Source organism: Astatotilapia calliptera, chromosome 23 (genome assembly GCF_900246225.1).
Source record: "Astatotilapia calliptera chromosome 23, fAstCal1.2, whole genome shotgun sequence".
NCBI classification, from domain to species: domain Eukaryota; kingdom Metazoa; phylum Chordata; class Actinopteri; order Cichliformes; family Cichlidae; genus Astatotilapia; species Astatotilapia calliptera.
The window spans coordinates 33,380,545-33,507,130 of record NC_039323.1 but is presented as its reverse complement, the minus strand read 5'-3'; the positions used below and the strand labels follow the sequence as shown (position 1 = coordinate 33,507,130).

Genomic DNA, 126,586 nt, shown 5'->3' with positions numbered 1-126,586 from the left:
AATACACTATATCTTTGTTTCTTTCAAGATCCGAAGGAATGTAAATGTTTTATTTAAAATCATTTATTTAGAAGTTTCATAATGGCCAAGAACATTGTCAAGGCTTTGATAAGGGTGGACCGCAGAGACTGAAGCTCTTGTAGTGATAATCATTTATCAACAGGGCGCTTTAGTTGTTGAATACAGCAGCAAACTTATGTATGACCAGGGAATTTAGAACAAAGTAGATTGATTGTTGCATGGAGTCTGAAAGATGGTGACCTTTTATTAGCTAAACATATATATATATATATATATATATATATATATATATATATATATATATATATAGATACATTTAAGCAGCATTTACACAGTAATAAGCTATTTACTGTAGGTATTTGTTTATTTGTTTATTCATTTAGAGATCAGAGTAATATTAGAATATTAGGATGATAATATTTTAATTTTAGTAGAAATGTAGTCAAAACTTTAACAGTATTATACTGTAAAATATACTTCAACTCTGCAAAATAGCTATTTAATGCTGGCTAATAAACACTGTAAAATGTTATAATGTAGCTTCACTTAAAAAACTGTAAACTCAACTAAAGTCACTGCAACCTCAATGGAAAAGTTATGCTAAGTTTTTTATTTTGAGTGTGTGGTACATACAAAGAATGTGAACCTTACAGTATGTTAGTTTTGCAACATGGTTATATTAAATTTAGGCAGTGTCACTATGAATAAGCTGACTGGACAGGTCTCTTTTATTAGCGCCACCATGTCTAAACCATAGCAGATCCAACTAACATCTTGTAAACCTTCCATTTCCGTCACAAATCATCATGACTGATTTACATTTCAACTAAATTCAAAATCGAAATACAAAACAGCCGAGACAATGGACAAAACAATAATAAAGGAGGATATGAAGGTAAACACTAACAGCATTTGCACTTGACATGGCAGAAGAGTTCTTGAGACACTATTGATTGCAACAAATATCCATGTAATTAAGTAAACTTACACTACTGTAAATTCAGACAAAAACACTAGCATCATTTAGGTAAGGACACCGTAATTGACAGGAAACCTTGTACAGGGTGTACCCTTCCAGCTGAGATAGGCCCTGCAACCCTGAACCGGAAAGCATTTAGAAAAATGGATGGATGGAGGTTGTTTGTGTTTCTAGTGCAACAGACACATTTCTTCCAGTGTGCCTGTAGCTACATTGTTGCTTTTTCGCATGTTCAGCTCACCTGCTGTGCACTGACTGAAAGACCCTCATGGAAATGCTAGCCATTTACTTGACGTGCTATTGAACGCATCTCATTTTTCTCCATAAATAGTACCAAAATTACACAGTTCTCTCTGGGAAGCTTGCAGAAAACGATTAGGAAAATGATTCTGACTACTACAACAACAACAACAACAGGATATTAAGTGTTTAGTAAACACAATAAATAGAAAATGTTTTGCTCATTGTATAATGACCTGAATTAGTGATGTATAATGTTCAGAAAAAGAGTTCACAAGGCATGTATTTATCTGATACACACTATGTAGATTTATTGAACATGAAAAAATTAAATGCTAAAAAGACATATCTTTAAATATAAACCAACAGTAATTTTAGTATGTATGCCACAGTCAACACAGGCAGAATAAAATGTCTTTTCAATAATAGTAACTGGGAGCTACGAGCAGCTAATTAGTGCAAAATGTGAAAAGAGAGAGCATTAATCACATGTGCACGCCTCTCCCTGTGTCTGCAGATGAGCGTGTGGGCGTATAAATGTGTGTTTGACAAAGAGAGGGGTGGTGGAGTAAATACAGTGTGTGCACTACAGGTACTTAAAGTGGCCAGCAGAGTGCAGAAGAGACAAAGTTATCGTTCGAGGCGCCAGGTTCAACGTCACCATTATTTTAAAACATGCCATGTCTCAGTCTTTTGTTAATATAAGTCGACTTTATTTTGTAATCCAAATGTGCTTTTTTGTTAAGATGAATAAAAAGATGTTTTGACGGTTTAGAAAGAGTCAAAATTAGCATTATAGTTGTCTCAAAATACAAGGCTTTGTCCAGAAATGTATACACTGCAGCGTTTTTGCAGAGTTTTGCCTTGTCTTTGGAAATTGTTCACAGAAAAGAGCGTGCTGAGTGAATCACTGAGTGGAACAAACTTTAATAAATTCAGTCGGTTGTCGTTTCCTCATGCAGAGAGACTGCAACCAAACCAGGACGATAACAAGGACTTGTTAACCTTTCAGAGATGTATGGTGACATTTAAAAGATACTTTTCAGTCTACACTGATCTTCTCCCTGGCAGCCACCGCTCACTTTGTCCTGATCATAATGAGTCCGAGGAATAGAAGTACTCTTATCACTGTAGGGATGAATTGAAAGAGAGAGAGAGAGAGTGCTGTAGGAAGATTTAAATTATTCCACTGCATCTGGCAGAGATGAATGTGGGCTGGTCATTTTTGGCAGTGTGAGAACTTCCTATAATGGTTGAAACTGACTGCACTAATTAGGCTTGCTGTGAGAAAACTTCACTTACACTTGAATATTTTGAATAAATGAAGCTGTCTCAACCAAGAGATCAAGTTTTTTTTTTTATAGCTAAGCAGAAAGTATCCAAACTGCAGGGCTTTAACGTCACAGTTCTGCTGCAGCGTGTTTAAATTGAAATCTCTTAAACACATTAAAATGAATATAATGTATAGACCTAGTCGTTGTGAAGTCATCCTTACCACAGTAATTAAATTAAATTCAGATTTATTTACATATGTTTTATACTAAAAGGTCAAATCTGTTAATGACAAGTTAGCCTCTCAGTAAGAAAAAAAACTGTCTTCACAGACTATTTTACATGAATGGGTCTTAGCATCAGGCTGTATCCAGAAAGACTAGACAGTCCTATTTTTATAAGCTGTGTAGCACGAACTCTTTGGAGCAGCCTTTTACATGTTCTCTTTCAGGCTTATCTATCTGTCTATCTGCCTCTGGGTTGTTTTTGAATAAATTATTGCCCAAACCATATTTTATGTCTGTGTTCAAATCCTCGTGAAACTGAACTATACAAGGTATCATCTTTAATGCTCTCTGCTGATAGGGTTAACTCACAAGCCCTCTTTCTGAAAGTGTAGTAGAAGTGAGTAGCGTATTTCTTGCTATTGCTGGTAGAACTGGAGTAATTGGCAGAGGTTTGTTGGCCTTTGCTAAACTTTACTTAAAAGTCCTTAGATTCAGTTACTGTAGCATGGCTAACTGATTGAGTGATGGAATATTTCTATTGAGATTGACCTAGAAATGATCCACCAGCCAACCACTGGAGAAACTACTGAAACTACTTTTGTCTTTTTATGAAATGCTGGTGGACATTTTAAGCCATTTGCAAGAAAATATACGTTTGGAAGGAGAGCTCTGATGACTTATTGGTCTTCAACAAACTTAATACTACACTGACCCATCACCCCACCTTGAACATATATTGTATGGTGAGACAATAACCTACCTGGGTAGTGTGCTAACTTGGCGATTATATATATATATATATATGTAGTGATGAACGTGGACACAAATTCAGTAGCTGGAGTCATTAGGTGTTTTAGGTCTTTCAACTGCAAGTGCTCTGTTTAGCAGCCTTTGACCAGCTGAGGAGAACTGTTCTTTCACATGCCCCAGTAACAGGCTATAGGTTTGCACTGCCACCTCCATCAGCAGCACTCCTCCATCACCCTTTTTTCCTTTTTCTGGCTTCCTCCATCTGCTTCTCTCAGGGCACTGTCAGCTCCATCACAACTACTTGCTTAGACATTTAAGCGATAATAATGAGTCTTCAAGGAATCCAAATTGCTTCCCCAGGTCCACACACATATTCTAAGGCTTGGGCCTTTGCTTGGGGATTTGGGTGTTCTGACAAATCTAATTGTCTGTTTTGGTGGTGGAAGGTACTTGACAATGGTGTGGCTGAAGGACTCTTGATGGATATTACCTTTAGCATATGGCTGCTGCAGCAACAAAAATAGCCTTCCCTCACTGCTTTTGAATAGCTACTAGGATGTGCTCCAGTCTTCCTCTTTCTTAGCAGAAATGGCATTTTTCTTGGTCTTGTCTCAATAGAAGAGATTAGAGTACGTAGACTAGGAGGAACATTATGTACAGAGTGGATGATCAACTTAGTGTAGATGGATACAGCTTTTTTATTACTTTAATATCCATCTCTGATTACCACGTTGTCAACTGTTCAGTTTGCACATAGCAATCCAGCAACCCCTTACAACACACCTGGTCCATAGGGAATTCAGAGCTGAGCTGGAAAAGCTATCATGGACCTCATTAGAGCTTTGCAACAATGCTGGGACTGCACTTGACCCAAAACTTCGTCTGCTCTTCGTTCTACCCTCAACTCAGTGCCAGCCTGAGTGAATGTCAGGTAACTGGACTCCCTGTAACTTCAGCAGATATTTTCACCTCAACACACAAGAGAAGATGACTTTGATAAAACGCCTTAGCTGTTAGCTTAGAAGTTAGTACCAGCAACCTTTATGAGTTCACACAGCGATGCAGTTTTCATCTACTTGGCATATCTAAAAGGAAATCTTAGATTAAGTAACTACAAAATACATATACACATTTTGAAAGATAAATTGTAGTTCATGAAACCATGCTTGCTTAGCATGTTGCTAAAATGCAATCTAACCCTGCCCCTAAGACCATGTCCACACTAATACGTTTTCGTTTGAAAACACATCTTTTTCTCTCCGTTTTGGCCTTCTGTCCACACTCAGACGGTGTTTTTGGTCAAGGAAAACTGAGCTTTTTGAAAACGCTCTCCAAAGCAGATACATTTGAAAACGCAGTTTTCACGTCGCAGTGTGGACAGCGAACCCGGAGCCTTTTTGAAAACGATGACATATTTTAGTCATGTGTTGCAGTCATGTGACCAACTAAACTAAGATAGAGGAGGGCATTATACAGCAGTTGTTTTTTTCCTCTCAATTTTAATAGCCCTATTGAAGATTAATATCAGTTTGTACATGCTCCAGATAGCTTTTCGTCAAATTCTTTAACTCTCACTCGCTTTTGCAATTTTGTACTTTTGTGTTACTGGCATCAACAACTCCACCTCACTCGGTGCTTTTCCTCGACATTTTTCCGCGACGTTCCAAAGAGCCGGAAAGTAAATAATGACGCAGGTCAAATTGTCTTACTTTTCACCCATGTGAAATACAGGAACGTAAGCGTTTTGATCATTTCAGTGTGGATGAAAAACTGTTCGGAAATGCTTGAAAATGATAGTGAGGACGCGGAGTGTTTTTAGACGAAAACGCCATTTTCAAATGTATCCGGATTAGTGTAGATGTAGCCTAAGTGATTTACCTGTGACTTGGTGGATGTTAAGAGGTTAATTCCTCCAATTCTTTTGATAATTTTGGTAAAGTCAGGTTAAAATTTATTTCCTTTTCACATTATACATGAAGTAGTTATTTGATGGATGATATAAAAATGTTGATTGTAGCAGTTTAACAACTGGAAACAATCAAATGACTTCAAACCAAATTACAAACATGATCAGTCTGTGCTCATACAGTTTAAAAAAGACAGATAACATGATAAAACATTTAGCTTTGTGACAATAGCTCTTTCTCAGTTACATCACATTTATTTAAATCATTCCTCAAAGACAGCTGCTGCAGTGCTTGTATGTCTTATTTTCTAACATATTATGTTTGATTTAATTAGCAGAACAAGTTCTGATGCACAGCTGCAGTCATGTTGAATTAAATCTAGCATTAATCAGAATTATATCATTTTCACTGATGCAAAGCTATGCTGTGCAAAACCCTGCTCTCTCTTTTTTCACAAAGCCAAACCAGACTTATGATCGTCATAGTCATAACAAGTCAGTATTCTCTTTAATCTGTCTCTAAAGAGACTTTTTTTTTTTGTAATACTTTTTTGCAGTGAGCAGATGTGATTGGAGATATGACTGAGGTTTTTTCTGGGTCATATATATTAGGATGTTCTTCTTTATAGTATTGAATGTTTAGGGAACAACCCTTTAAATGTTTAATGATCTGGAGATATGTATTACGCGCTTTAAGAAAAGGTTGGGGTTTTTTTTTTTATCAAATAGAACATAGGAAGGATGAGCCATTAAAATACTGTATTGCATAGTACATCCTGGCCGGTTTGTCCTGACCAGACATAAAAGAGAAGGTAAGATGCATGGAAGAGAAGATATAATGAGCAACAGAAGAGAATTAAGACGACTAAAAGAAGAGAGCGAGACAGAGGGCAAGAACGGGAGACAGAGAAGTAGGCTAATACATTTCTGCTGCTGTTGTGTATCATTGAGCTCATAAAACAGAAAGGCATCATCAAAAAGCACATAGAAGAGTCAATGTATTCCCCCTAGTCTCCAAGAAAGTCTTTTGATGCTGAAACAGACTTTCTTTCTCTCTCCATCCATCCTTTCTCCCTCCTACTCTCTCCCACGCTCCCTCCATCGCTCACCATGCTGCTGATGAATTAAAAGAAAGTATGTCAGTTGGCAGGCAGGGAGGGGAGACGAGAAAGAAGACATCAGAAAGAATTCATTCATTGAGTTAGTTTTTCCAACATAAACACAGGGTCTGACTGCTCAGTGCCTCACAAGTTTTTAAGGTCTGAAGGGAGTTATTTGGGTCAGCTGTCAGGGCTAAGAACTCACCTGAATCTGTACACTTAGCACTTTCCGTTTGGGCTGACACAAATGTATCAGGATATTTCATTTTTACATCGGAACAACTTGGCCTCCGTTCATGGCCTGGCTCGTTTTTAGCAAACAGCTGAAAACGCATCTACTGGAAGCAGAAAGGTCTAGCTGTTGCTATGTGACTGCTGAAGGCTTGTACAAGAGTACAATGCAGCATTGCTAAATGTTGAAATGTCTTTGTGAGTGCAACAGCACAACAAGCTCTTATTAAAATATGTGTGACTGTGTGTGTGAATGGGTGGATGACTGGATATGTAAAGCGCTTTGGGGTCCTTAGGGACTAGTAAAGCGCTATATAAATACAGGCCATTTACCATTTACCATTTAAAATACCAGGTTTAAAAATTCATTAAATTTTTGAATAGTGAAAATTAGGTAATGGTAGCTTCCCAAACAGCCTGCTCAAAGTCTGAATAAAATAACTTCTACATGTTTTAAAGCAACTTTTTTCTTAGCTGCACATTGATGAAAGTTAGGGTTAAACTCATTTAAAACCTTTTATGGAATTTTTCCCAATTTGACATACTTAAAACAGAAGAAATATAATGCAAAAATGTTCCTAAGAGAGTTGATCTGAAAGAAAGAAATACATTCTACAAGTATACCTATTTAGCATGTGGCTAAAATGCTACCTACCCTTTACCCTTCAAATATTTTCATATGGAGGAAAAAAAACAGCATTAAAAAAAAGTAAGTAAAACCAAATCACCATTCAGAGAAAAGTGAGCCATGCCAAATGCTAATTAGCCGAATCAGGAGAGTAACAATAACTGTGATCTAACTTTATCTGACGCTAGTGGAGATTAATGTGGTAAAGCTCCTTTAAATCTCATATACAGTGTCTATTAAAGATTTATTCATGCAATAAACTTTTTTGTTTGGTTGGTTCCTTAATGGAAAAAGCCCACAGCATCTGTTCTTGTTGTCAATACCAACCGATGTCTATGATCCAGAGTAGGACCGGGCGATATGACCCAAAATTCATATCTCGATATTCTTTAGCTAGATGGCAATATACGATATATATCTCGATATTTTTTAAAGTCATAAAGTAAGAACAAAAAGAGAGTTCTTAGTCAAAGCTGTGTCCCAAATCTCACATAGGCACTTTTACTAACATAAAGTGTGGATGTACAAGAAAAAATTACTCAGAAATAAATTATTAGCATTTATTAAATAATAATGCTCCATGAATAAAACAAAACAATGTTGTTTTTGTGCATAACAAAAAGCTCACAATTGTGCAGTCAAAATGTAAACTAAAAGACGCTGAGCATCTGCTCTGTTCCCAAGTTCTACTCTGTGGAGTTCCCCAAGGTTCCATCTTGGGACCCCCTCTGTTTAACATTTACATGCTCCCACTGGCACAGATTATAAAGAACAACAAAATAAACTATCATAGCTATGCAGATGACACACAAATATATATCACAATGTCACCAGGAGACCAAGGCCCTGTACAGGCTCTTGGTAAATGCATTGAGGAAATTAATGACTGGTTGTGCCAAAATTTTCTCCAGCTAAACAAAAACAAAACTGAGGTAATAGTTTTTGGTGCCAAAGAAAAACGATTACAGGTCACCAGAGAACTTCAATCTATACACCTAAAAACCACAAACCAGGCGAGAAATTTGGGTGTAGTGATGGATGCAGACCTAAACTTAGAAAAACACATTAAGACAATAACAAAATCAGCTTACTATCACCTCAAAAATATTTTGAGGATAAAAGATCTGATGTCCAGAGGTGGGACCAAGTCATTGTTTTGCAAGTCTCAAGTAAGTCTCAAGTCTTTATCCTCAAGTCTCAAGTCAAGTCTCAAGTAATGTCAGGCAAGTCAGAGTCGAGTCTCAAGTCACTGGTGTAAAAGTCCGAGTCAAGTCACAAGTCTGAAACTTTGAATTTCAAGTCCTTTCGAGTCTTTAAAAAAAAAAACAACGAAAAAATAATGTTGCAGTTATGCTAAATGTAAATATTAGACCATGTAATTTTAAAATCTGTGTTTTTCTCAACACATGACAAAATAGTGAACTTAGAAAATATACACAAATTGTGAAATTGCACCTCTTTAAAATGCAGCTCAATTAAACCTAGCTCCAAGAATAATTTTCACCGACAGTTCTGAGATAAGCTGCATGTTATTCTTGGATGCGGTTGTAGGACCGGCTTTAAAATCGCATGACAAAAATATCATACACATTAAAAAAAACTGTATCACCAACGTAGCCTGGACAACATTTGCTAGTTAGATGAAGTCAGCTATCTCATCGTAGCATATTTATATGCATATTTATAATCATACGGTTCTTGGAGTGAGTGCATACACTCATGAAGTTTAGTAACTTCAGGTCACTGCAACAAGCCCAGGTACAGTTTACCGACGGATGGGTGCAGGACCTTGAAATGCACCGTGTAGAACGAAAGACCATCGTACGTATCATAAGTTTACCAGTCTCACAAATTGTCGTCATAAATACACATTCGTTAACCGTTTATTAATAGGACCTTTGAGCTCAACGGTAATTAATTAGCAGTGGAAATAATTTCTGGTAGCATCACAGAAATGTAGCAGTGACAATAATATATGCTGTAATCGTACTGGGCAATTAGTGATACAAAAAAACTGTTTTATCCTGTGAATAAAAGTATATGTTTTTGTCAATGTACCAAAATAACAGAAGCGAAACGCAATATTGTGTCAGGACAATTCACTATTTATGCACAATAAACAAAGGAGCATAGCGCGACAATTTCTGTTCAGCGCCAGACTTGCTTGTAACCTATATCACCAATTATGTTAAGAAAAATGATGTATTAACGACTAAAAAACACTGACCTTCGTGTAAATGCTTGGAGCAGACTAACCTGTGAGCTGGAGTGTTCTGGGACGTTATATTTGGTCTTTGAATGGCTGCAATCCAGGCCATCCGTCGCGTCTTTGTTACTTCGGAAACATGGCTCGAACAATTTCTCTTCAACGACGTAATCCGATAACAACCGATCTCTTTACCCGTCGGCTTCCCGTGGCTGTCATGCGACCGGCTATTGCAGTTAATAATACAACAGCTTCTTGACATTTTTGTGTTTCTTTTTATCGCTGTATAACTGATTTTAATTGAAAGCCTGCGTGCGCTAGTACCGCTTGCCACGAGTTCCCAGAATCCTTTGCGGTTCTACCCGTGAATGACGTCACATTTTCAATCTCTATATAATATGCATGTTAGATTTTATATTTGGGGTAAAATATCAAGTCTTTTCAAGTAAACCGGTTCAAGTCCAATTCAAGTCCCAAGTCATTGGTGTAAAAGTCCAAGTCAAGTCACAAGTCTTAGAACATTTTTTCAAGTCAAGTCTAAAGTCATAAAATTTATGACTCGAGTCTGACTCGAGTCCAAGTCATGTGACTCGAGTCCACACCTCTGCTGATGTCTCAACAGGACCTGGAAAAACTAGTCCATGCATTCATCTTTAGTAGGCTTGATTACTGTAACAGCATCTTTACAGGTCTACCTAAAAAATCAGTCAGACAACTACAGCTCATTCAGAACTCTGCTGCTCGAGTCCTCACTAAGACCAAAAAAGTGGACCACATCAGTCCAGCTCTGAGGTCTTTACACTGGCTGCCTGTCCGTCAGAGGATAGACTTTAAAGTTCTGATGCTGGTCTATAAAGCTCTGAATGGTTTAGGACCAAAATACATCAGTGACCTCCTGACCCAGTATGAACCTTCCAGATCCCTCAGGTCATCTGGATCCGGTCTTTTATCAGTTCCCAGAGTCAGAACCAGACACGGAGAAGCTGCATTCAGCTTTTATGCTCCTTATATCTGGAACAAACTCCCAGAAAGCCTCAAATCAGCTGAAACACTCAGTTTATTTAAATCCATGTTGAAGACTCACCTGTTCTCAGCTGCATTTGAATAAAGCACCAAATCCACACTTTTAAGCTTAAACTTCAAAACTTACATTTTAACTACTGATTTTATCTACTGTTCTGATTTTATCTGTTTTGATTTTACATACTGTTTTGTTTGTTTGTTTGTTTGTTTGTTATTTAGTTAGTTAGTTTGTTTGTTTGCTTGCTTGTTTTAATCAATTTTAAATCATGCTTTTTATTTGTTTTTGTTTCTAATGTCTCTGTAAAGCACTTTGAACCACCTTGTTGTTGAATTGTGCTATACAAATAAACTTGCCTTGCCTTGCCTTGCCTCTGTGACTGACAGCCTGGAGTTTGAAATCCTCTTTGTAACCATGTCTCTTAACAGGTGCCATTTGTGGTCCTTATATGCACACAGTACAGTAATATTACCTTGAAGCAGAGCACGTGGCTCCTCGGTAGCCGTGATGCTCCAACAATCCATCAAGCAGTGCAGCTTCGTAGCTTACCAAAGTCGTACCAAAACATTTTTTGAAAGGTTTCTGAGCGCTGTGTACCACATAAAATTAGTTTGCGGTCAGTAAGCACAACCTGAATTCATACATAAGGCACACTGTCGATTTTTGAGAAAATGATAGGATTTTAGGCATCAATGCGTTAGCGCGGTTAGCGCATTAATGCATTGATGCCGTCCAGCCCCATGCACGGGGTGATCCGCGGTAACTCGTTAACAGAGATTTGCCCCGTTAATGCAGTTATGGCGTTAACGTCACGCTGACAGCACTAAAATAGTAATCTTCAAATGTTTTCTTTTTACCGACCAGCTCCTCTTTGATAGCTGCCGTGTCCATCTTGTTGTTGCCTGCAGGTGAAGCGATGGGGGAGTTGTGTTCAGTGAAGGAGAGAGGCGAGGCAGCGTAGAGACAAAAGTGTACTAAAGAGAGGCAAACTTGCAGCTCCACAAGTATAGTTATAACTAGAGATGGACCGATCCGATATTACGTATCGGTATCGGTCCGATACTGACCTAAATTACTGGATCGGATATCGGAGAAAAATAAAAAATGTAATCCGATCTGTCGGGACCTGTCGGTGGTCTGGATAGCATTTGGAGCTTCACTAGCATCTCCGACAAAGTTATCCCGAGAGAAGTAAAGCAAGTGTGTAAGTCCATCTCTGAATGTTTGTAAAGCATTCCTGCTTTAAGCTTAACAAACGATATATAGAGCGACTGCCTTTTCTTGCTGCTACTTCAATCATGAAACTGCTTAATGATCAGCTGATCCTCTGTCGCGAGTTCGTCTCTCTTGTTTGTTTTTGGCCCACTTTGCACCAGAAAGAGGAAACCAGCGGCTGAACAACAGCAGCACGTTTAAGCTTGATAAGCTGTTGTTAGAATTTATTTATTATTACTTTCTACTCCAGGATCTTTTTCTACGTAGCTGACGGCTGGTAACTGTGCAGGGGCGGATCTAGCAAAGTTTAGCCAGGGGGGCCGATAGGGCATTAACAGGGAAAAGGGGGCACAAAGACATACTTTTCTTTCTTATTCTCATTTAAAATGTCTAGCTTTTAATAAATAATTATCTGACACCCAAAGTTTTAATTTGATGTAAAATGAATAGAAGTCAATTACTGTATATAGTAACTATTAAGTCTAATATATATACCCTAGTAAGCTATAGTACTTTTTCCTTTGGGAAGGTACCATCTGTGCAGTCTGCAATTTTGTTGAAAAAAGATGTTGAATCTATTTAATATTTCTTGAAAAATAATTGATTTCTGTGCATTTTTTTTTCACACTGCATCAAATTAAGGTTGATTACGTCGATTAAGAATCATGAGGTGGAGCGTGAGGGGTGGTTCCCTATTTTTTATTTATTTATTTTTGTTGTTGCTGGGAGTTGGAACCCTATTAGTTAGGTTGCTTAATATTTACACTAAGTACTCTTTAAAATACCAGAATAGGGAGGATGGTGTAGGTTTAAGTTTATTAGATTGTTCAGTATTGCTGAACTATGAAATTTTTTTTTTTGCATACAGGTATAACAGAATAGCTTTAGTGTAGTTGTTGTTTTAAACTTGAGTATGAACTTATACAAAATGCAGCAAGATATTTTAAAAAACAGTTTTGTTGATTAAAAAACACTATATCGGATTCATATCGGTATCGGCAGATATCCAAATTTATGATATCGGTATCGGACATAAAGAAGTGGTATCGTGCCATCTCTAGTTATAACGTACCATAGACTATATCGATATAAACGATATTGTCACATCTCATATCTCGTATAAAAATATATCGATATATTTAAAAACTCGACATATCGCCGAGTCCTAATCCAGAGTGCATCTTAACTCAACACCACAGGCATTTCTGATTATTGATTATTACATTCTGATTATTGATTATTACATTCTGGAAGTGGCATAAATATAAGTGCTATTAACCCAATAAATCAAGAAAAATTAGCTTTATGTTTTTGGTGAAAAATACACAAATTTGTTCATGACAATTTAAGCAAGTAACACACTTTTGAATAAATTTCTAATAAACAAAGTGTGTGAAACTCAAGTTGGACTTGGACTTCTATTTTTTTTTTTAAAAAATGGTCAATTCCTATATTACTGGGCTTTATGCAGAGCCCTTAAAAAAGTGGGTAGTCACTATGGCACTCTATATACAGTAGCTGCAGTATATCAATTAGGGAGCAATTGATTGCTAATCAAAATAAACTTAATAAATGTATTTCTTTAGCATCATCATTCGGTCAAAATTTTAAAATTACCCAATAATTAGATTTCCAATTATTGACAAGCCAGAATGCTTATGCATTGAACTATAGTGTTAAGTATGGTAAGCTGTATCTACTTAAAAATATGATATATCTCCAAGCACGGTAAGTATGCTGTGGCATCACATCTTGTTTTTTTTTTACATAACTAGCACATTTCTTTCCTGCATTATTTTTTAGTACATGCTTCTTTTGTTGTATAATTTGGTGCTGTTGCAACCCCATTTCCCCACTGGGGTTATAAAACTTGTATCTTCTGTCTAATTCTTGACAAGGAAAAAAAAAGTAATTAAATATTCATATTCTTTTCACTGCATTTATGAAAGTAATAAGTCTCTCAGTGCAGAGCTTCAGAGCAGCTCACACATAAATCTTTGCTTCAGGTCATACCCCATCCCCACCTGAAAATCAGCAAACCTTTGGAGACTTATTGCCTAAATGAAGGACTTAAGTTCCACAAGAGTTTGACAACATTCAACAACATGTGCCCTGAAAACCTGGACTACATTGTTCAGCAAGGGATCCAGATCCTTTTTTGTTCCCATTTGATGAAGTTTAATGGTCCTATTAGTCATTTTTTTCACATTTGAACTGCTTCTTTATTTATTTCTGAAGTATCCGGTCAATAAGATCAGAGTGAGTGATAGCAGAAGGGAGAACGGATGATGCCTCTGTTTTCTTTTGTTCCGATAACCTTTAGTTGACTTTTGCTTGATGGCCCTCTAGAGTGCTTTTTATTAGCAATTTTGGCATCTTGTTTGCCCGAGGTCATCTATCACAATATCCCTGTCAGATTCCAGAGTAAGAACAGCAATCCCTGATCTGTTTGGATGCTTTTAGAAAAAAAAAACCATAGGGCTGTGAAAGAATCTGACAAAGTTGAAGAGTAAAAAGTTTATTTTTGTCCTTTCAAAACTGAGTGCAGGGATGACCTGGGGGCCTGATATGCTAGAAACAATTTCACAAGAGGAGAAGACTCTTACAAATCTCAACTTCAGTTTCTTTGAGGCAAGGCAAGACCTGCACCACTGCGAGTAGGAAGTTAGCCAGGTAGTCACATCTGGATAAACAAATCGACTGGATTTGCTATTTATACCTACCAACGCTTCCAAAACCCTGCTGCAACACATAGTTGGAAGCTTGTTCAAAAGGCCAGCTCTCTTTGAGGAAAAATATATGTATTGCTATCAACAAGCAGTCCCACTCACATGCCTCCCACAAACTGCTGAACAGTAATTTCTTTTATGATAAACTGCAGTATATCTTGGGGTCAGAACCCTTATATATATTATAAAGACACCAGAGGAAAAAGAAAAATTCTAATTTCTCACACATACCCCAAGGGACTTATACTGTAGAGCGTTTGGAGCAAAGAAAGCCAACCTCAGCTTTTTCTCAAGTTATTGTACGTTATGATATAGCCAATGTGTATTTTCTTTACCTGAGACAAAAGGAAGGTCTTATCCAATATACTAAAGAGGCCTAAAGTCCTCTCGGTCCTGATTTCCTCATGTGTATATGCTTTGATTTCAGTTTTGCATTTGAGTCCTGCATATTAAGGTCCTATCCTGCCTTGACTCACACAGCATTTTATGACACTTTAGTTATCATTAATCTCTAGCTCTTGTCCACAGTTTGTCTTTGGCCTGTCTCCCTCCTCTCACCTCCAACCAGTCGCAGCAGATGGCCGCCACTCCATGAGCCTGTTTCTGCCAGTTATTCCTTCCTGTTAAAATGGAGTTTTTCCTTCTCACTGTTGCCAAGTGCTTGATCATCAGGGGTCATCTGATTGTTGGGGTTTTCTCCCCATTATTTTAGAGTCTTCACCTTACAGTACAAGTGTCTTGAAGGGACTGCTGTTGCAGTTTGGTGCTATGAATCGAATCAACCCAATTCTTTATGAATAATAACTAAAGATTTAGACATTCACTTCTTTAATTATGAGACTTTACTGTTATCATACTTGAAACCGAGTTTTTTGGGTTTTCACAATCAAACTGCTGCAGTCACACTGACTTGATTAGAGTCTCCAGCTACATTTCATAGTATTAGCACAATAACTGAACTATTATGTCCATTAACCTTCACCTCTCCAGGTCAGAAACTGCTGGAAGGGGGCATGATTTCCTCTCTAATTAACTGCAAGTCCTGCTTAAACACTATTCCAGCACACTTGCATCACTGCTTCTCCCTTAATCTTTACCTTATTGTATACAAAAGCTCCTTAAGGAGACTGCTGTTGGAATATAAATGAAAGTCAATTCAGTTCAATTGAACACATCCTGCAACACTGAGAACATTTTTATTTTGCCGCAGACAGAAATGTTAGGGCATACAAACATATTATATTCAGATATAACTACAAGCACCTAGGGAAAACCCGTTCTCCTTGACGACAGCTAACATCCATGCCTATTTTTAGCTTCCAATTTTAGTTGAACAAAATAATTAAATTGAGAAGACTTCCCCATCTGTTTTCTCAGAAATGTTGGTGCAGTGCCATTTTAAAAAAGTTTTGCATCCCTAAAATTTGGCATGTTTTCACATTACCTCATTCAACAAACTTTAGAACTATGTATGCATAAACAGTAGTGGGCCATGGAAACTGGAATCCAGCTTTGTGTTTTCCTGCTCTTCCTTTGAGCTGCCTGTTCCATAGGTATTAGACTTAAGTCAGTGAAAAATGATTCACTGCTTAGTTAAGGGTAAGCACATAACAGTATGTCTCAGAGGTATCTTTTTACAACTTGCTCCAAAGAAACTATATTATGAAATAGATAGACTAACCCTTGATGAGTTACATTGCTCAGATTACCTTTAAACACCCAGATGGCACATAAAAGTTATTTAAATGCAATGTATTATTTATACATGGTGTTCAACCTAGGTTTATTGTCTTTGAAGAAATGTTGTGCCAGCAGGTCTGTCTGAGCTGTGATCAAGTTTTGAGAGCCTTTGGAGCATTAAGATTTGATGCTGAATCTATGCCAGAAAAACTTAAACTCGGACTGACAGTACAAGTTTGTCTTTCAGCATTATAAGAAAACATGCAATCTGTGCTTTGAACACTCTGACCTGCAGGATTAACAACTTAATTTAGCTTGGAGAGAACCTTATTTTAGCATTTTTAAGGTAGCTAGCTAATCTACTAAAGATGCTACTATACACTTCAAGTCTGCTTGCCAATTCTTCCTATATCCAGGAACCTACGGTACTCTTGTAGATTATCACTCTGGCATGCATTCAGCAAGTTCATTTGACCATATGATGTATCCTAGTGTAAGTGGTCAATTACAATATAGATTTGAACTGAAAATGGAAAAAGACAGGAAACAAGTACCTTGTTGGAGCAAAATTGTCTGCTTCAAAACGAGATGTCATCCCCACCAATCTCTGGACTTGTTTCACTAGTTTCCCAAGTTTCTGTAAGGATTTCCCTAACTTTAGGAAGGTGCATTTTCTTGCTGTATGATGTATACAATACCAAGTACACAAGTACAATGTATATCATTTATTTGATGTTTTAACATGGAAATCTACCGAAAAAGGAAGAGAAACATACAGAGATATACAGTATAAATCTAAGCCTAAATACATTTTGTGGCAGCACAGAACATTTCACATTCCATTATGGGACCAAGGCCATACAACACCTGAAGTATTTAATGACTTTTTTTTATTTTTTTATTTTATTTTTTAATATTTATTTATTTATTAGATGTAGGCTCACACGGCATTGTGTCATTTCTAAAATGAGCAGCTGACAGCTCTTATAAATGAGTTTGCAATAAATCTTTTTTTTCTTTTTAATTCTCCAAAGTTACGAATTGTAGTTGCATGCATGATAAACAGGTATCTAGAGTTTATAACACTTGCCTTCTTTTACTCGTAAACTGCGCTTTGTAGTTCAGTAATTTAAAAAAAAAAAAATGATTCACACATTGACCAGTTGTAATGCCAGCACATCATCCAAAAGTAATTCAAAGCAAACCAGTTAGCTAGGAAGATCTTTTTAGACACGTGTTGTAAAAGGTTTTTTCTTTAGCTTCCATGTTCAGTCTTATTTACACTAGACTGAAGCTTCATCAACATTATATGGGTACAAATATTGTCCTTCAAACTACACAAAGCAGTTTGAATCTTCTTTGGACAGACTTATTTCATTACTTTTTTGCATTCATGCAAGATATTCCCAAACAATGCTCTGTGACCAAGACCAAAGTCAAAGACATTTTCTTTTACTGTGTGTTCATTGCAAAACAACATGTAGCGCAATTACATACAAAGTCTAGTCGATGACGATGTGGAGACAAATTTGTATCTGAGTGAAATAAAATTGTTTCCACATTACTGGAAATCACTTGATGATTGAGCAATATTTTCTAGATTTCCAAAAATATTTTGTAGTCTCCATTTGTGCTGGTAACACACCGTTGGGTAAAGTTTTTTTGGAAAGATTTCGCCTTCAAGGGGATGACATGTCCAATACCAGATGAACTACTTCACAGAGTTACCGTAGAACTTCTAATATATTTAAAAGCTTTTGCTAGCTGGAATTATATTACGATCAGGTAATGGTCCAGAATGAACAGGGCCCAAAAGTGCAAATTTTGTTTGTTCTTTTTGACTGGCTTATGACAAAAACATAATATTTCCATTTTTTATTTTTTTCACAGATTTCAGCAAAATATTACAGATACTGTATTTGCAAAATGTAATAAATAAATATCTGGGTTTATTTCTCTTGAAGCATAAGCATATGCAACTATTAAAACCATTTAGCGCCATTAGTTACAATTCCTATTGGAGACCATATTACACACACCCTCTGTTGTGCTTCTGACTGGACTGCTGATAATTTTAGTATAATACCATTATTATTGTTGTTATTATTATAATGTGAAGCAGAATGTCTGTTTCAGGTCATCTCTGGGGCAACTTTGTAGGGCTAGATGCTTGTTAGGTTGCATAAAAGCGTACATTTTCCTTAACTTTATGCCTAAGCAGACTTATGTATTATTTCGCTGCCATTTCTTTCTTGTACCCTGATCTTATTTGCCTCCAGGCCTGTATACACAGCAGAAAATGTGATTTGGGGTCACAAGAGCTCTATATTAATCAGTACTGAGGTCAATCCTTTTTCCAGTAAGCAAACTGAAATTGTGCAGAAACAATCCAAGTACAATACATTCAGTTCTTAGTCATATATCAACCTGTACAAAGAAAACTTGACTGATTGTATTCTGTCAACAAACTCAGTTATCAATAACCTTTTTTTTTCTCTACATGTATTCTTGTACATGCACAAATAGTGGATGTATTCCATGTATCTGCAATTGATCAAGAATGCTTCAAATGTACATCCTCAAGTTATAACTGGTTGATGGCTCTGCAACCTTAGGTGGAATGGCACACAGTTTGTCAAAAGAGTCTGACAGTAGAGCTATTTTTAATCCAGAAAACTATTATATGTTGACATTTGTCCATAGTTGAGCAAGCAGCAAGAAAACAAATAATCTACCAATGCCATTCCTTTCAGTGGCTCCATATCCACTTTCCATCACACATGCACATGCACACACTAGTAAAGCACCATCTTTTTACTTTCTCACTCTATTCTATTTGTCACTCACAATGTAGGAATGGGTGTTACATTCTGATGGAAAAATTATGATCATGGCTCATTATCCTCTCCCTGAAGAATGGATCTGATACATTCAATACTAGTATGTGCTTTTGTTTACACGACAGATCAGTTATCTTGGTCCATCTTCGGGCTCTATGGAATCCATTTGCATCACTCAGTACAGCTGAACATACATACAGTGTCTTGAGTGGAGTTATTGGGTAGGAATGTCTTCAGAGTGCCCCACAAATGCTCAAAACTAAACGGAGGCGTGAAACAGATCTGTTAGTTTAATTCTTTCTACTAAATTATGTTAATTGCCAGTATGACAATCACAAAAAGATCATTTTCATTTTGGGGTTGTACACGCAGGGATATATGAGATGTGAACAAAAACTTCTGGGAACAGGCTCCCGAAGAAAATCAAAATCCATACCAGAGTTTAATTTGGCTGAGCTACTGTTCAAGGTCATTTTCACAGCACATCTTAAACGTACGGATGTGTGTATATATATATATATATATATATATATATATATATATATATATATATATATATATATATATATATCTCAAAGGACTAAAACATGGCACCATGGATGATCATTTTTGTCACCACTGGTTATGGGTGTCAAATATGGAGCTTTAATGTTAATGTTTTAGCGGTTGCCATGTTTGTTTCTGGAGCCAGAAATGAATGAATAAAAAGATGGAGTCCTAAGTTAGCAGCTAATGCCAGCTAGCTGGTTGTGTTCATAAATTATATTGGTTGAACTACTTGAAAGGTCTCTACCTCACAGCAAAGCATCAGATAACCAATTAAAATGCCTCAAAAAGGCACCATGAAGAAACCTACAGTGAAGCAGTCCAATTTAACGACTGAAAGAAGTAGATGAGGCCCCACAGAGTCCAATCACAAGAACTGACAGACAATGTGATCATTGGTTTGAGCCCAAAACAATTATCCAGGTAGGTGAATTATAAGAAAATTAGCCCCATTTAGTGTTGCTGATGAAGTGGCAAACTATTCATAGAGACCAAAAGACTTTTTTGTACTGCCGATTTGTGGTTTTTAATTTATTAAAGTTGGGCAATTTATTTAGGGGTGGCTGTAGAGTAGGCCTTCCACTAACTCACAATTTAGGTTGGTGGTTATATCCCTGGCTGCATTAACACAGTAGTTCAGAATAGACTCATTCCTGCCGCTTGCATCCACAGCTTGTGATCACAAGTGAGGGTAGCGACATAGATCAACTGGCGAACTGCTCCAGTGCGAGCACGAGATCCCCACCTCATAGAACCAACAGAACCACATCATCTGCAAAAAGCAGTGATGAGATTCTGAGGGCACCAAAGTGGAAGCTTTCTGCCACCTGGCTATGCCTAGAAATTCTGTCCTTAGGTGTACACTACGTACAATTGCCTGTACCATGACTGAGCGTGATTGTTGTCTTACACAACTGGTGACATACTGTCATCTCACATGCCTTGTAGATTTGTTAATTACCCAACACAGTGATTTTCATCGAAACACTTATTGTGGAGTAAGTATTGGAATTGTCATCACTGGTGACAGGGTTACTGTCATACATTTTGTTGGAATTCACTGGTTTTTGCAACAGGAATTTGTCCAGGGATCAGCCAGTCAATGCAGACCTCTATGGTAATGTCTTGAGGGATCAATGCAGAACATTTAGCACGGAACTACAAAAACTGTGGTGTGTCAGCACTAAGTGCATTCAAAATGCATGTTTTCTTGACAACATCAACACAAATCTGTTTGCTAGATTTGCTTCATCCAGATTATGTAAAAGAAAATCAATCTGAAATGTTGAGATACTTGAGTGGATCCAGTGAGCAATAGAGAAACACAGGACTTCTGTTAAGTGACCTTAAAATGCACTGTTAACAGTGAATGGTACGTGAGAAGATAACCTTGAACTAAAGTCTACTGAGCCAAATTTTAAATTTTCAGAGGCCCATCCCTGGAACTTTTTGATCCCACCTCTCATAGCTATATATAGATATATATATACACATGTATATATACATATACACATTTATATATATACACACCTATGAACTTATGTACAAAAAATGGGTCTTTTATTCTATTACCACAACGGAGATGGCGCAAAAGAAAACAAGAATAGATTAGGAACTCAAATGAAGACCTTAAGACGCAGAGTACAAAAATATCATAATATTTCATGAGATAAGTAATAACTGTATTGCCCAAAAGGCCCTTGGCAGTTTTCTTAAACAGTTTTTCTAGAATGTTGGAGAAATTTAAGTGCAATTCTGTCATGCTATCACTTGAAAAGTGTTGTTGGTTGAAGGTAGAAGAGGAAAGAAATGGCAGTTGTCATAGTTGTGCTTATTATTTTCTATTCCCCTTATCAAATGACCAAAAAAGTTATTTCAGCGACATTTTTTTTGTTTGGTTTTTAAGAAAAAGACACCCAAAAAATTCAGAACCTGAGTCATAATCATTCTGAACAGAGGACAAAAACCTCCGCTTCAAACTCCTAACCTCCAGCTGGTCATCGGTGGTCAGTCTAGGGTCAGTTCTAGGGTTCTGTTTAATTAACATAGGAAACGGGCACATTTGAAGAAACTATGTTACCTTTCAAATGAAGTACATTCATTTTGGCCGTACAGTTTTTTTTCTGGATGTTCCAAGTAGGTGATAAAGTCTTTAAAAAAGGGTAGATGTTAGCCTAAACCTACCCCTAAATGGGTTGCCAGTGACCTGGGGGATGTTAAGAGTTTGAAGATATTGTGTTTGGGTAAAGGTTTACCAGTTCAATGCATGATAAATTGTATTTAGTAGGAAGTATATTATTAATGCTATAAACAAACACACATTGGTTTGTTGCTGTGAAGTTGTGCTATTACCGAAGGCAAAAAGTACTCATTTTTTTTTCTTCTACGGCTGATCATTACATGCATTAATAGTGCATAGGGTAAATGATTTCTAGGAGTTGCCTGCACTTATCTGATCACCTGTGTAGTATAAAGATTTCTTACTTTTTTGATTAGAAAAATCTTTAACTTAACTGGTTCTTGTTTCTTTTTCTTTTTTGCAAATACTGTAATATTTATTCAATTGCTGGCTTTGTATCTTGCTATTTACACATTACTGAGAGGGCAAATGTGTTGGGAAATGACCGTCACAAATCCCAATTACAGTACATACTTTCAAAAATAAAAAGAACTCGGTACTAAGGGTTCAAACACTGCAAATATAAAAACAACTTAAATGAGAACTTGGTCCAAAACTCGGTAGTCTTTTCTCAGTCTCTTTTTCACTTTTGTCTTATTGTGTTACAGTCTTCAACGTGGCAGATTCCATCATGTATAAAAGCAACAGAGAAAAGGAAGAAAAACAAATGAAATGAAAAAAGTCACAAAAAAAAAAACAACAACAAAAAAACAAACCAGAATAAAACACCTCAACAAAACAGTCCAATCAGACATAGTAGAGCCAGTAGATGAGGTTGAAGATTGAGAACACAGAAGGGAAAATGATCCGTGACCAGCGATCAATGGCATTTACATCCGTCAGGTCGGGGATTTTGATTTTTAACTGCGAGGACCGCCTCCGCAGGCGGCTGCGTTTCATCTGAGCGGAGCGGTCCAGGGAGTGACGGCTAGCAGAACATGGACCGACTCCGCCACTCTGCTTGCGATACTGGATGTGCGATGAGGCAGTGCTGTCCAGCTGCACCATGGACTGAGAGTTCCTAATGTCTGCCACGCTGGTGGTGATCTCACTTCCTGCCACTTCATTATGGATTTCCAGGGTGGTCAGCAGAATGTTCCCATGACCATGTGGCTCTGCCTGAATGGAGAAAGAAAACAGTTATGAATATCAGCACTTTAGGAACCTTCCCTCCAAGACCAAGAATTGAAGGAATCCTGAAAGAAAGATTTTCATGGCTGTCTGGGGTTTAAAGTCCGTACCACCCGAACCCTAGCTCCATTTGTTGGAATGATTATTTTTTTGTTTCTTGGGAGAAGAATATAATTAAAAAAAAAAAAAAAAAAAAAAGCATTTTCTGATTGCCCCTTGAGTGAGTATTAGCATTATTGTTAGGGTTGGGTCCCATCACCTTTGCAACCTAGCCCTCAAACGGTTAAAATATCTTGCATTGAAAAACGGAACTAACACTAGGAAAACAGGAAAACATACATTGCAATACAAATACTGAAGTAACAAATGGGCCTTGTTAGGCTCATTGCTACTTTGTTTCCACCAGTATGACATTGCATCTATTAGGATGCAAAAATGGGAGGCTCCTTTTAAAGCACTGTTACGCATTTTCTTTTCTTTTCTCATGCCCGACCTCATCTGAATTCCCCCATGAGATTACATATCAAACATTGTTTTTTTCTTTTATCTGAGCCCTTGTGGTTCAAACACTTTCAAAACAAAGTGTTGAAAAAGTTTCGAGGATTATTGTATTTCTTCAAAGGATGGATGGCTTAGTTTTACTCAAACTCTGCATCACATCATATAAAAATAAATAGGAGCTACCGTAGACTTCATATTAATGTTGATTTTGGCAGCTTACATAAACAAATGTATCTGTCAGGCATTGTTGACCTTTTCTGCATAAAGCCCACACAATTGTTCTATGCAATCAAAGTGAGCTTGTTCTATCAGGTGGCAGTAATGGAACATCGGCTGTCCAAAACAAGGCTAACCAATAATCCAGACTGGAAATATGTAGCACCACCTGACATTCGGAGGACACTGGTCTTTATTTTTCAAGTTGTAAAAGGCAAATTATTGTAACTTTCAACTTTAAATTCACAGTATGAGATGCCCTCTTTTTTTTTAAAAAAAACAAACCCATTTTTGAGTAATTTTCGATGGCTAGCTAGCTAACTTAGTTGCATGTCCGTTAACCTTGTTGAGTTTCATTAATGCACGAACACCATTCTGATTGAGACCATAAACTCAACTGAAAAGTATTTCCTGAGGTCACAGATAAGAGACAAGTGAAGAGTCATTTTCCATAGAGTTTTGTCTCTGTGGAGTTAGTCAGGATTACTCCCTCTACTCCTTATTCACTCCATTGTAGCAATGGTTTGGAGAAGCTACAACACGTTTTGGCTGAATAGCACGTTGAACGCATTTACTATATGGAATTAGGTCTTCAGTTTGCTAAAATCAAAAATGAGAAAAAAAACAAACAAAAACATATTTGTCACATTTTAACATGCAAATATTCACAGAATTGACTTTTTTTTTAAACATTGTGACTATAACTGTAATCATGTTGCATTGCTGCTGCACATTAATATGCCAATATAGTCCATGATAACACATTAAATTGCTAACCTGATACATCAGTTGAATAGAAGTTATTTCAGTTCATTCATTGTCATATTCAACAGTTAAATTCAACACAAGATACAATACATCATAATCCATGCTTATGATTATAGACAAATCAACATTAATGAAAAGTAGTGATTGCTCATGCAAATGTAGCAACTGTGGAAGTCCCATCGTTCCTTTTTGTTTGAGTTAGAATTAAAACTGCTGCAAGAAGCTTGTTATTGTGAGGTGTTTGATTTACTAATTATTAGCCTATGCACTACCCCATCCAGAAGTTTTATTTTTCATGTGCTATACACTATATTATATTTCAGAATATTTTATTGTTTTTTTTAAAGCACTGTGATCTATCTCTAGTCTGCTTACCTGGTGATGTGAAGCACTTAGCATACAGGCTTTTTTGGAAACAGGTTATACTGTTTAAAATGTCAATATACACTGATTTTCAAATCATTTAAGACATATTTTTAATTGGGAAGCATACGGCAACTTGCCCGTATGTGAAGGCAACGTTAATGCTGTACAGCAACTACAGATTTTAGAGCATCACATGCTACAATCCAGACGACACTATTTCCAGGGATGGCCTTAATTGTTTCAGAAAGATAATGCCAAAATGCATTCTAGAGATATGCCCACATCATGGCTCTTTACAAATTCCTACTCTCTCTCAGTTATATCATTTAAGAAAAGCTCTGTCAAAGAATGCCTTGTAGAGTGGTAAACATATTTTTATTGCAAATTTAATGAAAAATGTGCTAGATTAGCATATATTCTTAAAAAAAAACATTATGGGTTTAACATTTGATAAATTGTCTTTGTACTATTTTTAATTTAACACAGGCTTTAATTAATTAGTAAATCACTCATTTCTATTTTTATTTTACACAACATTCCAAATCTTGTGGAAATAGGTAGAAATCTATCTTTGTACTTATATTTAACATGTAGTACAGCTACATTTCTGATTTTAGTGCATGTACTGCTTTCACCAGAGTCTGACTGATTTATGGTCATGCCAGTAAATGACATTATTAGCTATTTGAACAATTTGATGGTTACGTAGAGATTATGCAATTTCCCTGTTGTCAAATGTGTCTGGGATGCCACAAACACAATAACCGAAGGAGTAAATAAATTAATGGTTATGGAAAAAGGTTAGGCAAATCTGTTTCTTTTGTGTGTCTAAAAGAAAAAATATACTATCTGATACAGCGCAATATCAGATTTTTAAATCACCAAATATGGGTATCAGTCTTAAATATCATATATCAGTCGGGCTCCAGTAATCAAGAATTACCACATAATAAAAAAGCTTATGGTGGCTACCAATCATCACTAGACTCAATACAACTTTTTGGAGTGTAATAAACCTGAGGTTAAATATGAACTGTTTTTCAAGTCTTATGTTATTAAATCAAATAAAACAGTCACTTTAGTATCTTTCTTTGTAAATATGCTGCACTCGTTCCCTATATTCAGATTAATTCATTTGTTTTGTATACCACTGTGCATGGTGGGGGACCTCTGCAGTGACTACCCACTGGCAGGTGGACTGCTTCACCACATTCTTACATGCACTGTGAAAGAAATGGCTTCACTGATGACTTCGATGAGGAAAGATATACAGACAGCATGCATTCAAAATGAGCTCTGAAAGGAGGAAACAAGTCATATCAGAAACACCAATGTGGCAAATCTGCGATGTCATGGAGATGTCTGCGATTGCTCAGTTTATCACATGGATGGAGAAATATTTTTGCATCAAGGCAAAAGAAAACGCATCCATGTCTGCTGATGATGACGGCGAATTGAAGGGTCTCACTGAACAAAACAACTCACCGAGCGTGAGTGGCGAAGACCTTTAACCTGATTGGACCGTTTTAGGGACGCGGTCCTACTACCTGCCTCCTGAGGAGATGAAGATTTTCAGCCACATGTTGGGAACAAATGTCTGAAACTTTTTTTTCTCCATTTAACCAATATATTTTGTGACTGAACACTATGAATAAAGTAAAGCAGGTAAACAGCATACAACGTTCCCCTTTTGTTATACATATCCTGATATGTGAATATGAAAGTAAAGAAACTGATAATTATTCTTGAGAATAACTAACATACAGCTCCATTGACAGGTTTAGTTATCCTGCTAGGACTGTGGACATTCATATTTTTTCAGTACAACAAAAAATGTCATGTCATTCACATTTTTCACTCATTTTCAAAAGTGTCTAACAGGCAACAATCCCTAATGTAGTACCTCACTCTTAACTGTTGAAAAGAAAAGAATCCTTTTAATTTTGAGTATTAACAAAATGCATTTGGACAAACTTATTCCACATTAATGTCGACAAATCACAAAAGCCATCAATGGAGTTATAGAACAGCACATATTAGCCCTTCTTTTCTCCTATTTTCTTGGTGCTAAAGAATGGCCATATTGACCAGCAATGGCGCTGGTACTCACATACAGCTAGAGTTGAGCAGGTACAAGTTCTGAATGATCTGGTCCACTTTTACTAGCATGCACTGCCAAAAAGAAAAAACAAACTTCTGAAAGCAGCTACATATATCACATACAAGTCCAGCATCACACCATTTCATTTGGCAAGACATTTCTCTTCAGTGTACTCACACTCCCAGAACGTTTTGGCAGCGCACCAGCTGCCGTCCAGCCGTGCTGTCGGCTATATAGCATGCTAGCAGGGTTTGCCTTTAAAGCTAAATAGACAGTGTTCAAATTTTATTCAGTATCTACAACGTATTATCACCCACGCCACATTTTATCAGCCTTCCTGCCGAGCTAAATCCTGCAACTTCTCACTTCAAACTTATAGTATATACAAAGCCTCCTATTTGGGCCTGTCTATTAACTTTTTGAAGTTACGCAAACAGTGTAACGTCAGCAACACCAGCTACACTATGGCTACATTAAGCTTAGAAAACTCTTACCTACATGTTTACTGTCAGTAGTATTCAGGTGCTGGTAACAAAAAAAATATCTTAAAACAATAAATAGTTAATTTTTAAATAACAATAACGATGGCATTTGAAATTAGAATGAAGAAGACTCGAAAGTTTTCATGTTTGGCTTTTGATTTTAAAGGCAAAGCATTTTCACTGCTGGCTTTGGTGGCAGATTTGAAATATTCACAAATATGTAACAAACTTCCCAGATTCCTTGATTTTCTCTGCTGCTGTTGTGATAATACACACCCAGGTATCCAGTGATCAATAATCAAATTCAAACCTACCCTTGCCGCGTCGTACTTAGCCGCCCTCTCGTTGTTGGCCTTTTCTGCCTTCTCTGCCAGTTTCTTTTGCATTTGTGGGCCCCTCCCGAAGAAGATGTAGTTGACGAAGGCGTACTCAAGCAGGGCCAGAAAAACCATGACGAAGCAGCCCATCAGGTACATGTCGATAGCCTTAACGTAGGGGATCTTTGGGAGTGTCTCCCTCAAATGGGTGTTGATAGTGGTCATGGTTAGCACAGTGGTGATCCCTTCAAATAGAAGAAAAAACATTGTATTTTTGATCTATATATTTACAGCAAATGCCTACAGCAGAGACAACAACTGGTCTACAGATTCTCGGCAAGCACTAAAACACTTCTTCTTAAATAGAAAAAAGAGAGAAAATGAAATTGCCAGAAACGATCCTCAAGGCAACGCACTATATAGTTTGTATAGAACAGAGATGTCAGTAGCCCTCAGGAGATGTTAGCTATGGAAAATATGGTGCCAACTTTAAGAAATCCAAGTCTTGTTAAGGACGAACATGTCTACTTTAGAAAGACTAGGTAGCTGAACCAAAGGGATAACAATTGGTTGGACTGTTTATCTAATGAGGTGATGGACTGGGCTTATAAAACATGACTTAAGTTTAGTTGGTTTTATATTCAAAATCATCTTCCTGTGTACTTTTGTACCATTTGCTGGCACAGCCCCATCATCTCTAATGAATTTTCTCTATTAGGATGTTACTCTTGAAGTCTACTAGAATCCTGAAACAACAATTCACGTTAGCTCTTTCCACCAGTTTGAGAACCATGAAAGAAGGCACAGAGTAGGAGGTCAGCACGACGATCAAAAATAGAAGCCATGTCTTGACATGCTCATGAAGAAGTGATGAGGTTTTTGATTTATATGGATGCATTGTAGTGTTTTTATGCTATTGTACCTTGTTGAAAATAACAAAAATGCAGGTAGGTCTTCTGGGTCTGACTAAATAGACAATAAGAATCAAAAGAAAAGCTCAAAACATGTTAGACTGCAAAGAAGCTGAACCTAACATCTGGCTTACTTGTTGGGTGTATCTTACACACGAAATATTTAAAAACCCACTTGCATGTAGTATGCCATTGCTGCCCTATATAATCGCATATCTTGGCTTACCTCATTAAAACAAACAAACAAAAAACCCTCACCTCTCGGACTGTTATCCTTTTAATTGAGGCTTTTAAACTAATCACAGTAACATTACTGGATTTAGATCACTCAGCAAAATGTTTCAAAGACAAACTGTGGAGGAAGTCTGTTTTTTTTTTTCTCCGAGGCTTCCTCATGACCAATCTTCATAATCAATCCTGGATGGTATATCTGACGCTTAATTAGTCCGAGACTGTCTTTAAACAGATGCTGCTGTCTCGACCGAAACCTTAAGGTCACACTGAAAACTCCAGCAGATGTCTTTGTCGTTACTACAGTAACAAGGCTATTTTTACAAAAAACATGTTTGTACTGTGGCTGTTTCCATTGCTAGTTACGAGCACAACTGACCTGGCAGAGAAAAAAAAAGATTATGGTGCTTGCTATCATCAAGAACCAGAGAAACAGCAAGAAATAGCAGCAAGGGTGAGGGCATGTATTTGATTTGAAAATCCTAAAACAATTTGCCCGTTGTAAACAGGATTAAATATAAAAGCGATCAGCAGGCACAAGCTGCTAGGTAGGTGCACAAAGTCTGCCTCATTGAAATTCAAAGGTCTGCCTTGTAACATCCAACTGCCCCCTTGGTTACCAAGCAGAAATAACTCATCAGAATAGTGTTGCATGTATCTAGCCCCCAGCTCCTGGTAACCTTAACTACTAGGGATAAAACACACCATTGACAGTAAGAGCACCTTCACACATGGCAGAACGACAGCATGAGGTGAGCCTCGTAAAATTATAGCCACATATAGAACTGGATGAGGGTCAATGCATTTTACGATGACCCCTGAGCACCCACTGTAAGAAAGGATGGGCAAACAGCATGAACACTGAATTCTCTTTAACTCACACAAAGGTTTTTGGTTCATGTGCCATAAAGTAGAGCAACGAGACATGGAGCAGTCAGAGGGGGGTCGCGGAGGAGGGTGCAGGAGAGCTAAGGTCTGTCCAAGCCTTCGTGTGATTTATTGGCACATTACAAGGCTAAACAGCACTCGCGTGTGTGCACTGCAGGTCTGAATGCGCATGAGCTTGCTCGCACGTGCACGTGCTCAGTGCCACCACCCGTACTGGATGGTGCAATCTGGTTTTCTTTTTTTTCCCTCCACATAATGACAGTCTTGTTCTTTATAGGTGTTCGCTGAGCTGTACCATTAATCTCTGTCCTTCGCTCCCTCTCTTCTTCCAGTCCTCACTTCCTTTCATTTGCCCCCTCCCTCGCTCCCTGTTCGGACAATTTAATCAAGGGGCCACGCGCATGTGGGCCTCCCTCCTCTTTCATCACGGTGTTACACTCTTTGGGGAGAAATATAGTTTGATGGGGTTTCTCTTGCTCCCTTTCCTTCTGGTCTCTCCCCTCCTCCTTCCCCCCACCTTGTCTTGTCTCATTGTTCCCCGCTTCTTAATCTTGCCATCATTTTGTGGTGATTTCCCTCTTTGCTCACGCAGCACATTTTTTTAAGAGTCCCCTCCCCCACCTTTCTCTTGTTATATGTCCCCAAATCTCTTTTCCACCCAAACAGCTGGAACAAAGGCGCACGGCAATCAAATCTCCTCTAATCATGTGCCAATAGGCCATTAGGAACACAGCTCCACATTATGAAAAGAGAAAAAGATATATTATACAGAATCCCGTTATGCCTGTAAAATGACAGGCACAGGAGGTAAATCAAAGCAGTGTTAATTGAACACTTCAATTCATCACTTGCAGACAGCGCAAACTGTCAGTCTGATAGGACTGCACGCGGGGCTTAAAGCACATAAAAATGTAGTAATACGTCCATAAAGATGTGGTTTGACAATCATTAGAAAAATGTCTTTGTTCTTCAAGGGGTACAGGCAGTCTAGTAGGACTGCAAACTAAACCAAACAGATATACTTACATCTTGGAAAGCTAAGAAAACTTGGCAGCAGTCTGTAGAGTTTCAGCTTTGGCATTTGAAGTTCTGGGGCAGAAAGCAGAACTCTACTGACATACTTCTACTTTTTCTGACATTAAAATTAAGTTATTTTAGTGCATGCGCAACAAAAGTGGTAACTAGCATGGCTGTTGAGGGCACTGGAGCTAAGTGACTGATGAACATGAACAGATGATTTTGGAGCAAATAGGTCTCTATCTCAAACTTTGGAAACTACCCCTTATGTGCCTTTGTAACTTAAGAGGTCACTCAGTAGCTTGTAGAGTTATTTTGTACCCTTAATGACAAGTTTTGACGCCTCAGTATATATCAATAAAGATGTGTTTTTTGGGGGGCTACTCCCAGTAGATGTCCAAGGGGTAAGAGTTAAAGATTTATCAGACCTTCTAAGTTCTCACTGGTGATCCACACATCAGTGGCCTCTCTGTGCTGAGCATGCTTTCCCCTCTGCGTGTGGGTTTTCTCAGGGTATTGCTTCTTCTTTCACAGTCCAAAGACATGAATGTTAGATTAACTCACGATTCTAAAGTGGCTTGAGGTGTGAATCTGAGAATGAATGGTTACCTGTCGGTTTTAGCCCTGTGACTGACTGGTAACCTGCCAATGGTGTATCCCACCTATCCAAATGGATAGATGGTTATGATATGTATTATCTAATCTAAAACAGCCTGACATTGGAATTGTAGCACACTGTCTATAAACTTTAACCTCTCAACATTCACCAGGTCAACATTAAACTGGTTAGATGTTAGATGAGGTTAGATGCTAAACACAGCCATCATCAGGAAGTATAAAATTGACCTTTCAAATCAACTCTCTTACATGTAGTCGGCCTTTTGCTAAAAGATCTCCATCTCTTAATAGGTAAAAATTCCATATGAAAATTTCAAAAGTTTGAACAAACATATACTGATTTCAAACTTATGTGTCTTATGTTACTCTAAAAGTGTTCTTGTACAGCTAACTGTACCCTTACTGTACACATAATACAAGTATGAATAAAGGTCCTGACTGTGGAAAAAAGCTTGCAACCAGATTAAGGTGCAAGCAGGTAATTTGTAACTTTGCAATCCTTTGGAATTGCTCAGGAAAATGAGATTCTCCTTCAAACAATTCAATTGTTTGCCTGCTGCCTCCTGGAATTGATTTCCTCCTGATCATTACACTGCTTTTACCGGCAGGTGTGTGCACACACATAGACACAAAGAGCAATCCATGCACACACACACAGCCTCTTCCACAATCAAGATATCTGCTGAAAGCTCAAAAAGGTCCATCAGGAGTAGAGAATGGACCTCTGGTTGCCTTTCGCCTGTCGAGCTACATGCCGGATATTGCAGCTATCACACATACAAAAAAAGCAGACATACACTCCAAGGCATACGATAATGACCGGATATTGCATACATGCCTTGACGAAAAGATACGTAAAGAAACCGTGCAGTAAAAGAGAAGTATATGCACACACACACACACACACACACACACACACACACACCCACACACACACACACACACACACACACACACACACACACACACACACACACAGATTCCCTCCAGGGTAGCAGGGGAACAGATGGATGCTGCTGAAAGGTAATGGATCAAAACATGTTTTCCAAAAAGCATTATGATGTGTTAAGGTCATTACTGGTCCATTATCTATCCTTACAAACTGAACTGAAGGACTGAAGCAGCAATCAATTGGCATGGCCAGATTGAACTATTTGGCCCCTGGGCAAACATTTACTGCTCACCCATCTCCAGCCACACCTGAAAGTTTCCGTCAAGTTTGTCCACAACGGCAGAGCAGCACTGCAGATTTATTGCCTGTCTTTGGATTTTGGACAACCAACCTCAAAAGGTCACCTTACACTTTTAGAAGCTGAATAATTACCCAATCAGTCATCAACTGATTCGTTTAAATCTTTAGTTGCAGCCAAACTTGACTACTTGTTGGCTACTACTGCCAACTGATTACAGTCTGGGATTTTAAAGGTCTGGCCCCTTCTGCCTTAATTTGCCTAGTTGGGATAGTTAAGTGTTATGAAAGCATTTTATGAAAAGTCAATAAAGGAAAACAACTACAAATATTCCTAATTCAAGATTAGCACATAAAGCTGTGCTTTCATTTTCCATGGCATCATTTATTTAGCACAACTTGGAATTTCTTTTTTTTTTTTTGGAAAAGTTTGCCGGTTGCGGAGGCTTTGCTGCATGAATCCGTGGCTTGTTGCCAGTTCAGAGAGAGCCTTCTCTTTTCACTGTGAAATGGCTCCAAAATAGTCCCTGAAGGGTATCTGACAATGTTAGTTCTCTCCAACCACCTACAGCATCTCTAACAATGGGAAATCTTACTAACGAAAGGCTCACCATCTCATCATCTGTTTGGTTAAAAATGTGTTACTTAGTTTAACCAGTAGCGTTAAACAATGATATTTCACACAATTGTTATATTATGTAACACACTTTCTGACATATTGTTAGAACAAAAATGATTAGAGAACTAATAAAGACTTAGATCAGACTGCTCTAAAAGGTTATACTAATACTGGGGGACAGAGTGTAAATGGTGGTGACTATCCAGATAAGCAAGTAAGCAACACACAACTGATTGTGTATTACATGTTGAACTTATCTGGATTTATGCAGAGTGGCTGTCTGATTGCATCTATTTCATATCTAAATTATTTATCACTCCAATGCTGTAAAAAAAAAAACCACACATCCATTTTCTTTCTTTGTTGTATGTATGACTGACATTTCTTGCTTCGTAAGAGTAGACATTGCTGAAACACAAAAATTTGAGGAAATATCAACATATGTTCATTTGTGGCGTAATCTTACCACAAACCGCTTTGATCCATCGAATAATGTCACAGTTTTCACTATGTTTGCTAGGTAGTTAAACTCCATAAAGTAGTGATTTGCTCAAAGTAACCAAAACGTTATTTTGCTAACTGCAAAGCAACATTGAAGTTAGCATTAGCAATTACAAAGTTGAGAACAGTGTAACTCGGGACTCGCCCACTTCAAGTCACCAGTGGTTATTTTGCCTGTCGTCACTTGAAGTGATCTCTGGTTGCCATGTTGCTGCTAATAAATGTTCAACACAATCTTAGTACAGACAGTATGCTGTTTTTACAGCAGTATTCACAGCTAGTACTTACGGCTAAACATGGTTTATGGCTACCTTGCATAATATTAGCGCTAACAAAAGCTATATCACATATACTTCTTTTGAGTTTCATCTTGTTTTGGGGTTTATAAAAACTAAAGGAAGAGACCACCCTCTCTCAGAAATAGGCAGTAGAGCCGTTTCCTTACTCCTTACGCTTGAACTGGACCTCTGTTATTTAGAGGTGTAGCTTAATGAACACTTAATTACCTATTTAGCATGTCAAGTATGAGTGTTGTGGAAAGCACTATGTATAAATTGCACCTGAGATATTACCTTGGCTGCCTTCATATCCTGACCATTGCACTTGCCTGATGTGTGGTCGGCTCAGCTTTACACAAAGGCAAAACTATGCTTCAGCCTCCAGCTTGAAATCTCCATAATTACATACCACTGACTTGTTTACTTGATCTCTGCATTGTTGAGTGCTACTAAACTGCACCACTCAAGTAGAGGTTAAATAATGCCCATTAGATATGTGATGAATTTGTAGCTCGTGAAGGCTTCTCAGTGAATTTGTACTTTTGCCCTACAGAAACTGTCACAATGGATAAAAACAGTCCATTAAGACATACAGGATGGCACTTTTCCTCAAATCTATCACCATTTAGTCCATCCATTTACAGGCCAGTTCCCAAAGCTCAGACACAATAACAGGAGAAGTTCAGACTATTTTGGGAATCAAGCTGAAGGAAGAAAGGCAGCTTCTGATTTCTACCAGTCCCCGACCTCATCTGAGAAAGAAAAATACTTGCTCTTAAACAGTCACCACTACTTACCTAGAGCCACTCTGGCTGCTGACGCATCATAGTTTATCCAGAAGGACACCCAGGAGAGGATGGTAATTAGGATTGATGGCATGTACGTCTGCAAAATAAAGTAGCCGATGTTCCTCTTCAGCTTGAAGCTCAGAGACAGTCGAGGGTAGGCACCTTAAGATAAGCGAGACAGAGACGAGTGGTTGAGAGATAAAGTAGGCAAGAACCTCTGAAGGTTCATGGCGTGTAATATAAAAACTGGTAAAATGAAACATATTAACATCCCTTAGACGTTATTTTTGCATTCACTTGATAATGTTTTAACTTTGTTCTTCTGAGAAGCATGCAGGGACACCTCGTGTTTTTGTTTCAGTTTCCACAGCAACCCCAGCAGCATGGGTCGCCATGGTAACAAGCATCCCCTTCAAACGCGCAAACGCACACTGACTCGCTCTCACACGCGCACACAAAACTGCAGTCATGCATCAGAGAGATGTGACACAATATTCAGGACGGTGATAAAAATTTCACCACGTTTTGATTTATCAATTCTCCACATCATCCACCTCCATAATTCATGGGTGGATTCTGAAGGATTCGGCATTACAAGAATGCTGAGCTTTATAAATGCATGTAGCGGTGCTTCAGAGGCTTCATAAGTCAGGAATTTCAAATTATAGCGCTGCTTTTGAGAGAGCATTTTTGCCATTAATTTTTTTTCCATGACCTGAAATATAAACAGAGTCTGTGCATGACTGTGCATGAAGCGCTGATATAAATGGCGTGGCACGGTTTCTCATCAATCTCCTAGCATAATGTCTCTATATAGATTTTATCTATGGCTTGTTACTCCCACTATTCTTAGACATTTTTCCATTTTTGTTTTATATTGGAGGAGAAGTGGGGCCCATTATGCTGTAATTGCCAATCCGTGGGTGTCAGCCAAAGCTACTTATGGTGAGCGTGGGTCCAATCGACTACACACTTGTGTGGAGTTTCATAGAGTCACTTAAAAAAAACCCCAAAAAAAACCCCCCCACACCCAATCTCATTAAGATTCAGCACCAGCTGTATGTTAGATAGCAATAAAAATGGCAACATATAATTTCAAAAACAGGCCATACATCAAATGTTATTATGTACTCTAAGTGCTATTGACTGATTTGACTTTTTAAAGCATTCAGCACCCACAAACCCCATTTTATATCATGATGGATCAGTGGAATTATTTAGTATGTCATGCACAAAGCCCACATTAACTCATTATACTCCCAAAACAGTCTCGCACCAGCAGGCTATAATGCAGTGTTGGCCCAACTGGTCTATATGGGATTTGTTTATTATACTGAAGATATTCATAGTTCCCAGAAAGTGAATCCTACTAGGCTTAAATTCATTATTTTTCCACCTACCTATCAAATTTTTATCACCAACAAACAAATGAACAACAAAGTCTATACATGTACCACAAACACATACCAGACAATATACATGTACACTGAAGTCAACATGAAGAAAAATATTCTTTATTGATGCAAAAAAGACGTTTTTCCCTTGACCTTCGTGCCTTCATGAGTTCTGAAATATTTTTTAAAAAGGTCCCTGAAACATAATGATTTTTGCTTGTCTTTTGGTTTTCATTTAATTTATTTATCAAGTAGATAACATTTGTTCAGTTTTAATGCCACTTTTATTTCTTTTTATTTCTATAACTGCGTCCTTCAAGATAAAAACCATGTAGAAATACAGAAGTATATAGACAAAAGGACTAGGCCACCTACACATTACCCCTGCAGGAACTGCCATGCCATGAAGCTCCTGGCGCACAGTTTTAGTGCTGATCTTAATGCCAACTCAGCAGAGTGTTGGCAACTTTTACACACTTTGCACCTGAGCACTTGGTAACCCTGCTTTGGGACTTTACACAGCCACTTCATGGCTGAATTCCTGTGGCTCCTAAAGCATTTGCACTTTGCATTAAAACCAGCTTATCGTGGAATATCTAAGAGGGTAGAATTTTCATCAGTTGACTTAGCAACCTATTTGTTTACCGCACTAAAATTCAGTGAGCTCTTTCGAATGACCCACTTTTTGACAAAATTCAGATTATGAGGTGTGGCCTGATAGTTTTGTCCATCTAGTCCAGAGGTCTCCAACCTTTTTTGCACCACGGACCGGTTTAATGTCAGAATAATTTTACGGACCAGCCTTTGCGGTGTCGCGGATAAATACAACAAAATAAAATGATACGACCAAGACAAAAACTGTGGTATTTTGTAAATATAATAATAAACGCAAATTCACTGTGTAATTGTGTAACTTATTCCTCCAGAAATGTGCCAACAACACAGAGTAACATCCTCCTCGCTGCCTCTTAATGCTCTCTGATCGCTATGGTAACGCGTAAATATTTCTTTCAAAATAAAACAACTACAACACGGGAAAACACCCAGGGAAACCGAGCTAACGATAAAAACCCTGAAAACCATAAATTTCACACCCGAGCCTCAACTCTCGGGGCCCGGTGCCAAATGACTCATTACGAATGACTCGACTAATTAGAAACATGAACACATGCTAAAGTAATATTACACCTAACTAGGTGTAATAAAATATCCCAAATTATCCCATCACTTCCACTTACAAATAAATACAAGTAAAGCATGTAAGCCTAAAGTAGGGATTTTGGTGTTAACAGATCCTCGTGCCAATTTGATTGGTTGTTCCAAAGTTACCTCACCAAGCACCAGACATCCATGGATGTTGTTTGGTATATTTGGTTTTCCAGTCAGCTTAACAACAATCAAATCTAAAGTAAAAGCTACATCTTAGGGTTAGAGACACAAGTTGTTGGTTTGAGAGTCTAACCCTTGTCAATATCGGCAAGAACGTTTATGTAGGCAGGTTTGTCAGAACTGGAAAGGCTCTCTAATCCTGTAAAGACTTTACTGATTAGTTTATGGGTTCAGTCAATCATTTTGGGTTATACTGAATAAAAGAAAAAAAATCATTCGATTTCTATAGGAGGCATATCTAGGGTGTGCTCACTAGCTGACACATTGCCCCAATACTGTGTGATTGTGAAATTTTACCTGGATGTATTGATTAAAATGAGTTACAAAAAACCTTATTTGGCCAAAACGAAGAATTTGACTCCGTTTGACTTTCACTAATCAACTGATTAGTTGCTTAAATGATTCACTGATCAATTAATTGTCTCAACTAGCTAATTCCATAAGCTTCTGTGTTTAATTCTTTGTGCAACTTTAACCAAAGCTTCATCTCACAGTCGAGCATATGTTAGCGTTCATATAAATACACAAAGTATGCGTTGTTTATCACATTCAATGATTCTCCAATATTTACAGTTTTGGCAGCAGTGAATAAACTCCACACATGCTGAACCTACACTTCACTGCAGTGTGAATATAGGAACAGACTGTGGCAATATCCCATTCACTCTTTTAGATGCAGCTTTAATGGCAACTCCTCCAGCCTAAATCGGAGCAGAGTATCTCCGCAGTAGCAGATGCAGAAGTGGCTCAGAAAAAGAGGAGGCTGAGGTTCACTTGTGTGTGGGTGTAGAGCAGTACTGGCTGTAACTGCTATACCAAACAACATCGGCAAGTGGGAGGAACACCATGTGCGAGGGCGGGGAGGAGAGGGAGGAGAGGGAGGACGGAGAAGAGGGGGAAAAAAACAGAAAAGGCAAAGAGTTAAGGTGATGATGGCAGTCATATAGTGGAGTCTGGGTAAGGCTGAAGGTGGTGACTTTTTTTGTCTGCTTTGACACGCTGATCGCAGGAGTGTTACTGTCAAGGTTTAGAAGCAATGAGAGGCTGTGTTGTATCCACTGACAGTTTGATTCTGGCAATGAGACGCATCTTTAAGGGATCCACTGACCCCATACGCGCCAATCTTGCACTGGATCCTGCTGCTCAAGCTTTCTTTATGAAGGTTGTTTTTTTAGCTTTCCGTGTTTTTATGTTGGGCTGACTACCTGCAGCTCAGATGAAGCACTGCATGATATAACTGTTTGCATTACTGGCTTTTAAAAGTGTATCGCAAGTATGCAGCAGAAGTCTTAGTGAAGTCTTTTTTTCTAATACCGTTGCTCGGCAAAAGTGAGCCAGATTTGTCCTTGTGCGCAGTCTGCAAAAGCTTCTTAATGAATTTCAGTCCTACATTAATTAAAAATGAGTACTTTCAGGGCTTTTTTTTCTAAAGCTGTTAACGAAGCATTTCTTGTTTTCTAAAACACACAAACTCGAAGGTATATTCGAGGCTTAAAGAACAACGAGTCACAGAATTAAAGCCACCCGCTTAGTATTTTGTTGCTTCTCTGTTCTGCCAAAAAGAGCTCTGACCTCCTGATGCACACACAGAGGATCTCTGGGGGTGCCGGACTTTGGATCCATTAGGTAACATCAGTGAATCAAGCTTGTTCTGATGCTTGATTGGTTTGGGACTAAGCGAGCTTTGTTGTGTTCCTTGAGTTGTTCCTGAGCAGACTTTTGAAACCATGGTAGCAACATCCATCTTTTCTATACAGTCTATTAAATATTACCTAACTCAGAAATGTTGCCCTAGTGGCCATACAAGCATTTCCATACGGACATGCAGATATTACCCTCGCATCCAAACAGACAGTTTGTGTGTGTTTAAATGAGAAACACTGATGTGTTGAGGGCCTCATTTCACATGAATTTATGATGCCCTGAAACCCGGGTTTTTTTTCTTGCAGCGAGCAGGGTAGTTGGCATCCAAGCACACCTTTTAAAAGCACTAAGAAAAGTTATATTAAAGAAAGCCCGGAGGGAAAACAGGAGGAAGAGAAAAGAGGGAGAGAGATAGTGACAGATTGGAGGGATAGCAGGAAAGGAAAAAAAGGGAAGGGAACTAAAGGCTTGCTAGTGGCACATGACATGGACAAGACCTGATCATTAGGCAGCCTGGCAGGGAGCCTTTGATGTGCTTCACACATCCTGAGCGGGCGAGCAGACCACCGGACATTAAAATAATAGCCACCACCCACAAGGGACAAGCCGCCTCTCATAAACAAGAGACGCGCTTGCATCGGCACACTTACATGTGATTCACATGAAGGGCAGAGACACCCGCGTATGATGGTAAATGGAAAGCAGCCGCACGTGCAGTACAGACAGAGAAAGGTGCACGCGTGCTTCAACAGCATCTCAGCATGAAAAAACAGAAAATAACACAGAACGGCCACAACAGAAATGTTACGCACGCCCGAGAAGGCAAACAAAGAGTGATTTACTGTGCATGTCCTTTTCAGACCCAGCGTGGCACTTCCTCATGAGCATAACTTCTGTGAGAAATTACATTATTACTAAATGTCACACAGCTTTTATTTCCGAGGCTCCGGAGAAGCCGCCTTTCTCGATGTGTCCCCTCTGACCAGATTATATGGTCGCTGGTTTCGAAATGTTCATAAACACTCTGCGTTCCGGCGTAAATGTACACATTCAGTAACAGTCTGATTCATTTTGGACCTCAGTGGATGGGCGACGTGTCAAATCAAAGTTCATGGAATATGATTGAAATGAGGATTACTTGTTAAAATAGCTCCTCTACAGCGATCTGACACACATGAATTAGAACATGAAATGTGATACGGTAAATCCTTCATATACATTGACTTTACAAGTTGCCTTAACCTGTCATTTTGCCTTCTAACTATACTGAAACTCTTCCTCAGTGTTTCTTGTCATCCACATTTCATTAGAGGTTAAAGGTCATTTGATGATAAATAAGGTCTGAGATCTGCTGGCTCGTGACAATCTGTTTATGCTTCGTGTTTCTGAAAGGGAAAAAAATCTGCCCACATATCGGACTATCACAATATTTGAATCACTGAATATCGGCTGGGCTCTAGCAGCAGGATGCTTTGTAGTGCAGCGGGAGATTTTAGCCCACAGAGAGTGAATATAGTAGGGTGTAACAGTATTAAAGTAACATCCTCATCCTCAAGTGTTTGTCACTGTATTGTGATGACAGTGAATGAAGCTATACAAATAATTCAAAAAATGTTGATACAACTTTTATGTTAAGATACAATTTTCTTTCAAACCTACATCAATTTAGTTGTTTCAACATGAGCGATTTCTGAAAGGAACAACATTTCAGATCAGATCTGCAAACAGCTGTGTGACTGTTTAATATCATTTTTTGTCCCATCTTCCTCCCCTCAATCCCAGCTGTTCAGCAGGCTGCCTTGCCAGAGTCTGGTTCTGCCGGAGGTTTGTTTCCTGTTAAAAGGGAGTTTTTTCTTCCCACTGTCGCCAAGTGGTCACTCATAGGGGTTGCCTAGTTGCTTGGGCTCTCTCCCCATTATTTTAGGGTCTTTACCTTACACTATGAAGCATCTTGAAAGGATAGCTGTTGTGGTTTGGGGCTATATAAATCATATCGTATTATCTATATAAAACTGAATTGAAACTGAGGTTTTCATAAATAATAACTACAAACTTAGACATTCATGTCTTTAATTATGACTATTTATTATTATTGTATTTGAAACCAATTTTTCAGGGGCTTCTCAATCAGACTGCTGCAATCACACTGACTTGATAAGAGTCTTCAGCTACATTTCCTACTGATAGCACAATAACTGAACCATTACATCCATTAAACTTCACCTCTCTGGGTCAAGAACTGCCAGAAGTGGGCATGATATACTTTCTAATTTACCACATGTCCCGCTTAAGCACCATTCCAACAAGCTTGCGTTGCCTACTGCTGCATGAGGGATACTTCAAAGACGGCGCATTTCCTCATTTCAATCCAATTAAAAGCACCAATATATATATTATATCTGTTGATATAAGATCAACAGACATTTTGGCATGTTTGCTGCAGAAACTGATGGAATAATCAGCTCCCGAAAACAGGCCAGTGCATGAAATGGACAATATGATCTAAAATGTCACATCCCCTAGTTAGCCTCACCGGGCATTATTCCCAGAGGTAATCCAGCTGATGAAGCATTTACCTGTGGAAAAGACTACGTTCTTGGACACCAGCTTGTAATCGACAATGGAGAACTGAGGCAACTCGATCCGTGTCACCCCCGTCACAGCCGACTCGCCTCCCTTCCAGTAGAACTCGATGTCGTCTGTGGTGTAGCCATCTGTAGAAGAAGACGTGCGCAGACACACACACATGCACACCAAGGTGTAACCATCTGTCTAACCATCACTGGAGACCAAGACATGCAGTGTTGCTGATCATCCAACTGGGCTGTCATTTGGGAAGGAAATAAAAAAACACTTTTGAAGTTGTTTCCAAGTACCAGGCGCTTTTCTTAATAGCTTTACTTGGGGTTTGGAAAATGTCAGAAGAATTATAAAATAGACATGTCCAGTGCCATTAGCAGATCTTGCTTTAGTATTTTTGTGGGGATGATACCAAAAACAATATAAATACAAACATCTACAATGTGCTTTGTTCTTACTCTAGCCGAGATATTGGCTCTAACTAGCCTTAAACTCTATGTGTTCCTGATAAGCCTAATCCTATCCTGCCGTATTGTTGGCATGCCAGGTGTAAATCAGTGCCCAATCAGAAGGCTGACATGAAACCAAGTGGTGCCCTGAGGATGTCTGTAAAGGACGAGCAGAGACACTCACTGCTGCTAAGTGATACAGCATTCAAACGCTGAGGAGTTCTCACAAATAAATATGTGAAATGTCTAACTTAAATCTGCTTGAATCAATATTTTTATATCGACATAACACGTGTAATGGCATCCCAGTTATTCGTAATAACACACCCTACAGAGAGATGGGATGCCCTGTCTGTAACGAGCCCTTTGGTGTCTTTCAGCTCATTGTTTTGGCCCACGCCATCACGGTTTCGTGTCACTGTTTCTTATCAGCCCTGTTTAAAGCCGCGATGGCCTGCTCGCTATCAGCACAAAACAGAACAGGGCCAAAGTCATTTGCAGCATTTAGCAGCTAAATGGCCACATATAACCTAATCTAACCTAACCTTGTTACTCTAAGTCAGTTGGTGATTCCTAATTGGCTGTAGGTGTGAATGTGAATTTCCCTCCAACTCTACATGCTCGCCCTGTATAGGCTGGATAGGCTCCGGCACACTGGATCCTGAAATGGATAAGTAAACTGATTGTTAACAAAATATATCCAATCGGCCAATCGCATGACAGCAACTCAACACATTTAGGCATGTAGACATAGTCAAGAGCTGAGCTGATTGTGAGCACAGATTGAAGAAGAGAGATCAATTTAAGTGACTTTGAATTTTGCATGGCTGTTGGTGTCTCACCGACTGATCTCAGTACTTCAGAAACTGCTGAGATTTTTCTACACAGTGATGAATGATCAAAAAAAGAGAAAACATCGACTGAGGGCTAAGTGTTTTGCACTATCATGTCAATATGGAATGTTTCCAGGACTTTGCTGAATTTGTGCCACAAGAAAGGCAGCTCTGAAAGCAAAATAGGGTTCAGCCTGAAACTAGCTAGGTGTACCTATTAAATAGGCCAATGGCTTAAATGAGCTAAAAATAGAGCGAATACTAGACTTACATTGGTTAGGTGACCAATAAATGAATGCTTACCATATACTTATCACTTTTATTTTTAAATGACTTGCCCTCAGGTTGATGCCTTGGCCTGCTGTTTGTCTATATTCCTGTTTTGCATTTATAGCTCTTTTTATTGCTTGTTTAAAAAAAATATCTCTGCATGCAGAACAATAACCCCTGTGTTGTTCTGCATAATTGACACAGATTATGTAGACGTAGTTCAATATTATATTTGCTACAATAGAACCAGCAAGCAACCAGAGGAAAATGCATGACAGAGGGTAAAGTCTTGCACAGACTCCTTTTTTTTTGAGGTTTTCTTTTATAGTCTCCAAAAGTAATTGTTATTTTGTCATCAATGTTACTTCATTACACCCACCAGGTTACTGACGAACTACTAAGGAGTTGTATTAGGGTTGAATTTTAGCAGCAGGTTTCAGAAACTTGACGCTGTTACTTTTCAAAACTACTTTCCTACATGCATTTTAACCTTACAGTACTTCTGGTATAAGATTCCATTTATAGAGGTAGAATTGAGTCTGAAACTATTCCTACCCTAAGTAGCACATGGCAACCTAGTGGATCTTTACGAGGTTAAATGAGGTGCAAACATTTGCAAAAGAAAGCATGACTTCTAACTAAATAACTGCACTAGATTGGTCTTTTAAACTTTCCCAAATCTTTATAGAAGTATAATATTGAATGAAATTAGCTAAGTATTTGTCATAGTCATATATACTACCCTCATCCATCTGGTACAGATTTAAAAGAAAGGCTACAGAACACAGAAGAGAAACACACACACAACCGCTGCTGTACCTCAGGTTGCACATTCTTTCATGCATCTGTAACATTTCACACATGAGACACTCTGCCTGTGCGCCGCTGTTGATCTGTCAAGCCCACAAGGCATTAGGCCTGTCTACTCACAGCTCTCTATCTCCAGAGTGCAGTTCTGTTCATCCAGAGGATACCTCCTGAGATCCATCATACATGCTGCTGTTGTAGTTATCCTGAAAAAGAAGGCATGGGGGGAGAGGGTATATTTTAGTTAACACATGTGATTTACTAAAATTGTTCTGAAAGACGGATCAGAAGGAGAGTGAAGATGTAAGGGATTTGAGGTGTTTTAAAAATAGCAATGCAGGTAAGCAGTTACCTAACAGAATAAGGGACTGCGGGAATACAATTAGATTACAGCATTAAGGTGAAAGCACCTATCATCTTTAAAGGAAACCAAATGTCCATTTGCCTTTTCAACCTGTCCCTCAGCTGGTTTCATATTACTGGAGACTACTGGCATTGTCATCTTAAAATAAGATTATAGCACCACCTCCTAGTTAAAATGCTGACTGTGTAACTGTATACCTAATTAGACTATAGATCATACAAGACAAGCAACGAACATGTTTGCTTTTGAAACATTTTGTGCTCCCCCTTCACCAAAACTGTCCATCCCTCCATCCTGCGATCAAGTAAAAATTTGTAAAAATAAAAATGATATGAAGGAAATGCATCCTTCCCTGTTCAACTGAACTGGGTCATGAGGAGGTATCTGTGCCTTTTGTTTATCAGATGTGCGAGCTCAAACGACTGATAATCAGACAGTTAAAAAAAGCAGCAAAGTGAAATGCAAATTCAAAATGATTTAGGCTAAGTCTGGCCTGATTAAAAGCTGGCTGCTTGGCAGTTAGCCACTGGATGTATTCACTGAGCAAAGACTGAGATGAGGCTCCATTATGTGATATTATTATGCAGCAAAAATTACAGCAACATAATAAGAGGTCTTCAACAGTAACATTAACAGTAAGCATTACCACACATATTATAGATTATATGGACTTCCAACACATTTTCCAATACATGACACAGATTATCAATATCACTGAAGCTTCTCTGCTACCTTATCTCTTCATTTCATTATGGTAACAACAAGAAAAAAAAACTACCTACACTGTATTGATTAGCAGTTAAAAAAAATGTGTTGTTGATTTACATTAAATCATTAAAGTAACAGTTTTTAAATTAGAACATATTGAAAATCCATGGATTTGGGGACATTGGAGTCGAAGGTGTTTAATCAAAAAAAAAAAAATTCATATGAATAAAAGATGATATCTAAATGGCATAAATTGGAATATAAATTACAGCCTCAAAATCCAACTGATTATCAGAAAATGTCATTTGATAAATTAAACCTGAAATAATTGCATTTGGTTGTGGGTCAGTTTTAATCTTTTTTTTTCCATGCCACTCTGTCTAACAAAAGCCAGGTCAGAAACAAATATCGTACACTGTACCAGTTAGCGCGTGTTAGCTAATATAACCCAGTGACATGAAGTCCATTCTGAAATAACCAAATGCCTGTGTTACGGCTTTTTACTTAATTATTATTCATTACTGCATTTATCAAAAACACAAAAATTGTTGAAGTATCTCTTTTTATTTGGCATACAGCTAACTACCTAGCTAGCTAACTAGCTAGTCTTAGCTGTGGGCTTGTATTGAGCAAAAGAGAGTCCAATTGCTGATTTGACCAAATTTTCAAAAGACTCTACAGTAGCATGTGAACAGCCGCAAGGAAACTATTGCTTCAGCTGGACAAACTAACACATGCAGCTAAATTCAGCCAACAAAGACTCAATGCACAATTTAACCCCATCAAAAATTCATGTAAAGGTACAGGAGAAGTCATACAAGCTATAAGACATTGGTATAGCTTTTGGGTTGGAAAAATAAACCAATGCAGAACTTTACCAGATCACTGCTGACCTATGTAAACACTTTCATTAGGAAGTTATGGGCTCATTCACTCATTTTGGGTCATACAGAATAAAACATTAAATCTGTATTTAAATCTCAGTCACGCTGTGTTTCAAACAGCAGGATTATCCCTGGTACTCTGAGTGTTCGGTATCATGGTCAGACCTGCCCCTCCTTGTCACACTGGATTTTTTAAACCAAGACAGCAACAACAGAACCCTCATTTCAAGGTTTCAAAATGATACTTCAGAAACCAGTTTATAACTTCAAGGTATAACTGGGTCAATCCTTAATACCATCTATTTGAGTAACAAATAATGTTAGGCTAACAGTACTCTTGTGCCCTCGAGTAGTCTGTATTCAATGCAAATTCAATTGCTAGCCTATTATCTTACTACTACAGTATCCCAAAGACGTTAGTAAGGAAGCTAACATTAACTTGTAGAAAAGATCTTCTGAAAAGTGAATAACTCTTTGACTGTATCTTGTGTCAGAGTGAATGGGATCCTGTGAAACTAAAGCCCGAAATTGTACAGTTCCGTTTTTATCATTTTACCAAAACCGTTCCAGGTTTTGACTGTAGTACAATACGAATCTGTATTCTGCATTTGGGGCACCACAAGCTGCTATCAGGAGGGATGAGTGTGTGATTGGTTTTAAACGACTGGTAGTTGCACATTTTTTACCTTTCATTTAATCTTTCTTTAAATTACAGACAGTTTCTGTAAAATGCAATTAATAGACCATATTTGCAAAAATGACAAACAGCATTGTGGCAAAATGCAACTTACAATGTAAATACAAACTGCTTTTGAGAGCTTAAAATTGTATTTTTTACTGCTTTCCCTAATAAACAGCAAACACACAAATACAGAGTGGCTGCCTTGAAACCACGATAAAAATCTGCATTCAACATATCACTCAGCTCTACCTGGCATTCATTTATGTAACAGTTCATATCACAAACACCACGTCACACGTCTCCCTCTCCTTTTGATCTCTTAAAGCACTGAGAGGTCTATAAGTAGTCCACAGGGCTAAATGCTATGAACTCCACTTGCATAATCAAGCATAGCTGCTTGACTATAAAGTATGAACACTGACACATGCAAATGCAAGTGTGCAAGTGCACACACACACACAGACACACACATGTTTTTGCTTTGCTCTAATAATTCAAAGCTTGCATCCATAATAATAGGTCACACTAGCTCTTCTGAACCTGCTTGTCGAAAAGATCAATGGAAATTCAAAACAAGGGCTTTATGAAACAAACATCAAACAATAGCTGAAGGCTGAACTTTGCATTGTGGATCATGTCTAACCTGTCTGCACTTCTTGCCGTAGATGAACTCTAACGGCAGCCCTCTTTAAAAATAAAATAATAAAAATGCTAACTCTGACATGCCCTTCAGCATGACACAAAACCCTCTCAGCTGCTGCAGGACTGTGCCAGAACAAGGCTTTGAACACAAAGAATTAACTTGGCTCTGAAAAACATTAGGGAATATTCTTGACCCTGATCATCCTTTTGTTGCTTTTTGCGTGATAAGTGTTGCTTATTTGCAGGGCCCAGAATTGTCCAGAACAGCTTTCATGGTTACTGTTGACTTTGTGAGTTTGATTTTGACTCAGTTTACTTCCTGTTTTATTTTGAAGGTTAGAACCCATGTGATTTTCTGTGATTGCACTATCATTTGTTCTTTCCCTTGGTAGGGTCTGATTACGTTCACCTGTTCCTTATTACCCTTTTCTCCGCTTGTCAGGTTGTGCTCTCTTCTCAGTCTTGTTTTCAGGTCTTCTCTATTTTTGGATTTGGGATTTTTAATAAACCTGCCTTATGCAGTTCTTTTGTTATTATTTTTCTGACTATATATAATCATAGGAACTTTTCATCATTTCATTTATCTAAATATAGAGGCTCATTTTAAGAAAAAATATTTTGAAGGATGAGGTTGCTGTCACTCTGTATTTTCCTCTATGAAATAAAATGACCAAAATCAACAATGCTTTCGAGTGTATTGTATTACTTTTAGACTGCTTAACTTTGTCTTTGAAACTCTAAGCTCTACTTTTGATGAAAGTATGTGTCACAAAAAATTAGTAGAATTTTTAAATTATATATACAAAAACCTCAATAATCTCCTTAAACTCTAAAATAGTAGTATTTGCAAGGGACTATTTTTAAGTGGAGGATTAATACACACTTGGTGTTCTTCTGAGTGTTTACTGCAGCATAATGATGTATGTGGGATTCAAAATAAACTGCAGTGCACATCTATGGTAATCAAGGCAGGTGTCATGCAGTGCAACACCGTGGTTCTCTGATATGTTTTTAATTGTTTGGGGTCTCAATGACACTTAATGGCACCAAAGATTAAGCTATATGAAACTTTAGCTATATAGCAAGTCAAGTGGGATCAAGTTTGCATAAGCTGTGGATTTGATAACAACAGGAAAATGACATTGTTGTTAGAGCAAGAAACTGAGGCGGGTGCATAAGGGGAATATCCACTGCTAACAAAACTAGAGGGAGCCCTTTTTTATTCATAACATCAACTCAGTTAAACTTCTGGAATATCGATCTGGTCAGTTAAGAAGCAGAGGGGGTTGTTAATTAGTTACAACTGTACTGCCGTTGATTAAATTAACAACAGGTGCACCAAAGGGGCAACAATGACACAACCCTGAACACCGGAATGGTTTTACAGCCACTGACATTTTTCCGCTCCTCATCTTTTCTGACTGTTTTTTCATTAGTTTTGCATTTAGCTAGGGTCAGTCTCTCTGCTGGTAGCATGATACCTGGACCCTACAGAGTTTGCACAGGTAGTCCAACTCCTGGAGGATGGCACATCATTACTTGTCGTTTTCAGAAGACTTACTATGTCTCAAAGCACAGTCTCAGGAGGAGACTGGAGATTTCATAATGGCTGTAGAAGGTCCTTAACCCATCACCCGGACTGGTATCTTCTTCTTTGTGCAAAGATGGACAGGATGAGCAGTTCTAGAACCCTACAAAATGACCTTCAGCAGGCCACTGGTGTTAATATCGCTGACTAAGCAATCAGAAACAGACTTCATGAAGGTGGCCCGAGGGACCAACGTCCTTTAGTGGGCCTTATTCTCACTGCCCAGCACTGTGGTGCCAGATTGGCATTTGCCATAGAATAGTATAATTGGCAGATTCTGGCCAATTGTCACCAATGAGAGCAGTTTCAACCTGAACACCAGGCTGATGTCACAACACCCTGACTGCAATTAGGTATCAGGATGAAACCCTTGGACTGACTGTTAGACCATGTGCCTGTGCAGTGGGTCCTGGGTTACTCCAGGTGCACAACAATGGTGAGAGTAGGCAGGGACTCAAGATTACCACTGACTCTCATGTTCATACAACCTAAATTCAATGGAACAACTCTGTGACATTGTGTTTCAGTCCATCCAACACTGCTAAAATGCACCTCAGATTGTCCAGGAACTCAGTGAGCCCTGGTCCAGATCTGGTTGGAGATCTCCCAGAACATCATCCATCATCTTATTAGAAACATGCCCAACATTGTCTGGTATGCATACAAGCATGTGGGTCCATACAAACTACTGAGAACCTTTTTGAGTTGCAACAAGGAAATTTTGGCAAAATGAACCACCATTTCTTTTTGTAGTTGCAAGGAGGTTGGCGTCCTACTTTTACTCTAGTGTGACTGAGTCATAAGATAATGTACAACATGGAATCCTGAGAATGCTAACATGTAGCCCAGTCAAAAGTCCCACTGTCTCATTAAGAAGAAGACCTGACAAGCAGAACACACCTGAGTCCATAGAGGACAGTCCCATCTGGATGCAGGCGGATCATGCGGTTTTTGACTGTGACTCCATGGACGAAAGACTTCTTGTCATTGAGAAAGTAGGTGTCGGGGACCCAGAGCTGGTCAGCAACCCTGTTGTCAAGTGTCAGGTTGAGAGGGATTCCCACATAGGCCAGGCGCTTGTCCCTCCAATACTGCTGGAAATACATAGTCAATGTGTAGTCCTGCGGATAGAAAGAGAAAAAACACAATAAAAGGTGGGTACAGCTTATTGTTACATGTTATACAGGCAATCACTTCAGGTTTTCTTTCACAGGAAACAGCAGACATTAAAAAGCAACATGAACAGCTTTTGAAGGAGTGTGGGCCAACTGGTTCACACACACACTCTAGCCAAATTCTCTCAAGTGCCTTTGCCCTGTCTTTTGCAGTACAGTAACCAACACAGTAATGTGCCATTGTACAACAGTGTGTGGGAAGGCTGACTCATGTAGCTGCAGCTTTATTGAAAAAAAATCTAAGAAAATTTCACCTGATCTTCAACTAATTTTTCTCCCGTGGTTGAGCATTCCTCATATAGGCACAGTGATTCACAAAACCTCCAAGTTGACCTATAACAACAGCCCAGAAGCTTTTTAAACATACGTTCCCTTTCATTAAATTCCAATGGGGTGACACTTAGGCTGTTAAAACACAGTGAATTAATGTCAGCTCTGTTCCAGTGGCTGTTTTCTCTCAACGTGCTGTAGTTGAATGCAGCTCTTCTGTTATCCTCCATAGGCGAAGGAAATGGAAACACATGCTTTAAGTAACACTTTATTGTTCTATCCTCTAAGGTCAGTGCTTATTTGTTAGTCTAACAGGCATTTTGCAATTACCCAAATGCAATCAAAAAGAACTTTATCTCTAGGATTGCACTGCAGTATGCAAAGTTTTTGAAGTTCTTTAACTATATTAGTAGATCAAGTTTGCTGTTAAAATATATCACATACTCTGTCTTACAAATAAGATGAATTTATAATGCATACTTGTTCAATCAAATACAATCTAAGTTTGTGTTTGTTTCAGCATACACAGTCTGGCATGATCACTAGATTTTGGTGGTACAGTGATTATATTTCACTAGCTTTTACTCCTCCTTTTGTAGGTGCACTGTATGTCAACATTTCCTGCTGCATGATTGGTGTTGAGTAAATTTAGTCTTAATTTTATTTGAACTGGAGGTCCATTTGCTAGGCCTATATTAGTACTAGTAAACCCTTATTGTTTTCTGAGTTTTGTTTTCTGTGATTTATCTACTTTTAGTCCAATTTTGAGTTTAGCCCAAATCAGACACTGTTAGGGTTGCCAACTCCCTGAAAAATAAATAAGGGACACCTCGTGGCCAGGGCTGGGCAACCCAGTTGTCTTCACCCTTCCCAGTGTGGTAGCTCTTTTTTTTGTGTGTGAAATTATTTTTTAACCATTTGACTTGAACTTGATTTAAGCAGATGCATATTCTTTGTGGTATGACTATATGTGAAACAAATGATCATTTAGCCATGTATTTTTAGCTCAAAATGACAACATTAACACAGTAAAACAGGTCTCTTTCTTAAACAGAAGCCTGTCATGCTTAACTTTTGAGAATATAAGTAAATCTTTCTTTAAAAGAACTCTGTCCTGCTTAACTTAAAATTATATAAATTAATAGAAAGCAATAGAACAAAAATATTCCTGTAACAGTGCACATATAGTGCATTTAGTACAATTGGCTTCAGCTGAGGTATTATTTCAGCTTTTCTAATGCTAATTAGCTGCTCCTGTTTGTAAACCCGCTTGTTCCCATGATTACGCATCATAACTCATCATCATTATTCATCTATGTATTACTTTTATGTATTAGTGATCTATTTGTTGTAATCATCTATCCTTGCAGTTGTTTATTACACAAAATAAGTTATATTATCACACTTCTGGCCACATAGCGCTGATATTCACTGCACATGCCCATATTAACCTTAACCAGAGGGTTTAAAAAAACAAACCAGTGTTTACATACCATATCTGCTTCTGCCATGCCTGGTGGACAAGAAATTGGTTAAGGGTTCCCCGAGCTTTCACGCCCCTCGTGTTCTTCATGTGCCCATTAGAAGCATGCCTATGGAAAAAGTGCGCCAGCACACAGTGCAGTGCGCTTTATAGTGCACTTTTCCAGCCAGGTGTTTTCCTTTTCCCATTCCTCCCTGTACTTTTGCAGCCTTTTTTTTTCTTTCTCTGAGCGAACAAACATTGCTGCTCTAATGCTGGGCTTACACTGTGCGATTTTTGGCCCATTTTGAGCCGATTTTTGAGTCGTGCGACCGATTTGGTGATCGGCCCGATTTTGGCCTTCATCGTGCATCGTGTAGTATACGTGGGGTAACGAGAAGCGATTAACACCTCGAGCAGCTCCCGATCATCAATCGCTCGTGAGGGTGTCACCACAGGCGCTCACATTGCTCACGCGCAAACACATAAACGTCGGTGAAAAAGATGGAGCAGCACGGCTGTGCAGCGTGTGATCTGGACACAAGCGATGGAGGCACAACTTGTAGAACTTTGGAAAGCTCATCCGAGCCTTTTCGATGTGGCATCACAAAATTATCACGACCATAACAACCGTGAAAATAGTTGGATTTACACTGTTGCTCAATCACAGCTGCCTTATTAATGTTTTTCATTAGCAATTTAGCAAAGTTGATGGTGGCGGTGTGCGTGTCTGTGTGAGTGAAAGACAGACAGAGAGAGAGAGCGACAGATTTTCTGTTATAACCTTCATTTTATGGAGGCACAGTGTGCCGTCCGAGACTTGCACCGCAGTGTCAGCGTTTGTTTCCCTGTTGGCCGGTATTTTCTTCGTAAGCGACCTTTCCTCGACCAATGAGATAAGCGATAATCTGACTTGTCATACTCGAATTGTCATAAGTGTGCTGTCAGCGCATTGGTCACAAAGCAGGAGAGAGGCTGGGAATTATGTTTTCAAACAAAGTGTTAATTCCATTAAAAGTTATAGACTACTTTTGATTCTCACTGTATTACGGGATAAAGTGCATCCCTTATTAGCTCAATACGGGACGTGAACTTTTGTTTCTAAATACGGGACGATTCCGTTTTTTAAGGGACGGTTGGCAACCCTAGACACTGTACTCATAACTATAGGCTAGGTTTTAACAACTGGAATAAGCTCTAGTTTAAGCTAAGTAGAAAATGTCAGTATGCCAGTTAGGGCTGGGCTATATCATACCGTTCACGGTAATACCGGTATAATGTTGGGCAACGATAGGAAAATGAAATATCGCAATAGAATATGGTTAAAACGCGCATGCGCAGTGCCTTTGTTTACATAATCACAAGGCGGCGATGCAGAATGAGAAGAGCGAAAGCGGATCATTAAATGAAACGGAAGAACCATAATTGGTTTGTAAAAATGCTGCAACTTCAGTGGTGTGGAATTGGTTTGGCTTTCATCCGTCAGATACACAACAAAACACTATTTTTGGATGCTCTACCAAAAATAGTGCTAACGGGCCGTTGTTATTACCGTGTTTTTTGGAAAATACGGCACACTTAAAATCAATCCTTTGATTTTTCTGAAAATCGACAGTGCCCCTTATGATCCCGTGTGCCTTATGTATGAAGTCAGCTTGTGTTTACTGACCTCGAAACGATTTTATGTCGTACACGGCGCTCGAAAATCTGTCAAATGTTTCAGTACGACTTTGCTAAGCTACGAAGCCGCACCGCTTGATGGATTGTTGGAGCATTACGGCTATCGTAGGCAGGAGCCTCGCGGAGTGATACGTACTGTGCTTCAACATAATATTACCGTATTGTGTGTGTATAACCTCTTAAATTTTGTGGATATTATACATGGTTATGCTGAGGATATGTCTGCCAATTTCCACTGGAAATGCCCTTTGGTTAAACTGTCAGCAAGGAATTTGCATTTGCACTGTTAATTTTTTATATAACTTTAATGCACTTAAAAAAGCTGCTTGTTTAAGTGAAAATACATTGATGGGTTTTGGTTTTTTTTGCACTAATAAAGTTGTGGAGTTGTAAAGTATTTTGTCTAGTGTCAATTATATCGTCAGTTTTATCGTTATTGCAAATTTTGAAATGTATATCGTGATAAATATTTTTGTTCAAATCGCCCTGCTCTAATGCTAGTACACCAATATGGTGAACCAAGTATCCAGCATTAGCATTTATAGCACTGTCAAGATTAATGTGCTAGCATGCTGCTGTTTTTTGCTAATTAGCCTAAAGTGCAAGGTAGGCTAGCTACGGACAGCCTTAAAAAAGTTGCTAACATAACAAACGTCTTTGTCTGGATAAATACTGGGAAATTATTTTTTTAACCACTGTCAGTATTAATCTATGATTATTATCAGAAGAAAATGTCATATAATATAAATCAGCATTAAGTGCTTGTTCAATAAATACACATTGTTTCTCAAGTTTATGAGCAATCATGTTAAAAAAAAACAAACGAAAAACAGTTCTCTGTTCTCTGAAAAAAAAAAAAAAGCCACAAACTCAAACGAAATCTCACTCTGTGACTACGTTTTGCAGCATTTGCATATACTGAAGTGTTTATGTAATAGTAGTTCTTGTGTCTTTCTGTATAAAGCTCACCATCTGGCACACAAGTCAAACAATTACTGGCAAGAAGTACTTAAAGCCCAGCCATGGGTACACTCATAGCCCTGCGAAAATCCAACATTTAAATACTGTTGTGTAAGTAAATACTTTTGTTTTGCTTTGATTCGAGCCGTATTTGACCAGTGCAGAAGCAGCAGCAACGATAGAGGACAGAGCCCCTCCCTCCCTCCACATCACATAATCCACTTAACCAAGCTAACAGTCCCTCTCCTCTATTTCTGTGTTTCTGCACCTCTCCCCCCTTTCTCTCGGTCTCTCTCACTCTCTCTTTCTCGGGGCAATGCCATGATCTTCCCTCTTTACCTGCTGTGACGTTGTAATGAAACCAGCCAGCACCAATCTGGCACTGGTAGAGGCACACATGTCCGTGTGGTGCTGCAGTTTTCAGGTTTACCGAATGGCAACAACAAGAACCCCCCCCCCCCCCCCCCCCAAAAAAAAAAAACAAAAAACAAAAAACAAAAAAGCAAAACACGATTATAACCGTCCAGTGTGATGAGCACAGCTTTCCAAAATGTTCATGTGTGACAGAACTGTTACATAACCCAAGTAGTTGTTTGTCTCTTTGCAAGCGCCTGAAACACTGTGTTACTAATGCATACAAAATGCTCGAGGTTTTGCATTTTCATGACGAGGGGGGATCATACATTTATGCAAATTGAGGCGACTGACTTTGTGTTAAATAATTGCTTTCTTTTCACTTGCTCTTCACAGTCAGTAAATATGGTTTCCAGGTTTGGTTAGAACACAGAGATGTAAAAGTGAAGGGCTTAGTCAGCACAGGATACAGATTGGGCCCACAGCATGACAAGGAAAGCTCATGGCTCTGAGCCATAAATGTATAGTGGTGGAACCAAGGCCTCTTTGGTAGTCTCTCCTCTCAATATTGCCATATGATGGTTTTTACAAATTATGCGGCATAATCAGGTAGCAATGACTTTTTGCGGTATTACCATCTTAAAAACAAGCCATTGCCAAGCACAGGATTCGGTGATTCTGTTTAAAGTATGGTAGTTATATCTTTAAAATATAACTGTATCAAAAGTTGGAACAGATCTGAGAATTGCTTTACTTATTTATCATGCAGAAATATTGTTAAAAAAGGATTAATCTTTGTGTATGTTTACCACCACATTCTTTCTAGCGTCTGTGAGGGAGCTCTGGTATGCTCATTCACAATTTCACATTTGTATCATTGGACTATACTAGTGTAGCTTTGCTGTTTCACAGTTCAAAATAATCCTTGTTGATCTCATACTGATCTGTGGTGAAGCCCTTCAGTTTATCCTCTGCCTGAAGCAAGCTGTTTTATTTCCCCTTCCTCTCCATTAAGCTAGCTTTCTCCTGATTGGTTCAAACATAAGAACAGTGGGTGCATGGGGCACCTGTGCTCACAGCCAGAGCTGTGTGCCTGAAATGACCATAGTGTCTCTCACTGGTATCAGCCATGAGCAGAAGAAACCAGTGCAAACTGAAAGCCTAGAAAAGTCTGAAGCCCAAGTTCCTTGTTTAACATCAACGCCCACCAGTGTAATAGGAGTAAGGAGAACAAAGACGCCTTTTTAAAATGCAGCACATTTTATGTTTGCTTGAAGTCTGTATTCCAGATTGAAGATCAAGCAACAGTCATATAAAAGCAATGACTGCAAAAATAAGTTGCTTTAAATCAGCTCCCTAATTTTGGAACTGCTAAACAACTGTGTAAAAGGCATCTTTCACTAAGCAATTTAGATTTGTAGATTTCAAAAGCATGACAAAGTCTTCACCTGTTAACACATAATGGAACTGAACTCTAAAGTCTTATAATTTCTGAAATTATACCTGAAATTATAGCAGGTCTGTAAACTGGAACAAAGCCACGACCCTGCCTATAAGTGGTTAGTAGTATTTTTCTCAGTTAAATCGAACACACTAAAGAACAGAACCTTAAAAAAACTATAGTAAATACTCTGTATAATCTGGGCTGTGCCATTTTACACTGAATACCAGGAGACATTTCAAAGCAGCCAAGCCTCTAATTTTAAGCCTTACCAGTCCCCAAATACATCATATAAAACAAATCACCAGTGGTCCAGTTCTTACAAAAGAGCGAACTATACATAGAAGCTAAAACTGCATTTTTCTCCAGTTTTAAACACTTTCACTTTAGCTTGATTTCTTTGGCCTCCAGAAGTTGCCATTTGATGCCGTTACAGCCATTTAGATGATCTACCACTAAAATGCTCCTCCTTTGTTCTCGGAACTGATGGTGGCACGAGGAGGAGGTGACAACAGGGTCTCAGAAATATGATGTCGGTATCTGTGACTACTTTCTCTTATTCCAGAGACGCACACAGCACTGGCAGTTAAATATGCTGTCAGTGCTATGCTGCTATATTTGCATTTAATCCTTTTTCAGTTCTTTAAATGACAGGAAAATAAATTCCTGTCATTTTTTTAGGAACTTGTGACATAGAGGGCAATAAGTGTTATCAGTCAAAGTCCCATTAAAGTAGTCTACACAGCCTGATCCCAGCAGGTGGTGGAAATTAAATTTGCTGTATGAATCAGTACCATAGACGGTCCCCCTCCGTCTGCTCCATTACCGCCGTAACTTTAGCCTCCATCACTCCCAGTAAATGACGCCCTATCTCCTCCCCGCCTCCCTGGGAGTAGTATCATGCATGAGGTTTCTATCTCCTGGCGGAGTGTCAGCAGGTGGGCAGCCCAGTGAGCACCTCGTAAGACATGAATGATTCACATCCATCGTGTAGCCTGTGCAAACACGCGGCCAAGGGATCCTCATCAATCTTGCATGGAGACAATCAAAATGAATATCATATGAGGATGACTACAGCTTTGCGTTACCTGCTCTGGAACAATATTTTCTGTTTTTTTTTTAAATGTGATTTTTTTTTATTTTGTACTGGGACTACAGATTATGAATTATTGGCATGTCTCACGACACTTCAATTCCCACAATGCCGTGCTTTACCACTGTTGTTTGATTATTCGTGCATGTTTTCCACAGAGATAATGACAGTGACCAGTGGAAATGATTTCCAGCGAGCCTCAATTATTCAATTAGCTCGACTGGATAATCACTCCCAATTCAGGCTGTGTGAGAATTCAGATAAGCAACATTTTGGCTGTGAAATGACCCAGATTCAGCGTAATCTGTCTTTCTTGCTCTCTCTCTCTCTCTCTACAGCACTAGCATCTGAACTTTTATAGCATCTAGGAAATATGCTGTTTGTCACATGTCACTTACAGTTAGGGCTGCTCGATTATGGCAAAAATGATAATCACGATTATTTTCACTGAAATTGAGATCACGATTATTTGACGATATTTATTTCGTCCGCCAGAGCTTATATTATTTTTTTTTACATGCTGTAGTGCCATTTGTGGGAGCATTTCAAGTTGCTATACATCAATACAACTGTTATAGCCCATATTTTAAAAATGTGTATGCATTAAGTCCATAGTAACTACATTAATTGCAAAAAAGTGCAATAAACTACAAAAAAATTGAAAATCGTTTTTGTTTTTACATATATTTCTACTTGGAGAAATTTAAGAGGTTTATCCCTCAAAACTTTAAATACAAAAAAGTTGCAAAAAATAGTTTACAACAACAGGAAATTTTTTTTGAGTGTCTTCATAGTTTTATTTTTGGAGATACAGCAATTTTTATATACTGCAGGAAAAACAAAAAAACAATCCTATGATGCAAATTTGCAAAGAATGTGCATGTGCATCAAAATAAACTATTTCCAGCAGTGCAATTCGAGTTCTAAGGCCTACAAGTAAAAAACTACATTTTCCGCAAAAATGACGTCACTTGCGATAGTTCACGTTGACGTCTTTTTCAATGTGGGAAGTGTTAAGAATAGCTGATCGGATCGGCAAAGCGTGTTTCTGGAATATTATGTTTTTGTTCCTGCAAGCTCTTTTTATGCAATTTTTGCAAAGCTATATGTGGAAGGAAACCGTGACCGAGGACAAATGATGGCATAAGATGTAAGTACAACTCCTCTGGTTTCATATGGAAAAAAATTTATTGTGCTAGCTTAGCGTTCAGGTTCTACAGGGATTTAAAAATAGTTACACAAAACGAGCATGCTGCTCTGACCGGCTTTAAAGGTTTAACAATAACAATGTATTGAATAATGACTTTAAAAAATAATATAAAATAGTGTGCAAATACTGATAACAGTGCAAATGTTTGCAATATAAGAAATAAATGAAAAATGTGAACTTTGCAGTGCTGCTCTGTGGTGCAGCTACGACACCATAGCAAAGTTTACACACTGTGTCTACTTGATCCACGTCTGACTCCGCGAAGCCATAATGTTTCCACACCACTTAAGTTTTTTTTTTTTACCTCTCTTTTCAACCAACGGCAGTCCACTCCTCTCCAAATAACTTCTGCTTAGCTTTCCGAGCTTCCCTCGGGTCCTCTTAATTGTTGTGACGCGTGTTCGAAATGCAGAGCAGTGCACTTGATTTGCCACATGGAGCAGCGCGAGAGTAAAGCATGAGGGAGGGGCTAATAATCGGCTCAGTCATTTTTAATGATCGTTGAAAGCCCAGATCGTAATCGTGATTAAAATTCGATTAATTGAGCAGCCCTACTTACAGTCACTTGCATATGCTCCAATTAGCACATCACAGAGTGCACCACAATAGAACAAAAGGAAAAAACAAACATGCTAATAAACTGAAAAAGAGAAGACGGATCATTGTTCCATCTGACACTTATCGAAAGTGTCAGACTTCCCCATTGAAAAATAAATTACTCAAGTTTTCCCCCTGACTTAACTTCCCATTTCGGTGCACGAGAGGAAAAACGTTGGCATGATATGTAATCACTGTGTACTCCATATGAACCCCCGTATGGTAAAGCAATTTGAGTCCATTTGATGTATTTTTTTCGAGCTCCCCTGGGGGACGGCCCTGAGGCACCGTACCACTGCAGTGCGGGGGAATCCCTCAGCGAGTTCCTATCCCCCTCCTCCTTCAACTGCCATAGAATGGTAAAAATAGCGCTGTCTCTAGCTCAAACACAGGGAGGTGACTGAATTGGACTTTATCCTCTAAATGACAATTTTGCCCTGCAATTTATAGGATAATTTCCTCACTGTCTAATATCATATGATGCATTGCCTCATAACAAAAAAAGAGGGGAAGGACAAAGGGAAGAACGATGGAGAACAAATAATGTACAAACATTTTTCTCCCTTATGAACAGCCATTATGACTCTGCGCCACATAATGTACCTGCGTACAGATTGGTCTAGCAAATTGTTTCTCTTAAATTGATGAACAATTCAATGGAATCTGTTACTTTAGACACTATTTGATCCATTTCTGCCCTTCCCAGCATCGTAATTTAGCTTTTTCCTTTTGTTTTACTAAACAGGGTCCTACAAGTTTGCTGTATGCTTAAATAACAGATGTGGTTAAAGAAGGCAGCACTCAAGGGCAAAACCAGTTATTATCTGCCAGAGATTAGGCATTACATGTTAGGCCTGAATAGACAGGATATAAACATTAGCTTGTTATCTCCTGGTTCAGTCTAAATAATCTATGCATAAAAAGAAAGAAAAAAGGACACATGAAGGAATGATTAAGAAACTTTCTTCTTTTTGTAGCTTAAGAAGCATCACAGTGCTGCAAATGTGCAAACTTTTACATTTTCTTGTATTTTGCATTTTGTCTGTGTGTGTAGTCACCTGGGCTATATGTAGTAGGACCTGAACCTGTTTTCCACCAGATATCAGCTCGCAGACGATCTCCAGAGCACATCCAGCAAGCTGCAGTCCACGATTTTGCACTTGGACTGTCCAACCACAAGATTCTGAAAAATTAGCTAGTAGATCATTGATGGACACCACAGAGGGCCGTCAATGACTAGAAGGGGAGACACAACACACGACAGGGCCAAGGCTACCCATCTGGCAGTATCTGAACTTTCAAAATTAGAGCACCAGCAGATCTCTAAATAATAAAATGCTACATGCACCACAACCAGGACTGGCATTATTTTTAATATATCAAAACCAAGAATTAAATAAAACTTTATTCTTTATTTTTGTAACACTTTATTTTATTAAAAACATTAATTGGAAGACAATTATGCTAGCACTCATGTATCCGTTAAAGTCTAGTATTTTCCGACCACTATATTGATCAGCCCAACCATAAATCATTAGGCTCCAGTCAAAGGGAACACCTTCTTCTTCACTGACCTCCCGCACATACTATATTTGTCCATAAAGCTTCTGATTGACTGTCACATCCCCTTCACTGAGTCCCACAATGGACTTCTACCCTTTAGAATGGCATTTTAGAAATTAGGCTTTATTCATGCCTTCATTAACAAGCTGGAAAAAAAACGAGCTATTAAAAACACAACTTTCCAAGTCATGTAATCGAATCATACAAAACTAAAGAGATAAAATTGTAAATAATTCTGGCTAACAAATAGCAAACTGTGTTAATCAATAGTGAGCTAATAAAAAACAAAGTAGACAACTGATAACTGGATGAGCTCAGACAGCATTAGCATGAGTAGGGCTGGGCTATATCGTACCGTTCACGGTAATACCGGTGTAATGTTGGGCAACGATAAGAAAATGAAATATCGCGATAGAATATGGGTAAAAAGCGCAAGCGCAGTGCCTTTGTTTTCATACGCACATGGCGGCGACGCAGAATGAGAAGAGCGAAAGCGGGTCATTGAATGAAACGGATGAACCAGAATTGGTTTGTAAAAATGCTGCAACTTCAGTGGTGTGGAATTGGTTTGGCTTTCATCCGTCAGATACACAACCGTCAGATATTTTTGGTAGAGCATGCTAACAGGCTGTCGTTATTACCGTGTTTTTTAGAAAATACGGCACACTTAAAATCAATCCTTTGATTTTTCTGAAAATCGACAGTGCCCCTTATGATCCCGTGTGCCTTATGTATGAAGTCAGCTTGTGTTTACTGACCTTGAAATGATTTTATGTGGTACATGGCAATCGAAAATTTGTCAAATGTTTCAGTACGACTTTGCTAAGCTACGAAGCCGCACCGCTTGATGGATTATTGGAGCATTACGGCTATCCTAGGCAGGAGCCTCGCGGAGTGATACGTGCTGTGCTTCAACATAATATTACCGTATTGTGTGTGTATAACCTCTTTTTAAGTTTTGTGGATATTATACATGGTTATGCTGAGGATATGTCTGCCAATTTCCACGGGAAATGCCCTTTGGTTAAACTGTCAGCAAGAAATTTGCATTTGCACTGTTAATTTTTTATATAACTTAAAAAAGCTGCTTGTTTAAGTGAAAATACATTGATGCAATGCAGCAGCTCTCTATTCTATCATCTCCTGTGATAACTAATGAAAATAGCAGTTTACAATAGCATTGGGCTCAGATAGTAAGCCAAACCGTGCTACTGGCAAACAACTGATCTGCTCAGCCAACCATTACTAGTGGCAAGTGAGTGGAGGTTGATAGTCCATTTTCAATCAAGTGAATTAATAAGACTCTGAAATGAAAATGAAATACTTGCTTCTTGCTATCTGCTTGTCTTCTATTAAAAGTTTAGCATTAGCATGAGGCACTGACAGCTAGCCAAATCATGTAGCTGCCAGACAGCAACTCAGAGATATTTTCACAACTTAATCATCAACACAACTGCCACTGTTACTAGAGGCGAGTTAGCAGAGGCTTTTAATTTCTTTGGATGAAAGCAAGGTATGCTGGGTTTTACTGGAGCTAGACTGAGGGCAGGAACCTTTATAGGCTATAAAGGTCTTAACATTAAATGATGCTGTTGAATATATTGTTTTGACTAACAGAGCTTAAGACAAGTGTGACTTTTCATCAGTCTGGTTTGTAGTTTTTAATTCAAAAAAAAACAAAGTGTAGTGATATCAGCAAAAACTCTATCCTGCCTGCTTTAAATCTTATATAGCCTTTGCTATGTCAATTACAGTGACCATACTTAGGCTTTTGACTGATGACCTTTGCAATAATCAACATCATAAATCCAGCTTATAGTTTACCTGCCCTTTCTCATTTGCTACAACATAATGTCTGGTTGACTGGCAAAGAGAAAGGAAATGAAGCTGGCGCCTGTCAGATTTGAATTCCCCAAGCCCGTGCATTGAAGTGTCTGTCTTAAAGGTGTATGCAAGTCTCAATGTTCTCCGGAAGGGACAGCCACCCCTGAAATCACACATAAGACCAGGAAATGCCCGCTCTGCTTATTCTAAATCTTAGTGATCATCACTTCATCCTACAGTGCGCTCTCTCCCGAGGCCAATTACATTCCATCAGGCAGGAAGCCGGATGCCGGATAAAAGACATGGGGGTATATTAAGCCACACTCGAAGCACAGAGAAAAGATACGCTGTTGCTGCATAGCTAGACCTACATAAGATAATGAGGATGACATAGTTAATGCATTGGCAACATTTGACTCCAAGATGTATTTTATGCAATAAGACATAGATGTGCTTGGCACAACAATTAGACCTTAGACCGTTTGTGTGACTTAATTAATGTTAAGCAAACAGGAACTCCACAATTGACAACCAGAGAAACCTGTGAAATGTGAAGGCACTTGTCAAGGCAAACAAATCAAAAAGGCTCGTTGTGTTGCTGTTGCTGTTTAAAAAAAAAAAATGAAAAAAACAAACCGAGCAGGCAGCAGGAACATTTGGAGAAACAGCAATGGAGCTGGAGATCTTTTCACCTCTCCATAATGACAGGGTTTTTTTCTACTTTTCGACACCCACACGCAAGCGTGGGTGTACGGATGACTAGGTTGTTCAGCCTGTTACTGAAACTACATTCACAGTGCAGACTCTGACCATTTGTGCGTGCAGGGACCTGCACCTTCATTGAGCTGTAATTTAATTTCCTGTGATGACTTTCATAAGGTACACGTAATGGGTTTGGATATAAAGACCTTGATAGCTCTTACTGCAACAGAGATTTGCGCCTGTTGGTCCACTGTTGCAAGAGAAGGTCGTGGAAATGAAAAACACTCCCACACATGGCACTCTTATTTGGCAAATAAACTTTCTTAATAACAGTGTTTACGTTATATTTCAACCTCCAAACCTCACATTAATCTGACAGTCCTGCGTATATCTGAAAAGTAAAAAGTCCTCTCTCTGTGACAGCAAACCAAATAAATGACACATTTTCAAGTAAGTCCTTCTTAAGTGTACAACTAGTTTCCTCTGCCTTGGCACACACATAATCTGTTTTGCCTTGCTCTGATCTTGTCCTAGTATGCCTTTCTCATCAGCCGAAGGCCCTCGGCACACCGCAAACAAACCTCAGAGGTAATTAGTGCGCCTTTCTCAGACTCTGCAGCATCTGCTAGTGCAGCAGCTCGCGCCGACTGAGTGGCAGCTACTGGTAGAATCAACCTGCCCCACCAGGTGGATTTCTGGTCCAACCAGATGCCATATTCACATTTCCTGCCTCACAAGTTTGCGGGGTATTTCCCACAGCTACCCCCTCCTCTCCCCGCTTTCCGCACGTCTTTGATCTTTTGCTTTCTCCGCTCTCCTCTTTCCCTCAGCCACTCAATAAATCTTTAGCTCTTCCAGTTCTCCTCTTGCTTTTATTTCTCAGATCTCCTGATGCGCTGATTGCCCGTGTGCTGTGTCCAGTAAGATTCCCAAGGCTAAAAGCCCTGCACAGACCATCTTGGACTCTGGCAGAGGCTGATGAAATATAAAACCCACCCCACATCAAATAGAACCAGTGTTGCGATATGCATAGGAGCCAGGTGAATCACTGAGGTAAACAGCAAACTACAAACAACAAACAGCAGGTTCACTTTCCAAGTGTCCAGCATTATTAAGAGCATTTTTCACACCTATAGTTCGTTTACTCTGGTCCGAATCAGTTGATGACTTTGTAAACTTGTAGCTTTTGCCCATGTTTGTTTTAACACAGCAAAAAATCCAAGTGAACTCAAAGCGAACCAAAACGACTAAAGGATTGTGTACATTACCTGGATTGTGGGGGTCAAATCTTAAGCATTATCCTTTGAATGAAATGGCTTCACCATTATTAGAAGTTAGAGAAGCAAGCTTTCCAAGTTTAAAATATTAAATTTAGAAATCAGAAACAGAAAGAACTCAGAGAATTCACTTGTTCCACATGCTGTCACGTTACAGCCTTTTTCCAAAATTGATTAAATTCGTTTTTCACTCCAAAATTCCACACACAATACCCCATCATTCAACATTGCGATGTCGAATATCTGTAGACTGGTGGTCTTTTCTTGACTTATAGTCATTGTAGAAAAATAGTTTCAAATTCAGTATAAAGTTAAAGTTCAGTAAAGTTAGTTTCTACGACATCAGTTTGAGGTACATCTTCAACGTCAAAGTCTTAGACTTTCTAGAAAGCAAAAGACTATGTTCATGAATAAAACAAAGCAAACATATTTTTTAAAAATTCCCCGATAGAAGGAGAAGAAATAGACTTCCGCAATACGCAATCTCATGCTTTAAAATTCATCACTTACTAAACTGACTTGGATGCTGACATCATGGACAGGGAGGGTTAACTGTGAGAGTCCAATGCATTAAGTTCACCATGCAAGACTAAAATTGCATTTAAATGTAGAGGTTTCTTAAAAAAGGGTTTTGTCAAAATTAAGTCAAATTAAATTAAGTCCTTCTTTGCAATAATCAGATCTGTATTCCTCATGTTCTGAAAGATGGTTTGACCCGACCTCTAATCTACATGGAAACATGTCAACTGCAATCATCCATTGTTCAACCCAGGAAAGGGTTCAACAATGTTTGCTAGGTAGTTGTTGTTTTTTTTAAAGTCACAATTTCCAATTTCTAAACTACAAGTAATTTGTGGACTGTCCCTATTATTCTACTTTGAAACTAAGTATAACCAACAATGTCAAAGAATCCAGATTTAAATGTAGGAGAAAATTATGCAATTGCCAGTATCTAATATGCATATTTTTTCCCTACTTAATTCCGTTAAGTTAAAAAAAATAATGATACTCATTGAAATGTTGTGAATTCCCAAGTATTTTTTCACAGTGCTGAAATTATTTCCCCAAACTAAATAGTTGAATAACATTAATGAGTCCGATTATCTCAAGATGTCTATCGCTACGTTCACACTGCAAGTCTTAATGCTCAATTCCAATTTTTTTGTCTGCTCGTTCACACTACAAATAAAATGTTACAGCAAACGCGCTCTAGTGTGAACCCTCAAAGCGGCCCGCGTGCGCAAAAGAAGACGTCACACACAACGCGCTCTGTTTAGACCCAGAGCAAACAATATTGTTTGACTGATGGCCCTTAATATAAAGACTTCGGACTTTACGTTTCCCAATTTTGCTTTAAGTTATTTTGTTATTTACATATGGCCTAATAATTATCCTTATTGCTGTTTAGGAGAGGAGCGGTGCTTCAAAGGATAGTTGCAGATTTCTGTCAGAATCTGCAGATTATACAGTACAAATAAAATGTTCACGTTTCTCCAACGTTGTCTTCCAAACAGTTTCACTGGATGGCCAGGAAGCGTTCACGATGTCTTCTCCGGCGCTGATAATTGGCGTCTGTCTTGTGTCAGTGACGTAAAAGACAGATTTAATGCGACATGACCGTTCACACAGCAGTCGCTTTCTAAAACATCAGATATGTATCGGATTCAGTACCACATACGAAAGTGACCCAGATCGGATTTGAAAATATTGGATTTCTGCTGTTCACACTGTCATACCATGATCGGATATGGGTCGCATAGGGTCAAAACAGTCGGATTTGATGCACTTTCGCCTGCAGTTTGAACGTAGCCTATGTGTCAGTTTCCAGTCCGTTACAAGATCAATTAGTCTTCTCTTTGAACCAGATTTGCACATCCGTCACCCTGTAACATTGATGCCAGTTTTCTGTTAGCTCACACCGTTTGACATCTCCTTCACCTCAAACTATAACTTGTACCTTCCATGACTGACCTGAACCCTTTTTCACCTGATCTCTCTGCCACTATTGCTTTTTGACCTTTGGCCTAAACTTCACCCTTTTCTGAGCGGGGACCTTTAGATGCTTTAGGTTGTCCTAGTTTTCTATAACAGTGCGAAAATTTTGGATCTCTATTTGGATTTTTGACCTGCACTCAAGCTGCAAAAACAGCTTTACTCTCAATCTCTCCAAACCTTAGGCACTTGTCGTGTGTTTGCGTTGTACTGTACAACAGTCTGTTTTTGTGTTTACTTGAGAAAGAACGTCACAAGCCTGAAATCTGGCAGGAATATGTTCAAATCTGTGCTCCTTGTAGAACAAGCTGAGAAGGATCCAAGACTCATTTCAGCGTAGCAAGGAGTGCTTGTCTCAATAAACCCTCAACTTTTAAGACAAATTTTCCCAATTATGCCTGCGGGGCTGTTCCAGTGGGCTGGTGAAGGGGAATTGTTATTGAAATGAATGCAGGATAGAAAATTGTCTTTTTGTTCCACACAACACAGACAGCAACATTTATCTGGGCTGTGCTGTTTAGTGTTGATCAATGGCCTGGACAAAAGCGCTCATTATCTATTTCCCTGCAGAGCACGCGTCCCTGTGCTAAAACCACAGACGGTCCCCGCATTGGATGAATATCATTCACCAAATGTCAAACGCTGAAAGTAATAAACAGCTCCACCAGTAATGTTTTGGCTTCAACACTGGCTAACAGCCACAAACAGCCCATTTAACGAGCGCAGATGCACGGTCCCTTGGGAATGGGTGGCAATGAGACATGGAGCAAATTAATTATCAGTTTAAGTATGATCTCAGCTGTCTGACTCCCTGGCTGTTCAGCTACTCTTCCTCTGCTCTGTGGAGAATAGTTTGCTAGGTTAGCGAGCTAATGTTAGCAACTAAACTGTTAAGAAGGAAAGCTTTTAGCTTTTTCACCTTGTACCCCTGCATGACAGCATTCCTCAGAAACTAAAGGTAAGAAGTCACTCTTCAGGGTAAAATTTTATAACAGCCATTATCATCAAAAGGTGAATTTTTACTATTTTTAGAATACTCTTACAGTTCTATTAAAAAACACAGACTTAATTATTCGACACCAAATCACAGATGATAAGAAACAGCAACAATTTCATCCTAATCATATGAGTGCACATTTTAAGAGTGCTGTATATTGTACGGTAAAGATCCTTCTGCATAATGAAATGTCTTGAAAAATACTGGATTTCGCACAGCGTGTTACAGACACTCATGTTTCCCTCAATTCACAACAACAATCATCTCAATGTGTTTCTTATTGTAAGGTAAAGATCCCACAATAATGGAGAGAATAACCCATCAATCACATTAGCAAAAATCCCTGCGCAAACACTTGGAGGCAGTAGTGAAGAAGAACTCCCTTTTAACAGGAAGAAACCTCCAGCAAAAAGGCATTTGGTGATGGGTAATAAAGCTTCAAGCTGCAAAAACAGCCTTACTCTCAATCTCTCCAAACCTTAGGCACTTGTCGTGTGTTTGCGTTGTACTGTACAACAGTCTACAAAAAAAAAGCTTTTTTTTTGTAATTCTAGCTAATCTTACATCTAAATACAGGTTCATAAAGTCAATTTCCTCCCAACTTAAATGCAGCTTTCGTTTACTAGCTGTTTTGTACATAAATAACAACATTTGTTTCATAGTCATAATTTAGCAAACACAGATATTAGTCTTAATGTTACAAAAAAATCATAAGACAAAAACAAGGAAACATCAGCAGTCACACAGTGTAGATGTCTGTCATTTTATTGTGAAAATCAATGACAAGACCAAAATGTTTTCACATGTGTAGGAACAAATTTGATAGATTTTAGGGTGGTTTTTTGCACATTATGTCTGTGCATGATTCCTGATTTTTAAACTGCTGTCTCCCAACTAATCCAAGTCTTTTGCATCACTGTTTTTTTTTAATTTGGGGTTTTAGAGAATAGCCTTTTTGTATATTTTATATTTTTGTGTAAGCTATCATAGCAAGTAGTTACGATTGGTACAATTTCATGGTCTCAGTTAAAACCTAATAGTGAAAACTAGGTTTGCAACTTTTATAACCCTAGTTATTTTATAATATGTATTGGTTAATCTGTTATTTTTTAATTGTTCTAGCCCTATCCCCTAACCCTGTTTATTAAGAGTTCCTCATTGAGATTAAACGGTGCCCCTGTTGTGAGAGCAGCTAGTCAGGGTTTAAAAAGTCAGGACTGGATTAAGCAAGTAATTAAAAGTAAGTAATTTCAAACGTACTCAGAGTAAACATGAGATTAGAAAAGGTGAAAGAGAAAGGTGGTGGTATTATAAAATATTCAGTGGGAGTGGTCGTATCATGTGAAAATTTAGAAGTAAGTTTAATGTATTTGTAGCATCTCCAGGTCATGGCCTACTTAAATACATAAAAACTGAATATGAAGGTGCACATATTCATCAATATTAAGATTGCATAGTAGGCATATAGTCACAATAAGTCCATATTCTGCATGACCACACTCAGTCAGTAAACAAGCAATTATTGCTTTGGTTTTTTGTTTTGGTTTTTTTATTGTTTTTTTTATGACCTTGTAAAGTATCAGTACCAGAAGAGTCATTCTCCCTTGTTAACACCTATAGCAGCTGATACACTGTATAGTAGAAATGGTGCTATTGAAAAGCACTTTGAGTGCACTGTTAGATTCGAAAAGTGCTATATAAGTGCTATATAATACTCTCAGTGAAAACAAAATACTTCATGCATGCACTCGATGTACAGTTCATTGCTAGCTTTTGATATTTTGGGGTGTGTGTGGTTTGATGATCTTATGCAGATATTTTGAAATAATGAGATGAGAGAGCCAGCCCAACAGACCAGCCTTTGTCACTGAAGCATCAAGCACACTGTACCTACTACTTAGTAATACTTTGTTTAAACACATGCCATGTCCCTCTCTAGCCGTAGTAAGGTAGACGAAAGGCTACAATTAATGTGCGAAGGGATTCTGGTGACACTAAACTGTGTAAGCTGACAAAGCAGAATTCCAGCTAAGTTATAAATAACACAGAAGAAGACTGGCTTCACTACACCAGGCTGTGATTACTAGTCCACCTTCTCTTCCTCTCTGTTTGAAAATCTCTTAAGTGCTCCATTACTACAGGGCGTAGTTCCTCTTGTGCTGACTTTTTTCCACTACCAGTGAACTGGAATAGAACCTGTGGATCTTAGTAGCATCTGCCAAATGCAGCAGTTATATACAGGGATGGGAATCACAGTATGATACTTTTACAACAACAGTGATGTTCTATTGCTTATACAAAGCATATATAGCTCAAGACAATCATCTGCAATCTGTGTAACTGAAGAAGAAAAATCGGGAATTATCGGGTGTCAGTATGTGGGCATTTCATTATTATGCACTTTTAACATGTCAGTTCAATTAATTAGCTCCCTGATTGGCTTTTTCCTGCTGTTTGCCATTATCCCCTGTTTCTTGTTCTTCTGTGAGTTTCTTCTTCATTAATGCAAGTTCGTGACCTTGCATATCAAAAAATGACACAACCAGAAAAATATTCTTTCTTTTAAGTTGAGTTGATGCAATATGAAATGATACTGTATTGCACTGTTTCCCTCCTATCTTGATGTCATTGTGTCAGCTTTGGCCTCCATGCATTCATCCACCATCTGCTCTACTCTGAAAGTCTCTGCCTTCAAACTTTACACACACAGAACTCAATGAGTTGAACCTTGATGGCCTCTAAGAGTTGGACGCTCCACTATGACCATCTGAGTTCCATTTGAAGTCTTTTACAAACCCTAGAAACAACTTGTCACAAACCCAAACCCCATTTCAGAATGGCTATATTGGCAACAACCACTCAATGAGAATAAAACATCTCCAGAATTATTCCCAAGGACATGGAGTAGTGACCTTCCTGGTAAATATGGTTGAAGCCCAAAAGTCATCTGCCTGGTCGAAACTGACATATGCTGGCAATGTCACTAGACTAGAAGTCAGACCGTCTCTTAAGAAGCAAATAATACAACTCAGATTATTTCAAAGAATGAATTAAATGAAATTATCTTTGTTCTGCTTTTTTTGACACGGTGACAACTAATATTGCCGGTACATGATTATGAACAAATTAGTGTTACTGGAGACTGTTTTAAAAAATAAGCAAATTAATACTATGAAGCTATTTACAGTTTTGTGAATTAACTCAGTAGGATACGCACAGGATTTAGAAGCAAAAGGTCGCAGGGTTTGAGTTAATCTCAAGTTAGAATGTTTTTTTCATCCTGTTTTGTCTATTGAGAAATTGTTTACATTTCGTTTATTTTTTATTCTAATTAATAAAAAGATATAAAATAAATCTTGAACACAAATGTTCTCAAGACGGACTTCTAGGTCTCGTTGAAGATATACTTCGAACTGACTAGATGTCAAGAAAAAACCATCAGCTGATGCTTATCCAATACTGCAATGTTTGCTGGACTAGGATATTTTTCAAAATATATAAAAACCCAAACACACACTTTTCTGACTTTCCTATCGGAACACATTAACCCTGGAGTTGCTCCCTTGTTCCAACATCTGACTCCCAAGGTAACTAAAATGTGATGTATTTTACTTTGCTTTCAGGGGTTAACTGGAAGACGAATTGTTGTATTTGAACTTCTGGGATCAATAACTCGGAAAAAACCTTATTCAAACACCAACAGCACTTCCTTTCAGTCACGTTAAGCAGACAACAAGCTAGAAGGTTATTTGCATCCAGACACATCATTTTCCAACCTGGACAAATAATACTGGTAGAAGTTGGCTATGAGTCATATGAATATGGAAGATCTTCAAGATGCAACAACAGAACAAAATTACTCGAGCATTCACACTTCTGAATAATATAGACTGTTTTAAGAACATTATTTTATAATTTTCAGCTGATGCAATGAACATTTAATAGTATTTCTGCTTAAGCCTCTTTTGTTTGACCGTGTTATTACAAATAGCTTAGTTAGCTTTACTCAAAGAGATTTGTACTCTCAGACATTTAACAAAAAAAGAGAAATTACCTCTTGTTGCATAAACTCAAGCAAAAATTAAACATAATCCATAATCCTATGATGTATTTGTTGTACATAGCTTCTAGCAGAAATAGTTCATCTGTGAGATTCTTGCAACATCTGGAAAGAAACACCACTTTTCTTGCCTCAGTCTAGTGGCAGAAAAGTCAATTGTCAAAGTAATCACTGAGTCACTGGTATTGATCAGTACCCGCTCACACTTATACACCCTCCTCTCTCCAGATAAATAGTGACAGTTTTCTAATACTATACAGTGAAATGAAACACTTTCTTGTCCTTCTCAGTAGACTCAATCAAGATCACCATTATGTCATTATGACATCTGTGTTGATGCTGTACATGTACAGCAGTCCCTGCCTGACCTGACTCTGACTGCTGCACTTGTCTGTGTTGTTATAAAGAAAGAAAGCACATGGGCTCAGGAGCCATCAGCTCTAATAAAGATCCTAATGGTTGCACCTGCACATGCGGTGGGCTGTGAAATGCAGCTGAGGAGAGGTGTTGGTCTGGAAACACAATGTCCGCCATTCAGTTCGATGCCGGAGTCCTTAAAATCTGTCGCCGGCAGCCGGGTGACACGGTGCCACTCATTTTGCAGTACAATTTGGGTCAGCGTTGGCTGATATTTTAAGATACAATAGCCTGAAGTGACTTCCCGGCATGTGCACGTGTCAAAAAAAATGGCATCAGCCCATGAATTAGCAAATCCAATCAGAGTTTCGTGATAGCTGTCTGCTCAGAGGGGCCCTCATGGGAGGACACTGCTAACTGTGGCTTCTGTGGTTAACAAGCACAATGAGAAAGGGTTTCTTTTTGCAGATAAAAGAGGGCTTCAATGGAAAAATGTATTTCCTTTACCGTGCCTGGATTGTACAGTATCTGGACTATTGACTGGAAACTCATGGCTGCTGCTTTAATCCATCCTCTAAGTGAGTCAGTGTCTGAGGATGAGGATTGTTGGAAACAGGAGCAGGAAGCTGTATTATGTTGGAGGGTTTTCTTTTTTCACACCCAGGCTTCTGTGTATGTGGGGTGCTGGCAGTGTGTGAGATAAAGCTGTTTTAGTGCTTACAGGAAATCCAACCCATCCATCTGACCATCGCATAATGGACTTGAAGGGGGGGGGGCTACAGGAACTAAGGATATTTGATCAAAATGATCATGTGCAGTCCTGTGCCATTATATAGAGTGTATAAAATACTGAATGGTGAAATAAGTTTTTAAGCTCTTAGATTTATGGGTTACACTTAGTACATAGTGCAGCCTGTCTTATGATGCAGGTTCCCCAAACTTACAATGCAATTCTTTATTTACTGTTAAGGTATTTTAGACAAAAGTGCAAACACGTTGTATACTTCTTACAAGAAGTACTTGTGGTATAATTTGGTTTGTCTGTTAAAACGATCAGTTGTTACTGCATTGTTCTACCATATGAACCAAGAAGCAAAAACATGCATTGAAAATCACACCCTAAATTCAGAAAAAATACATAGAAAAAGTACACGGTTGGGTTTTTTTGTTGTTTTTTTGTTTTAACAAAAGCATTGAAATAAATACTATAGAGTAAAAGGTACAATATTTGAATCCAAAATATAGTGGACAACAAAGCAGCATAAGAGAAATACTTAAAGTACATTAAAACTGTTAAGTTTTACAGTAAAGTACTTGGTAAAATGCACTATATTACATGCAACACAGCAGTACTCTCGCTCAGCAGCTTTGTTGGGAGGCAGGAACATTTGGGGGGTACAGGTACCACCCCATGACCCCCTTCTGTATATGCCCCTGGCACTGAGGCAGAGGCAGGACTGCTGTGGATTAAGGGTTCATGAAGTGCGACTCCACTCACCATGTTGACTTCTGACACCATGTCTATGCTGGCCACGTCTATGCTCATGCCAACAGCGACAGGGGGCCCTAGAACAGAGTAATTATGTCATGATTACAGACCTCCACCTCTACGTCTGACCACAACACTGTAAATGGCGCCAAAAATAAAGCTGGGGGATAAATGCGGAGCATACCTCCAAAGTCCGGCCTCAGTCGGATGTCGTATCCTTTAAGTAGTTTATCCACCGTCTCCTTCACAAAAGACATGTTGCCCGGTTCATTGACGCTGAAATGACAGCAGAAGCAAAGAAAAGAAAACATCACCTTGACTCCCGTATCAATCAGCCCAGGCAATAACCTTGGCTTCTCAGAAAAGAAAGAAGAAGAAAATAATGAGAAGATCACTGACCTTTTTGCGCAACACACAATCGAACCGATAACCAGTGCGGACAAGACGCGAAATTGACGAAGCTTGTGCAAAGCAAACATCCCCCCTTTTCCTTTTTGTAATTGTAAAGCACGAAGGCAGCAACAGCAGAGAGCTCACCCCCCTGCAATCAACAGCCGAGACGGACACTCTTCAAATCCAGAGTAAATCCATCGATTGCCCCCCCCCCAAAAAGCAAGAAAGTAGACTGAGCCGCGGAAAAGTCAGCAGCTCGCTGTGGATGGAGTCAGATGTGAAATATGGGCTGACATCGCCTCCCTGTCATAAATATTGGCTTCGCTTTCCTTTTTGCCGTCTCTGACTGTGCGAGTGGCTCTTACATTCAGGAGCTGAAGCGCATATTGATGAGGAGAGAACATACAGGGGGGCGATGCTGCTGCTGCTGCTGCTGCTGGTGGCGGCGCTGGTGGTGAAGGCACTCGGCTTGTTCAAATTAGAAGCGAAGCCCCAACACTTAAAACACTGTAAAAAAAAATGCTGAGGTAGAATCTGCAAATTCAAGCTTTTCATCTTATATATTTGGTGAGCTGTTAAACTCTTTTTCTTTTCTTTTTTAGGGAATCATTTTAAACCAGACTTTTGTTAAAGTCCACTTATTTCTGCTAATAAACCTTGTGTCTATTTTTGGCCCTAGAATTTATCAGCAGGGGCGCATTTGCGGTTTCTTTTTTTGTTTGTATTTTTGTTTGTTTGTTTTTTGAGGACGGTAAAGATATATATTTTTTTTAATTTAACAAATAAACATCAAGTTGCTTGAAAACTGGGGGCCAGGGGGGCAGTTGAGCAAGTTATAATTCAACTTTATGTTTACATGTTAATGTATGCATTCAGCAATAAATAAAGTGGCTGACTTGTAACCATATGGCAGTCGCACTTACTCAGAGTCATTGAGTAATGATAAAAAAAAATTATGGTTGATTCTGCTACAGAATGTGGGGATTCCATTTTGTCATGGCTGTGCCTACTTTAAATGGATCTGCCTTTTTAACAGGTTTCTTCCTGTTAGAAAGGAGTTTTTCTTCTCACTGTCCCCAAGTGCTTGCTCAAAGAGGGGTTTGTCGGGGTTTCTCTCTATTACATAGGGTCTTTACTTTACAATATAAAGGACACTGAGGTGACTTTTGTTGTGATTTGGGCTATTTGAAAGACATTGAACTGAAGTAAAAATACACATGTTGTTTAGTTAAGCTTGTTTCCACTGATTACTTATCTTCACTTCCTCGATTACCTCAGTAATCAGTGGACTTGATTTTTAGAACACTAATTAAGCCGTTGCCCCACCCCTTCTCCCACTCTCAAAAACACCCACATTACAAAGCACTAAGCCAAACTCTCTTATTAAAATTCTCATTTTTTACAGTGCACCCCACACCATCTTCATCCTTCCCTTGGGTTTCCTGTAAAAATGGCGGGACCTGAACAATATGGAGTGGGGACAGGCAGCATTTATCAAACCATTAATCGAAGCTGTTGATTTATTGGCCTGTTATCTGTTGATGGCCCTTTTGTGTCTGATTTAAAATGTGTGGACTGCACCATAAATTATTTAGAGAGTCGGGGTCAAAAATTCGTGAACAGGCTAATTAGGACCGCCTGCACACGCGGACGCGCTTGCACAAGACCCAGTGGAGGAGCCTGGATGAGGAATGCGCGTGCTGTGATAGTTCATACCTGGTGTCATAGATGGCGATCAGCTTCTTGTTTCCGTTAACAGCATTCCTGAAAGAAGAAAGTTGATGACATCATTAATTAGAAAATAACAGGAAGACACTGAAAATGAACTTCTTTCCTCCCGTTTGCAGCTTCATGTTTCCCCGAATTTAATTGTGGTTATAAGTTTATTATTCATTATTATTATTATCATCACTGGTGTCTTATGCGTGTTTGAGCCTGTCTGATGTGTTGTGTGACTGTGCTCTGCATAGCCTCGTATTCCACCCAGTATTGCCTGCAGTAACGCAGAGGTCTGAAACAGTGGGATGCCTGCAGGGCAAAATATTGAAAGCCAGTCGATTTCCCCCTGGAGCCCCCTCCAGGATAAAAAACATCTCACAACACCTCCCCCAACCCTTATCTTCCTACCACAGAGAGAGGTGGTGGTGAGTTTGGGGGGGGCTTTTTCGCCATCACTTTCATTCACACTCGTCCAAACGGTCAACACTCCGCGAGCTTGTTCGCACCAGTCGCGGTGCTGAAATCACCCTCCGAGGGTATTCTGGCTGCAGCTCCCGTCCGCAGACTGCACCGCCAGACGGATTCAAGAAAGTAGAGGGAGGTTAAGTTTACCAGCTAATTATCGTCTACGAAACATGGAACTCGGCTACCCTCTTATGGCAATCGTCAGGATGATAACTACTCTGACGTGTTTCTTGCGAGCGCTTGTTTGAGTGGCTCAGGGTTAAACAAGCCGACCGAATGCTGTTTCTCTCACAGTGATTTGCCCCCAGTCTGTGTTGTCATGCGGGTCGCAGACTCTTCACACATATGGACACACAAGTCATTTCACTTCGTTACTCGTAGTTACTGTCACGAATAATGACACATTTTATAACTTGGAATGGGTGAACAGTGGAAACAGTGTCAAACATAAGGCCAGGGGGCCAGAATCGGCCAGGCAAAGACTCCAGTCCGGTCAACTGGACAGCTCAAATGTGAAGAAGTGTCTACAGGGAGTGCAGCATTATTAGGCAAGTTGTATTTTTGAGGAATAATTTTATTATTGAACAACAACCATGTTCTCAATGAACCCAAAAAACTCATTAATATAAAAGCTGAATGTTTTTGGAAGTAATTTTTAGTTTGTTTTTAGTTTTAGCTATTTTAGGGGGATATCTGTGTGCATAATTATTAGGGAACTTAACAAAAAACAAATATATACCCATTTCAATTATTTATTTTTACCAGTGAAACCAATATAACATCTCCACATTCACAAATATACATTTCTGACATTCAAAAACAAAACAAAAACAAATCAGCGACCAATATAGCCACCTTTCTTTGCAAGGACACTCAAAAGCCTGCCATCCATGGATTCTGTCAGTGTTTTGATCTGTTCACCATCAACATTGCGTGCAGCAGCAACCACAGCCTCCCAGACACTGTTCAGAGAGGTGTACTGTTTTCCTTCCTGTAAATCTCACATTTGATGATGGACCACAGGTTCTCAATGGGGTTCAGATCAGGTGAACAAGGAGGCCATGTCATTAGTTTTACTTCTTTTATACCCTTTCTTGCCAGCCACGCTGTGGAGTACTTGGACGCGTGTGATGGAGCATTGTCCTGCATGAAAATCATGTTTTTCTTGAAGGATGCAGACTTCTTCCTGTACCACTGCTTGAAGAAGGTGTCTTCCAGAAACTGGCAGTAGGACTGGGAGTTGAGCTTGACTCCATCCTCAACCCGAAAAGGCCCCACAAGCTCATCTTTGATGATACCAGCCCAAACCAGTACTCCACCTCCACCTTGCTGCCGTCTGAGTCAGACTGGAGCTCTCTGCCCTTTACCAATCCAGCCACGGGCCCATCCATCTGGCCCATCAAGACTCACTCTCATTTCATCAGTCCATAAAACCTTAGAAAAACCAGTCTTGACATTTCAGCTTGTGTGTCTTGTTCAGTGGTGGTCGTCTTTCAGCCTTTCTTACCTTGGCCATGTCTCTGAGTATTGCACACCTTGTGCTTTTGGGCACTCCAGTGATGTTGCAGCTCTGAAATATGGCCAAACTGGTGGCAAGTGGCATCTTAGCAGCTGCACGCTTGACTTTTCTCAGTTCATGGGCAGTTATTTTGCGCCTTGGTTTTTCCACACGCTTCTTGCGACCCTGTTGACTATTTTGAATGAAACGCTTGATTGTTCAATGATCACGCTTCAGAAGCTTTGCAATTTTGAGACTGCTGCATCCCTCTGCAAGATATCTCACTATTTTTGACTTTTCTGAGCCTGTCAAGTCCTCCTTTTGACCCATTTTGCCAAAGGAAAGGACGTTGCCTAATAATTATGCACACCTGATATAAGGTGTTGATGTCATTAGACCACACCCCTTCTCATTACAGAGATGCACATCACCTAATATGCTTAATTGGTAGTAGGCTTTCGAGCCTATACAGCTTGGAGTAAGACAACATGCATGAAGAGGATGATGTGGACAAAATACTCATTTGCCTAATAATTCTGCACTCCCTGTAATGAAAGTTGTACAGTTTACAATTACAGGACAGTATGAGCAATGAAAGCTCTTTCTGTAATTATACACATTTATCATGTTGTTTTACTTGTCCGGCCAACCTAATAAACCAATTATTGATTTTTCAAAACCTGACTTTATTTCAAAACCCAGTAGAACTTTGTCTCTTTTGCTTTATCTATAATAAACAGAATAGCTACAGCAACTATAAATACAATATAAAAATCCCCAAAACAATCTCTGCAATAGTAACAAGTTATTAATTAAGCTGTTTTAGTGAAATATTTGTAAGTATTGATAACACACAGCTAGCATAACAAAAATAGGCTAAGAGTCCAAATTGCAGTCTAAAAATACATGTATAAAATTGTTACTATTAGCTAGAAGGATCAGCTGTTAGCTAATGGCTACATATAGTAGTTCAAACAAATAGGCTATTTTAGAAAGATTGACTAAACTACTTCATAAGAAATAGCAAAAGCTAAAGAGGCCAAATTAAAATCCTGGTTAAAGGATTTCATTAGTGTGCTGCTACTGTGTGACGTTTCAGGTGCAAAAGTCCGTGGAAGTAGTTTGAGCTCCCATATATTGCATGCTTCTTTCACATCCTCATTAATGGATGATGTGGAATTCTGCGCATCCTCCTTCCAGCCCACCAATGGGGAGCACCTATTTGGTAATTATTAGCCTCTGTTGCGGCACTTCATTCTCTCGCACCGGCAGTAGGCGGTACAGGAAAGGTCACAGAGACAAGAAAAATGTGGAGCGAATCCGGTCTCCTCCGAGGTCGGTGGACACCAGCGAAGAGGCACCCAGTGTGATGCTGCTGCTGCAACACCTCTGGAGGCGATGCGGGAAACGCGGCGCAGCAGGCACTAAAGAATAAGCGAGGCGGTCAAGCCTATAGGAGGAGCAGAGCAGACAGACTACTACAACAGCTGCTGATGGGGAAGCGCTGATTGAAGGAGAGAGAGAGAGAGAGAGAGAGAGCAGAAAGAAGCTAAAGAGAAGGAGGAGGGGAGAGAGAGCCGACCAGCACGGGAATTTAGTGATTGGACCCGCGATCTTCCAGTTTCGCCGACTGGAGACCCCAAAGCCTCCTGTCGCTGTTTGGAAAGAAAGCAACAAAAACCAAACCTTGCTGGTCATGGATCCTCGTGCAGGTTAGCCCCTATTTTTCCTCCCGTTACCTCTCTGTTTTTTCCTTCTGATGAGACAAATAAGTGTGAGTTTCATGGGTTTTTTTCGGTGATGGGGAGAGTGAGGGAAAGGTGGAGAAGAGGGATGGGATAATAGGGGGTGGCCCGTTTATTGTAATAGGCTGGATTGGAACGCAGTGGAAGCTTTTACACAATGGGACTGATACTGCAGGAAACATGCCTCTCTATGAGCCTCTTTTATTTACCAGCCTATGTGGTGTTTTTGAGCATGCCGAGTTGTTTTTTTCTTTCTTTCCTTATTGGAATTTTTACCAAAAAATTAATTAGTTATTCTTGTTTAATATTAAATAGTTGCACCTTGCACCCCCCTCACCCCCCGCCAAATGAACCAGAGATTGTCCCGCTGCTTGATTTAGTGTTTGCTGTAATGCTCTCTGTATGCAGTGAGGTGAAGACTTTTCCCGTGTCTGGCCTTATGGGGAATCCTTGACCTCAGTGTTGTTTCTGTGTTATTTATTGATTCTGTGATGCCCTTTTTATTCTGTTCTTTGTCTCCTTCTAGGTGTGTGTGTGGTAGCTCTCAACAGTAAAGTGACGGCAAGGCTCCTCGTTTCTCTCCTGCTTCTTTGCAGATGTCAAAACAGGTAAAGAGATTTAATAATAATAATAATAATAATAATAATAAAGTTTAACAGTTATATATAGCTTTTTTTCCCAAAAAGTAAATGGATTCATGACACTAAAGGTACTTTTTCTAATTACTCAACACCTTCCAGCATGCTGAGATGTTTCCGGTTGTGCCATTTGTAAATACCAATGTGCAGACCGATAGAATGATACCAACGCATGTATTGGTATCTGATCGATAGTAGTGGGATAGGATCGATACTTTGCTTCTGTTCTCTAAGTTCAGTATCTAACCCACTGAATTGTGTCAAATTAATTACTTTTTGGAAATGGAAAAATATACCTCAACCATCTCTTATTGCGAATTGACTGTCATGTCTAGTTTTTATGATCTATAGAACAGAAGTTTACTGAAAGTGCATCAGGGACAGGCACATTTATGTTCCCGGTCTCCAAAAAACCCGGTTTTAAAATACATGAAAAGCTGAAAAGTGTGTTTTTCTGTGTTAACTCTTTATTTTGGAAAGTAAAAATCACACTGCTCTAGTGGTCATTAAAATGTGTTAGAATTTACAAATTGATTATCTATCTCATAAATCAAGATTTACTAGTATCCCCTACATAAGCTGCTTTTATATGCTAAAAGTATTGCTATTGGTATCGGCTTTGGCAATACTGGCCCTGTATTTACCAAGTAAACAACTATTGAATTCAGAATCAGAACAGAATCTGATGCTAAGTGACTCACTACACTATCGTATGGTAGAAGTTGGTATTAAACCCAAGTACAACTTTTTATCTTTATAACGAAATACATATTTTGAACACAACGCTATAGCAGTTGTTACTTCACATTTTTTCGACATTGTGTTCATTTTGGAAGGTTTTGAACTTTTTTAAAAGGCTAAATTCAGTTTAGCTTTGCGGTCAAAAGCATTGTGACAGATTTTTACGCCTCTATTTGCAGGTGACTCAAAGCAACTTCGAATTTTTAGATCCCGCTCCCTTTGACTGATTGCATATCCGAGCTGTTCTGTGCTCTAATGCCGCTTAAGCAGGAAGATCTGTCAGCAGTCCACTGTCATCCAAGTCGATCAAACCCCGTTTATGACCTTTTGTGCGTTTCCCTCTCTTCGCCGCTTGCCGTTCTTTGTAAAAAGATCCTCCATGCTGCCTCGCTCCCCCGCTGTATTTAAAGGAAGAACTCATTTGTTTGTATTTGGATCACATGTCAAACCCTTAATTACCTCTACTGGTAGATTTGAGGCAGCGCTTGTGTTCAATAATTAATCGCAACAAGCCTGCCGTTAATGCGGCAAGCCAATTAATCACAACAATTGTGTTGTGTTGTGTTTCTGAGGTCTGCTTCCTTTTGTTTCCTTCCTCTCTCAGTCTCTGCCAGTCATCCCCAGAAGCTGAGAAGGAGGTGGGCACCAACGACAACAGCACAGTCTTCACCAGAATCCTGGATGGGCTCCTGGACGGTTACGACAACAGGCTTCGGCCAGGGCTCGGAGGTTTGCTTCCAGCTATTTTGTGTTTTTCTTTTTTTTTCTTTTTGAAAGGAACATTTAGTAGTCTTAGTACAATAGTGCCACATTTGAACCTCCCACTGTGCTAACCTTCTAACCCTACTTTGGCCAGGGGAAGCCTGGTTTCCTGCTGTGATTTCATGCTCTGATTCATTGGAGAACGCTGGGAGACTGGCAGGTACACGGGGGTTGAAACTGTGCGAGCAGATGTGGAATTTGCTCCCGTGTCAGCCGAGGTGAAGGTGCACGCATGCAGTTGTCAGGTGCTTTTGTTTCTTGTGTTCCCCGCGAATGCATATGGCTGTCTCTTTTTCAAGCAAATCAATCAAGCCATCCTCAACACGGCCTCGATTCTGTGTGCTGAGGTGTTTTTATTCACTTCTCACCCTGGCAACAGGAGATAACCTTGAGAGGCAACAAATTGCCATTCAGAGATGGAGATGCTTGAAATGAAAGCTTTTGATTTTTCCTTTCTGCAGTCGTGCTGTTTCCCGTTGAATTTCTGCAAGCTCCTGACACTGGTCTGGTTAGGCTTGTTGGTCACGTATATACACTACTTGTTCCACGTGAGAAGGAAAGAAGGGCTTTTTTGTATTTTTGTTTTCATGCCACATGCCTGATGTGTCATTGCAAAAGCCCGTCCTCTCTCACATCCTGGTAACGGTTGCTACCTTTGACAAGAGGGCCTATAAATATATATTCAGGCTTTCATTCAACAAGCTACTCTGCACAGAGTGACCAAGCCCAGCTTCCCCTGGTCCACATTGGTATTCAGAGAGTTTTGTGATTTTGGAACAAATGAAAGAAACAAGTTGCCTGTTTTTCCTCAACATCTTTAGAAGGAATCCGCTGACAGAGAAATCATGAATCCAGGTTGCTTTGTGTGGTTTGTGTTGAGTGACCACACTGAAGCCATTGAGAGGGGCATAGGGAGGTGGGTTCAAATGCTGACACTATTGTTAAATATTGATTTAATTGATCCTAACCATTTGCATATATTAACATTAAATCTGAGCATTATTTGCTTCACAATGTTATACCTTTAAGATGTAAAACTAGTGATTTGTATATCCATAGAAAATTATTTTTGTAATCAGGGCATCTAAATGAATTTATGTCCGTTATGATATAGAAACTGGACAGTGGTTGGACAAAATAGTATATATGCTGAATTACACAAGAATAGGAAGAACTGATTTGATCAGTAATTGATTAACCTCATAACATCCACCAAGTCCACCTATATAGGGTTAGGGTTAGGCTGCACTTTAGCCACATTCTGTGCAATCAAATTACACGCATTTATTATAAGATTTTCACTTGGGTGTGCCAAATCTGGGAAATATATCATCTGGTAATGGTAGGCATCAACCTATTGGCAAATAATATGATAACTGCCAATAAGAAATAAATAATAAGCAAAAAGTCACGTGTCATAAACAAGCAGAAAAAGAAAATCATATTAACTAATGGATAATTTGCTGTTGTAAAGATTGTTATCAGCAGTGATGCCATAGACTTCCTGTCTTGTTTGAGTAGTTAATAAATGCTAGAAAGTCCCGCATTAGGAGTTATGAAGAAATAATAATGAGCAGCTCATTAATTATGACGTCCTTCCTGATGGGTTGTTCACTTGTGTCCCTTTTAGTGAAGAGCTGCCTCTTCAGTGTCTCTCTTTAACCTCCAAACCCTGTTTCCATCTGTTCTCTCTCAACAGAGAATGTCACAGAGATCAAGACAAACATTTTTGTCACCAGCTTTGGCCCCGTGTCTGACACGGAGATGGTGAGTTCATCCACAGCAAACACTACAGAGAGAGATTGGCTAAGGTGGACAAACACACATACAAGCGTCTCCAAAGCCCATCCAGGCAACTGTCGGTATTTTTAGATGGAAACATATATTTACATTTTATGAGACGACTACCGCTTTCTGGCTCCTGCTGTTCTCTGGAAGTGAGCTCATGTCCTAGTTGTGTCTTTGAAGATTGGCTCCTTTTGGCTACTTGGACACGAGGCAAAATTCATGTGGGTGATTTAAACTTTTAATGCAGCGTGACTGGCCCGTATGGAGCACAAAGAGTGCCAAAATGAAGTGAATAACTACATCATTAAATAATGAATGAAATGTGTCGTTAACTCATTCAAATGGGAAATCAATCAATCAATAATTTATTAACTGCATAAATAATTTATTGAATACATAAATAATCAAAATATTGATTCACTTTATTTAAGAAAAAGAAAAACATATTTAATTATTTCATGGCTGTAGTGCTGCAGTGCGTCACCAAATAATTGAAACTGTTACTGCAGCTTGTCAGCAGACTGTAACATCTGCTGCTTTTGTTTTCATTCGAAATGGATTCTGGGATACCTAGCTGTTCCGAGTCCATTGCATCAGTCATTATCTGGGATTGATCTGGCTTCGGTTTTGATGAAAAGGTCATTAAACTATTTACTCCGAATAAAGACTACAATTTTTTTCTGTGTATTTAAATATAGAAACTGTGTGATCGAGGCGTGAATGGACTTCACTTTTATGCATCCAAATCGAATGGAAAGCTTGCACGTTCAAAAGCACGTCAGACGAACATTTTAACGGTCACCAGTGGGTTTCACTTTTAAGAACTGGGATGTTTTTAGTTTTGTATGTGCCGTGCCTTTAATATTCTGCACCATTAATATGGGTGAAAGACGTCACAGCGCACAGTGGAGATTGGAGAATCTTTTGAGACATTTACAAGCAAAGAACCATGAGCAGCATAAAAGGGCGCAAGTCGCAGTGAACAGAACAGAACGGTGTGGCCGTTCTTTTGAGATAAAGTACTGCTTTACCTTTGTAGTCATTTCTGTGTTTCATTTCTTTCTATGTTTACTATTAAAAGTCCCCATTATTAATATTAATGTGAAGGTTAAGGTTGTGCCCATTCCTCTTTTAGTGGCTGTTTAAAGGTGTAGTTTTAACCACTGTTCAAAATCATATTTAGAAGTAATTTACAAGAAATTACTCTATTTATGCTTGTGATTTATTGGTAGATCGGCATTTAGAAATAATGCCAAAGACATGTATAAGAATCAGTGTAACTAGCTGATAGATGGATGATATTAGCCGTACCATGTGCAGGATGGGGACGTCTTTTCTTATTAGTTAGAAATTCCTATTGCATTTCTAATGTTAGTGATTAAGTATGATTTCTTTACAATTCTCAGCTATAACTATACCAAGTTTTAGGCTCTTTAATGATGTATTCTTTTATTTCCTTTTGGCACTCTTGTCGGTCCATAGACTTATTCCAACTTGTCTGAAATGAATCATCTCTTTATTAATCCTACGAACTATAAGGCTCTACCTGGATAGTAGAAAGCATTAAATCTCCCCTTTCATTAAATCTCCCGTTACACCCTGCTCCATCCCTGGCACGCTTTTGACACAGCAGTGATCAGACTTGCTACTTTGTCAGAGGAGCATGATTGATTGATTAATTGCGGCAGGAGACCTGAATGTTTCTACAGTCCATAAAAGCTTATATGTGAGCCCGATAACGCCGTTATCATTCAGCGGGCTGGCATGTTGTTTTAGTGTCTTGCTCGTTTGTTTTTCCGAGCTCAAAGCGAGTTGATATTTCACACATGAGCAAACTCAAGATGGATTTAAACGCCGCCGTGTTTAATCACAATCGCTGAAAAGTCTTCATCGATTTATGAGGACATACAGGAGGATCTGTTTTCCCTTTAGCTTGTCCTTTATGTCACATTTTGAACGTGAGAAAAAAAATCTTTATTCAGTTTATTTAGGTTTTGTGCAGGGGAAAAAAAAAATCACACTGATGACGTAGAATCTGAAAAACTGACAAAATGGGTGTATTAAATATGATACTTTGCTTTGAGAGGTTAAAAACACACAGCCAGAGGAAGATCTGTTCCCTTTAGCATCCTCAGTGATAAAGTAATCATTGAGCTGACACACTAGTACACAAGCCAGTTGCACGTGATTACTCACAGCACAGCGCACGGCTATATCTTCTCATATTTTTTTCCTTTTTAATCCCGTTTAATAATGCAAACTGCACCTGTTAACACTGTGATGTTTCTTTTTTTAAATTGCTCCCCACAGGTTTGTAATCAGGGGATAAAGAATGTAACCGTTTTAACAGACATGCATCTGAAACTATTTTTTTTAAAAATTTCCAAAAAAGGACTTTTTGCTTTTCTACAAAATCCAGGGTTAGACTTCCAAGCTAGGTTTGAGGTCATTGGCGACGATGACGTTAATCTCAGGTTGACATCCACCAGGTCACTTGTGATTGGGTTTCGTTTGACTCACATACCAAACAGGCGGATTTCACATGCAGTGTCAAACATGCATGATACTAACCTAACCCAAGACAAGTGGTTTAGTAGCTGGTGGATGTTTTGAGGTTAAGAAGGTTGATTTTATATTTTCTACATGTTTCGTTTGGGCGCTTCTTCACTTAAAACCCAACCAGGATCTTTTTCCCCTTTGCTGTTCGCCTTAGGAGTACACCATAGACGTGTTCTTCCGTCAGAGCTGGAAGGATGAGCGCCTGTGCTTCAAAGGGCCCATGGAGATGCTGCCATTAAACAACCTGCTGGCCAGCAACATCTGGACCCCAGATACTTTCTTTCTTAACGGCAAGAAGTCTATAGCTCACAACATGACCACGCCCAACAAGCTGCTGAGGCTCAAGGATGACGGCACCTTGCTTTACACAATGAGGTATGATGGATTCCCTGTATAACGAGCCGTGACTAAGAACAAATGATCAAAAAACCGTACAGAGCCGTACAGAGGCTCAAGGTTTCTCGGGATTCTGAAGTGAACCTCATAGTTATCTGTCCTTCATCATTTACTGAATACTAGACCAGACAACAGCAGCAAGGCCAATATTACACAATAAAGCTTTGAATGTAGAAAAATTGATATGCGACTCAGCCTGCAGGAGAATACTGACATCCAGTGGACAATGAGAGGTACGATTCCTCATAGAGATCGTTCATACCAGCAGTAAGCCTATTTAAACACTTTTATTCCTTTAATTTTTTTCCCTTTTGCTAATGCTGAGAGTCACAGACCAAATCTCTTTTCAGGGAAATCATTCATTATGAAAAAGCGTCCTTGTTGTGAACTCGTTTTTGGCAGTAATTTACTGGTAAGTTGGAGCCAGAAAGGAAGGAAAAGTAGGCCAACAGAGACCTCCAAAAGGGTGATCGCTATGCGCTAAACCACTAGCAGATATGGATAAACACCAGTGTAGTCTAAGCTTTAAAAATGAGGAAAGAAAGCGTAGTGAAAGCACCCCTACGACAGAGAAATTATCATGTTCCTGTTAGCAGGTCACAGAGTGACCTTTCGACCAGTACATTAAAATAATTCTGTGCTCATTCTCAGAAGTCACTGCAGCTGCAGGTCTTAAACAGAGACTCCATCACGGATGAGAGCACTTCATCTGATAGCAGCAACACCCGCAGGGGGAGTAACGCAGCACGGAGGGCAGATTATCTGTATGCAGCCGCCGGTGACATATATACGTTTCCAAAAGAGGACACATTCACACGTAACACACATGAACCAACTCAAGAGCACACACACACTGCGGGTGTGAAGCAGGTTGTAAGATCTAACATGATGCTAACCTTTGACCTCAGAGCTTAATAAGTAAAGGGTTGTGTGACTGGTTCATCTCTGTAAGTGTGAAGTGATGGAAATGTATGGACACGTACATTTATGTTCAAATGGAAAAAAATGTAACTGTGCAAGTGTGTTGTTGAATCTAAAAATGGCATCAGATCCTCTGTCACAGTAGAAAAGAAGCAGCAGTAGGCCTGCTTTTAATCGTGTGATTGTAACTGAACAGTTGTCGTTACCAGCAGTGCTTAACCATGTGCAGGTTTCCATATTACACACACACACACACACACACACACACACACACACACACACACACACACACACACACACACACACACACACACACACACACACACGAAAACATCAGGATCAGGGTACTTTAAGGTAACAGCTAACTGCAATAGCTAGCTAGCTGGACACCTATCTATCTAGCTCTCTATCTATCTAGATAGATAGATTGTTCTGGCCTCTATTAACTTTAAATATGTTTTTTGATGGTGGTTGACAAACAGCTTCTACAATAAGTAGATTGCCCTCATTTTCTTGTGGCTCTTTTGTCATTGCATATCAGCAAGCACTTGGAGCCAACAAGGAAAATAAATATATATATAGTCACAGAAACTAGTCAATTGTTTAAGAGCTTTAGTCTCTATTGGAACATTACAAAATCATGAAAATCCTCTTGCTAAACATGCCCAAAATATAAACGGAGGTCAGAGTGTGTACAAGTAGCTCAGGATTCAGATAATTAGATAGCACTCAGTTTCAGACTGTTTGCTTTTGAAGTCATGGCCTGCACCAAGGCCAATTATAACATAAATAATATTGAATATTGTACACAGTATGTGGAGTTATGAGTTATTCACATCTTCTTGCACTCTCAGTGTATTGAACATGTCAGTCCCCATGTATACAGCAGATTAATACACTCAATAAACAGAGGTGCAGACATACTGCCGTTCACATAACTGCACATTATAAGACATTTACACACGCCCCGCATTTTTTCTTCAGCAACATGCATGGGTGTCAATGGAAGCTCATCAGTTTTCTCCTCTAAATGCAATTGCGCACCGCATCATTTGAAAAGCATTACTCAGCGGAGAAGCGGCCGGGTTTACAGAGCAAATTTCAATGCATTTGTCTCCATGGATAATTCTTAAAATGCCACGTCTGTCAGCACACCGCAAACTTAATGCATTATTATCATTATAGCCAGATACCAGATAGGCTGCTACATCAGCTGTATGGAAGCTCTGTATTACTCACGCAGGGAGTGCATTGCACACCATTGTCATTAGGTACAGCTCAGTTGCCATTATCATTTGTGCTGATGTGCTGCTATTGCCTATAGACTCTCTGACTAATCATTTGAACATAACACCACACTCACTAATATGTTATATGAATTGTAATGGCAGGTTCTTATCAAACTGTATTTTTTACGTTTTAACACTTTCAACTGTTCTTCCTTTGTTATTTTTCACACCTTATATTGATTATATAACTATGAAACACTCTCAGAATTATGGGTACAGTGAAAGTCCCTGTCCATCCGTCCACATTGATGTTACCCGCAGGGCTAATTAGTGGACCTCAAAGTATCTATATGTACTTTTCTGATGGCCAGAAAGTAAATATGTGGTCCCAAACTGTAAAATTGAAATATTTCTACCATTTCCTCTGGCGTTTAACATCCACCAGAGTGCTGAGGCACTTAGGGTTATGGCTGAGGTCACACGTTTATGAAGGGGCATAGTTTGAAAATGTAATGATTTTATTGTTTCTACTAAATTGTCACCAGCTGTTTAAAACTGGTCTCTGTCATATATAAAACAGGGCACAATAAGTACCCCCTGCCAAGGGTATGATGACAGTACCTTAGAGGGTACCCTCCCCAGTGGTTTATGTATAAATAAATCTGACTTACATAATTTTGCCAGTAAATAAACTAGTACTGTGGTACTAGAGTGAGGGACTATATTAAATCTCCAAAAAGTTGATTCTGTTCATCTGGACGTAGCGTTTTGTGGGAGAAACGTTTCGTCACTCATCCAAGTGACTTCTTCAGTCTCAGCTGACTGCAGGTTTCCCCAATCTTATAAACAGTACATTTGCATAATGACTGAAACCAGCCCACTGAAGGAACAATGGGCTGGGAGGTCAGTTCCTTAATCTTAATTCTGCAAATTCTCATGACCATTGATCAACAACCACTGACCAAAACCCACTGATCACAGACCAATGATTAATGGCCATGAGTACTGTTCGGAGACAGTTGGGGAATGGCTGCAATCACAGCATTGTACGATGGCCACTTAAAGCCACGCGTCGCACAGAAGCAGACCAACACATGGCCGCTCACACGGCGATGGGAAATCGAACGTTTCTGGTATGCCTGAGCTTGCAGAAAAGTTGGAGAAGTCGGACAACGTATATTAAAGTATTTCATTAGCTTCTATGGTTAAAATAGTTCAGATAGCCTCTTTCAGTGTCAAATTCTGAGTTTTTACTCCTTCTATCAAGAAAAACTTTTAGCCGAACAAGATTTTTCTGTTCCCAGTACAAAAGCAGACTAGCCCACAAACATCCGACAGTTGCTGGAGAGGTTTCAGGAGAGTTAGCAGGTTCTTCGGGTTACCCCCCCTTGTAGGATATACAAGAAGTTTTCAAAATGTGCCTTTTAGTGTGACAAGACAGTTGGTGTGGCATTGTGCCTTGGTGGTTAATACAGCATAAAGCTCCTGGACTCTCTGGCTCTGTTGTCCGACTTCTCCAACTTTTCTGCAAGCTCAGGCGTACCAGAAACTTTAGATTTCCCATCGCTGTGTGAGCGGCCATGTGTTGGTCTGCTTCTGTGCGACGCGTGGCTTTAAGTTCAACCCCATGCCTGCCTTTAAGGCATGCAGGAGTCAGTCTAATCCGTTATTTAAACTAGATCCGCAATGAGATGCCTGGCTTTTGACTTTTAAAGGCACCGAGTTAGACTCTGTTCTCTTTACAGCCATCCTGGCTAATGAGGCTACATGAATAATTAGAACATGGTATAATAGCCGACAGCCATGTTCTCATTTATTTATCCCAAAGACACTCTTTCCTCTTCCGCGCAGAGAACCCTCGAGCTGTGTCGACACAGTTGGATGGTACTGCACTGATGTGGAAAGCAAACCGAGCCCCCACCCCCACCGCCACGAAACATTCGCCTTCGCTAGGCCCAGAAGTGCAGAAGTGGCCTCCTGTCCCACTTTGTTCTGCTTTGTTCACCTTAATGATATAATTGGGAAACCTCCTGCAGTCGCCGCATACTGTACAGGCAGGGGGTACTGGAGCGTAAAACAAAAACACGTCCCGTGTGGATTGCGCGCCATCCTCAGTGACACATTTGTCAGAAAGATTATAATAGAGTTCAGTTAAGAGGAAAAATAGCTGCTACTCTGTGACTAATGTTGAGGTATGCATGAGCGGCTAAAGCAGAAAACAAGTAAAACGAGTCATTTCATCTAAACGTATGTTTGTGTGCACTTAGTTTATCCTTCATTCAGCTCATTAACCTCATTGTAGTCACATCACCGCTGTGCTGTTATTATTTGTCATCACGCAAAGAGTGGAACTACCCAGAGGGATTTGATTTAATCTGGGACAGATAATTATGTTTTGTGTGTTGTTGGTTTTTATGCCTGATTTAATTAATCTGGCTGCTCTTTCAGGGCACAGAGAGGTGTCGTCACAGCGGTTGAAGTGATAACGCCATGTCTCGGATGACTGTGAATACCCAATAACAAATAAAACATTAAAAAAAAACTGTCGTTATGTTAATTGAGGATTTAAAATGAGTGGAAGGTGACTGATGAACATCATCAAATCATGCTAATGCTCTCATTTGTTTATAATAAAAATGTGTTTGCCTTAAGGTCAGTTCAGAAGAAAACAAAACTGAAGCAACCTCAGTTTTTTTTTTTCTTTTGGTGGGGTAACAACCAAGCCCTCTGACCACCAGGTGGCAGTATTGTCACTTGTGTGCTAAGGGAGAGTTGCTGGATTTGCAAGTGATGAGAGTACACCACCATTTTACTGTTATGTGATTAATTTCCTGGCAATTTCACCTACTGATAGCACTGATTAAAAAACAATAAATATCTCAAACAATGTGTGTTTTCAGGTCCCTTCTATTCTGTATCTCTCCCTTTATGATAGATAGCTGAGTAAAAGATGTGATGCACCCCATGTTACACTATAAGTGACTTACTGTGTTATATATGTTTTGTCTTAGATTGACCATATCAGCAGAATGCCCCATGCAGCTGGAGGATTTTCCCATGGATGCCCACGCCTGCCCTCTCAAATTTGGCAGCTGTGAGTAAAAAAACAAAAACAAAAAAGCCCTCCTGTGAATGTCGATCCCTATATTTATTTTCCTGTCTGCTAATCCCAGCTACTATGATACACAGTGGAGATTTTCCAGTCCAATGCAGCGTTTTATGCTAAAGTTTAATCTCAATTTAAAAAAACAAAATGAGGCTCTGTTTATTTTGGGGATAATTAATTCACTCATTATCGAGATTATCAAGATTGCTGAGTTTGCAATCCACGATTTTCTTTTCTTAAAGCAAGACTGTAAGACTTTTATTGAGCACAAGACTTTGGCATTTTCCATTATACCATACTTGTCACTTTTGTCTGCAAAGTTTTTTGTCTGCAAAAAGAAACTAAATGCAAAACTTTTAGATGTATTAAGTATTATCTTTAGGTGCAATGTAGAGCTAAATGCTGAACTTCCACAGTACATGGAAAGTAAGTTTTGGCATACTAGACATCTTAGCAAAGAACCAGTTGTATCTTGACTTTTTTATACTTTCTTGAGAATGGTAAATGGCCTGTATTTGTATAGCGCTTTACTTAGTCCCTAAGGACCCCAAAGCGCTTTACACTACATTCAGTCATTCACCCATTCACACACACTACACACACAAGCTACATTGTAGCCACAGCTGCCCTGGGGCACACTGACAGAGGCGCCCTAATAAATAATTTGTTTCCATTTCTTTAGTTTAATCAATAGAAAATGCAAAAGGTAACACAGTTTGATGTATAAAAGACCATTTTTGATTCAATAAGGTGATTCCTAAAAGACTATAAAGCAAAAATGTGGTATATCTCAGCATGGTGTGCAATGTGTCCTTAACACATTTGAGGAAACTGGACAAATGGAGGAACAAGAAAAACTGGAAGGAAAAGTCAGCAGCATACAAACAGTTTTGAAGAGTCACGAATCCCTAATTTAATATGTTTGCTTCAAGTTGTTGTCCGTATGTACAGAGGTGTTCAGGATTAAGCTACAATAGTCAGTGTCTACAGCCATCTGTAAAACATACTGGTGCCTCTGTCATAGTTTGGGGCTGCAGTGAGGCAGTAAAAGCGTACCGAGATAGAAAATCACTCAGTGGAACACTAGCAGTCATTGATTGGCCTCCTCAGAGTCCGCACCTGAGCATTGTGGAAGCATTGCAGGATCAATTGACAGAAAATGTAACATAAGGCAACTAACATCTTAAGATGAGCTTTGAATGTCCCTCAAGAAGCCTGGAGAGCTATTCTTAAGGATGTCCTCAAAGACATTAGAAGAAGACGTTCTTAAGAAAGCTCAGGATATGTTTAAAAATAATAATGGTCTCTCCAAATATTGACTTTGATATATATCTATTTATTCGTATCAATATTGAACCGTTCGATACAGTGCTTTCAGTTCGGTACGCATATGTATCGAACAATACAAAATTTTTAATTTATTTTATCAACTTTTCTTCTGACGATGCTGTCTGTGCTGAGCGCTCAGTGGATCTGCGCTCGACAGTGCAGCCTTGGCAGAGTAGTCGAATGCAGATTCACTGAGCGCAGGGCAAGCTAGCGAGACAGACCAAATTCATGGGCTGCATCCTCCTGAGGCCGCATTTGTAGACCGATTACATCACAGCGACGCGCCGAAGGCTGTCCAAATTCGTAGGCTGTGTCCCAATTCAGGGTCTGCACGCTTGAAGTCCGCATTTTAAGTGCGGTTACGTCACCGCCACGTGACGACGGCTGTCTCAATTCGAAGTGTACTTCAAATGCATATCCCAAATGCGCCGTCGATTCCCCCAAATATCAAGCGTGGTCCAGTGCACGCTTCGTGGTCCCTTATATCCCACAATTCATAGCGCGGCGGTGGGTGTGGATAATTAACACGGCAAAAAAATACGGCAGAAGGGAGCGGCCGAAGAATGAACTGTCAAAAGTAATTATATATGATGTCACTTATTTATGTGTGAATGTTTAATAATGAAGACATTGCAAAACATTGCTGTTGGCCACATGTCGGCAAAGTTGTGTGACATTAGTGATGCTTGTACTTTCAGCCTTAACTTTGTTTTAAAGCCCCCCCCTCTCTCTCTCTCTACATATATATATATATATATATATATCCATCCATCCATCCATCCATCCATCCATCCATTCGCTTCCGCTTATCCTTTTCAGGGTCGCGGGGAGCCTATCCCAGCTGTCATAGGGCGAAAGGCGGGGTACACCCTGGACAGGTCGCCAGTCTGAATTGAACTCAGGACCTTCTTGCTGTGCGGCAACAGTGCTAACCACCGTGCCACCGCGCTGCCGTATATATGTGTATATATATATATATATATATATATATATATATATATATATATATATATATATATATATATATATATATATATATATATATATATATATATATATATATATAAAATATATATATATATAAAATAATAATCTGACAATACTATAATATTGGCCATATTATATTTACATTACCACAGTGAGATGATTTTAGTCTCATGAATAACATCAGCTAATTGTTATTTACTAACTAATCTTAAATGACTGTTCAGTACAGAAATGAAGCCCAACAATCATGTTTTACAGTCCTGTGGTCTCAGCCTCAGATACTCAACTAATCAAAGTGATGTCATGACAAAAATGAATGACCAACAAAACATTTTTCTTCTTCATTTATGTCACATCTCCTTTCTCCTTCATGTATGTCACGTTTCTCGCAGTTAGTATCATGGTTGCTAGGCAACCTGAACAGCGCGACGAAGGCTAGACCGTTCCCTTTCACAAGCCTCTCACTTCCGCACTTCTCGTACGCACCGTATGTAGTACGCGTAGTGCGCGTACTTCAAGCGTGCAGACCCTGAATTGGGAAACAGCCGTAGACTCCTTCGAATGCAGCCGACAAATGCTTCCTCCTTTTCCCCGAATTTGAAGGATGGGTCAGGTGTGTCCTTTGTGGCCTACCATATCCCAGAATTCATAGCGCGGCCCAGCCAAACTCCAGTTTCCAACAATGGTGGCCACTAAGAAGTTGTAAAATTACTCTTACTAATCTTTCTGGGTCACAAAATAAACTTTTAACATATTTTCAGGTGAGAAAGTACCTGTGTAAACATGAAATATGTGCTCGGTTTATCGAGATATCGCATATTTGCAAAAGTGCTTCGACGTTTTCGGAGACGTCTGCTACCCACCAGCTCAATAGCTAGTCGGGAGCTCGAGGGTCACTGAAGCCACCGAGAACGGCACAACTCCCGGTACATCATTTACAGATCACCGCAGACTTTCGCTACTCAGGTTAAACGTAATATATAAACCACTTAGACAACCTAAAAATGTTATTGTTTGGCTTTTTCGGTGTTTTGTTTGTTCGTGAGTGAATCGGTTTGGCTGAGATTAAAGTTATTAGATTAGATTAGATAAAATAAAACTTTATTAATCCCTCGGGTGGTTTTCACACAGCTGAATAATTGTCAAACAGAAAACTGATTAAACAGAAGTATGAGACAGTCGAGAATTTACGCCAGTGTCCTGTTATATTTTAGATAGCAAGGAGCAGTTTATTAAACTCCACCAAGACAGCGGTGACGCTAATCAGAAGGTGACGCTAATCAGAAGGCTAGACCGTCCATTTTCCCCAGCTGTTTACTTCCGGCCTACCCTGAGGACCCGGCCTTTGCGGTACGTGGACCGGGTCCTCAGGAGGATGCAGCCCATGAATTTGGACACGACCAGAAGTTAAGCTCTCCTTGCAACATGGCAAATTGAACCTCCCCCACCCTCATTCAGATCTGGCGTTTGGAGCTATTTTTGTTTTCATGTGACGTATGACCCTGAAGGTAAGCGCGTCATGGTAAAAGTAAAACACTATGTTGGATGTGGCACGCAATGCTCAATTACATGGGTGGGAACTAGTGTGTTAGCGCAGTTAGCTCGTTAACGTGTTGGCCATCCAGCCCCACGCACGGGGCGATCCGCGGTAGCTCGATAACGGAGATTTCTCCGTGTTGTGGCGTTAACGTCATTTCAACGAGATTAACGCTGACAGCACTAGTGGGAACACAACGAATATGACTGCACATTTACTCCGACAGCATCCTAGTGCAAAGACAAGTGGAAGCAGACAAAAACAACAAACACGCATGCTACAAACTTTACCCGAGTCATTTAGACAGCCGTTAGCACATGATTCTCCTTATGGGGACCTGATATGTTTAATGTGCTGCTGAGAATATAGCCCAGAAGAAGCGGATAGTATAGCTTTTAGTTTGGAAAGAGCCATTTCTCTGTAATAAACTCTCTTTTCCAAAGATGAAATTACAAAATTACTTTGTTGTTTCAGCAACATTAAATTTAAAAACTGTACTTTTGAGTTGAAATATATATTTATAATTTTAATAAATGACAAATTAAAAAGGCATGAACATTTATTTTTGTATCGAAAAAATATCGAACCGTGACACCAAAGTATCAAACTGAACCGAACCGTGAATTTTGTGTATCGTTGCACCCCTAATATATATATATATATATATGTGTGTGTGTGTGTGTAAAGAAATGAGGGATGGCTCTAGACATACATTTGCACTGCACCCTATATGCAGTGTTGGGACTAACGCGTTATTAAGTAACGCGTTACAGTAACTACGTTATTATTGTGGTAACGAGCACGGTAACTAGTTATTATGCCAAAATCAGGAACGCGTTACTCGTTACTGGGATTTAGATAGGGTCGTTACTCGTTACTTCGTGTGGTGGCATCGCGGAGTTTCCACAGATTCAGTAACATTAGCAAGTGGTGGAGGCAGCAGGTGGATGAAGGAAAAGGGACGCAGAAGGAAAAGAGACCCGAGGCGGCCGCCGGTCCAAGTGTGAACTGAACTTCAGGTAAGAAGTTATGACCTGCAGTCTCTCTGGGTCAGATATGAACCAAGTTTAGGTGGAGTTTATTTTCGTTATTCTGACTTTTTCCGTACTGCGTGCTAGCTAGCATGACGGAGTTTCTATACAGCTGGGTGGGTGCTATGAAGTTAATGATGTTGAACCTTATTTTGTTCATAAGTTATTAGAGTTGCCAACCGTCCCGTCTGGTATTCAGAGAAAATATTACGCGTTTCTTATTGAGGTGAAAAGGAACAGTTTGTCCCGTAATTCAGCTACAATGAAAAAGGCACAAAGCTGGAGTTATTCTGTGTCTTTGCTGCACAGCTGCCTCTTCTTCTTTCATTCTCCCCCCTCCCTCTACTTCAATCATGAAACTGATCAATGATCAGCTGATCGGCTCTCTTGTTTGTTTATCGCCCACTTTGCGCCGAAAGAGGAAACCAGCGGATGTCGCGCTAAACAACAGCAGCACGTTTGATCAGCTGTTGTTAGAATTTATTTAATATTAATTTCTAGTATCAGCTGATGTTTGCTGGAGCCACAGCTGTAAAGCTGCTGGTCATGATATGGTTTGGTTATCTGGTGAGAGGGAAACATGAAGATGAAACCAGGAGATGTCCTTACTGGATCATCAGAGCTGAACAGGTGATGGAGAAACAGGTTTACCTTTTAGGTGACATGAATGAGTTGAAGGGAAGTTATGAACTGTTTCTGAGAGACAAATAACACCAGGATCCTTTTTTAGGTAGCTGACAGCTGGTAACTGTGCAGGTGCGGATCTAGCAAAGTGTGGCCAAGGGGGCATGTAGGGCATTAACAGGGAATGGGGGGCACAAAGAAATACTTTTCTTTCTTATTCTCATTTAAAATATCTAGCTTTTAAAAAATAATTATCTGAATCTTACAACAAACGATTGATAGATTGATGCATATATACCATCAGAACAGTGTACATCACTGTCACAACTGTGTTTGTTTTCATTCAAAGGCTTTATGATTTTTCCTATAATGGTGGGCCAGTTTCTAGTCAAAATGCCCGGGCCAATTTTCTTTCCCAGTCCAGCCCTGTATGCAGCTCATCTGCAGTCTGGTGTTACCTACATCTTCCTATTCAGAAGGCAGAATTTCTGAGTTCTGAGTACAATCGAAAGCACCACGACTGCAGTTTTTGTGTTGGATGTAAAAGGCGCACATGACTCTGTGACGTAGGCTAGAATCATGGCAGCAGTCAATGACGGTCCAGGTGTGGGATTTCTCTCGTGGAAATATGCACGTTATCATATCCTTTCTATTGGTAGGTGGCACAGTGCACTTGTGGCAAGTAAGCAAGCTAGAAGACTGGCAAAGTTATGGAAGAAACACATTAACAAGAGAATTCTGAGTAAAACCAAAGTTACTTTTCCTAGTAACTAGTTACTTTGAAAGTAACGAGTAACTTGAAGTAACTGAGTTACTTTTGAGAGAAGTAACTAGTAATGTAACTAAGTTACTATTTTAAAGTAACTTACCCAACACTGCCTATATGTAATTATTATTTAGCTATAATAAGCTAAATGCTATACTACAGCTGTTTAGCAGTTTGTTAGAACATCAAATCAAGAAAACTCAAAGTCAGTGAAAAGACTCAAGCATATCAGTTACATAGCTGAAGACCTACTAAAGATGTACCTAAACTTTATGTTTTAGCTTTCTGAGTCTATATTTATGGCTCTGTATCGACTATTAAAAACTTCAGAAGGGAAGAGATTACCGAAGTCCTCCTACGCTTAATTAGGTTAATGACTGGAAGGGTTGTCCCCAATGCCCTCTTAACTTGACGCCTTGTCTGTGTGCCCTCCCAGCAAGGACGCATATAGAAACTTGAGTGGCCCTGTGGGTATTTAAAGACAGAGCTGGCCAAATGCCACACCTAAGGAGCCTGTTGTACTAAAGGGATGAGACTCCTGGATTTTCAGTGAGATGCAGCCCGCCCACATTCACCACGTAAAAGAAGCACAACGGATTGCAATCCAATTATGGAAGCTGCTGGGCTTTCCCATGGCAAAATCTAACCTCTCCCCCTGCACTACCCCACAGGTAAACGGTGTCAGTGTGCAATAACAACAGGCAAAGGTGCTCTTTCATCATTCCATGTCATTATAACTACACAATGCATTGCTAGATCTAAAAAAAGAAAGTTTCTGATGTTTCCTGTTTTTACCATCACATTCATTTTAATGAGCTAATCATCAACGAACCAATGTTCTCTCGGTTTGTTTTCAGTTGCAGCTACCAGAAGCTTTAGTTAAAGCCATCACCAGCTCGCAAACTAGCTTTCACTTGATCTTGTCATCTTGCTGTCTGGTTTTATCTGTAACAGAGTGCAGTAGGTGGATATTAGATATCTCAGTAACCTAAAGCTTTACATTTGCTTGTCGTAAAAAGTCTAGATTTCAACTGAGTCATTTTTACCTGATAAAACCTGTAAGTATTTTGCTTTGTAAAGCAAATAGCAACAACTTCAATCACTATTTTCCAATTGGATTAATGCATGACAAGCACAGTCCTGGGTCATAGTCATGAAAGACTTAAACCTATTTTCGATAGGCCTCTATATCCTCTCCCTTTGTAACATTGTAATGATTTGTCATGCTATTAAAGCATGGAGGTTTACTGTACACTAAGTCGTCCTGGGTAAAGGGTAACTAATCCCTTACTCTGACCTACTAATTTAGCTTCTGTACGGCCTTAAGCTCTACAGTTCTCAAGTATACACTAAGGATATACACTAAGAGGAGTAATACTAATCAGTAATCAGTGGGCTTATAGTCTATTTTTTTATGTAGTACTTCTCAATTCAGTTAAGTTCACCAGCACTATATGACTTCAAAACAGTTTAAACAAGTCTGCAGAATTATATACTGGAGACCATTAAAGACAATAGAGCTATAAAAAGATACATGATGAACTGACTAAAAAAACAAGACAGTTCTGACAGTCATATAGCATCTGCACCAAGGGCAACAGAGACAGAAGAACAATTGCCAAAGAAAACTACTTTCTGCAAAATTGCTGTGTGATTACCATAATTGACGGCTCTGTGATAGAAAAAAAGGCCAGTCATTTGGAACTTTGCAAAGCTGGTGTTTATGGATAGGCGGGTGTTTAGAAATTCCTCGTTCCATGAAACGGGGCATAAAAATGCAGATGATGATGTGAGGTGCACAAAACCTGAGCCCCAGAGCGGTGGGAAAAACAATCAAGCGTGGTCTAACGACTTAGCCTGCCTTCCCTTCAACCCACAATGATCCCACTGAATGGCAGTGAATCATTTTATGATTGTTCTCCTTCTTTGAGCCTTTATATATTCTAAGATATGAATCTCTGAATTATTTCTGTAATCCCACCAATCAGAGCTCAACTTCGCCTACTCTGTAATGACAGCCTGTTGAGCCAAAGTTTGACCCTGACCTCTGGACTGCCACCACCATTCATATGATGTTACTTGTCATTTACTCAAACACCTATAATTACACTTCGCAAGCAATATTTTGTAGTCACGGCAGTTTCTGACTACATGTTGCTATACTTGTCTAGATATAGGCAGTAAAACAATTCCTTCCTTTTTGTTGGTGCCAGGTCTCACATAAGCCCATATGGTGCAAATAAATCTCACACCAAATAAGGGGAGGCATCAAATTGGAAAAATCGACTAGGCTAAATATCAGCCTTGTTCCACATTTCAGCAATGTAAATCAGAGCACTCAAAGTAAAGTAAAGCATGCAGATCTCAGGATCCATGGGTGTGCTGCCAAACTGCATTTACACATTGGCGACTTAATTCATTATTCAATCAATTATGTTAGACATGGAAATAGGATCAGCCAGGTCCTAATGGCAAATCAAAGTCTTTTTTTATTGTTGCAACAAATACAAAGAGAGATGATTTACACGAGCAGTGATAATCTTATTAACCAATAATTTCCGGTATAGTTTTCATCAAGGACCTTTTTTCAGACCAAAACAAGGCAATAACTAACTAAAAACTAATGCACGAGAAAAAAAACCTATGATGAAAAGTACTGAAAAGTACATCAGCAAATAAACGAGATGAAAATATTCTGGAGAGATGAGATTCAAGTTGATGCTCAAGTTGGTCTGCCTCATATTAGAGGCCAGTTGTACTGCTCTATCAACAAGGAGCTGGTGCTTTTTGCCCTCTGTTTGTATTTCTAATGCCTTTCTGACTTGTGCTTACAGTGGGGCAAAAAAGTATTTAGTCAGCCACCGATTGTGCAAGTTCCCCCACTTAAAATGATGACAGAGGTCAGTAATTTGCACCAGAGGTACACTTCAACTGTGAGAGACAGAATGTGAAAAAAAAATCCATGAATTCACATGGTAGGATTTGTAAAGAATTTATTCGTAAATTAGGGTGGAAAATAAGTATTTGGTCACCTCAAACAAGGAAAATCTCTGGCTCTCACAGACCTGTAACGTCTTCTGTAAGAAGCTTTTCTGTCCCCCACTCGTTACCTGTATGAATGGCACCTGTTTGAACTCATCATCTGTATAAAATACACCTGTCCACAGCCTCAAACAGTCAGACTCCAAACTCCGCCATGGCCAAGACCAAAGAGCTTTCGAAGGACACCAGGAAAAGTTTTGTAGACCTGCACCAGACTGGGAAGAGTGAATCTACAATAGGCAAGCAGCTTGGTGTGAAAAAATCAACTGTGGGAGCAATCATCAGAAAATGGAAGACATACAAGACCACTGATAATCTCCCTCGATCTGGGGCTCCACGCAAGATCTCATCCCGTGGGGTCAAAATGATCATGAGAACGGTGAGCAAAGATCCCAGAACCACACGGGGGGACCTGGTGAATGACCTGCAGAGAGCTGGGACCAAAGTAACAAAGGTCACCATCAGTAACACACTACAACGGCAGGGAATCAAATCCCGCAGTGCCAGACGTGTTCCGCTGCTGAAGCCAGTGCATGTCCAGGCCTGTCTGAAGTTTGCCAGAGAGCACATGGATGATACAGCAGAGGATTGGGAGAATGTCATGTGGTCAGATGAAACCAAAGTAGAACTTTTTGGTATAAACTCAACTCGTCGTGTTTGGAGGAAGAAGAATACTGAGTTGCATCCCAAGAACACCATACCTACTGTGAAGCATGGGGGTGGAAACATCATGCTATGGGGCTGTTTTTCTGCCAAGGGGACAGGACGACTGATCCGTGTTAAGGACAGAATGAATGGGGCCATGTATCGTGAGATTTTGAGCCAAAACCTCCTTCCATCAGTGAGAACTTTGAAGATGAAACGAGGCTGGGTCTTCCAACATGACAATGATCCAAAACACACCGCCCGGGCAACAAAGGAGTGGCTCCGTAAGAAGCATTTGAAAGTCCTGGAGTGGCCTAGCCAGTCTCCAGACCTCAACCCCATAGAAAATCTGTGGCGGGAGTTGAAAGTCCGTGTTGCTCGGCGACAGCCCCAAAACATCACTGCTCTCGAGAAGATCTGCATGGAGGAATGGGCCAAAATACCAGATACTGTGTGTGCAAACCTGGTAAAGACCTATAGTAAACGTTTGACCTCTGTTATTGCCAACAAAGGTTATGTTACAAAGTATTGAGTTGTATTTTTGTTATTGACCAAATACTTATTTTCCACCCTGATTTACGAATAAATTCTTTGCAAATCCTACCATGTGGATTCATGGATTTTTTTTTCACATTCTGTCTCTCACAGTTGAAGTGTACCTCTGGTGCAAATTACTGACCTCTGTCATCATTTTAGGTGGGGGAACTTGCACAATCGGTGGCTGACTAAATACTTTTTTGCCCCACTGTATGTGTTGGCTCATGTGCCTACTCAGCTTGGTGGCTACAATGCCAGAGAGGAACGTTCATGTTTAGAAAAAGTAGGTAATTGGGTGGTCGTTTGATGGTGAAGGTCGTTCATGACTAGGATTGTTCTTTCCTGTCTACCTGTGCAACCTCTGTAGGGTCCAGGTATCATCTCATGCTACCAATAGAGAAAGCGACCCTAGTCAAATCAAAAACTAGTGAACAGTCAGAAAGAAGGAGGAGGGAAAAAATGCCAGTAGCCTCGAGCTGTAAAATCATTCCTGTTTGGGGGTTGTGTCATTGTTGCCGCTTTGGTGCACCAGTGGTTCATTTCATTAACACCAAAGCAATTTAAACTGATTAACACCCCCCCTCTCCCTCTTAACTGACCAGATCTTTATCCCCATAAGTTTAACTGACTTGATGCTATACTCTGACAGGATAGAGTTAACCTCAGTGCATGTCTACAATCATCTGTAAAACATGGTGGAGTCTCTTTCATGGTTTGGAGCTGTATTTCAGGCAGTGGTGTTGGGGATGTTTCCAAAATTGATGCAATTGCGAACAGAACAGTTCCATCAGATTTTGATCCACCATGCTATACCACCTGGAAAGCTTCTGTTTGGCAGCAGCTTCAGTTTTCAGCATGACAATGATCGCAAACACACTGTCAATGCAGTAACAGCATAATTGGATAGATGAACACACAATACAACACTATCAGGATGGATTGGCCTCCCCAGAAATCGTCATGACAGAGTACAGAAGAAAAGGCAGCAGAGAAGCCTGGAGAACTATTTCTGAAGACTACCTGAAGAAATTACAAGAAATCTTGTCTAAGGAACTTTAGGCTATATTGAAGAATAAAGGTGGTGATGTCAGCTGTGGACTTTCAAACTTGTTTAGACCTTATAAGCTGTATACTGTACATTTCAAGAAATTGCTGCACCTATTTCCCATTTCCTTAGCTAAATATGCAGAACAACGGGTTGCTCAAGGCTCTTGCATAGTATTGCTTATATACCTTATATGTACTGCAGGTGATAGCTGAAACAGTCAACGACAGCACAAATGGGCTAGCTGACAGTGAGAACCAATAGGTTAAACATCTAGCTAGCTAACTCCATAACAATTCAAGTATCTTTTTAAAACAACCATAAAGGAGCTCTTTATGAGACAGAAAGCCTACATGTATGATAACTCACCACGCCTGAGCTGCTAATATCTGCCTAGCCTGTGCATCCAGCTACAGAGAATTTTCAACTAGTTTTCACCAGAAATAAACTTAAGTAACATAATTGATGGAATTAACATGCTCCTCAACCTTTAAATGCTCAGTTACTACAGTATGCGGCAAGTATTGCTTTTATTTGACGTGTATGCCCTACTGAATATTGATTTGTCAGTAACTTGTAAGGGAAAACACACTTTGCCTTTTGAAATTGTCTGCTTTTACTTTCTTTAATAATTCAGACAGCTGCACTTAGAGTGTGTGGAACTGCAGTAATTTATGACTCCGACTGAGCTGTAGCTGCTTTTGCTTCACCCATAAGGAAAGAGCAGCAAAGCGTTAAGCGTAAAGTGTTTAGAAGTTGGCAGAGGTGCACTGTGTTTCCTGCCAAAGTGTTTAGCTTTTCCTCTGCCTAATGAAATTCACCAGTAATCCCTTATCGCAATCTAACTACCCTCCAATTAAAGGTCTCGGCCTTTGGCCTGACCATGCCCAATTTTAAACACTACATACAGTCTGGAGCACTACCCATCTGCCAAGTGAACACCTAGAATGGAAATACTCAGGTCAAGATGTGATCTGCCGGCCTACTGTTACGCAAGAACAACCCAGGCTTTCAGTTGTGTTTGTGATAGTCAGCATAATAAGTTGTTTTAATGGAATTTCAGCTCTTCTTGTGTTGTATTAATAGATTTAATGTGCATAATTGTCTTTTTCATGCCTCCAGAAATCTCTTGATGAGGGAACAACACTTGGCTGCACCAATTTCACCGTGCACGCCTCTTTAAAAGTTGTTTATCACTGCCAAAGAACTAATCACTGTTTTCTGTCCCCAGTATGAAATATGCAGCCTTTGGAAAGCATCAAAAGTAAAGAATAAATGCAAAATGAAGGTGTCTAGTGTAATTGGGCCCTCCTCCCTCATTATTTTTCCTCTCTGCAGATAATTCCTCTCCTTGTCTCCCACCTTAAACTTTCTGCTTCTCAAATGCTTTCCATAGTATTCGCCAATCTTTTCCAAATCTTGACATGACCATGATTAAGTTTTTGTTTTCTCTCTTTTCCTTTCACCATTTTCTCCTCCTCAAAGTTGTTGTTAGTTTTTTTTGTTTTGTGGGGTTTTTTTTTTTTGGGGTGGGGGGGGGGGGGGGTGTTAAAAGAGGGCCATGATAGATCAATGTTCAGCTATGCTGCAGTATTCAACATGAATCAGTGTAATAGCCAGAGATGTTACACGGTTTTCTCTCTGTTTTCATCACAAGTGTGATGCAACACATTTTGGTTAATCTGACTCCGTCTGGGTCCGGCTGCTGACAGGGAAGCTCACCCCTGACCCAGAAGTGTGGTTTAAACAAAAATAGACTAAAAAAATCCCCCCCTCCAGCACACACGCACACACACACATTTTACAGACATACTAGACAAATTCTGCTCTTGGCCTCAAGCCTGCAGTCTAATCAAAAAGTGCTAGAGAGGCTCTGCATCAGCTCCACACACGGGGAGCTACACATAATGAGTGATGACAGGGTTGTAACTCACTCTAATATGTTAATAATCTACTCTGCTGTAAACAAACAGGGTTTCACTTCCACTTTGAATGTCATCATATTAAGAGCAAAACACTTAAATCAGAATAATCTTTCCTGTCTGTCTCTCAGATGCCTATCCTGTGTCAGAAGTCGTCTACACTTGGACTGAGGGAGCTAAAGAATCTGTGGTGGTGGCAGAGGATGGCTCCAGACTCAATCAGTATCATCTTGTTGGACAAAGTGCTAACACAGAGGATATACACACAAGCAGGGGTATGTGCTATTTTAATAACTCTGTAGTAATAATATTAACAGCAGTGTGCTTCTATTGCTAGTAGCAAAGTATTAAGAATGGATGGATTAGTGAAATAAGTTGTGGCAGAGATAAAAGTAATATACTTAATCCTAAATGATGGAATATTTTGTGATATTAGGGGAAAAAATAGAGATTAGGTAACACAGCAATATAAGAACTGGAGCCCCAGTAGACAGTTACTGTATAGGATACATAGTACAATAAAAACAAAAATAGGATGACTTAACTATTACCGTTGAACACAAATACAAGCTGTCAATGGGACAAACACTACACCACTCATTAATAAGGATAGAAATATTCAATAATTTTCTAATTATTAACACACACAACAAATCCAATACTGCTTACTTGATCATGCTACAAATTACAGGAGTTTTGTAAAGCTTAGTTTAACCAATAGTTTAGTTTAACTTAGTTTAGCCCATTTGTGTAGGCATGTAAGGATACTTACATATGTTGCTGGTGTTAATGCAGTTTAGCTACGCAACAAGCTAGCAGTTACTGTTTCTAACTCGAGTACTGGTTATTAGTGGAAGATTGTATTCATACAAACATAGTATTACAACATTGTCTACATGTCCACATTTAATATGGGAACTTTATTTCTTCATCATAACTGTGGTGATACAATGGCAAGCTAATGTTAGCTTCATCGCTTCAGCTAGCATCACAACAAAACTGTAAATATTCAGTGGCATCAAAACTGTACCTATGAACTAGGTTGTTTTGAACAACCTATAAAATTTATCTTTTGGCAGGAAAATGGAAAAATAAGTAGAGTGATTTACTGAAATATTAGCAAACATAAATGAAAATACAGAATAAGGCAAAAACAGAGTATGCATAAAACAACAAGTTGAAAATGTCAAATATTTGGTATGAGCGCCTTTATTCTTCAACATAGCCTGAACTATTTTAAGCTAGCTTTCTTTATGTAGTCTTCAGGAATAGGTCTCTTGAAGAACATTCAAAGCTTATCTTTGGATGTTGGCTGTTTTTGGTTTGTTCTCTGTCATGACGCCACTCTGCTTAATGTTAAGATAGGGGCTCTGGGGAGGCCAATCCATCACCGATCATGTTCCATTGTGTGTTTATTAAAGCTGTTGCCAATCAGATGTTTTTTAAATGTATTGTTTGGTCGATGAAAATCTGACAATACTTTGCTGCGCTCATCATTCTATCATTGAGAAGATCCCCAATATCACTTGCTTGCTTTGGAGCAAGTGGCTGCTTTTTGTTCAGGCTTTTTTGTCCGGTGTGTTTTATGACTGTAGGCACTTACACTTACACTATTATGTTGATTACACATAATAATGACAAGTTCAACTGAAACCTTTAAATTTGCTTGGATTCATCACAGCATAAGACACGTTGAAATAATTTTGGGTCCAGTTTTTGTAAAGTTTGGCCCTTCTTTTCCTCAAAAATGGCTTGAGGCTATCCTTGACACTGGCAAACAGCAAATGGGCCAATTTCCATGTTGATTCTGTGAGGACATTAAGATGGTATTCATGTCCTGTTCATCTTCTTTTGTCCTACACTTGTCTAGTTTCCTTAAAACACAGTGTACGAGTGTACGAGTGTACGTGATGTAACATTTGGCATTTTCAAACACTTTGTGTTTGAAAAGCATCTTTTTACAAAGAGCCCAAACATACCATTTAAAATGAGTTCATTGATGACCCATCTGTTTCTATTTGTGTTAGTTGTTTTTTATTTATCGGGATTCACTCTTCGTCCATAAACCTCAACTACTGTACAAAAACAATTAAAACCATATGATGTTATAAACTACTTGTACCATCTGTTATTTAAGTAATAATTCTGAGTTAGCTCTTTTTTACAGGTGTAGAGACCTTTGTCAGCATATTTGTTTACCATCAGAGCAGATTTAATGAGACAGATGCAACTGAAATGCCGACGTTTAGCTTTAATTTAAGGATTCGGACAAAAATATTGCATCAGCTGTATTTATATACAAACTGCCCTATTTTCTGGAGCTAAAATATTATTGGGGAGTTGACTCTGGCTTATTTCTGTATTTTTTCACAAGTTAAGCAGGTTAAAGGTCCAGAGATGATTCCAAGTGTGGCATTTGCATTTGGAAGTTGTTTCTGTGAACTGAAGCAAAGGTTGAAGGACCTCTTAAGGCAAAGAGAATATTCTATCCTTAGACTGGAAAACAAACATATCTGAAAGGGAGCAGAAACTTGTCAAATCAGCAGTTCGGCTCTTGCTGAGAAAAAAAGAAAGCATTGGAGAGCTTGTCAACAGAAACAGGTCCTTAAATCCATAAAAGACAAAAGTGGTGGATGTTGGCAAGATCATTTCCACGGGAAAGACAAAAAAACCCCCACAGGATGCACCAAGTGTGGAAGTCACTGCATTGATTGCAAGATGCAAAACATTTATGTTTAGCTAGCCACGCTAGCTTGCTGGACAGATGAAAATACAGCAGAGCTGGGAAGAAACAAAAGGAAAAAAGATCTAAAATGACTCATAATCTGAATAAAGTAGAGACAATTTGATGCAGGGGTACACATAGCTTCCTATGACACTAGGTCACAGGTGTTTGTTGGTGATTTGACAACACAAAAGTGTACTGAGCAGTGTGTGTACACACTGAGCGACTTGCAGTCAAGTTAACTGGATGTCATCTCAGCGAACAGATGAACAATGAGCCAGACCATGCTGACAAAAGTAACCCAGGAGATTTTGAAAAATATAAAAAAAAGGTGGACTATTGTGCAGGCAGCAACTAAACACTGCTACAGTAAAAGCCTCGGCGGGAAACCTTTTCTCTGCTGATTGGCCACGGATTCCAGACTTCAGGAAGTCATCATCAAAGGATCACTGACAAAGTTTAAAAAAGATTTTATTACGATTATATTAAATTATTGCACTACATTTAATTCTCTAAAAAAGGGACGGTACATAAGAATGTAATTAGTTCATTAGTCAAATCTATATTTTTTCTTAACCCCTTAACATCTGGATTTAAGAGGTTAAATTCAACTTTGGGTTAATTTAACATTGATTGTTCAACTTCAAATATGTTGTGTTGTGTACAAACATTATGAAAACTGTGCCACTGTTCAAAACTTTTTTTAAGTTATAAAATTTTTAAAAAATTGTTAATTATTTATTATTTTTCATTAAATAAAGAAACCTCAATCAGAACATAGTGCAAGCATTGCATTGTGTATTTTTCATTAGCACTGAGGTGAATTATGTTGCACGGTACGAATTAGTTAAGGTGATGTAACTAATTCTAGATTAGGGAAGATAAACACTGTAGGGAGAAATGGATGTGCTGCGAGGTGGAGAGGAAATGTGGGAAACATTATCAGTAGTTAAGAGTCAATGAGTGGAGGCTAGTGCAGAGTAGCCTATCCCTCTCACAACCAGCTGTCTACAGGCTCGGACAGCCCTGTCAAACAACACTTATCCCTGCACACACGCACACACATAGAAGCATGCGCGCACATGCACACATACACAAATCGAGAGAGACCTGAGTCCTAGGGTTAATCCCCCATCCAACCACCCATCAGCTTTTGCATAAGAAGATGACATCACAGCTCAGTGAGGGATTGGCTGGGTGTGTCTGTGTGTTTGCTGGTGTGTGCATTTGTATATTTATCTTTGTATCAAATGTCGTCACTGTGACAGTCACACAGCAGGGTCATTGTGACAATAAGCTGGAGGACCAGAAGTTACTTCTTTATTGTGGGGGTTAGGACTTTAAAGTTTTTAGGCTTTAAGGTGAAGCGTTAAACCGGGTTGCTTTTACAGGAGACATTTTACTTTAAGGTGATTATACAGGAAACGATTTAAGTGAAAAAATAATCATGATAATAACAATTTAGGTCTTTGCCAAGCTAGAGTAAAAAAAAAAGTGTGTGTGTTTGTGTGTGGCCTGGGATTGGACGGCCTCACTTTGACACGTGGGGCTGGTAGGGTGTGGTGTGGGTGTTGAAAGTCATCTGCTTAATACTCTTATGTAAAACCAAACTGTAATACACTTTCCTCTAGTATCTAGTAGAACCGTTATTAAAAGTGTGGATTTCCCCTCCTTTTTTATTTGCGTACCACAGCTCTTTAAATATTTGCTTGGTGACTCAATGGTTTAAGTGAAAGGCTAAAGCTCTTGTTGGTTAAAGGACTGATGACTGCCTGGCTAGTAGGTTATAACACTGAATGGTTTGACATGTTAATTAATGTGCTAGTTAATGGTAGAAGCTAGTAGCTCACAGAGTAACTGCATGTTTATTTCTAGGATCTACTAGGTTGAGGGTCAATTTTAGCCCAAAAGTGTAGATGACACTTAATTTGAAAGGTAAGATCTTAAAATTTCAACAGCTTAGCATTTGGTTAAAACAAACCCAGCTCTAACCCTATGACAGGTGGATGTGAAGAGGTTAAATGGTGGCTTCTTGCAAATGTGAATACTTTTGCAAGAAGCCAAGAGTTACATAAGTCTAGTTTCTAACTGCTGCACTGAAAAGCATTTAGTTGACTACACTGTAAAAAAAATGTAATATAAAAGTATGTTACTGTATATTTTACAGTTTTGTACTGTTCTTCTAGAATATCATTAAATACACATAAATAGGTTGTGATTTTACATTTCAAATGTAAATCAACGTAAAATCACTGTAAATGTAATAAAACATAATTTTCTTGTTTTTTAAATGTATCTGTCTGTACATATGCATATTTAGATTGTTAAAATACATTCACAAATGTATCATAATTTCACAAATATTTGTCCGTTATTTGAAAGATTGAACTGTTTAATTCAAATGTAATGCTATGGAAAAAATAAAATGATTCTTAACTTTTTTTACATCAAATAATAATTATTATTATTGTTATTTAGGGCAATTGTGGCTCAAGAGTTGGCAGTTCGCCTTGTAATCAGAAGATTGCCGGTTCGATCCCCGGCTCGGACACTCGTTGTGTCCTTGGGCAAGACACTTCACCTACCACCTACTGGTGATGGCCAGAGGGGAATTATGAAGTGGAATTGTAAAGCACTTTGAGGGTCTCAAAAAGCGCTATATGAATGCAATGCATTATTATTATTTAAACCAACTGTTAACTGTATATTTCTGTACATTTAAGTATTATTATTCATATTGCCGCATTCATTGACCTTGTTTATAGGTAATTTCATTGGTTGATCACATTAAAATGTACCTAATTTAATGTTTAAAAGCACTTGAAAAAGGCAAAATCCCATGTAAAATTAGGGCAACAAACTGTATTGTCATTACTGAAAATAACTGTATTTTCATGAGAAAGTTATTTTCTGTTATTTTCTGTTATTATTTTGGCGCCCCAGCTGCCAGAATATTACTGTTTTTTTTAGGATTTTTTTTTTTTTTTACGGTGTAGTTGATTCTAGAAACCTGGTTTAAAGACACAGTAATGTAGTTACAGTAAAAGGAAAAAAATGGTGAGAAATTCATCCACTGTACATGGAAGCTGTTTCACTGATCTTTACAAACCTGTGTTTACATTTAGGGCCAATTACTGAGTTATGTGCTTAACCTGTTAATATCCACCAGGTCGCTAGCAACCTGTTTTTGACTTAGAGTTTAGTGTAGGTTTAGCCACATGCTAAATTATGTGATTTTCAAAAATTAGTAAATGGTCTACTTCAAACTATTAAAATTTGTTTAAAGCATCTCCATTTGGATCATTTTTTGTTTGCTTAGTTGCATATTTCTGCCACTAACACCACCCAGAAAACCCTAAAGCAGGTGTAAGTGATTTGAGTTTTTGAACAAATATAAACAAATCACTTGTACTTGCACAAAAATTGTTCTAAAATATAGCCACCCAGCCCCCAACTTAACATATAGAGGGCTGAGGCTGGATGTAGACCATGTGGCTGTGCACATGGGTGTGCAAAAAGTCAGAGCAAACCAAAATAGCACAGTATCTAAATTTCTTGTCAAATGAAGTTGTAAGAATGTCGCATCATCCAACCCTTTGGAGATAAATTAATCCAACCGATTCCTTCTCATATGGCTGATCAGATATAAACAATATATACTCTAAGTATAATAACTATGATACAGTATTTATGTTCATATGTTGTATTTGATAGTACTAATGATATTACCCAAATCATCGAGCCACCATCTGGTGTCGTGCCTGCTACCACAAAAAGCTAAACATTATCCGAGAATTCCATTTATCTCCAGGACCAAAGGCGGTAAATCATTCATGCAGCTCAAAGCTTCTGTCTGGAAACTGCCCAAATCAGTGGTGGAGATTGCTGATGAGCTTGAGCTCTGGGGTCACATTCAGCCCAGAAGGTTAATTTACTGTTTATATCTTTGACTCTCTCACTAATAACTTTGACAGACCAAATATGACACTCTAAGATGTGCCAGATCTGAGCTCTGGTTTTTGATCTTGCACTTTTCCCTATTGTGTTAAATGAAATATTGAATGCAGTGAACAGGTGTTACCGAGGGTGCAGTGACAGATGGGAATTAGAGGTTCTACTTTCTGAAATTTTCTTTTCTTAAATATATATAGCAGTTGTTCTGTTACATGGTCCTAAAAGTTTGAAGACCACAGTAATACAAGTAAATCTGATCGCCTCAACTGAATGGCTTTAGTCCAACATGTTAGTATGTAGAGTAATAGTGGAGGAAAACATTTCAGTCTTGTTAACAAATAATTTTATAGATGCAGTCCTAACCTGTAACATTGCATCTGTCAAAACCTTTATGTCTAACTGTATGCAGGGATACAGTTTGAGATTTAAGATTAACCTCGTTTGCCATGTCCACCTAGGGTTACGGTTTGGGGGGTTTTTTAGCCACAAGCAAAAGGACACACTTTCAGAGAAGAATACACTTTGGCATTACAGTTTTTCAGTGAAAAGCTTTTCAACTGGGCCTTTCCAGACAAGAAAAAACTTTAACAAATTTGATCTCTAACCATAACTCCAGATGGGACCACCTGGTGGTTGCTAAGCAGTTACATTTAGTAATATTAGCTATTTCTTGACAATGAACATTGATAATGAGTGGCTCCATAATACAGTGGCTTATACATTTGCCTAGCAAGCCAGATATTCCTGGTTTGAGTCTGAGAGGAAACACGTCTCTCGGTTGTGTCAGGAAGGATATCTGGTGTACAGATCTGCGAAAGCAAGTGTGTGGCGCTACATGTTGTGACCCCTTGTGAATACGGGACTAGCTAAAAGTAGCTAATGAACAGTATTCATGACGCTTTGTGTGTCAGATGCTGGATGGTGTTTGACTTTAATTACAACACTAATCTGAGGCACTCCCCCTTGAGGATGTGAAAGTGGAGATAAGTGAGGGAGTTTTTCTTTAAAGACCTGACATCTTTAGGGTCACGGCTTCTTCCGTCTCAGATACTTTCCTTAAATAACTCCCTGACTCTAAAAGCAGATAAGGCTTACTCTAGCAACAGTTACGTCTACAGTTTGCAGGGACCTCAGGGCTTGTCAGGAACCTTTGCGACGTCAGTGTTGGGACAAAACGCCATATCCTGTGAACCTCTGAAGACCCATCTGGTCACCAGTAACCCATTTAGGGTTAGGAATGGGCTTGGTGTTAGCCTTAATGTCTAGCAAATATCTAATGAACAGTTTTTTTTAGTTTGTATCTTAATACTTTTCTTTTAAGGTACTATAAAAACACTACCACTACCCCTCCCATTATGTCTAACCCTGACACTTGATGCATTGACACTGACTTACCGGGTGTTAAGAAGTTAAATGATCTAGAAGGACATTTTTCAGAGAATAATAAATCATTTTAAATGCTGTGCACACAGCTTTGGCAAAACAGGGCAAAACAGTTTCCCTCCAACTCACCAGTTTACCAGCATGGCTGCATTGTTGCTTGACACAAAAGGGAGTTCCCCACAAACACTGTGAAATACAGATCCTTGGGAGAAAAGTAAAATCCACCAGAGGAGCATGGTCTTCCTCTTTCCTTTGCCCCCGGTCCTTTCAGGATCCATGCATCAAGTGCAAAGGTAACCCTTTGCAAGGGATGTGTCTGGATGATTCCAGCAGGTGTAGAAGTGGACTGGGTAGTTGTGAACCAGGTGGCCTGGAGTCATGAAGGCATCAGAAGGCCCGAGCGATTAGGTAGAAGAGAGAACTAAGCATGCTGGGGAACTCCAGATCGAGGCATGGCAGTGACAGTGACGTTGATAAGTGTGCGTAGTGGCCGTTCGTCCTCAACACAGGGCAGCTGCAAAATAGAGAAATTTCCCCCGGTTTTAAGCTGATGTCAGCTGATGAGTTCAGCGCGCTTTCTGAATTGCTTTTTCTGTCCTCCCCAAGCCAGTCAGTTCCATGAAGAGCGTTGGAGGTACCAGAAAAATAAAAAGAAAGAAAAACAACATAAAAAGAAAAAAAGAGGTATGCAGATATATCTACACGGCTATCCCCCCTCCATCCCACCAGTGATTAGAAGCAATGAGTGTCCGTCTCCGTGGCTTAGAGCGTGCGCTGAGGTGTGTGTCAACAGCTAGAGATCATCCTTCATGTGTGTTTGACTGTGTCTACGTGTGTTAGAGCCTGGATTGGCAGGGTGGAAAGGGGCGGGGTTTGGAGCTCAGCAATGGATCCCAAGACAGGAAGCCTCAGCACCCCCCTCAACCCCCCCCCCCCCCTGCTTTTTAACTCCCTCTCTTTGCGCTCACTGATGGCAGGATGCAGATTGTAACCAGGGATTAGGGAGGTTCAAAAATCCGATTGTGCCTGGAGAAAGCCTCATGTATTACTCTGTTTGTGTGTGTGTGTGTGTGTGTGTGCGTGCGTGCGTGCGTGCGTGCGTGCGTGCGTGCGTGCGTGCGTGCGTGCGTGTGTGTGTGTGTGTGTTTGTGAGGGAGAGAGAGAGCGGCTTGTGTACGTGTGCCCCAGTGTATGGAATACAGTCATTAGGTTTTTCATAGTTTACCAGCACCTGCAGTCACAAACTGCTGCTGGCAATGGAGATTTTTATTTAAAACCCTCAAATGCAATCTTCTGTTGTTTAGCAGAGTATTCTGTCCTCCCACTTCCCACCTCTCAACACACTTTTTACCTCCCACTGTCATGGCCCATTGTTGAACCCAGACATTAACTGCATAATAATCTATTCTCGTGTTCTCACAGTAATTAACACCACTTACGCTAATTTTTCCTTTTAATAACAGACCTGAAGTCAGGTTCATTTTGCTGTTATGTTTAACTGAAATGTTCTCTTTACACATTTTCACCAGTCTCCAACACCTCTGATTATTTCATTAGTCTAATGGTAGAATAGTGGAAAGAAGGGGAGCTTCTCAAATGACACTTTTCATTCCTTTTATCCAGTGACTAAGCACCATTGCAGCCAGTTTACTTGTTTTTTTGATCACACAGCTGGTAGTTTGTTCTAAAATAAAGACATGCCCAATGCGGTAGACTAAACATCTTTTGTTCAGTAAGGAGGTCAAGTCGCACATTAATAATTCCTCTATTCTCAAAGTGCATCTTTAAGTAGATATTTCTGTTATTAGGACGCTGTAGTTTGTTGTCCTTATCTAACCTTATATCCTTTTTATTTGCTTCTTTCCCCTCAGGACAGTATACAGTGATGATGGCCCATTTCTTCCTGAAGAGGAAGATTGGATATTTTGTCATCCAGACGTATATGCCATGTTTCATGACTGTAATCCTGTCCCAGGTGTCATTTTGGCTGAACAGAGAGTCAGTTCCTGCCAGAACTGTTTTTGGTGAGTGAAGCTGCTTACGTACTAATCCTTAAAAAAAAAAAAGTAAAAAAACTTCTTATTTAACTGGGTAATATTTCCATCATGCGCATTCATACCAGGGAGAATAATAACAGTCGCTCACTGAGCAGCAGCACTGCACAAGCTGACAGTTAGGAGTTATTAAAGTGCCCACCTTCACTGAGTGAGGCCAGTCTGTCATTTGTTTCCAGCTGGCTCATAAAAACTAAATTTAAAATCGTCATGTCTAACTTTGTTTGCACCCAGGGGTGACCACTGTGCTGACCATGACCACCCTTAGCATCAGTGCGAGGAACTCGCTCCCCAAAGTGGCCTATGCTACAGCCATGGACTGGTTCATTGCCGTCTGCTATGCTTTTGTCTTTTCTGCCCTCATTGAGTTCGCAACAGTGAACTACTTCACCAAGAGGAGCTGGGCTTGGGATGGCAAGAAGGCTATGGAAGCACAACACCCTAAGGTACAATTTGTGGGTACTTTGATACACATTTAAGAGTTTATCCTCAGATCATCCAGAAATACCAAAATCGCAAACTTGGCTATGACCTGTGGTTATGAAATATTAGCAGTTGGTTGCAGGGCCTACAAGTGCGGCAGTGTATTTGAGACATCAGCTAAGTTATTACAAACCAGATTGCAAAAAAGTTGGGACACTAAACAAATTGTGAATAAAAATTGAATGCAATGATGTGGAGATGGCAAATGTCAATATTTTATTCAGAATAGAACGTAGATGACAGATCAAAAGTTTAATCCGAGAAAATGTATCATTTCAAAGGAAAAATATGTTGATTCAAAATTACATGGTGTCAACAAATCCCAAAAAAGTTGGGACAAGTAGCAATAAGAGGCTGGAAAAAGTAAATTTGAGCATAACGAAGAGCTGGAAGACCAATTAACACTAATTAGGTTAATTGGCAACATGATTGGGCATAAAAAGAGCTTCTCAGAGTGGCAGTGTCTCTCAGAAGCCAAGATGGGTAGAGGATCACCAATTCCCACAATGTTGCGCAGAAAGATAGTGGAGCAATATCAGAAAGGTGTTACCCACCAAAAAATTGCAAAGACTTTGGAGTTATCATCATCAACTGTGCATAACATCATCCAAAGATTCAGAGAATCTGGAACAATCTCTGTGCGTAAGGGTCAAGGGCGTAAACCCATACTGGATGCCCGTGATCTCCGGGCCCTTAAACGACACTGCACCACAAACAAGAATGCTACTGTAAAGGAAATCACAGAATGGGCTCAGGAATACTTCCAGAAACCATTGTCAGTGAACACAATCCACCGTGCCATCCGCCATTTCCAGCTGAAACTCTACAGTGCAAAGAAGAAGCCATATCTAAGCAAGATCCACAAGCTCAGGCGTTTTCACTGGGCCAGGGATAATTTAAAATGGAGTGTGGCAAATGGAAGACTGTTCTGTTGTCAGACGAGTCACGATTCGAAGTTCTTTTTGGAAATGTGGGATGCCATGTCATCCGGACCAAAGAGGTCTAGGACAACCCAAGTTGTTATCAACGCTCAGTTCAGAAGCCTGCATCTCTGATGGTATGGGGTTGCATGAGTGCGTGTGGCATGGGCAGCTTGCATGTCTGGAAAGGCACCGTCAATGCAGAAAAATATATTCAAGTTCTAGAACAACATATGCTCCCATCCAGACGTCATCTCTTTCAGGGAGACCCTGCATTTTTCAACAAGATAATGCCAGACTACATTCTGCATCAATCACAACATCATGGCTGCGTAGGAGAAGGATCCGGGTACTGAAATGGCCAGTCTGCAGTCCAGATCTTTCACCTATAGAGAACATTTGGCGCATCATAAAGAGGAAGGTGCGACAAAGAAGGCCCAAGACGATTGAACAGTTAGAGGCCTGTATTAGACAAGAATGGGAGAGCATTCCTATTTCTAAACTTGAGAAACTGGTCTCCTCAGTCCCCAGACATCTGTTGAGTGTTGTAAGAAGAAGGGGAGATGCCACACAGTGGTGAAAATGGCCTTGTCCCAACTTTTTTGGGATTTGTTGACACCATGACATTTTGAATCAACATATTTTAACCTTAAAATGATAAATTTTCTCAGTTTCAACTTTTGTTCTGTGATTTATGTTCTATTCTGAATAAAATATTGACATTTGCCATCTCCACATCGTTGCATTCAGTTTTTATTCACAATTTGTTTAGTGTCCCAACTTTTTTGGAATCCGGTTTGTATCATATTCCACAAGAAACAAAGGAAGTGTTGCAAATGATTGATTATGTGAAATAACAATATTGTTGTGTTATGTTTTGTTATCTGACTGGTGCAAATGGTTATCTAACCTTATTGTGGAAATGACAGTCTTCACTAGTGGGGATAGTTACAAAGCTTTCTTCATTATGAATGAGCACACATCTTTTTATTGAATATTTGAAGAACCAGCAAAAAAAACAGAATCTCTTGTAGAGGACATAAAGTCAGAGATAGAAACAACAAGGAGCAGGTGCATCTAGCACAGGTAGAGCTGCTGCAAAAACCCACAGAGCTCAGCAGCCAGCGCAACAAATTCTGGATCCTTGGCTTTTAGTTAGCAGTTAGCATTAGCAGCACATGCTGCGTCCGATGTGAAAGTACCTTTATGCTGCGCACTGTGACTCACAGCCATGATCCCGGGTCAGCCCCGACTTTGTGTTAAACGAATCCTAAAGTATTTCTAACCACTGATATACCAAAACTTTATCCTTTCAACAGCTACTGAAAGTTAGGGGACCTAGCTTCTATCGAATCGTACTTGTACTTAAAACTTGAGTGCAGAGTTTCACACGTATTTTTTGGCTAAGTCCACACACACACAAATTCTTTTTACACATACAAATCTGTTTCACACACACACACACACACACACACACACACACACACACACACACACACACACACACACACACACACACACACACACACACACACACACACATTCTTTTTACACATACGAATCCTAATTTACAAGTACAAAACTGATTTACAAGTACAAAATATTTATGACCACAATTTGAGCCCACACAATTTCACTGACAAAAAAACTGAAGCACAGTTATTTATTTGATTATTTGTCAGATCATACCATAAAAAAAATCCAGAAGAAATTCAGTGACTCTACTCTAGGCCTCTAGGCTTATCTGAGAAACAGTACTACTTACTCTGTGGTACTATAGGGTTTTAAACAGTCTTAAGGTCATTACACACCGAACACACTGCAAAAACACCAAAGTGAAATTCCCAGTTCTTCGGATCCAAACTCGTTGTGTATTGTATAAACAGGCAGATCACATTTCACATGCACTGTGAAAAAAATTAAATCATTATAAAGCAATGATAAGCTGTTCCTGATGTTTCTGAACAAGAAAAGGAAGAAACTGAGATTCTGGGTTCCTCTAATTCTCATCAGGCAACACCAGGAAGAATTTCATGGTTTGATCCAGGAGTTGAAGCTGTATGACGACCACTTTCATACATATCTCGGGATGACAGCGGAGTAGTTTGAGCTGTTGTTGGCAGAGTTGAGACCACATCTGAGGAGGCAAAGAAATAATTACAGAGAGCTGATTGTATGTACCGTACTGGTGTGCCAAACATAATCTGATTGGTCAGATTTCTGCTTTTGGATCAGAAAAAGCAAGCTTGGTTCAAAAAAATAAATGCCGCAGTTTTGTCCAGCAAAATCACATCCGGTGTGTCAAGGCCTTCATGCCAAACTAATCATTTTCTGCCTTTAGCTACACAGTTAGCAAACAGATATTAGAGCAGTGTTGCATTTACGTGGCACTGAAGCAAGTGAACTTCAGTATAAGTGTTGAAAAAAACAGTTAAGTACATAAATGCACTGTGAGTCATCAGGATGTTGAAAGTCACTTCACAGCATGGATTACTATAAATTCTGCTTGGTTTAGTAATCCCAGTGATGTCTAGGACAACCGCCAGGCATCTGTTAACAGCTGCACTAAAACATTTATGCACAGTGCAGTCATCATAAATAAAACTCAAACTGACAGAACACCAGTGGAAATCATGCTGCTAACTGATTGAAATTCAATAACTCAGCAGCCCACATTTTACCAGAATGTTCTGCCAGAAATATTTCACCTCAGTAAGGTCACTAATCACTCCAGACAGAACGAAAAACACAGATTCTTCTCAAGCCAGAAAAAAAAACTGTAACAGTAGAGCAAAATGAGGCTTGTAACTAACATTCTACTCAACGTGCTCTGTCCTGCCATAGAAACGAGACCCGATGGTTCTGTCCAAGAAGCCCAACAACGTGTGCTCGGCAGGTGTCAACTACACCCCCAACCTCACCAAGGACACGTCCATCTCCACCATCTCCAACACGACGTCGGTACACCTGCGTTCTGCTGAGACCAAGACGATGGACCCCAAGAAGACCTACAACAGTGTCAGCAAGATCGACAAGATGTCGCGGATAGTGTTCCCTGTCCTCTTCGGAACCTTCAACCTCGTCTACTGGGCCACGTACCTCAACAGAGAACCGTTGTCGAAAGGAGTTGTCATCTCAACGTAATCGCTCTTCTTATTGTTCCTTTTTTTCAGGGGCGTGGGGGGGGGGGGGGGGGCAGTTTGTGTCAGGGAGAAGGGAAGGTTGAGCCTAATAGAAGAGGGGTGATCCATAATGAAAGCAGCCATTGCTACATCTCTCCCTCCAGACTAAACAAATGTGAAAACAAAGAACAAAAACTATACTCACCTATTTAGATCAAGCACTTTGAATGGATGCAAGGCTTCACGATTCCCTTTCCTATTTTTCATGGCCTAAAAAACTGCATTTTAAGACTGCATTAACAGGAGAGAGGGTGCTTTGCTTCTTTCTCATCTGTTCTGCTGCAGTTTGCATGATTCTCACCCCCAAAAAGGGAACATGGACTCCTCTTTGTCTTGAACACCGACCATGTATATGTCAGTCATTGCTTAAACTATGGGAGCACACTTGGTCACTACTACCTGTAGAATTTAACAAAGTAATTTAATGCTTCATGTTCTTACTGCACTGGGCTCATAAACTCTGCAATCTAACTCGCATTTGAATTTTAAAACATGATTTTAAAATGTACCTAATTCCGCGCTATGAGAAAGACGCATCTCTCGAGATTGATGCTGCAAGTGCATTAATAATGTCGTTTTATGTCTCCTTTTTAAAAAAAAAAAAAAAAATCTTGCCAATTCTTTTCCTCTGCCTAACGCAGAGGGTGCTTGTGTCTCTTGTTGTACATCTTTACTTGAAGATTCAAGAACTGTTGCTGCAGGCCTGGTTTCCCAAAAGCACTGGCAGTAAGAGTCTCAAAGTAAAATGTGAGAGGAAAAGAAGTTTTGAATTAAAAAGTCATCATTTAGGGCCAGCAAGAATGTTTGAAAAAAGTGGGGTTTTTTTCTGGCCTACTTACACGAGGGTGACTGGACGGCTGTGGCAGATGTGTTAGCACAAATTAAGGATTGGATATATGTGATTTAACAGAATTTTGAGCCTGGGTCACTCAGTTGGGAAACCAATATGCACAGTTGAGATACCAAATGGAGAGCAAGTCACATACAAATCAGGACAGCGATGTGGACAGTTTTGGGACTGTCGTTCAGAGATGTCCAGACACGCACCCTGCTAATGTGTCCACAGAGAAAACCAGACTCATGTACAGTTCATAACCCTGTTTTGGTTTTTTTAAAAACTGCTGGTGAAATTTACTAAATGAGTACTGTGACAATTTTGTAAGGCACTGACACAGCTGCTATGTATTTGTAAGTGTTCCATTTCCAAATGTGGGGAGGAAAGTATGTAACGTAATCATATGAATGTGGTTTTCTAAGGCTTGCGACAGGTAATTTGCTCCACACTGTGCCGTTATTTAACACCGAAAAGAGCATGCCTTATATTGCACCTGGATGCGATAGTTGTCGCAAGGAGCATTAATTTATGTGGAATGCCAAGGGGAGACGTTATCAGAATGAGCATGTAATTGGTTCGGGTATATGGCTGTGACAAATCTTTGGATCTGCCCTGTCAGCTGCTCACGCTGAACAGTTCGAGCCAAGCCCCACATATTTAGTGTATTTTGATATAACAAAGCAGAACATGCCGCAGAGCATCGGGGGCAAGGAGAGAATTACAAGATGTATACAAGCCATGGCTGTATAGCTGGTAGCAAGGTTAGTTTTTTTGCAGTGTGCAGAGCTGTTTGTAGGTTTTTTCATCGTGTTTCATCAAATAGGCAGCGGGTCATAGTGAAAATAGCAGAGAGCTCAAAAAATAAACAAACTCAAAAAATACACATTGAGCTCTGTAACATCACAAATCGACTTCATACATTTTGTCTACTTTTTAAGTTCTGTCCCAAAAGTATTTTAAGAAAAACTGTAATGTTTGTCAAAATGTCACTTTAACTGTGACGAAGGTGTTGGAGGTGTTCCTAAATATCAGGATTGTGCAGGTGGCTGTGAGTCAGATTCTTTCTTTTGACTTTAATAAATACCTGCAGACCCTTATGCAAAACAACACATTGCACGGTCACAGTACCGTCCTGGGTTTGCAAGTCGGTTGGGATTTGACAGTTAATAATGTTTTGTGTTGTGCGACACATCCTGCACATGGGCTGTTAAACAAATATTTTAGGTTTATAAGGCAGAGCTGGTTGTAGTAAAGTAATAAAGCAGTCTTGGGCTGCGTCAGCCTTTAAGACGACAGTTTCTGACGCAAGACTAATCATTGACCTTTTTAGTAGATTACCTGCAGAACCTGCAGAGCTCAGTTCATGCTTTGCACAAAGTCAAAGTATTCTGGGTCATTTAAGCATCTTCTGAGGCTGTTGGAAAATGTTAACTCCAGTCTACAGTGTGTTTGTGAAAGTGAAGTGCTGGGGGGGAAAAAGATGATTATTGTGTCATGTTTCTGGATTCCAGCAGAGCTATACTAGAAAGAAAACCTCACGCATATATCAGCAACAGGAGACAGAAATTCAACAGCTCAGCAGCTAACAGGTGACCAAAGATTGATTGTACCATGAACTGACTCATAACGGTCCACAAAAGTGAGCAACACAGCAGAGCTCTGTCCTCTCAGAATTACTTACTATTGGGTTCAATCGATGGGCTCAAGTTTATCAAAATTGCACCCTGATTTGCATTAATTTACTTCACCTCCGCGAGCTAATCCAATGTCACTGGACTGCATTGGTTTTTTTTCTCAGAATGTTTCTCTGTTTTGAAAGCTTGGTTCGACGAGGCCTTTAAGCTGCAAAGAATTTGGGGAAATAAGGCCGAGTGTCATGAGAGAATCATGTAAATAGCCTTTTTCGTTTTCAACGTAAACAAAAAGACAGATTGTCACATTTGTGTTCTGAAGCCCTTAGTAGAAAAAAAAAGCCCAATGTTGATGTTAATGATGTTATTGTCTTCAATATCTTTTTTCTTCTGTGTACATGTGTGAGTTTGTTTCGTTCTTGTGGCTTGTAGAAGAGCTGATCAAACGTGATCTTTGGACTGATTTGTATTTTATATCTACAGTGACTTAATTAAAGTGACGAGCACACATTTTGTCATTACAGCTCAAGCCTACCTGTTGCACAGCATGTGTTGGTTTGTGGTGAGACAAACTCAGGAATAAGAGGACCCCATGCTCCCAACAGAAATATCAGTTGTTCATATCTATCATATGGATTTTGAACACCAACCTCTCTCACCTGCTGCTGGGAACATTGTCCTCAAAAACTTTAGGCCGCTAAGCAGATATTTATACACTGGCTTGGTAAGAAACCATGTAAATAAGGGTGACATAAGCTGCTATCTGCTTTGCATTGTGTACTTAAGGTGGACTTAAGTGATTTTATTTTGACTTTGTGTGCCAGGATATGCTGTGGTATTTTCGTGCTGTTTAACTGATGAAGCTGTCATTTATGGAAATCTAAGATCCAGCTTTCTGTCAGATCAGACAATGTTTCAGTTTCAGTGCAATGGCAGCCAAGTACAGGATACAGACGAGACATCTCCCCCCCACCAATCTGTAATCTGTCTGTTCCTCGACTTCCTGTTTGTATCTGACACATTATCAAGTAACAGTACACACTTTCTGTCTGTGTATTTCTGATTAGGTCTGCAGTAGTTGAGTTCTTCAACAAGTGTGTTTTTTAAACTAAACAGTTGTTTTTATTGAGCTTTATTTAAGCCTTGTTTTCTAACATATAACCAAAGGAACTATTACTGTAAAAAGTCACTGATAATGTCCCTGACAAACACATATAGCCTTCATTATTTTTTCTGTGGACAGCAGCTTCAGTCTGACAGAAGTTCACTGTATGGACAAAGGTACTGGGTCTCACCTGTTATTCTTTGAATGCTTGTATTTTCAGTCCCATTGCTTCAGCTGTGTAAAATCTAAAGAATCTAGGCCTGTACTCTTTTGTGCTTTTATTTGGGAAAGAATGGGTCTTTCTAAAGAGATCACTAATTTAAGAGTGCTACTGTAATAGAATGAGACATTGCAGCAAGTCCCTTCATCTAATTTTTTGTACCTTTCAGAAATTCCTCAGTAAGCTGTAAGTGGCATTTTTGCAAAAGTGGAAGTTTTTAGGGACCACAGCAACTGAGACACCAACTGGCAGGCCACGTAAAGTTAGAGAGTGAGGTTGCCAAGAGCTGGGGCATATAGTGCATAAGTGTAATCAACACTCTGCTGAAGTGCAGAGTTCTGAACCTCCTCCAACATTACCATCAGCACAAAAAACTGTATAGCAGGAGCTTCGTGCAATAGGTTTCCATGCAGCGCAGCTCCTGTAGGTAGCCCAGTACGTTTGTGCAAATAGTGTATCTCTACAACTATTAGCTTGTCCATAAATTTGGCTAATATGGTAATATTCATGGAAAATTTACAATAACTTTGGTGATCCTCTGACTTTTTCTAGTGCTGTCATCAGATCAAAATTACTGTGGCTGGTGGGTAATATATGGAAAAAATAAAAATAATCCTCCAGTCTATAAACTAAAAATAACATGAAAGTTCAAAAATTTTCAAAAAGAAATTATTTTGACTGTTTACAGGCTAAACAAATACAGCTTACATGATGTTATACCAGATTATAAATATCTGTACCCGCTGCTAAATGCCAGCATATTGGCGTCATCGTTGTTAGCATGTGGATATTAGCATTTAGCTGCATGTAGAATAATAGTAGGCAGACAGATGGATGAACACTTAAATTCAATACATTATAAATCCTCTGATGTTCTCAGTAATTTAATAAATATTTCTGACTGATAACAAGCTAAAATAACATATATGTAAAGTGGCCTTTGTTATACTCAGCATTTATGTGTTATGTTTGATAATATTTGTCATCTTTTTATCAATTTCTACTATTAGTAGCATGCTGGCATTAGCATTTTACTGCATGTAAAACAGTGATAGGCAAATAGCAAACAGTGACCTTCTGAAAAATTAATGAATTGAAGAATGAATTAATAAATCTATGTATAAGCATATTATACCATATTATTAATCATCTGAATAAAACAATGCTAATATCATAATAGGTTTTTAATGCTAGCCAGCTAAATTAATACAACTAACATGATTTATCTGCCTATTAATATTACACTTATTAGCATCAACCTTTTAGCTCTGTCGGTGTTAGCATACTGTACTTGATAGCTACATATTAGCTACATATAGAACGTTGACAATATTTGGCAAACAGACAAATATAGGATTTTATTTTTTCTGCTGTAGAAAACTCAATCATATTAACTATAGGACATCATATATTTAATACTACCCACATTGTAATTCTGTCATTTCCAAAAATTCGGCAAAGCTAATATTATGTTAATATGCTAGGGGCTGAAAGAAGACAAGTAACTCACGTATATCAGCTCATTCACGTGAGCTGTCAGGTCAGAGGATCCCCATAGTGCTGAAACCTGGTAGACTTCCTCATGTCTGTGCACATCTTTCTTGGCGTAAACCAATGCACCCATCCATTTAACTATCTCTCTTTCTGGCCAAGAAACAACCCCACCCGCCTTCCTTCAGCCACTGTGACAGACTCATCTGCCATACATCTGTTAGAATAAGGGATTTAGTTCTGCTTAAGTTGCTTTCACCCATTCAGGGAAGCCCCTTACAGCAAAGGGCTTCTGTCCAATTTAAGCCCTGACTGGCCCAGCCCTCATGACAAACACTTGTTTTTCTCAGTGTGTTGTCTGGACAGCTGTGGCTGATGCATGTTAGGAACAAACTTAGGGTTGATTATATGCCCTTTATCCCAAGCTAGCTCATGGGCAGTGAAGCTGACTGACGCTTTGAACTCTTGGCTGGGGAATTTATTGCACATCCAGCAGCTGGTTTAAAGGACACTTGCGGAGCTACGATAGCAACAGTTGCCTGTTCAAGTAAGGCTAAAGGTGACCAATAAAATGCATAAAGTTGCTCATGTTTTTTTTTTTTCAAGAACTTTTTACAAGAATATTTACGAAGAACCCATCAAACAGACTTTTGCTTAATTTTGCAAAAATGCAGCAAAGCCATTGTAGCTGGGCTTAAAAACGTATTTGTGTCACTCATTCTTTGTTTTATGTACTGTATTTGTTTTGTGTATTATACTGATAATGATCAAATAAAAAGGATTAGCAAAGATGCTATATAGTACATTGCAAACACTACTGTAGCTCAAATGTTGCTTTGTTGAATCCTGATTAAAGCTGCACATATAAAAGGAAATCTGACACTGGTATGTCTGAATCATGTTTGATTGTCTATTGATATTAAATGCTTTGATGAACTACTTAATGCAATTTGGGTCACTTAGAAACATTATTTTTACAAGTAATGCAAATTTGCTTTAATTTGATATAATGTGAAATTCATCAGAAAACGTTTTCTTTTCCATTTTTTTTTAGTTTGATCTGCCTAGTATCTAAGAGGGCATACAGAGGCCCATTGTCACTGTGTTTCAGTGGCATATGATATGCTGTGGTATTGTTTTCATAATGATATGGTAGATGATGACATGTGTTTATATTTTCCCAGTTAATGAAGCTGTCAGAGGTTTTAGTTTGACAAATAAACTCTTTATAGCTTAATTAAATGGGACCTGCTAAGCAAAAGTCAGCTTGTACTGCTCTATTAGCGGAGCAGTACACACCTTTATGTTAACCCCTCAGCTTTTCAGTTTCATGCACTGAATAACCTTCATTTATTAGGGCGCACGTCATTGTTTTCCCATACAGCCTTACACACAGTAAGCCAAATGGATTGCTGTGTGTAATGATGACATATTTCATCTGAGATAAAATCTTTGGGAAATGGTTTTCCTAATGATCAGTCGGTCTTTTGCAACAGACAGTTATCAGCCTAGGCAATAGCTTTTATCACTTGTTATCAGTCCTGCACATATCAACAACAGGTGGTGTCATCCACCTACAAGGTGGAGACTGTTTTGCCCGTCTAAATTTAAGTAATAACGAGGAACTGTCAAGCAAATTTGCCTTTTGGACAAAACTTACATCATTTAAAAAAACAACCTTTTTATGTTTACACCAGAAAAAAGATTGTGCTCTGTATAAACTGATCAAGTACATTTCATTTGACCAGA

General features: G+C 39.2%; 2 protein-coding genes across 4 annotated transcripts; one reads left to right on the top strand and one right to left on the bottom strand.

Moving 5' to 3' along the window:
- Nucleotides 1–22,457: 22,457 nt before the first annotated feature.
- On the bottom strand, nucleotides 22,458–113,704 carry LOC113016986 (gamma-aminobutyric acid receptor subunit beta-3-like). 3 transcript variants are annotated; one of them, XM_026160232.1, is made up of 11 exons: nucleotides 113,046–113,704; nucleotides 75,539–75,586; nucleotides 73,614–73,705; nucleotides 73,439–73,506; nucleotides 49,827–50,047; nucleotides 44,182–44,264; nucleotides 41,696–41,833; nucleotides 34,702–34,854; nucleotides 27,650–27,897; nucleotides 26,238–26,306; nucleotides 22,458–22,889 (listed from the first exon to the last, which is right to left on the bottom strand). In XM_026160232.1, the coding sequence occupies exons 1-11, from the start codon at nucleotides 113,192–113,194 to the stop codon at nucleotides 22,518–22,520; spliced, it is 1,641 nt and encodes a 546-aa protein (XP_026016017.1). In that variant the 5' UTR covers nucleotides 113,195–113,704; the 3' UTR covers nucleotides 22,458–22,517. The 3 variants fall into 3 exon arrangements, with proteins under 3 accessions (XP_026016017.1, XP_026016018.1, XP_026016019.1); XM_026160233.1 differs by lacking the exon at nucleotides 26,238–26,306; XM_026160234.1 differs by lacking the exons at nucleotides 75,539–75,586; nucleotides 113,046–113,704 and adding an exon at nucleotides 73,829–74,295.
- Nucleotides 78,531–125,633, top strand: LOC113016987 (gamma-aminobutyric acid receptor subunit alpha-5-like). Its single transcript, XM_026160236.1, has 10 exons — nucleotides 78,531–79,216; nucleotides 79,776–79,857; nucleotides 81,233–81,357; nucleotides 83,090–83,157; nucleotides 85,892–86,112; nucleotides 91,295–91,377; nucleotides 104,986–105,129; nucleotides 114,788–114,940; nucleotides 115,205–115,416; nucleotides 119,218–125,633. The coding sequence occupies exons 1-10, from the start codon at nucleotides 79,201–79,203 to the stop codon at nucleotides 119,515–119,517; spliced, it is 1,404 nt and encodes a 467-aa protein (XP_026016021.1). The 5' UTR covers nucleotides 78,531–79,200; the 3' UTR covers nucleotides 119,518–125,633.
- Nucleotides 125,634–126,586: the final 953 nt, after the last annotated feature.

Coding starts and splice junctions, on each gene's coding strand:
- LOC113016987 (XM_026160236.1), top strand. Junction 114,941..115,204: donor TCCTGCCAGAACTGTTTTTG/GTGAGTGAAGCT, acceptor GTTTGCACCCAG/GGGTGACCACTGTGCTGACC. Junction 115,417..119,217: donor TGGAAGCACAACACCCTAAG/GTACAATTTGTG, acceptor GTCCTGCCATAG/AAACGAGACCCGATGGTTCT.
- LOC113016986 (XM_026160232.1), bottom strand. CDS start 113,194: ATGGATCCTGAAAGGACCGGGGGCAAAGGAAAGAGGAAGACCATGCTC. Junction 75,587..113,045: donor GCAGCCATGCTGGTAAACTG/GTGAGTTGGAGG, acceptor TTCTTCTTTCAG/GAATGCTGTTAACGGAAACA. Junction 73,507..73,613: donor ACTGAGGCCGGACTTTGGAG/GTATGCTCCGCA, acceptor ACTCTGTTCTAG/GGCCCCCTGTCGCTGTTGGC.